The sequence below is a fragment of the Melospiza georgiana genome, chromosome 7 (assembly GCF_028018845.1).
Source record: "Melospiza georgiana isolate bMelGeo1 chromosome 7, bMelGeo1.pri, whole genome shotgun sequence".
Classification (NCBI taxonomy): Eukaryota; Metazoa; Chordata; class Aves; order Passeriformes; family Passerellidae; genus Melospiza; species Melospiza georgiana.
Window position 1 is genome coordinate 16,474,771 of NC_080436.1, and position 144,179 is coordinate 16,618,949.

At 39.5% G+C, this 144,179-nt stretch overlaps 2 protein-coding genes across 19 annotated transcripts in view; one reads left to right on the forward strand and one right to left on the reverse strand.

The window, feature by feature from the left end:
- The first annotated feature begins 13,118 nt into the window (after window positions 1–13,118).
- Window positions 13,119–87,777, forward strand: RAPH1 (Ras association (RalGDS/AF-6) and pleckstrin homology domains 1). Its single transcript, XM_058027680.1, has 15 exons — window positions 13,119–13,462; window positions 46,471–46,590; window positions 48,187–48,292; window positions 49,109–49,620; window positions 60,917–60,991; window positions 67,079–67,156; window positions 68,471–68,630; window positions 69,682–69,803; window positions 71,405–71,470; window positions 72,950–73,093; window positions 74,301–74,411; window positions 77,116–77,214; window positions 77,833–77,953; window positions 79,508–79,650; window positions 84,128–87,777. The coding sequence occupies exons 2-15, from the start codon at window positions 46,471–46,473 to the stop codon at window positions 86,096–86,098; spliced, it is 3,828 nt and encodes a 1,275-aa protein (XP_057883663.1). The 5' UTR covers window positions 13,119–13,462; the 3' UTR covers window positions 86,099–87,777.
- Window positions 87,778–92,784: 5,007 nt separating this feature from the next.
- Window positions 92,785–144,179, reverse strand: part of ABI2 (abl interactor 2) — a 65,020-nt gene continuing 13,625 nt past the window's right edge. The window contains exons 2-12 of one of the 18 annotated variants that reach the window (XM_058027682.1): window positions 131,777–131,944; window positions 123,780–123,956; window positions 120,093–120,110; window positions 113,098–113,195; window positions 112,217–112,363; window positions 111,089–111,210; window positions 109,997–110,182; window positions 107,348–107,506; window positions 102,862–102,948; window positions 102,363–102,536; window positions 92,785–98,827 (exon numbers count right to left, since the gene is read on the reverse strand). In XM_058027682.1, coding sequence (XP_057883665.1) covers window positions 98,652–98,827; window positions 102,363–102,536; window positions 102,862–102,948; window positions 107,348–107,506; window positions 109,997–110,182; window positions 111,089–111,210; window positions 112,217–112,363; window positions 113,098–113,195; window positions 120,093–120,110; window positions 123,780–123,956; window positions 131,777–131,944 — 1,512 coding nt within the window. In that variant the 3' untranslated portion in view covers window positions 92,785–98,651. Of the gene's footprint in view, window positions 98,828–102,362; window positions 102,537–102,861; window positions 102,949–107,347; window positions 107,507–109,996; window positions 110,183–111,088; window positions 111,214–112,216; window positions 112,364–113,097; window positions 113,196–120,092; window positions 120,111–123,779; window positions 123,957–131,776; window positions 131,945–144,179 lie in introns of all 18 variants that reach the window. The other 17 variants (XM_058027681.1, XM_058027683.1, XM_058027688.1 and 14 more) reach the window with 17 other exon arrangements.

Here is a 144,179-nt window from a genome sequence, read left to right on the forward strand (position 1 = left end):
TTTTCCCTGCAGATGTATTGAAAGAATAAATTACCCAATGTCAGAAAGATTTCTGAAGATGCAGGTCATGGCTCGAGGCAGATTCAGTCATGCAGAGTGCTCTGAGCTTGCTCTAGGGAGCCTGCATTGTTATCATCATCCCCACTAGTGCTCAGAATTTACTCAGTACCCAGCAGACCTCATTCTTGGATCTGGGTCACACCAACATTCATTACTACCCATGGGTAAGATCTGATCCAAAACCCATTAAAATCAGAAAGAGTCTTTCCTGTGTTAGGTGGGTTGGAGTCAGGGCTTTGCAGGATGCAGGAGCACCAGCCTTCCCCACTTCTGAATAGTACAGTGATGACCTAACACACAACTACTTTCTGAGAGCTCGTTTTACATAACTGGGGAAGTCTTGGCCTCTAGAACATAAAGAACCATACCATAGGCACTGTCCAAATGATATTTTAAGAATAGGGTTCAGACTCCTGCAATCTCTTGGCAGTACTTGCTATTTAAATAATTTTTCAAACCCTGCAGAAATAGACCCTGCATTGTAGTGATTTTCTTCAGATTCCTTCCACAAGACAAATCAGGGAGAGCAGGCTGTGATCACCAGGTCTGGGTGTTGGGGCAGAAATAAACAGAAACAGAAAATGTTGTTGTGTAGGAATCCCATGCTTACAAGAACATTTCAAAATAATGATTGGTGATGAAGTAAATTATTTGAAAGAACTTGTATTTGTTTAAGGGACCTTTCCTATTCTAGCATGCAAAATAACGGGCTACATGCTGGAAGTTCATACTAAAGATAGTTGTGCAGATGCAGGAGTATCACTGAGACTCCAGAAACACTGTGACTGTGATTTTAACTAGCACCCAATGACAATCTCCACATCCCTGGGGCTGTGCTTCTGCTTCTGCTGGGTCGTGGGCCAGCTACACAGCACTGCAGAGACTTGCCTGGGTCCTACACTGCTGGTACCTACTCTACATTATTAAAAACAGGCCAAAGTATCAAGCTAAGATTGGTTTCTGCATCCATGAAACTGGTAGTTATGAGCAGAGCTGTGTGTGATGCTTTGATGAATGTTTGAAGCAATAACGCAATATTCTTCCTTAATGGTGAGGGAATGGACTCTGTGGCGGTGACTGCAAAGTAGCACTGTCTTCTAATGCCCCATGTGACAAACAGAAAGATGAAGCCAAGTTCCACCCTGTGCTATGATGATTTTTCCTGGTGCAAATGCAGGCACAAAAAACCCAATGACTGAAGCAAAGCAGTCCTTGGCCCTTTTTCAGAGCTGAGTGGGAAATATGAACCAGTGCCTCCATACCCTCAAGAGGAGCCAATTGCTATAGTAATGGTTAACCAAAAAAGCAGATCACCTGTTTAGCCTCCCAGGCCAAGCAGTGAGAAGCAAATAAGGTTTCTATTTCATGGATTAGAAGCAGGGAAACTCCTTTATCTGTGTTTGCTTTTGGCTAGGCCTTTACTGGCAAAGGGCTTGGGCAATGGGATTGAATGACTATGCCAGTTCAGTCCTGCCTGTCAGCAGCTGTTCTGGGTCATTTTCCCCATACCCTCAGCCTTCTCCCATTTGGAAGTCCAGACAGCAGAGCTTTGGAGCACTGAGGCTCCAGGCACCCAGCTCTTTGCGGAGAACAATGGCACCTCTGCCCAGGATGGAAACTGTGCAGCCACTTTTTCTTGATTCTTTCTTTTAAACCAAACAGACCAAATAGCACTTTGATAACAATTGCATTCAAATTGAATGGAAATGCTGACTGTTGGGGCTAATATCCATGACAAACATTTTTGTAGCAAGGGTTTCCAAGAAGAGTTCTCAAACCAAGTTTCTTGGTTAGCGGCCTAGGCTACAGCTAAGGTATCTCAGTATAAGGGTAATGTTTTTGGAGGCAGTGAGGGGTCAGCAAAGGAACCATTTATCTTAGTTAACTGTAACCTCTAGCACTAGATCAGACATCCTACTTAAAAATAGGCTTTAGATACTCTGACTTTTAATTCTAGTAGTTGAAATTTAAGCTCCAAATATTTAAATCTCTAAATATAAGCGGCCTGGTTTTCCAGGGTGTTAAGCATATGCAATGCCTATTGATTTCAATGAGAATGTCAGCCATTTTAGAAAACCAGGCCATTGCATTTAGTCATTGATACATAGATTCCTAACTTTAAGCAGCCAGGTTTGAAATCTTTTCTAGCTTTATGCGGTTCCGCTTCAGCTTCAGCAGAAACTCAGTTTCATGAAGTGAAACCTTAAGCACTCTTGGCTTACCCCCTTCCAGTCCTGTCTTCAGTGCTGTGGTAAGTGGTAAGTATTCACCCAAGACTGATTTTGCAGAAGCAAACAACAACACCACCTAAATTTAAAATACTACTTGAGTGATCTTATTTTTATACAGCAATTAATACTGAGACAGAAAGGAATTTGTGCTGTAGAAGTATTCTTTTTAGTACAGATTACATATTGCAGTGGGAATGGCAAAGTTAAATACATAGTCAAGTTGAATAGAAACACTGGGTTCCAGCTATATTTGGTCTGCATCACAAAATAATAATTCTAGAAAATTTAAAATGAACACCGTTTCTCTGCTGTAGTCTAGATTTATTGTGCTAATCCCACATGACACTTGACCAAAAAGGAGCAAGAATGGATGTAGCAGGAAACTATGTGCCAGGTCTGTGCTAGACTGAATCTGCCAACTGTTCAAACACAGTCCTACTGCAGGGACAACTAATGCAAAGGAAAATAAATATGCTTAACCCGTGTCACTTACACTAGCTCAGCACAGCCACAGTGACCAAAATACTTTCCTCCAAGGACACTCACTTATATGTTAGAGTTATAAAGGCTGTTAAAATTTCCTTTCTCTGACTGATACTCATATAATGGCACAGGCTTTCAGTGGAACTAGCCTTAGACTTTCCACTAGACTAGAGAATTAGCAGCACGTGTTGCTTGCATAAATCTCGTGTCCACCTGTGGATTCTTTAGGTTCAAAGGAGCAGAAAATACATCAACACTTAGGGAGCCCTTTGGATCTTGAAACCCTAAAGTGGGAAGCACCTATAGAAGGTTGTAAGTAGGCTGAACCTTCACAGTGGATTGAATGATGTGTAATTAACCTGTCCAAAAATGGGTCAACAGAAACAGCAAATTGATTAGACATAGCTTACAGAGGGCAAGGGTAAGATGGGGACAGAGAGGTGGGGTTAGGGATGTTGTACCAAAGGATGTGGTAGAAGGAGAATTATCTTTTTTGAAAGGAGGACATTTGTTTCCAAGAGATAAGTCTGAGCTTCAATACATTCACTGCTCTGCAGACAACTTTCTGAGCAGCAGTAATTCAGGCTCTGGGTGCATTCTCATCTGGAAGAGAAGTTATGCCTCTTCCTTCAGTATGCCCCAGGCATACTGAAGATTTGTGAGTCCACTGTCACACTCTGAAAGGTGGAACTGCACAGGAGCAGACAGGTTAGCAGTGAGTAAGTAACAGCAGTTCTGCCATCAGCTGCTTAACACACGGCATTGCCAGGTTACTTGGTGAAAGGGAAGTCTAGAACAACAGTGATGTGGGCTTGGCATGCTGAGAATCTGGTTGCAATCTGACACCTGTATTTAGTGGCAGGATTTCTGTTTAGCTAGCTAAAATTGTTTACAGTGGTGTAAGAATAGCTCAGAATGCCCATTTTTCTGACTTTTCAGACAGCCATAATGTTTTAAACACAGGTGTTGGGCTCAGTCTCAGGTCTTGGACAATGTACACAACATACCCATGACATAGTCATAGCAAGATCCTAAGTAAACCTGTACAACAAACATGCCCAAGCAAACAAAAGACAAGGAACATATGGGGTGCTGCTGGGGTTGGTTTCTGCTTGGTTGTAAAACAAAACCCAAAGTGAGCACCACTCATAAACTATTTAAAGGAGACACAGATGCAGTTTGAATCTTCACTTCCCCAGCCTGGCCCAGCTGCACAGACCCTAATTACCACTGGGTTTTGGCTGTGATAGAGGAGAGTTTCCCAGGAAGCAGGCAGAGCATTAAGAACCTTGCCACATCCAGTGCATTAAGAGCCCTGCACATCCTCCTGCAGGCTGAGGGGCCTGGCACTGCCCCCAATCCCCTGCTCCAGAGTCCCAGCAGAGGAGACATGCAACCATGCTACAGCAGACATGCAGCCCAGCTTACAGAGCTGTGACCCCCACTGCTACCACAACATAATGTGCCCTGGGGACGGGCCTGCAGCTGCAGCCCACATCCCATTTCTGGTGACACTTGAGCACAGCCTGTCACCTTGAATGTTCCCCAATGCATTTGTAATCAGCAGGGGTAAGCCCCTAAAAGGCTTCTTTTATTATTATGTTCCATTTATTATTGTACTGAAACAGAACTCAGTATCCTGTGCAAAAAATTTGTCCTGATGGAATAAGATGGATGGAGCTATTTGGAGCTGCTGAAGCAGCCCTGCAGGGGCTGTCACTCTGGCCAGGTAGCTCAGTAGCTGAGGGTCTCCAGGCTGGCCACTTCAGCCAGCCCAGCTGCCCACCAGGTGTACTGCTCACACACAGCTGATGCAGCCTGGATCTGTGGGATTTGCTGCCTGCTGCCTGAGTCAGAATTGACAGCACAAGCAGCAGTAGGGGTGTGGTAACCCAGGTCCTGCCTCTGCTCCCAGTGCTTGTTTATGCCAGATACTCACACATATTTGACAGGGGACATATGTTTTACTAAAGAGCTAAAATGAGTTTTGACACAATGAAAAAAGTGGAAAAATATCCTGTGGAGGAAATGGGAAAGGAAGGACAAGAATAGCAAAAATAGAAACAGGCAGTTGCACACATAGATTTTGTGCACTGTAAGCATTGGCAGATTGCTACTCTAAGACATTTGTATTCCTACTGGCTGCTTTGGTGGTGCTGTCTACTTTACACATGTCCAAATGGAGTGCACATGGAAGAGGTTTGTAAGGGACTGAGCAGTGGCCTCATAGGTTGCTCCAGAGAGTTTATTTGAGAACTTATTATTCCTTCTTCGAAGAAGATAGCTTGCAGTTATAGGAGGGCAACTAATCAGTAGAAGTGGAAGAGATAGTTAGATTTTGATGAGTTTTAAAAGAATTTGAAGCTCATGTGATGAGGGTGTCCTGGGCTGGGCAAATTGGTTAACATGAATGGACCTTTGGGAGGATCTGGAGGTTCTGGAGGGAGTAACAGACTAGCAGAATCACCTAGCATACAAACATACACACAGCTCAAGAAAGAGAAGTGTCAGTAAGGTGCTTCCAAGGTGAGGGGAAGGACTCACTGAGGTTGGTAAGCAGGAACTGGGCTACACTAGTTAAATACAAAACCATGGAGTTGCTAGGGGACCATGGACTCTGTCCTTTGATGTTTTTTTCACACTGTGTTATCCAGTTTGTTAGTAGTTGGCTTATACAATAGATGTTGCAAGTTTTTTCATATCTGTTTTAAGCTTAGTTGTCAGGTAAATAATCTGAAAAATCATGGGGTTTGAATCTAATTTCACAAATAACTTTTTAAAATAAATGCATAGATTTTTCTTGATTGAAAATCTGTCACTTCAGTGTAGGTTTATGAGCTTTCCAGTTGCATTTATAAAAAGATGTTTAACAAGAAGGCAGCATCCAGTTCTGAGTGTGACTTAGAGAAAACCTGCCTGAGATAACATGAGTCAAAAGAATCCACTGGGTCTTCTCTTTCTCTGTATGTACAAATTGATACAGTACAAGTGAAAAATGAGTTTCAAGATTTGAATAAAAGACAAGGTACCTTTCACTTAGGCAGTATAATTTTGCAGGATTTGTCTCATAACCCTTGAAACTTTATGCCTTTCAGTTCCTTCCTCAGAAAGCTTGTCCACACAGACTTAGAAGTAATCCCCTAATGAGCAATATAAGTGTGGTAGAGCTCGATGGAGGGGGATTTTATTTTCAGCTTTCTTAACACCATATGTTCACTTAATCCCACTCTTCATTTAGTTAAAGGTAATCCCTGAGTACTTGAGAACAAATTACATGCAAACATACATTATGTGTATGGATGGGTGATCTGTATATAACTGCACATGTGTCTTGGACTAAGAGAAATCCCACTGATAGATAAGGCAGTTGAATTTTCCTATACAGATGCTCCCAAGTCTTCCATCTCAAAAGTACACATTAAGATTCAAGAAAGAATTTTTCTCTGAAGGAATTACTAATGAGAATTGCTTGGATTTTTGCTCATCAAATCTTGAATAAAAATCTTCAGTTATTCTTACATCATTTAATTTTTCCTACCTCATCACTAAAATTATTCAAAAATGAGAGCTCTCTCTGATAAGCCCAGAAATGTCATGCAAACCACACTAAATGTGCCAAAATATTTATTTTCCACTTTTCCATTCAGAATGGGAATTTTAAAATAAATTGCAGATGCTTCAAAGTACAATGACAAAAATGCTGAAATTTACTCTTCAAAAATCTACTGTCCACTTATCTACAGCTGTTCAAAGAAAAGAATCTGAAACTTACTGCAACTATTTTCAGTCACTCACTCAAAGAACAACTGCACCAATTTAAACTACTTCTTTTAAAAAATGTTGACAGTCCAGCCAATATCACTTAAGCGGTCAAGACAGAAATTCCAGCAAATCTTAATTTATAATTTAAAAGATATATGTCAAATATTTCATATATGCATAAAATGACAGGAAAAAATAGTTCTGCTCTGTAAACATTTGCTGCAGATAAAGAACAGAACTTCTGGAGAAAGCTGTACCTTCTACCTGGTCTTGCAAATAAATTAGTGCCAGGGGTCTCCTGAAATGAAAAGTCTATTTGAGCAAGTCACTTTCCAGGATGAGATCTTAGGACAAGATGTGGCTGAAGATATTTGGGGAAGAACAGCTAATAGTGACTGGAAAAACAAACCACTGCCAGTAGTGAGTACACCAGAGATGTGTCACTCTATCTCTGCAGCTCCAGAAACTGTGTCATGTTGCTGCGGTGCATCCACACAAAGCTCCCCCCTGCAATTATGGCCAGTGCACAAATGGGTTTGACTGAATTTCCCTCTGTAAAGAAAGGAAACTAAATGTAGTCTTTTGGATTTTCACAGTGATCATTTTTGAAGATCCAAAATTCAGTTCTCTCTCAGGCAACAATAATTCTATTTTATTGCACATTGATGAAAACATTTACGCTTTAAGAATTATTAAATCAGATCTAGCAGGTAATTATTCTGTAATGAGCATTAACTGCATATAAAGTATTAGGTGTGGAAGGACATTTCAACATTTTCAATATTTACATTAAAGTGCCCCTTTTCTGTCTCAGTAAGCAAAAGATGTCACTTCTGAAATGAGCTGAATTTTCAGTGTAAAATGAGAAATGTTGTCATGGAGGAAGTAAATATAGGTTAAAAATAATCTGAAAGGTAAGTGACTACTTGTTGCTTTTTTATGCCTCACTCTGTAAAGTAGATAACATGAACTCCAAAGATGAGAAGTACTTTCCAGCCTGACCCAGAGAAATGCCTGATGCAGCCCCCCTGGGTCATCCTGGGGCTCTTCCTGCTTGGTATCAAGCACAGCCTTTATACCTGAAGAGTCAGTATAGTCATATCGAGAAGGTCATTGCAAGAAGAGAACTTTTCAGGAAAAATCTGAATCAACAAGGACAAGTAGCAAAAGGAAACAAACCGAGTTTCTTTTCCCACCTCACTCTGTCACTCACCTCCCTCAGTATTTTAAACATATTGTGGTCTTGATTCTTTTATGTAAAGCAGCTGTTCTCAAGACTGCAAAACTTTTCATACTCTGCTGTCATTTCACTGTGATGTTAAAGACCAAGCTTCTGTCATTACACTATAGCAATGGGATCTTTTGAAGTGGTAATATTTGCCACTGTGCTTAAAATTCTAGTATTGTTTGAATAAATAACCCCTATTTGTATTTTAAGTGAATAATGTGCCAGAACTTCAGCATTTTTATGAATGAGTAACCTCACAGTTTTCAGAGACAGTTAAGACTGTATTTATTTGTAGAGTTGTTTGCAAAATGGTTGCCATAGCTTTGGTTCCTTTTTTTAGTCCGCACTTTCCCTGCAGTGACTTTTCCAAAAACTGACCATAACAATGTCCACTAGCATTTGTTTGCATCATCCCTCTTCCTGTTGTTTACACCTCGTTCCAGTTCATGCCACCTTTTCTTCCCCACTTTATTGGCCATTTTCCAATTCATCCTCACCAGTGAAATTTCTTCCTCTTGGTTTTGAAGGCACAGTCAGATAGAAAAGTATTGGTTCTCCTGTCTCCAGGAAGATGATGAAAAACCTTGCTTTACAAATTGCCAGTGCATCTGCTGTGACTGGGACCCATGTTGACTTTATTTTCCCTTGTAATCATATTGAGTGAGCTGAAGGAAAAAGAAGGGCATCAAGAGAGTATTAATAGATCCTTGTGGAGTGTGATAGATATTAAGGCCTGTAACTGTGCTGCAGAAAATCACTCATTTTCTTGCCTTTCAGTAAGAGTCTCTGGAAATAGAAGCATTTTACATTATTTTGTTCCTAAGGATATAAAAATATATACATTCTAATTGCACTTTGGAGAAGGAAAATTAATAAAGACAACTGCGCCATTCCCCATTAGTGGAAATGCCTGCAGTTAACCTGCCTCAAGCACTTTCAATATCACTGAATCCCTTGGGTGGGATTTTCCAAAGTGCCAGCATTAGCTCAGCCCTGCTCCCATTAAAATCAATTACTGACTTCAGCCCGGGAGGAGAGTCCAGAGAGTCCCTGTGGTGCCCTGTATGTTGGAAGATGCTAATCTGTGTGTGTGTTGTTCCTTCCCTATTTTTATGTGCATGGCTGCACAGGTCCTCTGATACATTCACGAGGGGCAGGGTTTGCCTCAGAGGACTTGAAAAGGAACCAGAAAATTAACTGTGCAGAATAAAGAGTAATGGAGGGTAGCAGAGATCATGGAGGCAAGAGGAGCTTCACATAAAATGAAATTTCATCAAGTGTGTACTGAAGTCAGCTAATTGTAGCCTCTATGCCCCAATTCATAGAGCAAAACCTTCCAGAACACGTTTTCAATATGATTTAACATAGTATATTTTCTGTCTACGGAATCCAATTGTTGTGGGCAGTCATCAAGGCAAAGAGTTTAGTAGAATTAAAAAAGGGATTTAAGAAGCTTTGTGAGCAAAGACAACATTTGCAGCTGTATGCACCAGATTACAACAATGCAAGGGACAAACAAGCTTCCTGCTTCAGCAGCATAAGCTGATTGCTTTGAGGGTTGAGAAGAAATGGTTTTTTGGCATGTGTTGGCCATGCTGATTTATTGAAATGTGTGATGGGGTGATTTGAGTCTTCATTAAAAGGACTGATAATGATAATGAATGCTAAAGATAGATTACTTGCTAGTCTGCAATGCTGACATTTCCATTAAAAGAGTATCAATAGTAAGTCTGAAGTCTCCTCCCAAGTAAGGGACTGATTTGGCATTGATGAGAGCAGGATTCAGACCTTGGCTATGAACAAGGCTTTCTTTCTGGCTCTAAGGAAGTAGCTTATCCTCTCATCACCTGAGAAAGACAATGACTGCTTCTCTAGTTCTTAGAGGTGGAATGAAGGGAAAGTGCATAAAGAAAAGAGTGGTTATATTTTCATCCACAAACATTCTATGCTTTGGATTCAGAGCTGTCATCCCTCTGTAATTCAGGAGTACTTCAGCTGGAAATAGCCAAGATTTTTTCTCATTTACACTGATTAAATGAGTCCAGAAAATGGTATTTTCATTCCAGTGTTTGTGCTCCTCTAAACCTTTTCCCCCTGCAAATAGCAGCAGCCTTCCCACCAAATAGTAGCCCTGAGGAAGCTTAGTGGCCTTTACCTAGAACATGAGGAGTTTCTACAATGGATTATGTATCATGCTGGCTGGCTTGCAACCCCAGAAGCTCCTGCCCAAGTCTGCATTCCTATGACAGGCTACTGCTGTCATCATACCCTTCAAGACATCCTTGTTTATGAACAGTAGATAAGATCTGAGAGAAGCCATTTTTAAGGGAAGTCTGGATGAACTGAATTATTGATGTTAATGGCTATGGGTGCTATGCCTGTTACTAAGAAATACTGTACTACTTTGTCAGAATTCCCATTTGGAAATGCCATTAAAGCTAGGGGAGCAGCAATAGATACAGTATAGATTGAGCAAGCTATTGATGAACAGGAAAGGCTATTTAAGGATTTTGTGCCTTGAGCCCTGTAGCTGGCAAAAGAAATTCAAAAGAAGCAGGTGAAAGGAGTCAGACTGCTCTTCTTGCTAGAGCTGGCAGGCACCATAGGTGCTTGAGGTTCCATGATGGTATAGTTGCATGGACCTACACATGCACACATATAGTTTTGTCTAGGTTGGATCCAGCAGGTCTTCACCAAAATACAAAATTTCTACTGCACAAGTCATTGAGTTTTCTTAGGTCCAACCAAGCAATCAAGATGAGAGGTTTTTGTTAATTTTGAACTCTCATATTTCTAGCCCTTGCTTGGTGTGTCCTTTGTGGAAATTCTCCCAACTGTCTAATGATCCAGAAGCCTATGTAACCTTTGCTTATTTATGTTTTTTTATTCAGGATTATTTAAATACAGAAAATGAAACTTTTGAAGGATTCAAAATTAAGCTCAGCTGCCAACAGTTCTTAGCTATAAGTAAAATTGAGATTGATAGGCAGCATTTGGGAGAAGAAAGAGTCAATAGCCATGGAATTACTGCCCTGATTAAAAAAATGATCCATTTTATCCTTTATTTATTTCAATGCAGATATACATTTAAATCAACCTTTTAACCTTCTCAAAAGGTTTCACTTATTTTTTAATTCATTACCTGTTAATTTCATTGGCAGATGTATGACTAAATTTCCTGTACTACTTTGAAAACCTTACCCAACATCTGCTGCAGGTATGCATTCTTTCCTTGGCCTGGGGGATGATTTTACATTAGTAACTTAGGTCTGTAGTTGGATAGTGGTTCTGTAGGATGCACACAGGTCCAGTCTGGTCCTCAACCTTCAAATGGTCTAGCTCTGATCTCTACCCTGCATTAAATCAACTCTGCTGTCTATTGTCTGCTCGGATTCAGGGACAACTTAGCAAGTTTGATATAAGGGAACAATATTTCCACATGCCAAAAGCAGAGTCTGCAGTAGTCAGCTGCAGCCTCCTTTTCCTTTTGAGAGCATTTCATAGCTGAGGGTATGAAGCTTTGCACACTCCATGGCCGTGCAGTTCCTGAGCTGCAGTGGTGCAGAACGTGAGACTTGGCAGCGCTTCTGTTCTGGGTCAGCTGCCATAAGGAACCTGGCCATGGCACGCCCAAGCTGCTCCTTGCATTGCCCGTGCACTCCCCGTGCTTCCTCTGGCCAACTCAAGCCTGCTTCTGGGGGAGGTGTTGTCATTCTAATGCCTTCAGGGTCACAAAGGATCAGTAGGAAAGCGTGGTGGGATTAATACAACCTCCAGACAAAGTTTAACCTGCTGATAACATCAGATTCATAGGCTCTGCCAGCTCACTCTCACTGCTGATATGCAGCAAGTGCAGAACAACACTGAAAACTTATCACTTTCATTAAATAATGTGACCCCAGACACCTCTTAATTGTGGAACTTCACAAACCATGAAGCAATGTATCAGTAGCAGTCTAGAATTTGGAACAGTTGGATTAAAAATATTTTATTTGCAACTCCAGAAGACTACTGTAGTCTCTTGGTGATGAATGCATGTATTTTATTCCATATTGATAATTTATATATCTCCGTATCCATAACTTTGATCTTAACTTGTCTGGGATGTTGTTAATTTGCAACATTTTATTATGTTGTCCAGAATTTTTAAGTGATTACATGTTAAGGTAAATTTAGATAGCAAAAGATTTTAGATCTTAGAATTAAATGGGCGAACTTTGCTTTTTCAAACTACTTAACTGTATGTACACATTAAAGTAATTTTCTCCATGTACTAGCTTGTATTTTAAACAGATCTTCATGTTGCTGTTGACCTAGCTTGTAATCTCATTGTTAAATTAGTACTTACAGCAGTAGAACAAGCGTCATTTTGCATAAGTGTTCACATTTATGGAAAATACTGTACTTTCACTGACTGAAGTTTGTGCCTGTCAAATACTGACGGATAAAGGCTGATGTAAAACACGCCTGTGCTCTGTCACAATAGATAGCGGCGGTAGCACAGGGGAGAAGCGCGTTCCCGGCGGAAGGCAGCGTGCATGCCACCTCTCCTGCGCTGTAGCCTGGAGCCCCAAGGCAATGAACTGTGTATTTAAGCGAATCTCGCCTCCTACAGCACTACCTGCAGTTGCAAGCAATGTGTTTATACCATTTTGTAAATAACTTTAAAAATTGTGATTTTTATCATGGTGAAGCTGTGGTAGGATGAGAAACGGGGGCAAACTCTCCGCCGGGCCAGAGCGTAGCCAAGGCGGCGCGGTCCGCGGCTGGCCCAGGGTCAGCGGAACACACGAGTGAGGATTTCGGTAGGACTTGGTAATTTGCTGACAACAGACACCTTCGGTGATCGGAACAGGGAACGTCCCGCAGCTCCTTTACCGGTGGACGGAACCGCAGCCCCAAACTGCCTGGAGCGCGGGCAGCGCCCGCCGAGAGCGCGCCGGCCACCGCCCGGCGCGGGCGGACCCGCTCAGCGGGCAATGGCACCGCAGGGATCGATCGGTACCGCGGGGATCGATGGGCTCCGTGGGGATCGGCACAGCGGGGATCGATGGGCTCCGTGGGGATCGGCACCGCGCGGATCGATCGGCTCCGCGGGCGCCGGCCGCCCCTCGCGCGCCCAACCGTCCCCCGCGTGCCCAACGGCCGCTCGCGCGCCCAACCGTCCCCCGCGTGCCCAACGGCCCCCCGCGCGCCCAACCGTCCCCCGCGTGCCCAACGGCCGCTCGCGCGCCCAACGGCAGCTCCGGCGCTGCGGGTCCGTCGCCGCCCCCCGTGGCTGGCGCCGGTCCCGGCAGGGCGGGGCGAGGCGCGGCCCGCGCGCCGGAAGTGAGCGGCGGGGGGAGCCCGGAGCGGTGGCGGTGCTGGGGCGGCAGTGGTGTGTGGGGAGCGGCGTCTCCGCTGCTGGGCAGGGACGCGCCTCGGCTGCCGGGCGGAGGCAGTTCCGCGCTCGGCGGAAACAAGGAACGGGAAAGGAAGGGAGCGGCGAAAGGAACCGGTATCGGCGGCCACCATTAGTGGAGGCAGGAGGAGCAGCAACAGCAGCCGCCGCCGTCGTCGCCGCCGCCGAGGGGGTCTGCAGGCGGAGCGGACCCGGGTGCCGCCGCCGGCAGCGAGCAGGAGCGAACCCGGCGCCTCGCCCCTCTGTTCTGTGGGGCGTCGCCGCTGCCCGCCGGGGCTCCCCCGGAGCCGGGGCGAGGTGAGTGGCGGAGACGCCTTCGTTTCGCTCTTTTCTGGGGGCGGCGGTGGCAGAGCCGACGGGCGGCGTTTCCTGCCGCGTCCCCTCGGCCCCCGAGCCACCGCCGGCGCTGGGCGGGAGCCGCGGAGCGAAGGGTGCGGGAGGGGCGCGCGTTTACCGGCCCGCGCGTCTGCCCTGCGCCCCTCCACGCCCCAGGCACCATCGGGTGTGTTTGTCTGGAGAGGCTGTGGTGACTGGTGAAGGATTGTGGTATGTGTGTGCCCCCCGGGTTTTCCCCGAATGAGGCATGCCTCGGGAGAGGCTGGGCAGTCAGCCGGGGATGCGCGAGGGATGTAGTGTGTGGCATGCAGACAATGTCAGCTTGGGTGAGTCTCCACCCTGTGCAGCCGCAGGCAGCCGGGTCCCCGGCGCAGGCATCGCCGAGGAGCGCGCTGCCACCCGCGGTACAAAACGCGCAAATCCTCGTTCCTGCTGCAAGAAGGAATGGTGGGTTAAAAGCCCAACGCCAAACCTGAGATCTGTTAAGCTTTTTAGCCATACGACCTACTGAAGGCAGACTGGTTTGCAAAGAGCCTCCCAAGGAAGCTTGATGCCTGCGTTGGTTTTAATGAAACTGGGAGTGTGGTATATTATTTTTTTCTGCATGGGGAAAATCATTGATGGTGGAAGGGAAAGGAGGAGTGTCTGTATACACGAGTGTCACATGACCTTGTAAAATTCATATGGCTATACTTATTTTTCTTAAGAAGCCACTGACTTACCTGTTCATTTTGGAAGATTTTGTTTCTTTTGGATTTGTTATCTTGTAGGGCAGAAAATAATCACCTGTGTGTTTGAACGCTGTCTCTGGATTTTATAATTTTTACTAGTATTTTGTATTTTACTGGGCTGGAGGTGTTTAGGAGGTGATGAACAGTGGTCTGTGTAGTACAATTTATTTTTTACTGGTGGATTACAGGTACACTCCATTTGGCAAATGTAAACTATTTCATATGGCTAGTATCTTTACATTACCATTCACGTGAGGGTGGATGTTTTGTGAGACTGTAGAATCACACCCACTCCATTTTGAACAAATTGTCTCTTTTTGTCTGTTCCGCCTAGTGCCCTTCAGACATGGATACATTAGCTTGTTAAATACCTTAGAGAAGAAGAATTAATTGATTAATTCTGGATGTTTATTGAAACATTATGTCTAAACCAACAAATCTTCCAGTTTTATTGTCTTTAATCAGCTTTTCTCTGCTGAGAAGTATCCTGTTGAAACAGAGGAATGGTAAAATTACTTGATAAATCATCTTGAAGAACAAAAGTCTTGGTCATAATCTAGGGAATACTTTCCATCTAAGATCTATAAAGATGTAAACATGTCCATATTTAATACACTGATATCATTCTTGGTGGGTGTGGTGGATAGTGGAACACAGAACTGGTTTTCTGCACCTAAGTTGATATGTGATTTTTCGTATCACTGGATGATACTCAAATTACCATACAGAAATCTGTGTTACGGAGGATTTTTGCTTTCATACAACAGAAAGGTAAGTGGCACCAAGGAATTTATTTATTGTCCTCGTACAGTTTTCATTTTCAGATATTTATTTCCTTAAAATGGCTTCATTTTTATGGTCAGATGATATGCAATGAGGCATTCTTCTACCACTGATTCTCTGACTCAGCATGTGGTGGCAGTGAGAAAAGTATTAGTAAGAGATAAACCACAGTTAAGGAAAGCAGTGCAGTGTTCAGGCTATTAATTTCTTGAAAGGGTATAAAAAAATGTGAAAGAGAACACTGACAAATTTTATAAAATCTTCAATCTGCCTTCCTTGCACAGTATCTTGAGACTACTGCCTTTAGGTTTGAATTTAAAGTAGTTTTTTCACAGCGGAGTAGTGTATTGACATAAACTGTTTGCAGCTTTCTGTGTGTTGGAGTCTGTTCCTTTCCTAGTGCAGTAAGCCTGGGTGCAGAGAGCACCTGTTGGTTTAAAGTATTGTGTGGAACTGCTGCGATGCCCTGTGTAGGTAATGGTTCTCTCGGGTGGGTTTTAAGAGGCATTGTTTTTCAAAGGATGTCTCAGAGTTCTGGCTATCAGAATATGGGTATTGCCTTGTTTACCTCACACCACGAGTCTTCTTTAGCAGTTACTTCTTTATTTGAATTTGTTCCTCTGTCTATTCCTTCAGCATTTAAGTTTTTCAATAGAATCAACTGGCTTTTCTAGCTAGAAACAGTTAATTCTTTGTGCTTTAAATTGTAGATCTTTATCCTGTGTTAGTCTCATCTTTACTGGTCATACTTGCCTTCCTTCTTCAAATGTTTTTCAGCCACTGGAGAGGGAAGTAAAAACCTATCAAACTGGGACAGAGTTAAATCTGAGTGACTAAGCCAGTTAGGTAAATACTAGGAAGAGTGGTACTGAAGATTTCAGCCATTAAGTAATTTACATCACCTTCTTAATAGAAGAAGACTCCAAATCACTTGTGTTAAAAATGAAGCCAAAGGTTGCAAAATAATCACACTCTGCCTTTTCTGTTATGTTAAACAATAGTTTTATTATGGAATTTTCAGGTAGAACTGAAATAATGTACTTCATAACTTCCCATTAACATCTGTTCACACTGAGGATCCTGCTGATTAAATCCAGAACTTGTTAAAACACTTACCAAAGCCAGAAATGTCCAATTTCTGTTTCTGGCCCTGACAATAAGCCATTTTGCCATGTTTCACACTCTTTCTCTGCAATTGCTGGAAGAAAATGTGTTGGTTTACAGTGGAATCAGGCAATGTCAGATAAACAAGCCTTATAAAAAGATGCAATCCAGATCTGTTTTATTGCTAAGAGTTAATATTACATTGAAATGACACCAGACTGCTGAGTAGTCAGGTTTTACCTATGTTTTTCTATGTGAAGTGTTAATTTTGTTTCAAAAAATGTAAATTATGAAACAAAAGTTGACATATTGTGTAAGTCCTCTTAAGAATTCAAAAAATACCTTTGATAATTGGCAGTCACAGATTTTGAGTGAGCACACACACAGAATGTTTTCTACCTTTAGGAAAGTCTGCTAGGTTAGGTAATGCCAATAAGGAAACTTGCACTATAATTGCCCTTTATAGCTATTCTTCAGATTAGCAAGGGATTTAAATTTCTCTTGTTGATCTCCCAAGTGTCCATTGAAAGAAAGTTGTCCATTGAAAATGGTATATTAGTTTTTATGTGTTAATACTAGAAATTAGAAATAATTACCCAATTAATCAAATGAGTCCCTCTGAGAAAGAACTGAAATTCAATAATGATAGAGGTTCCTTCTAGTCCTTCATATAGAAAAATTGTATAAAGACTAAGAAAAGTATCTGTAGAATATTTGTATGCAACTTGATCCAGATATATTGACTGATATTTTCTGACATTTTAGTGAATTAAAGTCACTTCTCTGTTTTGTTCCAAGTAGGAGTTTTAGTTATTTTCTATGTCCAGCTTTAGCAGAAGTGTTTCGTGTAAGATGTTAAATAGATTGATTGTTGAACTTGTGTTTTAAAATCCATCTGTAAGTGAAGAGCTCTTGAAATGTCTTGGTCTGCAAGCTACCTCTGTACTTTTGTTGTACGGAGGAAGATGGTGTACATAAGGATTTGAAATTGTCCTGATGTTAAATATTAGGAAAATAATCTGTTGCCATCCTATATCTTAATTAGTTGGATTTTAGGGGGTGTCGGGGGAGGGAGGCCTGCAGGTGGGGAAGGATTTCAAGGGATGGTACAAAAATAGTCACAGAACATAATTTTTACCCATTACTGAATTTCTAGTCTCAAAAATCCATCAAAATAATTTTAACAAATGTTATTAAAAAGGTGATTGAATCTTCCTTGCCTCTGGTCTTTTCAAGACACCAGTGTGTAAGGTGAAAGTTCTTATACGGAAATGTTCTAGGGAGTGTGATGAGGGAATTACTAACCACAGTAGTAAAACTGTTTTATCTACTTAAGCAAATATTATAGTGTTCAAGAACTCGGGTTGCTGGTAAAATTGCACTGATCTTGCATAGCATAAATGGTAAACTGCATGTAGATTGTTCTTACCTTCTGTGAAAATTATCTGAATTATCATCCCTTATTGCAATGTTAACATTGTGTTCTTCTAATTATTGTATTTGACATCTGCTGAAATGGTCATGTACAGTGTGAGGGTACTGTCAAGTGTTTAGAATGCCAGGTTGTGTTCATATACAAACACTCCACTCTTTTCCACTGTTTATTACAACAGAATAGCTGATTTCTGGCAGATCAGGATTAGAAAGAAACAGGAGCAAGAAGTGACATCAGTTTCCAGTTTTGTGACTGCTGAGTTTTATTACTTGTGTCAGTATTGGACTTTCATGTAGAAAAGTCTTGGAGAAGTACAGAACCTCCTGATCATTTTTCTCAAATGTAGATCTGATTTGAAAAATATGCTGTCTAAAACACACATATGGAAAAAGGCTGGAGGGAAGCTCATTGGCATCCTTCACCCTCTCTGAAAACTTCACCTTTCAGAAAGTTTCAGAAGCAGTTGTAGTGGCCTGGCAGAAACCTTTGTTCATATGATAGTGAGAGCTGAAGTCCACTGCCTGCTGCTGGCACAGGGTCCTTGGCTGCTGCCAGTGCTGTGATTGTCTCATTGTCCTTCCCTTTTCCCAGAGACTTAGCAGCAGTTTGCTGAGTTGGTAGGACTTGTGGTATTCCTGGTGTCTTTTTGTCCTGGTTAAAGTAAATTTTCAAAGGGTGAAACTGTGCTGTGCTTACAGTCAGCATGTGCAGTAAGTTACTTCTTGTAGTTACTTTAATCATTGCCTTCTTGGCTCTTCCAATAGGAAGGAACAGTTTACTCCCAAAGCTCCAAGTAGAGCTTGTTGCTCGATACATGGGGTCGATTTCATCTCGATGTTCCCGCTTTTCTGCTTTAAGAACAGCCATCTGTAGTGCAGAAAAGGTAGTTTATTCTGTCATCATGGTCTTAGTGTGTGAACTTGGTTATAGGTGCCTGGTAAAATTGCTCCCCCATTTAAAGCTGTTGTTGAGCTAGTAGTGTCTTCTGCTATTGAGCAGTTGTGTATCAGTGACGTGTGAAAAATTCTGCTGATTATTTGAGGAAGTACTGTACACTTGTCAAGGATTACTTTGCACAAACTTACACTTCATTTTTCTGAAATCCAGTTGGTCATGGTAAAAGGAAAAATGTTTTTGGAAGTGTCCAAAAGACTTAATTGCGAACCTTACTTAAACTGTAATTGGCAAATGTCCATTACCTGCTTGTAAAATTGTATTTTAAAGGCTGTATCATTGAATAGTGTTAGAAGTGCAAATAATGAGTATGTATCAAGCGTTGATGATAAAATAGTCCCATCTCAAATGGTTGAATTCTTACTATTATATCCTCTTTATAGTTAAATCCTTTCAATATATGTAATTAAATTGCCTGCTAAGTGCAACAGTAAATGTTGAATAAGTCATAGCATAATGTGAAAAATGCTAACTTTATAACATGAAATTCATAATATGGCTTTTTTTGTCTATGTAGAATTTTATTCTTCTTGCAATTTAGACATTATGCTAAGATGGTTTTGCTCAACTGTATTGTTTCAATCAGTGATGAAAAAAGCCTAGTGCTTTTTCAATGTCTGTGGATTTCTTTTAAATAGTTCCATTGATTGTTAGGGTAAAATAATCTCTCTAAAATGCTGATTGGATTGGTTTAATCACTGGGAAAGTATATTGAAGCTATGTTTGACAGATTTTTCTCTCTGTCAAAAGTCCTATAGATTTGGAGAGGTATTCTTATGTTTATCTGTGAAGTTGCTGAATTAATCTTGTGGTACAGCAGTATTGAAAAGATGTGATGTCGTTACAGGCTTGGAGTTGCTGTAGAAGCTAGCATTAGCCAAACAGTTGTGCAGATTCTATGAAAGAAATAAAGTTCCCCATGTGCTGTGTATATACTTGTTCAGGTCATTAATCTGTACAGATGCATTTGCTGAGCCTGGAATAGTCCCTGTTTGCATCTCTGGCAGAGCTGACCCAGACTCAAGAACTGTAGCTTTCACTCAGTGGGCTTTTTTTCCTTTCTTGTAGGTCCCTTAAAGAGATGGTATTAGTAAGAGGAGAAGAGCAGTGGAGCCCAGAGAACTTTTTCCCTCCTTACACTTTTCTTGACAGAATTATCCTTTGGTAGCTTTAGAGATCACTAACCTATTGTACATTAAAAATACTCATAAAAAAAACCAGAGACGGACAATATTAAATCCATGTAAATTGTGTGATCCAGTTAACAGCACGATCCACAGCATGCCAAAACGATAAAATTGAAGAGGTGATGTGTTGGGAGCTGCTAAAGGAAGAGAAGCTACACCCTTCTATACATCTTCCTAGATCCTGATTATATATTGTTTTGCAGAATTCTAGGTTATTTTATTATTTTACTTCTGGGATGTAAAGTCATTTTTTGAAAATAAGGAGAAACACCTTTCCAGGTTGCTCTTTGCATCTTACAGATATGAAAAGGCATCTGTCAAGGCTTTCAGAATTTGTTGTAGGAAATACTTTGCCCCATGATTTTGTAAATAGTTTCATTTTCATATCTAGATTACTAATGTTATCTATACTTATTAAGATGAGCTGCTTTACAAAACTGGGATGAGTTCTAGCTCAGTATTGGAAATAGCAAGTTTTCAGCATGCTTTCAAGCCTCTTAGGAACAAGACTGATTTTTGCAGCCTAATGATGATCTTCCAGAGGTGAAATTGGCATGGGAAGCTTATTAGCTTTGCAGAAATACTCTGCTTGCATACTAATTGTCTTAATTTTAATCCCATGGGATTTTTTTCTACTTTTGTCTGAGCTCATTGCTTGCTACTCTTTTATAATTTAGAACAAGAAGTATTGAATTAGGTAAGAAGAGATGTATTCTAACAAATGTGAAACCATTTCATTATGACTATGACAGTGTTCCCTCAGGTTTTCTCATATTGTTGCCAGAGAGTACATAAAGATAAGATCTGAAGTTCTTAAACTGTGTTAACTTTGAGAATCTGTGTCTACTAGAACATTGTAATAAATGCAGTATCTGCTCTGGATTCCTGCAGAAGCAAGGACAGTGTTTGCTGCCCAGGGAGATTTCTCCCAGTTGTTTTGTGGGAGGTACAATACTTGTGGATTGTGTCTGGACTTAAAGCCTCAGTCTTTGGTATTGCACTGTTGGCTGTTCCTCAGCAGTTTCTCACTCGTGTATGGCTCTTGATTTCATCCTGACTTGCCTGGTTCATGCCTGTGTAGTGATGAGGCATCTTGCATAGGATTTTTGATTCTATGCCAGAAGCCAAGCATTCCAAGCTGTCTTTATTTATAGAATCGTTTAGGTTGGAAAAGACCTTTAAGATCGACTCTAGCCAATAACTTAGTACTGCCAAGTCCACCATTAAACTATGCTTGAGTTGATTTTGTGTATGTAAAGATCACTGGAGACTAGATGTAAGAAAAACACACACAAAATCCCCAAACATGCCAAATACCTACTTGTCCTTACCTTACTGATTTTGCTTCTTGCTCTGCTCCTTGCTGGAAGGATCACTGTGAACTTGTTTCACCACTTAAAATCGAGTTAATCATTGTTAGAATTTGTTTCAATACACCAATGCAAGTTTGGATTTCCAAGGTGTCAGTAATCATTCTCCTTCAGAGGTGACTAAAGACTTAGCACAAATGTGGTTTATAGTGCATTTTAAAAAATCTCCCCATCGTGAAAAATCTCATTAGGTTGTTCTAAGCCTTTAAATAAAAATGCCATACAAATCTCTGTTCTCAAAGGAAGTTGTCACTTAGATCTTTAATGCATGACTCAAGAGCATGACCTTTTACTTGAACATGTAGATCTGAGTGGCTGTGACGGAAACATGGGTGGTTGCACGCTGTGTTCCTGGTGAAGCATTCTGCAGGTTGTGTATCAGTGCACCTTTCTGGTACTCTGGAGTTTAGTCAGTAGTATTTGTGCCTTCTAATAGATAGTTCTTCTATCTATTAAATGGAGACATTTCATTTAGGGGTGGAGGAGGGAAGTCAGTAGTTTTCAGTCACTAGTAACCTTGCAAAGCAATAATACTGGCTGAAACTTTATCCATCTCTGAGCATGTCACAGGTCAGGAGAACAGTTCTACTGAAGCTGGGTAAGAGAAGATCACTTTTTCTTTCACCTCTACCCTGTTGTGCCTATTAATAAGTAACTTAGTGGCATGATCCGTTCTCTGGAACTGAAAGGCTGTTAGATTGATGTGACTGCCACAAATAAATTATAGCGTATTGTAGAAGAAAAGAATTATTTTCATGAATAAATGTTCAGTTCTGGATTAGAGACCTGAGATACTTTCTAAGAAGCACAGCAAAATTGAGAAGTCTCATTTTCAGCAATTGCATGGAAGGAGAAGGGTCCCATAGAAAAGTGAGAGTGTTTTTTCCTTTCTGGCAGCTTGCAGAGCATAAAATAGAAATAGGGAAATGAGTGAAATTTTCAAGAGGAACCACCTAGCCAAATCACAGTTGTTAAAGTGAAACACATACTGTCTTTATGAAGAATGCTCTGTCAACACCTATTCAGTTGATAGTGCAGCATTCAGCTTAACCTTTTGTGCTTCCTATCCCAGTAAGTGAAAATCAGAGATGTTCTAGTTGAAAATAAAAGAGAAAGCAAACCTCCAAAAGCACTGTCCTTGTAATTGGTGTCATTAGAATGAAACTTTGTATTTTGATACCGTTTATATCTGTTCAGCTTGAATGTACACAAAAACTTCAGAAAGTTTTTAAAACCAACAAGTTAAAAAAAATCCTTGAGATTAGTTATTACTACAGTATAACGAATCTTAAATTAACTTGTATCAGCTGGAATGGAATATTTCTGCAATGACTGGCCCATATTCTGAAGTTGAAAGTCCAGCACAGAGTAAACAAAGTATTTTCAAACTATGCACTTTCAACGTCAATGGTGTTTCATTTTTGAACCTTAATGATTGGATGCCTCTCTTTTTGCAAAGAGGTGTCAATCTTCATTCTCCTGAAGGATCAGGTAGTTAATAAATTTAAGTTAGCTTTGATAGACTGTGAGGCCTGAAAGCTTAGGAAGTGATTTTATGTGTTTATTATTTTTCCAGATAATTTAAAAGTATGTTAGCCTTGTGTGGCCTTTAGATTTAAAATACACATAGTGTATGGAAAAAAACATTCACTTGATGCAAATGACTTTGATTTAATGTATGTGCTGTTTTGCTATCCTTGTCGGAAAAGAGTTTAAATTGAGCCTATTGCTGCTTGCTTTGTGGTCTAAAGACTGATCTGAGTGTACTACATAAGGCAAGTTATGGTGTTATCCTTCACTTTTAAAATTATTCCTCATTATTTAGTACTTCTGATGAGTCATGTTTTCCAGTAATTATTGTGAAGTGTATACTTTCTAATTTTGAAGATGACAATGTAAATTTTGTCCTGTATAATGTGACCATGGGCTAGCCTTGCATCTTTTACACTTCAGTGTAAAAGATGCATTAACCAGTAGTAAAACAGAACTGTATTTGTAAAACAGGAGAATGTGCTTTAAAGCAATGTCTTCCCAATACTTTACTAGTGTCTTTTTTTTGTATAGGTTAATGTAACCCCTTCTGACATTGAATTCTACCAACATTATTTTTCTAATCCTGAAGATACATAGTCTTCCTTTTGTTTAGAATGTATATCACCAGAAACTAGGAGACCAATTTTTTTTTTTTTTTTTTTTTGTGTATGATAATGCTCATTATTAACTTTCTGAGATAAGGTTAATCTGGCATGCTCTATTATACAACTCTTGAGCATTTGAGAACAACATTTCTATACACATGATCTGATGAAACATGATAAAATGCTACAAGATATAGATGTGTCTTGTGTAGTACATTATTCTAGTTAAAGCTGCCTAAACACTTTTTTTTTCTATTTTAGAGTGAGTTGAAAAACAAGATAAAAGCTCAGTTGTTCTCTTAGGAAAGTGTAAAAATTGCAGCTGGCCTTATGTTGTCTGCATTCTTTTTGCCTTGCAGCGTGGAGTTAAACCTTTGAGTTTACAACTGCGCATGCCTTCGCTATATTACAAAGTACCAGTAGGAGTTGAGAAGGCAGAGCCAGTTACTGATAGATTCAGCAGCTGCTGCTTCATTCCTAAAATTACTTCTGCTGGATTGCAGTGAACTCTTGGTATTTTAGCATGATTCAGGCAGTATTATTGACAGGAATATTGAACTAACATATATACAAAAGTAGGGCCTTTCTTATTTTTGCAGTATGACTAAATATTTGGATACTGTGAATCATAAATCATTGCCTTGTATTATGTCTATTTATTTCAAGACACTCATAGTGAAGTATCAAACTTTTTGGAGTATAGTAATAGCCATTGTTTGAAATGGTAGTAAGTAGAATATGAAGTTGTTTTGGTTTTTTAGTAGAATTTGGAATATGTGGATGGTTAACTATTTAAAATATTACATAATTAGTTCACTTTTTGAAAAGAAAACTTAAAATTTTGCCTGACATGACTCATTATGGAGAGATGTAATACTGTGATGGAATTGTCTATTAAACTGAAGAGCACTGCTCTGTGAGGTAATTGAAGGTCCAGTAAAAGACACTTTTAGTTTCCTTAAGATTTCTGCCATAATTTCTGAAGTTCTGCTTGCATCCATAATGCGATGGGTGACATTTCCCTGGGGAGAGTAGCAGCAGTCTGGTTCTGTGTGCATCAAGAATCGTCTGTGTAGCTATGTGGAACTAGTTTGAGGCTTGTATTTCAACAGTAGCAAATAGGGATGATCTTTCTGTCATTAGATGCGCATGCAGAACTCTGATATTGAATGGCATGCAGATAGAAAACTAATGGAGTTTTCGTATTTTTATTGCCACAGTACTGCCAATATATGTTAAAGACTGTATTTAGAAAGTATGTTTGTAAATAACTGATATATCACTTTTTAAAGGTGATCAAAATAATCACTGAAATAATATCCATGACTTTGCATTCTGTAAAAAATTGATTTGTGCCCTCTCTATATTGCCGAGCATTTATAGTGTCTTGAGGAGCAGGACATTATTTTAAGAGAGGAAGTTAGGTCTGCCACAGAGGAAGCATTATATTATGGATTAAATGCTGTCCTTGTCATCTTTGAAACACACTTTCTGCTCTCTTGTTACATTCATCTTTTTTTCCCTTCATACAGTCTTCCAGTTCTTTAGTGGAGTTGCAAACAAGAGTAGTTTTGAAAATTCTCTGTAGCTCTCCTGTCCTCTTTTTGGGAATTGATCTTGGAATGTTTCGTTCTGAAATACTTCTTGATTTGAAACTGGATAGGTAGAAAAAAACTTTTTTCTGTGCCCAGTTGCTGCCTGCACTTGGGATTATGTTTGTATGCATGCACTTAGATGTTGTTGGCTAGAACTGTCCCACAGGAGATACTCTTGTCCACTGAGAACTGGACAGGATATTTTTGTTGGTATTCCCCACCTCAAAATGCACACGGTGGGAGGTTGGATAGGATTTATGAACTGTGTTAGTCCTGTGCTTTGTGCATATTCTCCTCAGCTGGGATGAGTTCTTAGATTATGCAGAGGAATTGAAAAAGGGGCTGAGAACTTGGTTTCTGTGATTTGATGGAATTTTTTAAAATAGAGTTTTTTAACTGTTAGGAATAATAGAGCTGGAAGAGGTGCTGCTAGAATTGACCTTACTGCTTTATCACAAAGGCTGTGAATGATTCCACAGATGTATTGCTCTTTTACTGCTTTCCTTCTGAGAGAGTGTTGTGACATCAGATGGCAAGCTGAGAACAGGAACAAGCAAGGTCTTAGGAGGCATCCCATTTGGTTTTTACAGGTATTGCTTCTTGAGTGATGTTGTGGGGCGCACTCTGGCCTGTGGTTGAGCTGTTTCATTTCCAGAACTCGTAAGTGGTTGCACTGAATAGAAAGAGATGGTGCCATTGAAACATGCTGGCAGTCAGGCATGGATTCCTGGTAGGCATTCTCAGTGGCATTGCCGTGGGACCACAGCCAGGCAGTTTCCTAAATAAGCATGAGAGTCCACTGGCAGCTCTGACAGAGCAAATGCTACTTGTAGCATAGTAGCACCTCGTTGGTGAGTCATTTGCTGCTGATTGTTCTAGCTGCTGTCCATTAAATAACGAGTTTTGGCTACTTGCTTGACTAAAATTGCCAAGTGCGTGTTTGTTCATGGCCAGGCTTTCAAAGAGTGGTTATTGCACTAACTTGTCACTGGTCATAGTTATGTCAGGCTTTTGCTAAACTGCTGTGTCAGAGGTTAAGATTCTAGGATTCTGTTAAACAATAAAAAGACAACAAAACAGCATGATCCATCCCTTTGACTTTCTGTAAGTTTAGTAAAATATAATTATTTTTAAGATTTCCTTCAATATTATGGGGAAATTGCCCAGGTAGTTGCTTCCTTATCTATTCTATTTCTGTGTATCATCCTTCAAAGTGTGTTGCATGATTTCTGTTAAATGCAGAAGAGCATTTTCAGTTGGGTGTCAAATCCAGCTGTATGAAAACAGAACTCATTTCAGCTTTACCTGCACAGTAATATCTACCTTGTGTATAAATAGTTCAGTAAAAAAAAGCCCAAACCAACCCTGAAATCTAACTGTGTCTTAAAGACTTTATGGAACTTAAATATCTGAGACGTCTAGCAGTGGAACATGTGCCTCTTTACTAGTGCTGTTTATGAGCAAGTGTGCAAAAAGTATATTGGTGTAAATAAAAGGGTTTTTTCTTTTCTGACTTTCTGAACTTTTTAATACATTTGCAGCTAGAAAATGATAGCAGTGAGTACTGGGAATGCATTCTTGGTCCATGCTCCAGTGTTTAGCAGTGTTTAGCATTGCAACAACAGCACTGTGTAGAAATCATTCCCAACTTTCTTCCACTGATTTTTGGACAGCATTTCTTTTTCCTAAGAAAGTGGACTTAACTCATTTGCTTTCCTTTATTTGCAAAGGGGTGGAGAGTCTCGTGGTTGGGGTTTTTTTTGGTGTTTGTTTGTGGCCTCTTGGCTTTTTTAAGACAAAGCTTTGAGGTATTCCTTCCAGTCTGTGACTTGTAAAATTATTATTTAAATGGTATCTACTGTCTTTGGTATGTGTACCATTGTCCAGTCCCAAGTACACTAATCTTTCTTGACTTTGTAACGCTGTCTTTCTTCTTTCTGCTATCACTCTCTCTTGCAAAGAAAAAGACCTTACTTGAAATTAATCAGATCTATGTAGAGAAACTTGGACTTTCTGACTTTGCATAGACAAGTTGCTTGAGTTGTCTGCTGTGCCCTACAGGTAGTTTAGTTTTAACCTTTTTCTTATACAGGAAAGGAGAGGTCTTCCTGCTTCACTCAGTACTAGATTATGAGAGGGGAGTGATGATGTATTCATACTTATGTGGGAGCTTTGCATCAAGAAATCTCCAGTACCATAATGAAGGGATTGGAATTAGTCATTTTTAAACTGTTTTATTAGTATGTTCCATCTTACTTTTTTACAGCATGACCTGTGAACTGAACTTCTGGATGATTTCTGTGTTATTCATCACATTGTTAAGTATTTTTTGTTTTGTTGTTTTCATTATCTGTACCCTGAGGTTATTTTGGATACAGCATCTGAAATATTTTGCATAGTCATGTCAAAAAGCTTAGAGTTTTTTCCTACGAAAAACCTGCCTTTCCCTTTGTACTTTATTGAATATTTGGGTTGTCCTTGATCTGATTTTAAGTCTGATTTTTGTCCCACTGCAGCCTTCAAAATCAATTTGGCAATTAACGTCTTGATCTTCCATTCTGCACAAATGTATATAGAGTCTACATGCACTCTGCTTTTGATCCTAGATACCTAACTCAGATGATGTGGATGTTTTTATGTTTCATAAAATGGCTTGTGAGCATGTCAACTGTTTAAAAAGCTGTTGCTTTGATTTATGTAAAATCTTTTTAGCCACTGAGTCACAAATAACATGATTTAGTCTTATTTCCTAACACACCTATGTGCTATGAAATTCAAATGTCTTGTCTGTTTCTGGTGTCTCTTGTGGTCATCTATTACTTTAAAGGCCCAAACATACTTCCCTCCTTTATGCTAGACACAGCTAACTTGTCTTCTGTCAGGCTGTGGTCTGAAAAAAAAGATTTTCTCATTAAAGATTTACATCTGAAGTCTAATGTGGCACAATTCCTGTCACATTACTAGAAGTCTCCCTGGAAAGCATTGAAGAAAGTGTTCTTGGATGCCAGACGTAGAATCAGAAAGCACTGATCATGTTTTACTGAAGTTATACTACTCATTTTAAAATTAGATTTCATTGTTTGTTAGCTTTACTCTGATGTGTCATAACAGTTGAAGAGCTTTCTACCTTGTCCTAATTTTCCAGCTTTTTAAAAAGATCCTTGTTTGTTCTTACAGTTGGGAGCCAAAAGATTTTGTTAGTTTTAATTCTGTTTCTGCTACTGAATAGAAGGAGAGGGGAGATTAATGTCACGACAAATATGGCAAAAGAGCTTTATTTCTGGCAGCTGGACCATGCTTTCTACCCATCCCTCTTCTGTGTTGTAGAGTTAGTAAGGGAACTGCCTGCTGGGGTGTAAATGAACAAGACGAGATACTCTGACCTGTATGAATGCACTTCAGCATGCTTCTTGTGGAGGAAAGGCAGGAAGAAGGTGGTGATGATTTAATAGGAAGAGCAGTAACACCTCATTTTTGTGATGGAGTACTGTCGCAGTTCTGAAGGGTGAAGATGGATGAAGGCCCTCACCAGTATTTTCCAATGTTCCTCTTCCACTGGTGGAAGCAGATGTGTGGCGCTGTCAAATGCAAAATTCCTTTACAGTCTGGACCTAGACCCTGGCATAAGTTTCTCATAAATAAGTATACACAAGGAATTCAGCTATATCTTTGAGTCGTTATAAGCTACTTCTACTGCATAGATGTGTTGGGTTGAAGGGAGGATATGCAGAGAAATCCCTGTGGAATGAAATTTATAACTCTACAAAAATTATTTTTTATTTTCTTTTTTGGCTTTTAAACCTGTTCTGTTTGTAACAAGTTGGCCCTTCAGAGGATGCTAGGCTGTAGCTGCTATCACCAAAACTTTATAAATCCTTTGTTTTGGAAAGGTATTAGGAAGAAAGTCTCAGCAAGACTTAGACCTGAATGGGCATTTAAAGGTCTGAAGGAAGATAGAAAAATTATAAAAGCCATGAAATAATTCTTCTTTTTAAAGCTTCGTTGTAAATTCTTTCATGGTGCTGCTGCTTTGATTTGATTCAGTGTGAGATAGAGATCTCAGATTCAAGCATAAAAATTTTTTCTGCAAGAAATGAAACTATAAAAATCTTCCAGGCACTTCACACTGTACTGTTAGCAATTGAGGAAATGAGACTGGGGGCTAATGGGATGTGCGACAAACTTCTGCATCTGCATAAACTTTTTCATAGAGCGGTAGACAAACACAACTAGGAAATTATTTTCATTTTAAATATTGAGGTGGTACTGAATTAAGAGATTATTGTTACATGGCTTTTTAATCACTGTCACCTACATTTTAAATAGCTACTCTTGCTGCTTTGTGCCTCATTTGGACTAAATCAAATTAATGCCAGATCAGTTCTTTCTTGCCAACCCTTGTCCTTATGAAGACGTGAATGTGGTCCAAATAATTAGCATTTCTAGTGTCACAAATTACATTCCTTATACAGTGTGGTCAACTCAGCTGCTTTAACAGTAAAAATAGTCATTGTGGTACACATTCCACTTTCAGTGTTGTATTCTGTAGTTTATTCATCTGGCTCAATCCTTAGAGAGGTCTTTATACCAAAGAAGATATGTTCCAGGAAACAAAAATAATTGTTCTTTTGGGATGTTCGGAAAAAAACTTTACTCAGAGGCTTGCCAAATTCTTACACAGCTGCTAAGATGATATAATGTTTTTCTTGTTTGACTAAGATTGTAAATATGAACTTCCTTCCTTCTGCATTTATAATTATTCTAGCTCTATGCAGAATTTGTGATAAATCTCTTCCAAATTTCTGTTGAGTGAGAGTATCTATGAAATGCTTACAGACTTCAACATGCAGTTTATATTTGCTTATAAAATGGGTGACCTAATTTTCTGTGAGCTAGATATAACCTCCTCCCATAGTCCTGCCAAAAGAATGTATGTCTAGGTAAGAGTTTGTCCTGGTTTTATATAGCAGAAAACTCTTCAGCCGTGAGAATTCATGACCAGAATACCCTTAATCCTGAGAGGTGTTCCCTGAGGTTAACTTGCAGCTTTGGTCCCAGACAGGCTCAGAGTGGATGGCAGGTTCTGTTTCGGTCGTGTGTGTCCGGTATTCCTGCCTTTGTTGTGAGCCATGTTTCCTGCTGCATACACTGAAGGAAATGACAGCACTGGCCATCAGCTTTGTGGACACAGGCTTAAGTATTCTGGAAAGGAACTGAGCCTGGCTGCACCAATGATGTAAACTGAGGCTGTATTTGCTTTAGGAAGGGGCATGGCTCTTGGAGCATGATGCAAACTCAGTATGCAATACGGTATGAAGCTCATTTTTAGCCCTGGTTTTCTAACTCAATTGTAACACTTGAAATTGTATTCCTATGAAGACATGAATTTTTATGTTCTATAGAAAAAAATGAAATTGTGTTAGTAATAATATCTACAAAAATGTTGAGGCTTTTAAACAGTCTTGTAGTATCAGTGTCTGTAAAAGGTATTATGTTTTGTTCATTTTTTTGTTTAAGTCATATCTTAGTAATATTATTAATTTCTATCAGGGAAAATGAATAAAATGTCTGGCCAGTTAAAAAGTCATCTATTTAGACTTCCTGCAAACTTCCCATTTTCCCATTGAGTTCAGGAAACATTCAGCCTCAGTGACATCTGATATTAAGATGTAATGGCAAAAAAAAGCAGGAATATTTCTTTCTTGACAAGCTGTTGCTTACTTGAAAATTTCTGAAATTTGTGTTGGATTCTGACTTGTATAACAGAATAATAATAAATACAGTATATATATATCTTGCGATGCTATTTAGAGCCAGATGATTTCAACAGCAACCTCTGTTTGTGCAGAGTATCATAAGGAACTCTAGCCATAGCCAGGAGTACTTTTGATTACTGAGCTCTGTATACCTCTTGAAACCAAAAATTTCTAAGATACCTTATGCATTAGAAAAAGTTTGAGTGTCCTAGAAGGATATGTCTCTGCTGGAAAAGGACAATGGAAAGTAGTCATTCTCCTTTTTCCAGAAAGCAGAATATAAGGCTGTTTTTTCATCTTTCTGTAAGAGAAAAATAATTGCAAACATTGAAAAACAAAACTTTTGTGTAGTTGCAATTAGAGTTCTCTTAAAAAACTTAGAATTAAGGTATTAGGGGGAGTACAGCAGAGTAGCAGAGTTCTTGTGTGTACTTTTTACACCAAGTAAAGGTGTAGCAGAAGATACTTTGAAAATGTCATTCCAAAGGAATTTTGCAGTATTGCCTCTGGCAATATGGTGAAAAAAAAAAATAAATTATGTTGTGTGAGTTACTTCAGGCTTAGTTTGGCACTTTTAATTTCTGGTCATTTCACAGAATTTTGTGAGCCCTTACTATTCCTTGCCTGGGATTATGAGTGATCCTAGTATTCTTATGAAAGTATTAGAATTTAGCTATTTTTGAAAATACTACAGTATAGCATTAACTTTTCATGCTCTCCCCCCTGCTTCCCCACTCCCCCCCCCAAACTAGATGGAGTTTTACTGGCATGTAGGTGGTTCAAAAGCACGTGTTGCAGTCTGGAGGGCTGTGAGGACCTGTAGGAGAATGGGTGCTGTGCTGCTTCTGCCTGAGGCTGCTCGCCCCGTTTCTCATTGCTCACTGCACTCAGAGGCGCCCAGCTGGGTGCTGGTGGTGCCAGCTGATTGGGGATGCTCATCTCAGTGAAGCCACATACAGACATTAATACAAATGTGCACTCAGGTATCATGATGTAATCATTTTTGTATGAAGGCTGCAGAATATTTCTTACACTGCTAGGAGAAGCAGCCTCTGTCAGCTGGTTAATGTGTATGGTTCAGACTGCAAGGAATTGAAGTGGCTTTAACTTCATGCACTTAGTAGTAAACTTCACAGTTGTAGCTGCATCCAAAGGAGATATTCATAGAATCACAGTTTATCTCAAGTTGGAAGGGACCCAGTAAGGATGATCAAATCCAACTCTCTGTTCCTCACAGGACTACCTAAACCAAAACCATATGACATGACTTAGAGTATCATCCAGATGCTCCTTGAACTCTGGCAGGCTTGGTGCTGTGACCATGCCCCTGGGAAGCCTGGTCCAGTGCCCAACCACTCTTGCAGTGAAGAATCTTTTCCTCATGTTTAATCTGAACTTCCCCGGGTGCAGCTTCATGCCGCTTCATACCTTTTCATGTGGCAAAGGAATGTTTGCATCCAAGGGAAGGATGCCTTGTTTGTTCCTGCTAACTTGGGAAAACAGTGCTACAAAGACAGGCCTGGTAAACTAAGCCCCTTCCAACTGTACTATTTAGTGGAATTTGTGTTGCAGCAGCTATTCAATTGTACCTTCCTGTCATCAGTAATGTGATGCTTTTTAACAGAGCTATGCCTTTGCTCATGCACAAACATTCAGATGTTATAAATACCTAAAGACTACCCTAGTGATTAGCTTACATTGACAGGACTTTTATTATATAAATTATATATATATATATATATATATATATATATATATATAAATAAATTCATGTATCTATACAGACATATTTTCAAGCGGACATGTGGCCTTTGTGTTGGTTCTGAGACAATTCCACAGATACAAGCAAGGTTCTGTGCTTGTGGGATAATTTTTTAGTTTGCAGAAGTGTCTGTCTGACCTGTGTAAGCATTAAATGAAAAAGTGCAAAAGGTAAGATGCTGGTTTTGTGTTTAGCCACTAATTTGAAAGCTAATGGCATGGGCATGCTGTGTTTTCTTGTGCCTCTGTGCTACAGAGTTTAAACTGGAAGTTTTCTGAGTTCAGAATTATAAATGTATTTATGGATGGTAATGCTTTGTGGGTTTTTTTCCTTGTTCCTGCTTCTGTTTAAATGTGGTCTTCTCTGGGGATTAACTTGATATCTGAAAAGTACTGAAACATTAAGTGCTTGTAATAAAAAGTACGAGCTTTAAACATGTCTGTAGAGAAAGTAATTCATTAAGACTTGTAATTTTACTCATTTGGTAAAACTGATCCAAATTTAACATAAATGCAGATTTTGCAAAACTATACTGGTTTTTCAGTGTCATATGTATGTGATTGCATGTGCTCTACAGCAGGTAACATTTGAAAATGTCTCTGTATTAATGGCAAAGGTAGGCTTTTCTGTTTCTTATGAGCTTAAGAACATAAAACAAATGCTTGAATCTTACAGTACACTCTGAGCTACAAGTGGAGCTGCAGGTTACAAGTGAGCCTGATAACAGGTGAACTTGCTGCTTCCAGAAAGGGGAAGTCCCACTTGTTTCCCTGTCCCTTCTCCCGGCTGTCTGGTATAACCCAAAACAAAGTATTGACTCTAATATTTGTCCAGTCACAGGGCAATCTATTGCTGCTTGTGACCTCAGCAGAAGACTGTTTTGGTGTTTGGAGTGTTGAGTGGGTTTCCTGATAGTTTAGAAGGTTGAGCAGGCTCAGTGATCTGGAGCAACATGATAATGGATGGAAAGAGATTCCTTCCTTTTCACAACAGCAAGGAGGGGTTAGCCTGGCTCAAACATTAATGTGTAAGTTGTTGTTTGAAACTGGAGGAGTGGGAGCTTAAAACAGAATAAGATATCAGGAAAGTTTGTAGAGACATTTTTCCAAAAACTCCTTTGAAAACTAGTGTAGAAAGTTTACCCTGGAATAGAGACAAAGATAACTTCACAATTTCACTGCTTCTGAGCCAGTTGTGTCAGGGTTTTCTAAGTGCAAAGAAAACCTCCATCCGAAATGTGTTGTGGGGTTTTTTTTGGTTGGTTTTTTTAAAACTATTTTGCAGCACTTAAATGCTGATACCAATAAGAAACTGACTGAATTTCACAAATGCTTTGCTAAGGTGTGTATAGATTTAGTCAGCTGATAATAGTTTGGGGTGTATTTGATGAATGCATTGATCCTGCAGAGCAGTGCAGGTGGGAGGTAGGCTGCCCCTTTGCCATTGGCACGTTTCTGAGAACAGGGCAAATGCAAGGATTTGCTACTGGGAGTGCTCTAACATTTTGGTGCTCGGCTTCTTCATCTGAACAGATGGTATATTTATTCAAGGGGAGGACAGGAAGGAAAAAGGAGGAAGATGTGCTGCAGCCCCTCCTTTCCTATGTGACTGGAACTCTTGGGTATGCACAACCCAATGTGTGTTTCCAGGTGAATTTGTTTCTGGAGGGGCAAGCACAAATGATCTGCTACCTTTGCATGTCACAGAGCCTGCTCCCAGCGTTGCTTTTTATGGGAAACTTGAATGTGGGCTGTGGAAATTATTTTGAAAGTTACTGCCCTGTCTGTCTTGAGAAATAGGTAAGTTGTCTTCACTCACCTGTGGCTTCTCAATGAGTAGCATGTTCCAAATCCAGCGTGGTGGAGGAGAGCCTCTCTGAGTAGCAGCTATCGAAAGAATATCCTGCCTTGTGCTGCTGACACTCTGTGGGAGGCTGCTCTGTGCTGAAGGCCATGAGCTGTCCTGCAGAGTACCATCCTTAAATGCTTGGAAGCTGCAGACCCTTGAGCTTCATGGTTCAGCAGTGAGAGGAGGGGGTCTGTCCCCAAACTGATAACTGAAGTATCTCATTCCTGTCCTTCTGAATTTGTGTCTCTCAGCATGGAAATGAGAATAATATATAATATTTTTCAGTGTGAACCTTCCTTAGAAGATGTTGAAAAAAGCTCATTCATTTTTGTTGTATTAAAAAAAAAGAAAGTTACACATAAAACAAGTTCATGTGGTTACTTTAAGATGGCTTTGTATCAATCTGATTTAAGAAGTGCTACTTTTAAAAATATTTTTTATAAACTTTAAGATTATTTTAGTCAGCCTATGCTGTTGTTTTACTTTTCATCTAAATCTGCCCTATCTTTACCACAGCATCAGACTTGGGTAGGAGATATGAATAATCGAATGCTAAGTGCCTCATTAGTTTAAGTGATTGAGGAAAGATAATTTTTTGGGAAGAAAATTTGAAATTTATAATTTTAAGTGGCAGTATGGAGTCTGCTGATTTACTTGATTATTTCCTCCTCCTCCCCCCTGCCCCCCGTTCCAGTAGCAAAACACTCTCTCTTTAGTTTTATATGCAAGAAAAGCTTCATTCACAAAGCTACCGAGTGTGGTAGCAGCAGAGTTTACAGTAGTTGTTTATGTGACTCATTTGCTGAGCTGCTTAGACAAGGTCTCTGCAGCTCAAGAGCTGAACTGCATTTCTTAGGAATGCTGGCCTAATCCCATGAGTTTAAATACTTCTGTTTAAAGTCCTCCTTTAACAAAACCCAGCTGTCAGCCCCATCTTCATGATTTGTTTACTGTATAAAAATTTCATGTTTGCTTCCTCAGTAGCAGAACTTACACTGTATTTTTTTCCTTTTTGTTATGGAAGGTAATTTCCTTACTTTTTCAGGAACGTGCACTTTAAAATATTGATTCTGTGTTAAATATTTACATTTGATCTTAATCTTGAGGCAATTAAATTCTAGATAAAGTCTTTTGCAATGCATCAGTTGGTGTTAACTGGCTTTTAGACTTCTCTAACCTTTGACATAGCCTTTATGTTGAGGCTGCTTTCTTGCTTTAAATATTTTTTTTCCAGGGAGTGGTACCCAGCTGTAGTGTTTCTCCCTGCTTCCCTCCCTCACTTTCTGGTGCCAAGATTTATTTAGAAACTGAAGTAATGCAGCCTTTCAGTATGAACATATATCTTTAGAGAATATCTTAAGTAGACAAAATTAATTTTAAAACAATTTTAATTAGTTTCAGAAGACTTATATGGTAGAGATTAAGGTCAGTGCTTAATAGGCAATGTTTAGATTCCTGTTGGCAGTGTGTGATAAATTTCATAGCTCTGTACCTCCAATTACTGATATTGGTTTGAGCTATTGTGTGAGCTATTTAAGATCATTGAACCACCCTTGAGAGAAAGGATGTTGAATTAACAGTAGAAGAAAAATCCCAAGAGAAGAAAGTACAAAAAAGAAAAAACCGTCAGGAGAACTCTTGTCAGTTTTCTCTGGGTTTTTTGTTTGGTTTAATTTTTGAGGGTGGAGTGTTGTTTATTTTGTTTTCTTCTCCTGGGCTTGGTTTTGGGGGGAGCAGTCAGAAGCTCTGGAGAGAGTTCTTTCTTCAGTGACAATCTGATAAAATGACAAATAAGAATTAAGTTGTATGTTCAGCTTTTATCAGTGATGAGAATGTCTTTCTAAATCTGCTCAAGACTCTCCTCTTTAGGAATTTGTTCAGGCTTTACTGGAGAAAGGTGGTGGTGGCATCCAGCTTTGGCATCTTGCTCAACCAGATGTTGCTCAAAAACTGCTTTGTGGATTGGCTTCACTTCTGGAATGGCTTCTCTTTTACTTTTTGAGGAGAAAAACAAGAAGAATTGAGCAAGTGTAGGACTTCCTTCAGGTGTTGTTTTTTTTTTCTCTCAGCTGGTGGAATTCTCAAAATACAACTTGGATTCTTGAAATATCACCAAGGAAAATGGTGAATTGATGTTCATGCAGCAGGATGTTGGCTTTCTATTTCTTTGCTATTGCATATGAGTCTTATGAGTATCTGAAATTTTGCTTAATCACCTGCAAGACTCAAGGGAAGATGCTGATAAAATACTCTGTTGAAGCAGTGATTCTGCTTCAGTTTTGACATTCACAAACATATTTTTTCACCTATATCCATATAATGAAGAACGTGTCTGTAGTTTCTCCTTTTCATGCCACATAGTTGCTGCCAAGTCTCATTGTGTGGCAGGGACCCTTTCAGCCTATGTGCCTCACATCTCTGCCTAGTGAGCAGTGCTGATTTACTGCCAAGTGATCCCCTCCCCTGTCCTTTCTGAGAAAGCTGCCCTGTTCCTGCTGACTTCCAGCCTTTCCTTCCAGTTTTGACTGCTGCGACGCATCTCTGTCCAGAGCCCCACATCACTCTTTCTTCTAGATGTACAAGGCTCTCTTGAGCCCTTCTCTCTCACCTCTGCTCCCTCAATGCAGTTCTTCCAAGCCTCCCACAAGAACGCAGCTCTTGCATGAAAAAAACCTCTCCTTACATTGTAATTCCATTTCTCATGGTAACTTCATGGTACAGCATGTACTTCCTCTTTTTTTTCCCCTGTCATCTACCTCACACTTTAATAAACACATGTCCTGTGCAGAGGTTGGTGATGCAAAAGAGTGATGGGGATAGAGGGGAGGTTTTATGTCTCTCCTTACAGTTTGCTATGAAGTTGGAGGATGAAAGTTGACTGCCAATTGCAGTACTTAAAGCTGGTCTTATTAGTAGCATAAAATATAAAACTAGTTGAGCAGGGATAGCCTGTTTAGATGTGTTTATTTTTGGTTTATGGCAGTGTTCTTCTGCTCAGTTTGTTAGAGGTGGGTTTAATGTGAATCACGTCTTATAAATTGAATATACTTACTCCTTCTTAAAGAAATGTTTCAGCCAAAAGATTATTCCCCTGTTCATCCTCTAAATATTTTTCTCTGTGGTGTCTCTTAGTGTCATGCTGTTTTGTCATGGCTAGCTGTAAACAACAAAATGTGGTGATTCATAAATGCTAACAGTGAAATAACTATGTTCTTTGGAGGCATCAAACATTCATTTGTGGGTTTTCTGAAAAAATATGCAATTGTGCTTTTGATTTTTTTCACCTTTTTTTCTGGAGACGGTAGTTCTGGCTATAATGAAATGCATCTCTTCACAATGTAGTCTTAATTCTTACCAGGAAACCTAAGTTGCCTTCCAGCCTGTTCCAGCTGAGGTTAGCATAAAAAATATATACCCTGTCACAAAAGCAACCTGTGAAGAATGTTGTTTATTTATCATAGCTAAAGCATTACTCATCTGTTTTTTGAGCCATGGTTCATAGACTGTCACTAGGTCCTTGTGGAAAGGGATTTGGCAACTACTTCTGAGTCTAGATAGTACCCACATCACACAGATTTCCAGTGTCTGCTGTGATATCTTAAGTGAGCATTGGCATGGTGCTTATTTTTAACCTTTGAGAGGGTCCTTTGAACAAAAATTAGTTTTTAACTGTACTAAAGCATAGAGTAGCTCAGCCTTATGAGGAAGTACTCTCACCTGCATTGTAATTTGACCTATGACCTAAGTGATTTTCTTACGTTTCCCTTCTGGTTGGTTTAATCATTCATTTATACCATTTACAACAGTAAGCACTGTTGAGATGTTCAATTTTATGGGTAGTGGACAGTTGCTTGCTTTATTTTGCTCTCTTATCGTTGAAAGACAGCTTAGTGTATGTGTAAAAATTAGTTTCTTTCAATATTTATTCCTGGTGGAAAGAGACCCTTTGCAGGCACAACAGACCAGTCTGTAAAAGGATGTGAATATTTTGAGTGATTGGTTGGCTAATGGTTATTCTCAACTGTGGGGTGATCCTGAAAGTGCTGCTGTTAGCCTGGTGATTGTTATTACTGGGCCACAGCTACAGCAATATTTGGGTATTCCCTGAGATCTGTGTATAAGGCTAAATATTACAAAAAAATTCATACCTATTCTTAGTCTGCTTGTTCATATTTATTATTGTTTTTTATGCATCATTCCAAAGATAAAACTGAATACAAAGAGATGCTACAGCAGTATTTGCATTACAATAACCACATGATGAAGATTCCGGAAAATTGGCACTAATGTAGTTTCTAAGTATTTATCTGCCTACTGAAGACAAGCTAAACACTGAAAATTCTCTGGTCTCAGCTGGTGAATCTAAGATGTTGGCTTCTGCAACTAATGAGTGTTATTTTGCAGGGTTATTTGTCTCTCTACTTGAAAAATACTTTAGCTAAGGCAAGTTATGTTTGTATGATCTAAATATTTTTTTATAGTCGTCTTCAGGTTGTCTTCATAAAGACTATTCAGTGAGACATGATGTAATCTAGGATGCTCTTTTTATGGGAATTAATTTAATGTCCACTTGGGTACTCTGGCTGGAATCTTGGTTCAGGAAATAGGATGCAATGATTGATAAAGCCCCTTCTTTTCAAGGCAGCATCTGTTTGGCTAGATGTGAGTTAGGCACTGAAATGTATTGGAGGGAGTAAAGGTTTTACTGTGTGCCTTCCCATCAGCGCTAATTTCAAATGCAGTTAGATTCTTGTATTGGCATTTCTATAATTTGGTGCTTCCTTTCTACAGGAAAGAAGACCTTATAAATGTATTCCAGTATACGAGGAGGCACACTTTGGAGACTAAATTAAAATTTCAGGTTGCAGTTATGGAAAGGTAGAGTCAATATAAAGTAATAATAATGCAAAGGCAGCTTAAAACCAGAAACCAACCCTATGACTGTTCTGTTTGATGCACTTTCCATTTTACCTCTCAAAGCTTTCAGGCAAAGAAGAGGTGGATGGGGGGGTATTCTGTGGGTGGTTTTGCTGTGGCACATCAGAATGATTTCCCAAATCAAGATGATGAAGTAAACATTCTGGTATCTTCAGTGTGTTTATTTCAGGAAACTGTATGTGCTAGTGTGAACTAAACTTAGAGCGCGAGTGTACAAATTCTGCTTAAATACAAAGAGAGCTGCAAAGGATGCGAATATGAAAATTGTTTTTCTGTTTCTTCATGCTGCTAGCCAAAAAGAGCTCGATTCTTTCATATTGTCTGTGAAGAATACTGAGTTGTCATATCTGTGTCTGCTTTTTCCTAAAGATTAGGTATTAAATCTGTGGAAGACCAGGGAGCAACTGTGATATGTGTGACTTTCCTGGTTAGAATTTCTGGGGGCGGTTGTTAAACAGTCTGTTAGAGTGTGAGAGGGATAAGAGTGCTGTCATGAACTGCACCAAGTTTCAGAAAACCTGTGTTTGCTGTATACAGCATTGATGTGTTTTGGGGGATTCCAGAAGCAGTGAGACAACTTGCTTTGATGTTATGATCTGGTATCTGATGAAGATTTTTTTCTTTTTCCAGTTGCTTTTTCAAACAATTGTTTCATTAGCAGTTGTTAAAATGTAAGTTATGTGTTCACTTGTGTGCTATAAATATTTATATAACAAACTCATAAATAATGTAAAGAAAAATATTTTATGAGCTTAGTGAAAAAGGTTGTTGTTTGACTGGGCTTGAAATACAAACAGCTAGAGGCAAAGGCAAGTTCTTGCACGGGCATGTGCCTGATTTTAAGAGGAGCATTAGAAATCACGCTGTGAATGTTTGAATAACTGTTACTTTCAGCAGCCTTAGTTGATCTTTTATTAAAACTGTAGCCTGTGCAGTTCAGAACATGCATTTTCAGACAGCAGATTACTTTTCTGTGGTTTCCAAGGTACATTCTTGCATGTTGCACGGATCAGTGGGCAAAGGAGGGAATATTGTGGGCTGTCCTGTTTTGCATCTCCCAGTTAAACCTGAAAATAAGACCATAAGGTGAGTATGCCTGGTTTTCAGACTTGAGGGAGTTCTGCAGTCTAGACCAACTGCCTGAGAAAAAGTAAAAGACTTGAAAAGAATTATACTCAAACTGTACATCACTTTTAAACTCTTTCAGTGTATTCTGGAATTGTCTTTGTTCTCCTAGTTGCTCTGAATAAATCTCGTATGTTGCATATTCTGCTCTTGACTTCCTCTGTTTGAAGAATAGTAGTTTTTGCTGAAGTACAATGACCTATTTTAATTTTGAAGAACAGCTTAAAGAACCCCCATGTGTTAACATTTCTCTTTTGCCAATGCTATTTCCAAATTGCTACTAATTAGTTTGTTTTAAAAAATAAATGTAGAATTAAATAAAAACGATTTTCCAGAGCAATGCTGAGTCCCTTTCTTCCTTAATAATTGGAATGTAGTTGAGTTGGAAAGGACAGATAAGTTGAATTGTGGCAGATAATGTGTTGATGTGAAGAAAAACACCTTCATCAGCTGGAGAGTAAGGGAAGAAAGACATGAAATAGATGGTAGACTTAAATCCAAGGTTGTCACAGTAATAATGAATGCTTTGTATGCCTAAATCATATCTACAGTATCTTGACATATGACTGCTTTTTTGTGAAACGTGTATTGATGTCCAAGATTGGACAGATTTCAAGAGGTCACCCACAGTATTTCAGAGTATTGGTTGTGAAAGGTCTCTTTGCTTTTAATGAAGTGTCTGAAGATTTGTGTTTTATCAGACATTCAGCATGTTTTCACCTTGTTTTGTTAGTGCAAGTCTGGAAAACTATTGCCTGAAGCATGGTTTAAAAAAAAGAAAAATGAAACTCGACGTTGGCTGAAAATAGCACATTGAAACAGACTTTCACTTGAAATAAGATTTTTTCATTTGGAACATTCTGAATTTGAATTTTTTGGCTGACAGATTTGTATCTTACTTTTTGAATTTGAGAGGCATTGAAATGTCTGTGGTGCAGAAGCCTTGGGAGGTATTCAGCTATTAGTATGCTATTTGAAGCTTAAAGAAAACAAATGTTCTTTTGTTCAGGTTTTCATTTAGATTGCTTTTAACATAAACTGGGTTATAGAACATTGGATAATGCACAAAGGGCTTCCTATAACTTTCTAATCCCCCTCCAAATATTTTTTTCAGGAGTAATTATTTTCAGAATACTTTATGCTTATTAAGAAGTAACACAGAAGTACTAAAGCAAGTGATCTGCGCTGTCACTGGCTTAGTGTGCTGCAGTATTAAATTTAAGGGAAGAGTGTCAGTGTCAGTTATGGCATAAGAATCTGTGACTGAAAAGTGTGCCAGGTCTGATTGGTCCCTGTCACATGGATGGAGTATTAATGTGATACAAATGAATATATGTGCTCAAAGTACCTGTCATTGTTTCCATGACTTTAATTATGGAAATGTCTAGAAACATGGAACAGGGATGTGGGCTTTGCCTGTCAGTTTTGTGAAAGCATTTTAGGGTTTTTTTTTCTGTTCAGGTAGCCTTGTTTCTTTAAGCAGTCAGGTGAATAAATATTAGAGATGAAAGCCTGCTAGAATCTTATATTTATGTGTGCACTCTACACTTATGTGTTCATATGGTATATTAGTGTAGTGTTATATCATATACAGCTTTTTAACAGAAATGGGTATTGGCATAATAGCACAGGAATTATCACTAATGAAGGAACTTACATGTCCAGATGAGGTCTAGAGAGAGTGTGTTTCCCAAACCAGGGCATGCTATGTAGTTCTTGAGGCTAGATGTTAAAATGCAGAAAAAGTTTTTTCTTGAGATAGTGTTTGAAACATTTGTGTCTTGTCTAGTGCATCCCTAAAATAGCATTGTAACAAATTCAGTAGTTGTTTTCAGAAGGCAAATTATTGTTTTCAGGACCAAGCAGAACCTTGTGCAAGCTTGTATTTAAATAATAAGAAAGGTTGGAGGTAGAAACATCAGTTGGCTGATAGATGGTATGTTTTCATTTTGGGGTTTTATGCTGTCAGTTGGTTTTGAACATACTTAAGCATCTATAGTTCAAAATCCTTACTATACTGCTTCTGAAATTATAGAGAATAAACACATTCTTGTTGCTAACCCTTTATGCACATTAGTGTTTCCAGTTGAATTCAGAATTCTGTTTTTCTTTCTCTTAGTCTTTGCATCATCAGTGAATTGTGTTATGGAGAAAACTTGCAACTTAATTATTTTACAACTGTTTTTTTTTTCAGTGCAGTCTTTTCTTTATAAGGAAAGACTCTTTATTATATTAACCATATAATAAAAAATTCATTTGTCTCAATCAGCTTGGTTAATTTAAGGTAGGAACTACTGTCTGAACATGTTAAGTGTGCAGGATAGGGTCTCAGTGAAAGACACTTCCCTCATGCCAGGGTCTCAGTAAAAGATACTTAAGATACACTTTGGATAACTCTGTCCCAAAACTGTTGATATAAAGAAAACTGTTTCTTCATTTCAGAATTCTGTGGTGGTGTCTTTTCTTGAAAATGTTATATCTTTTCTGAAGCATTTCTCTTGGACTTTCCATCTTTCCTCATGTGTTTTAATATCTTATGCTTGTCCTGGCATACTAAGAAAATAAAAATCATCTTGAAAGAGTAAATCTTTCTGGTTTATTCCCCTAAAGTATTGGTGAGTTTTGTTTCTTTACACTGTAATTTAAAATAGTAGGTTATGATTACATGGTACAACTGGTAACTTCTAATGAAAGCCTTAATAATTTTTCATAACCTTATACTAGAATACTGTGCTCCATGCATTTAAAGGTAAAATCTAATCAACTGTTTTGGAAACTAGATTGTTGGCTTACGGTGATTATGAGTGTGCAGTGTTTGAACAGCATTTCAGACAGACAGAGGAGACTGTCACAGTCCATAGTGGATAATGCAGTGATACATACACCACTATTTAGTGCAGGAAGCCTCACGTCCAGAAGACTACACTGTGTCGATACTGATTTCATCCAGGTATCCCAGAATGATGCTGCTCATTTTCTTTGTGTTCCACTTTGACATATGCTCTAAGAGAATAGAAGGTGAGGTGTTGAAAAACAACATGAATCCTGAAGTTACTTTGGTATATCATCTCGTTTGAGCTAGGCAGAAATAAAAGCTATTTAAAATATGTTCCCCTGTAGATGTTTTAGGAATGGAAGCAGCTTACTTTATGGCATCACATCAGACCCATTATCCTTTCCCCATTTTTTACATCTAACTCAATTCTAAATGACTCCTTTAAGAAAAAAAAACTCCAACCCAACTAAACAACACACAGCCCCTCGCCCCTTATGCTGGTTTTATTTCTTGTTATAAATAAAGATATTGTATCCTTAGAAAGGTGTGATAACTCCCACTTGGATCATAATGTGCTAAAGTGCAGTGCATGTTTGCTGTGATCAACAACAGTGAGAAAGAAAATGGCTATAAAAAGTAAAATTTGAAGTTATAATTGGAATGTGCACTCTTTTTTGAAATGGCTAAGGTTTTGAGTTCTTATGCCAATAAGTTCATATACTGCTTTCTGAGCATTTTGTCTCTGCCCTCATTTATTGAATTAATTCTTTAATTAGTGTCCTTTGGGATGTCTTCCAGTTGTGGAACTTGTACTAAGCTTTCCTTTTACAGAACTTGTGACTTAATATTAGCTGTTTCTGAAGCAAGACACTAACCTCTGTGTGCCTTTTGCAAGTTAATGTTGACAGGCTCATAGGAAATGCAGCTGACGTTAGGAAGCTTGGGTGGGGACTACAAGGAGCTGGCAAGTACTCCAGGGTTCAGTGCCAGACATGCTGACACAACAGTACTTCACTTGTAAAAGTTTTCTTTAGGCTGCTAATTCTGTCTTCAGAGTAACTGGAACCAAAGCAGTGTCTCTGATGCCAAGTTAAAATAGCTAAAGTAACACTTTATAGGAAATTGAGAATGCTTTCCACGTCTTAGATCTTCAGAAATATTAGTAAAAAGAGCAAGTTTCTCTCTTAATGAAAGGGTGAGTTATGAACAGTGTGAGTATAATGAATGCATGCAAAACAAGTCCATCTAGCTAGAGTGAGTGTTAGAAGCAACTCCAAGAGGGAAAAGCTAGCATTGTGAAGTCTCTGTAAATACTGTGCTCTGAGGGATTTATATCACAGTTTCAATTTATTTGATTTGCTAGTTCATAGTCATATTTCATAAGGCACCCTTTAATAGCTTCCTTTAGATTTCAAAGAAAAAATGTTTTCTTCAAATGTATCTAGACATTGAGAAATGCTGTGTGAGCACTTCTACAGCAGTTTGACCATGTCACCTTAAGTATAATGTGTTTTGTCTTGAGCTTACAGTATTTCTGGTCCATATTAGAGCCTAAGAAATAGTAAGGCAAAGCTTTTGAAGGGGGATAAAAGTGGAACACAGCTTAGGTTGGCTTTGCAGAAGTTCAGGCAGAATATGAGTTGCTGCTACCATGCTGTCTCCAGTTTTGTATGTGGGAGGACTTCATGATGCCTCAGGAGGTATCGTGGAGAGGAATCTTGCTGGGGAAGGCATGCCTGGCTTACAGACTCTAAAAACTGCTGCAGTCTTGGTGGAAGGATGCAGCAGTATTACATAAGCATATTGGTTTTGTTTTAATTTCATCGTGACCCTTTGATTTTAGGAAGTGCTTCCTTTCATTTCTTAAAGTGCAGGACTCAAAACAAGTGGAGGAAGAAAGGAGATTCAGATGATGAATTTAATGTGTTCAGTGTTTTTGCAGTGCAGTGTGCCATGACATTAAAGTTGGCTTTAATGTTATTGCTTCTTTTAAGGTAGGCACATGCATTCTGCTCTCCTACCAAAGTAGAAGTTCAGGTAGTAGACTGAAGCAGCTTTGCCTACAGCAACTGGATGGCAGTGTCTTGCATCCATGGGAGACATTGGCTCCTGCTGACCTCAGAATTACAGATCACCTCTGAAGTCTCCTCTGACCTATTTTATCAAGTTAAAATTAAATAAAAGCAATATATAGTAATAAGAAAATACTATTTTTAAATCTTGGAGGGTTTTTTGCATGAAAACTGTCATATAAAAGAAAAAATGGATTGAGCAGTTTTTTTCTCTGAGATCACCTTAGTCATTTTTCTTAACATCCCTTATGAGTCTGACTGTGCAATGTTGGACACTGATGTCTTTCAGACCAAGATTTGTCTTTTCCTGAAGAGAAGCACTTAGTTAATTTTTAAATCTACAAAATGTAAACTGGTGATTTCTGAAAGCTATGCAGCAAGTAACTATGTAGCCCATGACTTGCTGGCTGTTCAAATCCAGCTGTTCAACTCACCACTGATTTTTTTGTGAAGCTTTTGCTGGGCATCTGTTCTCATGTGTTTCTGGACATTCTGTGGCACATCTCTGAAATTTAGCTTCTGTACTGCCTGATTCCTTTCAAATTATTACCTAGATTTTTGTCCCCGCAAGTATGTGAATTCTCTTCCTGAGCTGGATCCTGTCTTTGCCAGTATGAGTGTACATAGAAAGGCATGTGTGTCTTAGCTCCATAAAAGAGGCTGGAGGATATGTTTGGAAAAGAAATTTTAAAAAAGGTTATTTTTCACTGAGATAATAACAGATAAACTTTGGAGAACATTATCTTTATCTTGGTCACAAATTTGTTGAATGAAGGAGGATCTTGAGAGATGCTATGGTGACTCTTTACTTCCAGAGAGAAGTTCCTTTGTTGAATAAAAATTGTGCAGTACCACTGAAGTGATCTGGTCAGTGTCCAAGATTTGAACTGTCTCAGGGGATGTATTGCTGACATTCTCTATGGCCTGTTTAGGCATTTCTGTTTACAGATCTGTAGTGATCTATTTGCAGTGCAGTGAGGCTGCACTTCCTGTGGTTGAATGGTGTTGCTTAACTGTGGTCAGCTGAATTCCTTGGAACGGGAGTTGAATTTTTCTAATGCAATGTCAATAGATTTTGCCAACAATAGCTGGCAATGAAGGCACATGCAAGGCTAGCATGAATTTCTGATGGTATATTACATATTGTGAACTTTGTTCTTAATCATTTTCTGCATCATCTGACAAAAGTGAACTGCAAAAATGGCTTTGCAATTATCTATCACAACTTCCATACTAAGTCTTTACTAGTAAGCAGGAGTTTTTATGGAGTTTATGGATGGACATTTGCTTTGATTTATGAACAGTTTCAGAAACATGGTAGCTGACACCATTTTTCTTAGACAGTGACAAGAAAGTTTGAGTATTAAAACTTCTTTTCTTGGTTTTTTTTTCCAGATGGAGCAATTGTCAGATGAAGAGCTTGACCATGGTGCAGAAGAAGATAGTGATAAGGAAGATCAGGATCTCGACAAGATGTTTGGGGCCTGGCTGGGTGAACTGGACAAACTCACACAGGTGAGGGAGGCTTCAGTCATCTCACAGAATAATTTTTTGTTGTTATTACATTTCTTTTCAGTTGAATACCAACTGCTTGACTCTGCCACTTGCAGCAAGTCAGACAGTAGCCTGTGACCAGTTCAGTAATATTTAAAGGTTTATAAATTGGCTTTCTCTGTGAATATCTGGTGTCTTAACATTTATTCTGCTTAAGTTATTCTGTATGATGCAAGTTAAATGAAAAAAAATTTTACCATGCTTCTCATCTTCTCATGATTATTTAGAATTAAGCTTTTGGTGCTGTTGTAGTTTTTAGCAGTTCTCCAAACTGCTGGGTTAGCAGTTATGGAGAATGTGCTCAGATAATGGTGAGGGCATATCACATGTGTGTCCAATGATCTGCAGTAACTTGAATAAAGCCAGCGCAAAGCATGGTTGGGGTGCTTTTAACCAGAATATATTTGCTTCACAAGAAATGTTTTGTAGCAGTCTGTGGATTCAGTCTGAAGGAATGGGGCCTAACTTGCCTCTTCTGTCTCCAGTTTCCCTGATGGTCTCTAGGGTTATAGATTTTTTTTTTTTTTTTTTTTTTTTGTTCAGGCCAAGCTGAGGAGAGAAGGGAGCTCAGGAAGAATAAACATTAGGGAAAAAGTAGCGCATTTGATCTTTTTAACAAAGGCTTGAGTAAAGATGTAGAAAATGAACATAAAAAGTTTAGGTGAGAAACTTTTCCGTTGAAGCATATCTTCAGGAACTTTTTATCAGTACAAGCCTTGCCTAATTTCAGATGTTCTGCAGGCCTGTTGAGTTTCAGTGACAGCAAGAGCTGGATTCCCTATGTAATGTATTCCAGTCCAGGGCCAGCAGCTCCTGACCCTGTACTTCTTGGGTCAGCAGCTGGATCACAGTGCCCTACTGCTTGCTACTTACAAAATCCTGGTATTTATTACAGTACTATACCCATATTAGCCATCATAACATAACAACTCAGTGTATTGGTTAGAAAGAGTTTCTTTTTTTAACCTATGCTAGTTTTTCATAAAAATGTGCCCTACATAAACTGGCTAGGGTCGGTTTTCATAACTTAATGTTATTCACAGGAAAGACTATTGAAAAAAATTCTGAATTTAGTGAATTTAAATCCCTGTTAATAAAATACAATTCTTCATTGAATGTTTTTAAGCACTTTTGCCATGATTATGCTCATGAGCTAATGATGGATATTTTAGACAGTATTTCAGACTCTTATCCCAGTTTGAATGTTACGCAGTTTCATGCAGAGGGGTAGTTACAGCTAAGTCAGCTGTCTGTTTTAAAATGAGCTAGTGTCTAACACCATTCAAAAAAGCATTTGGAAAATGCTTCTATCCTTTTGATTCTGAAAAAAAGCAGAATGTGTTTAACAACTTTTTTTTACTGCATATCTGAAGTTAAATCTCTGTAGTATGACGATGTTTGTTTTCAGTCTAAAGCCTGAAAAACAGGGGTGCTTTCATATATACCAGTAACTTCTGAAAATTTTCTCTTAGAGAAAATGAATTCTCATTCATCTTAAGGAACTGGACAAGCAAATCTTTGTCAAATTATATTTGTCCTTCTTTTGATCTTTTTCAGAGTTTGGATGCAGACAAGCCTGTGGCACCAGTGAAGAGGTCACCTCTCCGCCAGGAGACCAATCTTGCCAACTTTTCATATCGCTTCTCCATGTACAATTTGAATGGTTTGTTGAATTATTTATCGCATATAGTTTAAAAAAATACTAGTTTAAGAAAAAAAACTATTCCAACTATAAATTAAAATATTGTAAAATATAAGAACATTTAAATACACTTATAGCTGAGGTGACAACATGTTTGCTGAAGGCATTGCTTTTTGGTGTCCTTTTTTTCCAAGTATTTGAGTCTCCTAAAGCATTATCTTTTACAACACTTAGTATTTGAGAACTTTAGCATAGTACTTGTATAAAAAACTTGTTCTGGGATCTGATCTCATGAAAGAATGACTTAATGTGTATCTGTTAACCAGGAAGAAAGAGCATCTTGCTTTACGGAACAGAATGCAGGAATATAGCTACAGAATGCTTTCAGGATAAACAGAAGGAAACCTTAATTTAAAGGTTTGAGTATGTATGTAGTATTTTTGTTTTGATTTTGTTTTTTTTAAAGCTGTTGCAATACTTTAGCAAAAAATGCTTAGCAAAACATCTACAGTTTTTCGAAAAGTGAGGCATGATATTATGCAAGTGCGTTTTTGCATTCCATTCACAGGAAAGCAGTTTAAACTTTTCAGATGTAATCTGAACATTCATAGACTTCTTTTGCTGACAAATGAGTTTAACCTAAATAGTGTGAAAGTTGCAGTGGTCAAGGGTAGTGCAAACAAATTTCGTTTTGGCAGTGCACAGATATTTTGCACTACAGATGGGAAAAGAAAATGCTGCTTCCTTTGCTCTCTTAGCTATTAGATTTGATAACACAAAGTGAGACATTGCAAATGAAATAACTCTGCACATACTGACTACTCTTGTTTGTTGCAGAAGCCCTGAATCAGGGGGAGACTGTGGATCTGGATGCCCTCATGGCTGATCTCTGTTCCATAGAGCAGGAGCTCAGCAGCATTGGCTCTCATTCAGCAAACAATGCTGCAGTGAAACGCCTTGCCACGGAGCCCAAAACTCAGAAACCACCTGCTAGTCGACCTTCCACTAAGCACAGCAGCGTGAAAGGATTGTCCTCTGCTAAGGTGACTAAACCATCGCATGCCAACGTGTCTCTGGATGACATCACTGCACAGTTAGAGAAGGCCTCTTTGAGCATGGACGAAGCAGCCCAGCAGTCTGTTGCAGAAGACACCAAGCCAGTGGTTACTGCCCAGCACAGGAGGACAGCATCTGCTGGCACAGTGAGCGATGCTGAGGTGCGCTCCATCAGTAACTCCTCCCGTTCCAGCGTGACCTCGGCAGCTTCCAGCATGGACTCCCTGGATATCGATAAGGTGACAAGACCTCAGGAGCTGGACTTGACATCACAAGGGCAACCAATCACCGAGGTAGGATGTCACTAATTCAACATTTTTGTTTGTTGTGGGTCTTTCTCTTCAAACTTACACCTCATTCCCCGTGCTGACACTCAGAGCTAAACATCTGCAGTGCAGTGAGGTTGGTTGACTGCCCATGTTGTATTTACTTCTTTCTCTGGTTTTGGTTCTGTCTGCAAGGAAACTTGTTGTAAAGAATGTGTCTAGGTTTTGGGATTTTTAGGAGCTTTCCCCATCTCTTCCTCCTCTCAAGCCAATCATGCATTTTAATGATTTTGTAGTTAATATTTTTATTCCAAGTAAATATCATATATTGCCTTTAATTTAAATCTGAGGAGTGCACAGCTGTGGAAAAAAGAAAGCACAATTGACAAAATTCTATTCTTCTTACAGTACAGTTAATACCTGAAACACATGGAGCAATCTACAGGTATCTATCTGTAGGATCTATACAGGAGCTATACTATACCAGTAATTTGCTGTTTAATACTCTTGTTTAATGTATGACAGGAGGAGCTCTTTGAAGCAATACACAATGCAGAAAAATAACTGGGCTGCAATACGGCATTAGCAGATATTAATTTGGGATTTTGATGCTTTGAGATTGATTAATTAGAGAGGAAACTTCAGTAAGAACAGCCAGTTTGGTGAACATTGCAAGTGCTGGTGACTTGAAAGAAAATGTGGAAAATGTTCCAGTCAGTTTTGAGAACTTAAACTTAGAAGTTCTCTCATAGAAATACTCTCTGAAACAGAAATTTGACCTGTTAACATGTCAGTTGTACTAATATGCATGTTCTCTTTCATGAGAGAAAACTGGAACAAACTGAGTTTATTCTAATCAATAATTAAAACTACTCTGAATGGGCTGTACTGAAAGCATGGTTCTACACATCTGCAACAGAAGTTCATCTGATGTAAAGTGTACGATGCAGGCTTGTCAGTCTTATGATCAACTCATTGAGGTCACACTTTGATTTAAATCTTCATTTTAAATAGTGAGAAATTAATGACAGTTTAGGTCTACTTTCTTTTCATATAAAAAGTTAGCGTTCAGTGTGCTTTTATTGGAGATTTCCTGTTGAGTGAAGAAAAAGAGATAGAAATGTGCCCTTTGCTCTTTGGAAAGTTAAAGTGCAAACCTTTGCATTATTGCTGTAGGCCTGAGTGTTCAATCCCAGCCTATGACAGTCATTGATTATATTGTTGTTTGTTTGAGAATCATTTTCTTTTTATGGCATGATAAGGCTTATATTTGAGTTGTTGGTTTTGGGTGGAGTTGGTTTTTTTTTTTGTTGCTGGTTTTTTTGGGGTGTTTTTTTTTTTTTTTTGCATCTCCAGCTGTTACTCATGATTATGTCTGTGTTTAATGTAGAAAGTTAGGTAATCTTGAATTTTTGTGTATTCTCAGACTGAAAATATGACTTTTATCAATCAGTTGCTCTAGCTTTTATAGCATAAGAGAAGCATGAATACTGCATTTTTTGATTCTTTAATGCAAGATGTTTTCTGCAGTTGATCTTGCAGGTCTCCCTCTAAATTCTCTTTTACTTTGGGAGTTATATGCTTGAGGCATCCGTAAAATTGCCCTTCTTGTCTCCCAAGTTTTTTTCAATCCTTTGTGCCATGAGTCATCAACAAACCACCTTCTGCCCTAAATTACCTTGATACTGGTGAATCAAGGGATAGAGGTCAAGAAGTTGCTTTGTCTTCACAGGAAGCTAATCTGTATTGCTGCAAGTGTTGCAGTTGCTGTCTCAGTTGCTTTCTGACTGCTTGGCCTCTGACTGCAAGGCTCAAAATCATCCCCAAAAGCTTTTCTCAGACATGTGAGGGCTGCCTTTGTACAAACGCAGTGATTGCTTCTCATATAAGAATGTGACTATTGTTTCTCTGCCCAGATAAGTTGATAAGAATGATTGATTCCTTCGAAGGAGGTAACCAGAAAGTGTCAGTAATTTGTGTGCTCTCCTCTCAAGAGCAGAAACCTCTGCACTCATTGACCATGCTGTTTGCTTTGGCTCCATTCTTTTTCGTTTCAGTAGCCTGAGGAAGGTTCAATTCTGAGAAACTGTCCCTAGGTTTACAGAATTGATATTCAGCTATCCAGTATTTGTTATAGGATGGGGTGGGACTTCTTACAGAGAAGTTTCTTTTCTCGTCACTGGTGAACAAGGAAAGGGAAATAACTTTTTTTTTGCATTTGTGACAGATTTAGTGGTTGCGTTTTTAAAATGAATTTAGCTTTTAAATGGATTCTTTGGAAGAATCATTGGGTATCAACAAAGCTGTTTATTTCCTATGTCATTCATTTAGTGCCCAAAAACTCGTTTAAGAGTTTATTAATCCTCTTGGCTAGGTTGTGAACCAAAACACCTTTTACTAGTAGGGCTGAATTGTACTCTCCCACCCCCACAGCTGACTCAATGGTGCTGTTTCTAATAGAAAACATCCCTTTGAGAAAACAGCCTTTGAAGAAGTCCTAATGTCCATATAGGGAAAACCTCAACAGTTTTTATGCAGAAAGTGGGAGAGGCAATTTATTCATGGTCACAGCAGATCTGTTTTGAGGTTTGTTATTCTGATGTAGTGCTTCAAGTTAGCTCTTTTCTTTTGCCTGTCTTCCTTGAGTCTGCCTGTAGGTGAGCTGACCTTTAAAATTTTTCTTTACTGCTGTGGCTCTTCTGAAAGAGGTCAGTGTCTTGGCAGCTCTGCCCTTTTGACCGATACTTTGTCTTCTCCAGGCACTATAGGTACTTTAAAAAGTCATCCTTTCTGCTGCTACTTCATGTTATGCTCTAAGTAAAATGGAAGACAGTTCTGATGGGAGGAAATGCTTGTCTGAAAAAAGAAATTAGGCTTTGCACTTATTAAACTTCAGTATTCTATCTTAAAATATGCTTCTGCTGTGTAATTTAAGAGCTCTCTGACTTGGCAGTGCAGGAAAATCCTGTAGAAGAGCAGTCATGTACTGGCCCACTGAAGGTGTGTGTAGTCTAATATACTCTGGCTGGTAACAGGGACCAATATTATAGGAAAAGGCTGCAATTCCACAAACACCAGAAATGGGAGGATATGACTTCACTTTCCTCTCATCCTTCCTTCCTCACAGTTCTTTGCTTACACTCTCATCTCCTCCCTTGTCCCAGCTGTGGCACTTAACTGGTAATTAGTACCCCAAAACTTTGTGCTTCTATTCTGCATCTCACTCTGTGCTATTTAGGTGAACTGCAGAGGCTCAGAGGAGTGATGCACATGAGGGAGGTGTTATAGCCAGGGACTGGAGGCTGGAAGGGAGAGCAGGAACTCACTTGGTGGTGGTAATTGATTACTCAGAACTTCTTGCCTGAGTATTAGAACAGACATCTTACCTCTTGTCTTCGTCTTCCTCCTAGCAGCCTGTGCTCTAGGCAACTTCTGGGCAGATATATCTCCTATATGCAGATAGATCAGCATGATGACAGATGATAACTCTCAGTGGTCATATTGGCCAGGACCATCCTTGTACTCATTCTGGATTTGTCTTTAGATCACTTTCAGGGGAGTTGACTGGAGTTCCCTTGGTTGTCTGAAGTGGTGGGTTTATTACTTGTCATCATGGTTTATTTTCTTCATTTCCTCCTTTCCTTTCTTAGCACTATCTCTTTAGACATTGTGAGTGTTGATGTTTTCAAAGACTATCACTTTGTAGTCTTAAGACCCTGTCTTGGTGGTACTAAGTGTTTTCTGACTGCACTTCGTTCTTGTCTTCAGTCTCCCCTTAAGCATTGTTGAATAAAAAATTGTTTCCACCCCACCCTAACTCCATGATTTTTTGCTAAATTGAAGTTTGTCTTTGACACAATGACTTCACAGATCCTTGCTTGAGCAGTATTCTTTCTGAAATTGGTATGTTGCATTTTGTTTTCTTTGCTTTTACTTGTGTAATGAGTGGCATGCACCTTAAAATGTTGCTTCTGTGGGGGGTTACTTTACTTGTATGTAGACTAAATTAGTGAAGTAATAGCATGCATCAGTTGAAGGTAGGGGAAATGATGTCTCTGTGACTAACTTGTTGCCTCCACCCATATTATCTTTTTCTTCTTCCTTTGGTCCCTCTGCCAGCAATAAGTTGTCTCTGTTTTCAGTGAGCTGTGGTGGAATAGAAGGAGAGGAAAGCAGAGGGGAGAGAATAGAGAACTGTGTTGATGATGCTTATGTAGCTGTGTGTGTCTGGAGAGTGAAAGGCTCCATTCATGGGCAGTCATTGTTACTGTCCTGCACACACTCAGTGAAGAGGTTGCAGATAAGTTTGAAGTCTGCCATCTGGTCTGGCACAGTTCAGCATCACCCCCACCCCTCTTTATGTCTGTAACCCAGTTTGCACAGCTGAGAGATTCTGCTCATACAAAGATAATGCAAAATTTAGCTGGTAACACTACATGATTTAATTGCATTTTATTTTTTAGCTTTTACTTAAACTTACTGTAGATTTATACTTGATGCATGAGGGGTAAAAGTCATGAAGAGAGCGACCAGTGCAATAAAGCAATAAAGCCCCACGTGGTTTTTGCTTCACTTGACAGAGAAGGCAGTGTAAACATTAATATTTCTTGCAGGGTAAAAAAGGGAGCTTTGGAGGCATGACAGTTAGTAGCAATTGTCATGTAAGCTCAGCACACGTAAATAAATCTGTACTGGCTAAAAGATCCTGTGGGATAAAATGAAAAAGTTGAAATGGACATAAGGGAATAATAAAGTCTGTGTTTCATAACAATTTTGTTATAGTTCTTACATGGACATGCTATCATTTCATTTGCCCGTGCAGCAGTGTAACACAGAAGCTTTGCTACCCATTTAAAATTATTGAGGGTCCTGTTTTATGTGGGATTGCTAAATGTTGCTATGTATGAAAAGGCAGTTAACTGTTAATGCAGACAAATAAACTGATGATATACGTGGTCTTTTGTTAGGCAACGGTGTCTTAAAATAGAGTTGGACTGTTGAATCTCATCTGTTATTTGTAGATGGTTGAAAGAAGAGTTGTGGTCTGTTTTAGCTCTTGCAGGAATAGAGCATTATTGGCTTTTGTATTTTGGGAGCTTGAAGCTTGAGTACTTTTCCTTATGGCCCACGTGTTGTGTGGTTAGCAGATGTGAAGGATGTTAGACTCCAACTTGTGAGAGTAGTCACAGATAAGCAACAAACAAGGCATGGCAGAGATTTGGTTTATATTTCTTCTAAAGACTTAAAAAAAAATTCATTTTCTGCCAGTTGTGTTATGTCCTTAGTTTAGAAACAAAGTCTGTTCTGGAGCTTTTCCAGTTCCGCTTTTCCTAAGCTGAAAATAGTCAATGGAAAGACTTAATTTGAAACACAATTAGACCATTTCTTCCTCTTTGTTTTTTTTCCAATTATTAGTCACAAAGTGTTCTTTTATAAGTCAAAAGCAAGGGAAAATTGTGCTTATCTGTCGTCCTGAAACATTACTTTGGCTTCCAGTTTTGTTGGCATAAGAAGTGTGAACCATCCATTTTTCAAATGTTTTTGAAATACATGTAAAATGACTCCTCATTTGCCAGATTTTTGGAAGCTTTCAAAGCATTCTCTGAGATAAACATATGATTTTATAAAATATAAACAATATTTATGTATTTCAAGTAAATAATCAAATGTGCTTGGCTATGCATAATCACCATATATTGCTCTAGAACTCAAGGATTGCTAATACACTCTTTGCAATGCCTGCAAACCAGCACATAAACGTTTTTTTCATGTTATACTTATGGAATCTGCAAAGCAAACGATGGGAAGGGATAATTTTAATTTTTTTAAGCATTTTCAGTTGAGATCCAAAGGAAGCATTCTAAAACTTTTGTTTACTGCACATTGTAGAATGGTAGGTTTCAAAAACTGGGGTAAATTGATTTAAAATACATGAAAGGGAAACAAGAATTTAAACATTATCCTTGCACTGGTTAATCTTAATTCTCCACTCAGTGTATCTGACTTATTTTATAGCTATGGACCCAAAATTTATCCTTCAACTTTTCCATATAGGAAATAACTAACTGAGGTGTAGCAGAAACCACAAAACATGTAAGAATAATTTCTCTTCTGTCAGCTTGTCCTCACACTGATGAAAAAGCTTTAAAGTTCTCTCCTGGGAAGGAACAGGAAAATAGACAGTGTAATGTATGCTTGAGTCTTCTTTGACACCACTGGCTGGCAAAGCTGGTGTTCACTCAAAAATTACAGTTAGGGTGTACTTTGTTAGTGTGAATGTGAACACCAAAGGCATTGGCTCTGAATGCACCTAAATGCACTGTTTCTTTGGGATTTTCTGTGAGGTTGGAGTCTTCTGTGGACAAGCAACTGAATGACTCATTCTGCTATACCAAATGCTGGGTAAATAAACACACTTAAAAATTAATCTCTTTGTTTTTAGGCCTATTCCATAGCACTTCAGAAAAATACTTTTGTTTATGAAATGTTTTTTTGAGGAAAAGACTGTACCATTAATACAGACAAGCCAAGAAAGTGGTTGTTAAGAGGTTCTTTCTCTTACCAGATTTGTCTGCAAGAGGAAAAATACCATAGATGAATGATGAAATAAATCTAGGCAGCACACTCTTGGAAATACCCACTAGACTTGGGTTGAGAAATCAGAAGTCTTGCTTTATGATGTTACCAAACTTTGCTGAAAGTGTGCTGCAGGGGAGTTGTATGCATTGATTGCAGTTTGCAGTAAAGATATCACTCTACTAGTGATGGTTAATTATGGAGCTTTTAAAACAGCCTGTTTCCTTGTGGATACACCATTCTTTTTCTGCAACGTTTGATTGGATTAGAGATCTGAAATAATAAAGCTGTAGGAAGTTAGAAACAGATTACTTGTTTGTCATTGTTTCAGATGGCCAAAAAGAAATTCAGGACAGATGACAAAAATTAAGAAAACAGCCACCAGTTGTGGAACATTAAACTCTTAACAGGAGGAAAGAATTTGTTGTTTTCCTGAATTATCTTCCTGCTGCTTCAGTTTCTCAGCACCTATTTTCCTACTCTGAGGTTTTAATAAGAATAAACTGTAACCCCTTTGGCAACAATTTTTTTTCTAATATCTAATCTAAACCAGCTCTGGTGCTACTTGAGGCCTTTTATCTTGTCTCATCTCTTGTTACTTGCAAGAAGAGACTGTCACCCACCTGTCCACACCTCCTTTTAGGAGGTTGTAGAGAGTGATAAGGTGACCCCTGAGCCTCTTTTCTGCTAGGTTAAACAACCCCCTTTGCAAAGGAAAGCAGAAAATGGATATGTTTAGCTAGATGCTTATCATATTGTGTCCATATGAGTAAGTTCCAGATGAATACATAATCATAAAGAGATTGGAAAAACATTTTCAGTGCTCCTTCTCCATCCTTGGATCAAAATTACAAAAATAATTTTAAATCTTTAATTATTGAGTTCTCTTTTGGAAACAGTGGATTCTAATTCTTGAAGCTGGAGTCTGTAGAATTCAGTGTAGGGATGTAGTTGAAATGCAAGGTACAGTAATCTTTTCAACAAAGTTTTGCAAGCATATAGCTTTCAATTGAACACTATACTTCAGTTTTCCTGGTTTTTAGTTTGTTTTTTAGGGACAGAGAATACATTTTAAAAAGGATTTTGTATTGTTTCTCAACTGTGACATTAAATCCCAAATAGTGGCACAAGAGTGCCACCAGCTGGTTTAATTAAACACGTGTATTTATTAAACTTAGAGTTTTGCAAGAAACATAGCAAGATAATTACATGCACAAGTCCTCAATGTGCTCTCATTGCCTTTTTTTTTGGTACTAATGTAAGTTATTCTGCTGTACAAACTTTGAGTGAATTATGTCTTCGAATGTAAGATAGTGTTTAACAAGAAAGGAAGTTTTCTATTTAACATGTTTAAGGCATGTGAACAGGAAGATAAAATACTTCAGAAGATCACTAGGTCATCTTTCTTATAATTCCCACCCCAGTTGCTGATCATTATTTGTAAACTGTCAGTATAAAGAACGTATGTGACACCTTTGAGACTGTATTGTACTGTTTTTAAGTTCTGGATGCCTGTTTTCTCAGCCCTTACCATAAAATCAGAGGAATTAGATGCAACTCAGCCTCTTAGCGATGAGATTTAATCTTTCTAAATTGATCCCACTTTTGTGTACTAAGTGATCATCAAACATTACAAGAAAATAGATCAGTGTTCAGATTTTGCAAAAATATGCAAGTGGAATTGAAGAAAGGAGGCCATGCATATACAGCATCTTACTTGTCAACCAGTGGGCTCCTGCCATGGCAAGATGGGATACATGGCATTAACACTTCAGATCTTAGCTAGGCAGCTCAGCTCATCACCTCTTCTTAAAGCTGTTTCTTAAAATCCAGCCATCAGCTCTTTTCTGTAGAAAAATAAATCTAATATGCTCTATAATCCAGTGATAGTTTAGTTTATGGAACTGGAATTGGTTTTATATCCTAGGTGAATATTAGGTGAGGCACTGGGGTAGAGACAACTTTGTTGTTAGAGCTTGAGTTCTTGTTGTGGCAGACGCAGGTGGAAGAACAGATGCTTTTTGTGGTGGAAGACTAGAAATGTCTCCCTAGGAGTAATTAATGTTTTGGTTTTCCTGGGTTTGATTGCTGTTCTTTTTAGTCTAGTGAAGTACCTGGGGCAGAGAAGTAGGTTAATTTGTTTGGCAAGATCAGGCATTTATATTGTCAGGGGTTTAATACATATTTCAAGTCCTTACGTAGAGAGGAAGAGTGGGCTATTTGGATCCACTGTGTGAACCATCGTGATTGTACCATCTAGAACAAAATAATAAAATATTTATCTTCCCCCAAAGAATGGAATATTCTAGGAGCAACATCTGTTTGCCTCAAAGCTTGATGTTTGAGCTGAAGTCTTTCTTTGAAATAGACTAAATGCTTTAAAATTGGATTGTGATGTTCTAAAATGAAATTTAATTTATCTACTAGTTTGTGCATGCCAAATATTTAAACATTTTTATGTGTGTGTAGTTACTGTTTAGCTGGGCTATAATTTCTAGAATTTGGGCTTTCCTGTTGCTTTGCTGCTTCTGCTTATTCTAACTTTTGGGTATGTGCAGTACTGCAGAATTTGTTATAGGGTAGGAAGAAGCCATGTACAAAAAATGTCTGGAAAAGAGCTGTTGCCTTCCTGTTTCTGGGCATGTGAGATCTGCAGCTCCAATTCACATAGGCAGTTGTCATCACACTGGTGTTCCACATTTTACTGGCCAACCCCTATTCCCGTAAAATATCATTATCAAAGTGTCAAGTGGCCATTGTGTGGTAAGAAGGATATGACATTCCCATTTCTGGGTAGAATTTCCTTGGTGGAGATAATGTTGTTAAATACAAGATAGCAGCAGCCAAGATGACAAGAAGGTTAATTGGTCTACCTTGACCTTCCCTATTGGAGAAATATTCTCCAGCAAATAGTATTTCCTTTAAGGAGAGATTCAATATCCTGTATTTATTGACACTATTGTTGACTTACAGGCTAAGACAGAAGTTCCTAAATTCTTTAAGAAGAGGCTGCAAGTGTACGTTGTCGTATTCCTTCTACTGCAGTGCTCCATTCACCAAGAAAGTGATCCATATTAATCAGTTCATGATGACTGACAAGAACTCTATGAAGAAACTCTTAAAAAGTTTCCTTGAACTTGTCACTGGGTTTTTATGTATACTTTTGGGGTTTGGACTGAGGCAGCCCATTTTATTCTGCAAGTTGTGTAGCGGTATGTTGTAAGGAGACCATCCTAAACTGACTCTGTGGGCAGTTAGAGCCTCTGTATAAGAAAGGATACAATTCAGCATGACTGTGAATAATTATACCAGGTATTACAAACCCTCAGTGTGGTTTGAGCTAGGCAGCACTGCTGTGTGTCTAAAATATATTATATAAATACAGACAGTACTTATAATGCAAGCAGAAAAATAATTTACTCTGTAACATAACCTGTGTCTATATTAGTAGCTAAACACCCAGGTGGAGCTTTGGCTGGAGCCTGTGTTTAATTTCAGATGCTGTGTAGAGTCTTCCCTGAGGTGTAACTTTTAAAGCCTCCTTGAGATCCTAATTGCTCATCCCAACATGTGGCAGTCACATAAGTAAACTCTCCCTGCAAGAATTGTATTCTCCAAAGTATTTGATATTGCCTTGCAGGAAGTTTTGGACATGGGCTCTTCATTTTTTTCATACTATACCTTAGTGTGGCACTGAAGAAGAGGTGAGATTCTGTATTGCTAATTACTAAACAAGAGTATAGTAGGCATGATAGTTGTCATGCCTTGTTCTTGTGTATAGTGTTGAAACAAATAGGGCTGAGACAATTGTAACCACATGAGACAAAACTTGCAGGATGGTGGTGGTAGACAGGTTTACTTTATGCTCTTTTAAGTTGTTTAAACGCTTTTGTTAAATGCCACAGTACTAGTCTAATTTCCTTAGCAGACTGGACTGTGTGGTTCTGCAAATCACTGCATGATGATGGTTTTGTTGCCTGTAGCAGGTGCTGGAGAAGATAATCACTGGGATCTGTCATTAACTGATTTCTGTCTTTCTCTACTTGCTGCTTACCCTTTACTGATTTTGCTTCCCATTTTGAAAACAGATGAAAATATATTTTCTGTTAATTTATCTTCCCAAGGGAAGCACAGGGATTTGTAATTTTATAATTTGGACTATACCAGAGAAGAGAGACTTAAGTAATTTTAAAAAAAAGGGCGTGAATTTTAAGTTAGGTTGGTTTATTGTTGTGGCAATATCTTTCTTCTTTAAGAATGAGACAGCAACCCACATAGAAAGCATAAAGCTAGGATGTCTCCCAGATGACCAATTTATAGTGGCTCTATGTTTGTGTAGTGAAAGTGGAATGTTTAGTTTTAGAAGACTGGATAGGATTTTGAAAAGCATTGTAAGAGTGTGTTTTCTTGCTTTCATAGTTCTAAATGTCTTTACAAATAAGTTTTCTCTTGCAGAAAGGAAACCAGTGGCAGGTAAGCAAAAGTTCTCTTAATTCTATTGTGTGACATTTTGTACAGAAGAAGATTAAAATAGTGTCTTTTATTAGTGTCTTGTGTAAAAGCACAAATGCTTTTACATCCATGATTCAGGCTCAGTATCTGGGAATGTTCATGTTTTTATGGGAGGGGAAAAAAGTGATGATGTAGGGTTTTTTCTTTTAAACTCTGCTTTATCTTCTGTAATCACCATAAAATTACTATACTGACTTCCTTTGACTTATGTTCTTTCTCTTTCTTTCTGCACAAGCACTCCTATTTGGACAGGGAAACCTCCCTTCTTCTGAGAAACATTGCAGGAAAGCCTTCTCATTTGCTGACCAAGGTGATGATGCTTCTTTCTACTGTATGTGACTGTTGCTGTGTAGAAGGAATGCTTTTGGTGTGTGCTATGCTTCTCCACTCCTGCCCTTTTCAGCAACTTCTGCATTTACTTACATGATTTTCCTGATTATCCAGGTGCTTTTAAAAGATTGAATTGTATTGTTTGTTTCTGCAGATTTATGGAAGTGTTCAAGTTCTTAAATACTTAATAGCCATATTAGCAGGTAAAATGCCTTAATTAAAAAGGAAATGTACTGAGCTCAAAGTTCTTTTGTTCCTACTGCCATTCACTAGTTTAAAAAAACATCCTAGTAAAAAATGTGGGAGTGTTTAGTAGTTTTAAAAGCCATTAGTAGCCTTAAAATAAGTTCTCTTGCTGTATTGAAGATGAACTAGTAAGAATGTGATATTTTTTTAACATTTTGAATGTTGACTGAATATAATGTGGGGAGAATATTGTAGTAAGACAGTGGTCTAATGAGCCAGGTATGTACAAATCTTGATTATAAATTAATCTTCTTCACAGCAAGGAGATCACTAATGTACTAAGTGATCACAAATTGTCATTCAATTTGCTAAAAAATGTATCCTTTATATGTATTTCCTTTTAAACTAGAGGACAAGGGATGGAGCAAGCTATAAATCTCTGGTGAAAATACAGGCTGGGATGAAGGGTTGACAGTTTCATGTAGCTGTGGTGTCAGATGTTGCTGATGCTAATACATACTCCAAAACCATATCTGTCTGGGGTTTTTTTAATTCACAGACATTCTACTGGAGAGACCTCAGGGAAGCCTGAAGTAACAAAATGCAATTTGGTGATCTCAAAACAATGAGGATAATGTTCACTGGGCATAAGTAGTCTGTATTTAGCAATAAAAGTTTAGTACTGGTTTACTGCTTTTTTAAAAATATCTTAATATTCTTCTCAAGATGCTCAGCATGTATCTTGACAGGAGATTTTCAGGCTGTCTTCCAGAGGAGTACAAACAGCCAAAAGCAAGTAATCTTCTGCTCTCATGATTGTTTTGCTTAAATTTTGAGTCCATACCTCTGCCTTGACCCCAATAGCTCTTGGCCCCCCTGCACTGCCCAACAACGCAAACAGCCACCAAAACAGCAATTGGCTTCATTGCAAATAGATTAACAACAGCTGTGGCACAAAGAAACCACAATTTTCTTTCATCTCCAGGTGTCTGCAGATCCTCCCTTCTGGTTGTTTATATGTGGGATGAGTGTTAGTTACCATAGAGGAACTTAATTTTAAAAAGTACATTAAATTATCCCTTTGTGTCATATGACCATGGAGTAGCTCCTCTCAGGTATTCTGGTACACTCCACAGTTAAATGAATTTATAAATCCTTGTGTTGGCTAATTAGGCTTCACAGCTCTTTGATTCAGGTGCTTTTGGTGAGCCTTCTGGTTTCCTGAGGGTAATGTTGGTCAGCTTGTGACTGTTTCAGTACAGCTGTGTCTTCCTCTTCTGACTCCTGAGCACACTCCTGGCATGGCACTTACTGGTTCTCTTCTGACCTCCTGCAAGCAGAAATACCTTTAGCAAAATGATGAAATGGAAGTCCCCATTACTGCTTAGATCTCTTCAGCTTGTTGTAACATTGGATAAGGCTCTCTATGAGTGAAGCAATCCCAAGAAATGGGGCATTTTCTTGTACCAAGGTGTTAGATCATTTGACTGTAGGATCATATTGCAGGTCTGTGCTGGTGTCCCTGGTGTGTTACCTGTTTCTTACTGTCTTCACCTGTTTCTGTTTCTTCCCCCTCTCTGGTGTGTCTGCATCTTATATTGAGACTAGAACCATTTTTGTCCTCTGATAATATAACTTATTCTAAAAATTCTAGCCGTGGACTAGATCCCTTCTGCATCACAGCCATGCACACACACTGTCTTGAAGTTTTGGGTGATTTGGTGCAAATGGAGATGTTAATATGGTGTTCTCTGGTAGCAGGAACCTCTGTTTCAGTACAAGCTCTGCAAGGAGGAGATTCCTTGCAAGACATGATTGCCTTTCTACCCAAGGCTAGACTGTAGTTGGGAAAATAAACAGTAGATACCTGATCTTAGTCCTTCAGAAGTCAATGCTACTTGTGTATTTATTATCTTCTTATCTGCAACCAAAGAAAAAAATCAGAGAAAAAAAGCAAATATAAACAGAGAAGAAATGTCTTAATTTTATGCATTTTGTAGGTGGTGTATCTACCTTGCTGACTTAAATGAAATGTGGACATAGTTACTTACCTCTTACATTTAATTACTGGCTTTTCTAAGTAGCTTTGTTAAGTGATGCCCCCCTCCCATTTTGTTTCCATTCCATTTGTTATCTCTGTAAAAGAGATTAGTTAATAACACTTAAAAAAAGGTAAAATAAAAGAAAAAATAAAACCTCAACCTAGAAATTCAAGGGAAAAAAATTTTTGAGCAAGGTCAGCTCTGCCATTGAATGCGTCTTGCACATCTTTATTATTAAAACACAGCTGGAATATCAGAGCAAAACTGCATATTTAGTTGGAAACTGGGGGAAGAAGCAGTGTTTTTCATTATATTACAGAAATCTTTATATTTTTTGTGTTTTTCTTTCTGATATTTCAATGTAGGCTAAAATTATACAAAACTTAGTTCTGGTATATAAATGCAAAGAAGATCATTAATTTAAGACCATTGCACTGCAGGCATATGCATTTTCCATTTTGGTTCCCAATAAGTTTGAATATTTTGGATTAACAGATTCTATACATTAGTATGTTGCCAAGTATTCCTTAAATCGGGTGCAATGTTTTCCATAACCAAAAGTAATCTTAGCTGAAAGCTTTAAAATAGAAGTGTAACTATAGTCCCAGAATGGTCCTGTTAAGTGAGGAATTTGTTACCATTTGACAATGTTGCATATTGCTAGTATAAGAGAATATCCTTTTCCTGCCAGAGGTGGAAATGACTCTCCGTTATGTTTTGTGTTTTTACAAAGTGTGTGTGTGCATCTCCTTGGTGTGTTTCCAAGGCTTGCCTGTGCCTGTAAGGCAGTCCAAGCAGGGAGTGGGTTCTGCTGAACCTTGCCTGCTGTGCCAGTTCTCCAGGTCAGTCTGTGACAGAGCCGTGTGCCAGCAGCGCTGAGTGCAGGGGACACAGGCGTGTGGCCATGGCAGGGACTGATGGCTGTACTGCCTGTGAGGCTGTGACAGCACAGCATCCTGCCCTTTACCTGCCTCTTTGGGATCCTTCAGCAGCTCCATCACTGTTGGCAGCATTTGCTAGCAAAGGGGAAATAAATGCATAAGGTAGATGTGGTTGGACTGCATGTGCTGGCCTTGTTGGTTGGTGGCACTGAACAGTTTAAATAGTTCGCAGTTGCAGTCAGGTGTTTTTGCCATCTGTCACCTGTCTCCCTGTGCAGTGAAAAGAGTTGTTAGCTTATTAGTACAAGCTAAAGGATGGCATGTGCTTCCTCCTGGATAGAAGCAGTGTTGTTCTCATGTACGGGGGGAGGAGAGACCTGTGTATGTGTCTAAGTGCTGTTCTCAGGTGACTTTGATGGGCAGGGGACTGTTTTCTTGGGCCATTAGGAGAGAAGCAGAATGCCTGGTTGTCAGTTTGGGGGAGTTATTAAATTATTTTATTAAGGAATCAAAATGCATAGTTCTTCATCCTTCTCCCATGAAACATTGTTTGCCACATCAGCAGTGATGCAGCAGTGGCTTGAGCTTAGTTTATTACTGCTCAAAATAGTTTAAAATCTTTGACTACTGTATGCTTTCAGACATTCTGAATTCTTCTTTCTTTTCCTTGCTGTGTTTTCCAGTTAGTGAATTCAGACTTCTTTTTATAATTTTTTGCTCATTGGAACCAGTTATTATTTTGATAGTTGTAATTCTGTTTTGTTTTGGGGTTTTTTAATTTAAACTGATTATGTTGAACTAATAAAGTATAAGGAATCATAATCTCTGGACCCACATTACATTGAGTAGAAAATTAAAATTAATTGGTACATATTAAAATAGTAAGTCCTTAAAATCTTCTTTCGTCTACATATTGATCTATTTTCCAAAGCATTTTAGGTAATGATGGATTATAAACTTTAAGGTCACCAAAGATATTTTAGCTGTATTGGCACAGGTATATGAGAGGTCACAGCTGCTTTTTGCTTGCCCTGGTGTTGCTGCCTGTGCACTGTGGTGAGCAGGTGCTCCTGGTGCTTTGCACTGGTGTACAGTGAAATGGGCTGGAAAATTGTGCTGATTGGGTTAATGAGCAGCTTCTCAAAACCATGAATTAGAGTTTCTCCAAATACATGATAAAATGAATCTTTTGCTTTTGCTTGTTTCATGATGAACAGGTGCATAGCATCACTTTTAGAAACTGGAAAGTCTTTCATAGAATCACCCAGTTGGAAGGGACCCCCAAGGGTCATTGAGTCCAACTGCTGGCCCGGCATAGGACAACCCCAAGAGTCCCCCCATGTGCCCGAGAGCATTGTCCAAGTGCTTCTCGAGAGCTCTGTCAGGCTTGGTGATGTCAGGCCTCACTTTTTAGTAACAATTTATTTCTACAGATTGAAATTGTTAATGGTAAGAAATAGGAAGAATAAAAGATTCTTGTTATTGTGGCATGGTTTGTTTTTCATAGAATGCTAATGTGATTTGGCCTTTCTAAGCTATAGGACAGCATTGCTATTGTGAATAAAAAGCTGTAGTTCCCTGTAGACCCATAAACGCAATGTTCCAGTGTAATTCAGTGCCCAGATAAGGTTTCAGGCTCACATTATTTCTGCTCATGTCAACTTACTGCTTCATTTTATTGCAAAGAATTATATTTCAAGGCAGCATACTGGTCTGTCCAGCTGATGTTTTTTTATGGTGCACAGGATGGTCACAGATGTGAAGGACCAAAAGCTACTAAGAGTGCAGTAAATAACAAGGGAATGTCCTTTAGCAGTTGATATGAATATTAATAATTTATTGAGAAGCCAGCTTAAGCTCTCTGGATTTCAGAATAGCTGAATCTTTTACAACAAAAGCAACTATCTAAACACATGGTAAAGAAACTATGAATTACATCCATAGAAGAAAGCAATAGAGATCTAAATGTTTATAGTATGCTGAATGTTATGGTGAGATTTGGTACTTTGGCCCTGGAGAAAATATTAATTTTTCTTTTTTAAGGATACTGGTATTTTGGAAGGGATTTGTGTGGTTTTTAGTAGACTTGTTTGTGCTAGAGATTTTAATTATGGTTTTAGATATTAATTACCATGAAGATCCACAGTTTAGGATTTTGAAAGTCTGAAAATTGCATATGTCGTTTTTGAAACAATGGTTGCTTTTTAGCTGCATGTTTCAAATGCGATTTCAACAGAAATATCCATAATCTCCAGAATTTAAGAAACTTTATTGCTAGTCTTAAAAAGACACAGTTATCTTTAGCATCAGCAAATAGATTTAAGCTACCTGAATTTTTAATGCTTTTCCGGTTGTAATAAAAATCTATTACATAGAAGAGCAAAAGAATGCTTATTCATCCTGTGTCTTAAAATACTTAAAACAAGGAGAAATACAACTTGGATTTAGTAAATTCAAACCTCTTTCTGCAAATGGATTTAACAGTTTAAAATCTTTCAAACTAATGCATGTAGTATGGAATCCTAGTTATAGGATTTGTTTCCCTTCTTTCTGTGTGCTGTTAAATTCGGGTACTTCTTGGCATGCTGTTTGTGTTTTATGTTGATCAACCAAAACTCTCTTGGCTGTACTCCATTGTATACTCTTACTGAATAGGTATCATCCCAAGCTATGACTGTAAATATATAATATGCCAAAGTATTTAGTAGCATAAGGGTATTTACAGTACAGGAGAACAGAGAAATGTCTATACAAAATATATACCTCCACTATGTTCCTTTGGAGTTAATGGCAGTTGTATCTCTAAATATAGGAACACTTTCTGTCTTAAAAAGTAATAGTTTTCATCATCACTAGGAAATGGTTGGACATTTATAGATGAGCAAATCAGTAGCCTCAAAGCTACTGAAACCTGACTGAAGTTTGTGTTAACTGGAATTGTGTGTTGTGTCCCCATAGGAGGAACAGGCTGCTAAACTGAAAGCTGAGAAAATTAGGGTTGCATTAGAGAAGATTAAAGAAGCACAAGTAAAAAAGGTGAGTTAGTTATACCCATTTATAAGACCCTTATTTTATTTTTTTTTCACCTGGAAAATGCAGGCAAACTTCATTTGTATCTATCAGCCTTAAGTTGCCCTTTATAAAATCAGAACACTATAGTGTTCTAATCTTTAGTGGTAATGTGCTTTCCCATCTAGACTGGACCGAATCAGGAGAAGCCTAGGATATAGAATGACATGATGTTTTTCTTAAGGAATAGCTTGTTTTTCAGCTAGTGCTCATTGGGACGATTTTACCAACTTCCACCCAGAACTGAAATGAAGGTCCAGCCTCCTGAGATTGTTCTTGTATGTTCTGCAGTCACATGTTTAAAATTTGTACCTGTTTTCTTCATAGCCTTTTCTTCACAAGCCTTTTCTCATTATGCATAGCAGGATTTGCCAGTGCTAAATGGAAGAGAAGTATTCCAGACTAAAGACAGAGATTACCAAATGGAGAAAGCCTGCTGCCATTACTTGATGTACCCTCAAAGAATACAGAATGCCCTGCAAATTTAGCATTTTTGTTTTATGACAGGAGTTTTTCAGTAGCATAAAATGCCTTTTTCATTGATTGTTTCTGGATCAAAAGCTGAAAAACTCTCTTTGCTGGAAGATGGAAATTAACAAGTCAGTTGTACCAATGTATTACAGCTGGAGGTTTTATCTTTTCCAGCTGAGCAAGATGTAAAAATGGAAAAAATAATGATTGGCCAAAAGAATCTGTTGTCTTAAGTCTTTTGATTGGTTTAAAAAAACAGCTGCCTATGAAAAACCGTTGTGTTTTAAAAGCAGGTTTTTTTCACACTACTGCTTCATATTCCCCAGAAAAGTAAGGTTTAGTATTGCTGTATTGTTTACATAATAACCATTTTTAGAAAATACTGTAGGAAGCAGGCAGAAAGCTTAAACTGCACATCTGAAAAATTCTGATTCTTTGTAAGCTTGTGCAGAGCCCTATATCTATGTTTGTTCCACCTAGATATTGTCTGAAAGACACTATTATCAGGACACTTCAGCAGGAAGGATTTTTTCCTTCTTAACACACAACTGAAGGACTTTCTCATTGTGTTGGAAAGACCTTTATATTTATTTACTTGTGCTGTAGGAGAACAGTATCTTGTTAAGTGTCTGTGGTAAAAATATCTACCCATCATTTATGACATCTTACATTTTCAGGGAGTGTTTTGATTGAATTTTATGCTACTGTAAGAAAATCTTAGAGGAATAAACAAGATCTTAGAAACCTTATTTTTATTTGAAATGTGACAAATTAATCTTCTTTTTGTTTTCTTATTTTTCTGCTTAACAGTTGGTGATCAGAGTCCATATGTCTGATGACAGCTCAAAAACAATGATGGTGGATGAGAGGCAAACAGTGAGACAAGTATTAGACAATCTGATGGATAAATCACATTGTGGCTACAGTTTAGATTGGTCATTAGTGGAAACCATCTCTGAATTGCAAATGGGTAAGTAATAATTATAAGCATTTCTAATTCTTATTCATAGATGCAGCAGTAGTCTGCATTCTCAGAATGATTTAAATACTTGTCTTCATAATGTTCATCATCGTGTTCATTAATGTAGTAAATGCTAATTCATGTAATAAAGCTCATGATTGAACTTGTTTCAGGATGATCTGAAAATTCTGCTTCAGGATGTTTAAAATAATGAGAAAGTTGGTCCAGTGGTTTCCCAAAGATTTCGTCTTCTTTATTTTGCAATGAGGATTTTCAGCTATTTTCTACCATTTCAGTAAATTTTCCTCTTTTTCTTTATGCTGTTCTCTTTTGTCTATTTTCAGTATTCTGAAGTTCTAGCACTAGTGGTAACTTTTTCAAAGCTCAGAGCTTTGAGTCAAAGCTCAGAGGTTTGACTGAGAACCAGAGTTCTCAGAGGTGTTGTTGACACGTCATTTATTGAGTGATAGAGATCATAGGAAGTAGAAGTGTCCGTTTTTAGACTTCTTTACAATACTAGCTATGGATATTCTGCATTTCAGAAGCATTTTCTTTTCCTTCTGATCATTGCCCACTACTTTTTGATACTTTATGAGTGAGATAATCATTGGGGATGTAGAAAGAAGTATTGTGCCAAAAAAGGTGCCTGATCCATTCCTCTGGGAATTATGTAGACCAGAGAACACATGAATGTGATAACCTTCTTATTTGTGCTCATAAACTTTGAAATGTTATCATTTGAGTCTGCAGTGTTCCTGCAGGATGGTGGGCCTTCTCAGATTAAAAAAAAATTAAAACATTTCATATGTTGATGGAACTATAAACTTGAAGATAGAAGTCCATGCTGAGTGACTGGATGTAAAAAATGCTGCTTCCGGGCATGTCTGGAAGTGGACTAAGTTCTTTTAGTCTCTTAGCATAAACTTCTTCTCCACTGTAGTAGATCTTGAACTCTATTTTCTCTGCATATATGCCTTGTCTCTTAGAAATGACTACAGATTATTTTCTATCACAAAATGCAACAGATTCCAATGTATTTGCTCACGTGTTATTGTTCCAGAACGGATCTTTGAAGATCATGAAAATTTAGTTGAAAATCTCTTGAACTGGACAAGAGACAGTCAAAACAAACTAATGTTCGTGGAACGTATAGAGAAATATGCACTTTTCAAGAATCCACAGGTAAGCCTGAGATTTGTGCTGAATGTGTGTGTGGCTGATGGCAGTTTCTTACTTTTTTGATAGCATTTATTTCCATACTTTCATTTTGGTACTTATGTATGTGCTAAAATGCCAGGCAACTTTACACTTCAGCACTATGTACATCCACAGTGTTGTTGGCACAGAGTCAATCCTTAAGAGGCAACCATGAGCCAAAGCGATCTGTTTGCTAATGGGTTTGTGAGTAGTTTTCATGCACATGAAGGCAGGCAGTTTCCAGAGATTTACACCCATGCTTAATGCTGCTCAATTATGTAAACATGCAAGAAAGGTGTTGACAGATATTGCTAATAGTAATGTCTCTCCACTGTGCATTCTTGCATTGCTGGCAAGAAGGGGAAGACAAAGAGAACAGCCACTCCATGGTCAAATGACAAGAGTAGAGAAGACAGCATGTGCTCCTTCTCTGCAAGTTGGGACCTGCCTATATTCACTTGTGTTTCCTGCTCCTGGCTGGGAAAACAAAGGCTTCTCTTCCTCTCAATTGGCCTCAGAGACCTCTCTTCTCTCAAATGTTAGCTACAGACCTGGTATCTGCCAGCACTGCAGTATTGTAGGGGAGTGGAGGAAAAGAAACAGAAAAACAGAAGGTGGCTCTTGGAAGAATTTGCATTGAAAATTCACTTGATCTCTTGTCTGTAATATCACTTGATCTCTGTTCTAACTCTTACCTAATGTAATCCCTTTTGAGTTTATAAATTATTTTTATATCTGTATGGCATCTATGTTTTAATTTATTGGATTTCAACTGGGTATCAGTTTTGCATGTTCATCCTATGGGACATCAGTTTACTTGATTTTATTTCTTTTTACGCAAGATCTGAAACCCAGTCTTACGCAAGTGCTTTGCACTGAAGCAGCAAAACTCTACATTCTTTTTAAAAGTTTGTAAATTATAGGTTTACTCTCAGTACTTATAGTAGGCACTGTCACAGGAGCGAGGTACCAGCATAAACCAAATATTTCTCCTTGTTTTAAAATATTGAACTGGCAAAACTTTGGCAAAACCCGAATGAATATTTGGGTTATTTCCAGTATTAGCCTAGGGGTTAGGAAGATGTTTTTCATTGTCCCAGTCTTTTCCAAACTAAATAAGAGTAAAAAACTTATTAAATAAGATATGCTGCCTGTGCATAATTAAGTTCCTTTTAAGAAGCTGACTAGTAATTTATTTAGAATTTATTATTATTTATTTAATGGCTTCGATGTGTGCTTCTTTGAATGCAGAAATAATGACAGTATGTAACAGATCTTTTTTATATTTTTATTGTGGTATTTACAAGTTCATAGTGTTTTTATATCTGGATGCATTGTAACAAACAGCTGTTTGATCCTTAGAAAAGCAGGATGATGTTGTTATGAGGCTGTTAGGTAGGAGTATGGACTGATTGATATTTCTGGTAAAGGTGATTATAAGTTACTTCAGTGTATTATTTAGCAGTCTGACAGTTTCAGTTAGTCTACAAAGTTTTGTTCTTACTGCTACAGAAAAGTAAACAAGAAACGCCATTTGGCTTGATTTCAGAATGCCTAAAGAAATATTAAACTGTATTTTGTTACAGAACTATCTTCTGGGGAAGAAAGAAACTTCTGAGATGGCAGACAGAAATAAAGAGGTGCTACTAGAGGTAAGAATGTCAAACCGGAAATGACAAAGTAGTCATTTTGGAGCATGAAGACAAACCGCTAAAGATTGTGGTGATTGAAATTGATGGACAGAGCAGAATGGAATTCTGGAACTCTGTGAATGGAATGTGTTCTCTTTGAGATAAATGGCTGTTTTAATGTAACACTGCTTCAGATGTGATCAGTTAAAAAAGTCTCTGCACTTAGTTTAGTATCTGAAATATCATACACATTGATAATCAAATTGAGATTGCCTCTAGCTATGGCGAAAACCATTAATTTCAAGTTGAGATTTGCAGACCTGTGACTTGTCTTTTGTGACCATTTTTTTTGACCTGTGGTGCTAGAGAATTTTTACTAGCACTTTCCAAACTTTCATTTCTACAAAATTCTAGAGCCTGGGTCTGGAGACTGGTTTAAATTAATATTTCAAATTTTGATAATAAGCAAAGCAAATTTTAAGTAAAATTTTAAATAAAATTTTTTTCAATTACATTTTAAAATTAAAAAAAAACCCAAATTGTTGAATTTTAAGAAATGCATGACAGAAATTATTCTCAAACACATTAACCAGTTTACAGAAATAAGGGCATAAAAGTGTGGAACAAGTAAAGCACACAGTAAATATAGCCTTCATAAGCTGAAAGCTAAATACTTCTGTGGCATCGCTGAAGTGCCATAGGTTCCACTTGATTTCCAGAATAATGACTATGATTTACATAGTTACCCAAAGGTAAATATTTGGGGTATTTAATTTTGAGTTAAACCTGACACAGTTTGTCTTAAAAGTAGCCTATGCATATTAGTAAAGTATTATTAATATGGGTTTCAATAAGTGTATGTATGTATAGTTATGTGTGTATACATACATATATAAGTGTATGTATGTGTGGATGAAAAAATTGTTTGAAGCCACAACATGCAGGGAATTGTAATTCTGCTTAACTCTTTCTGTCTTTTAAGATTATTCCTAAGTCTCTGCTGCATATTAAAGTGTGTGTTTAAAGCATTTGTTTTTCTCTGCTAGTTCTTTATAAATAGAACGTTAGCAAAAGTTGCAGTGTTGTGGACAGTTAGTAGCAGTGAAGTACTCCTGGAATGAATTGCAGCTGTGTTGGATGGATGCACAGTTAGGTTTGTGTGTGCTTATACATATGAGGCTATATAAGGTGACCTTGTGACCTGAAAGCCAGTAAAGCCATGGGGGATCTATTACTGAGAAACAATGGTCAGAAAATCTTTACAGTAGCTGCTAATGATTTTTCTGTCATTGTTGCACTGAGGAAATGTTGAGATACCCTATCATGCTTGTCTGAATTGCCTCATTGCTTCTGTAATTTATCTGTAGTTCATATCTCATGTGAAAAAGATCTGTTCCTGCTACGAGTGCATTCCTTGGATAAAGAATTTCAGTCATTCAAAACAAACCACTGCATGCTCTCTGTTCTGTCTGTTTCCCAAACTGCTCTGTTTATTGGCAGGAATGCTTCTGTGGAAGTTCTGTAACTGTGCCAGAGATTGAGGGAGTTTTGTGGCTGAAAGAGGATGGTAAGAAATCTTGGAAGAAACGTTACTTCCTTCTCCGGGCTTCTGGAATCTACTATGTCCCTAAAGGGAAGGCCAAGGTATGCTACTTGCACTTGCTACAAAGTAATTGCTCTGAATTGTTCAATGCTGGTAAACAGTGCACACAAGAGTTGGCTTTAAGTTTTGGTTTAGCTGTGCCTTTCCAAGTGCCATATACCTTAATTAAAATGCTGGCTTTATCATGGAAATACTATATGAATTTTTGTGGCAGCACTTGATGTGAAGGGTGTAACCCCAGTGTAAAAACACAAGAATACAGGGAACTGCTTCTTGGGTTAGTTGTTCAGAAATACTTGAGAAAAAGCTTTTGGTGGAGCTAAGAAGCTGATCTTTGCTGAAGCAGAATTTGGATGGAGGACCAAATTGCTCTGCAGATGTCAATCATAAAGTATCAGACCAACTCCACAATGTCTGCATAATTTAATTATGTTTAGTTAGTTCATATAAATGGGATTTTTTTTGGACCAATTGGTGCTACATTTTTTGAAAACAGGTATAGGTAATTCCATTTCTACAGGATCACTTACTGCTGTTCTCTCTATCAGTAATGCAAAACAAGTAGAAAGACACTACCAAATGCAGTAGTTCAAGGCTGAACTACTGTGAGTTCAAGTCATCCATGAATCCATCAGTCTTGACAGCCTCAGATGATTCCCAGTACAGCAAGTCCACCTCCCACACATCTGGGAATGAAGAGGAAATCTCTATCAGCACAACAGCTCCCTTTAGAGCTGAATGCATGTCAGATGTTCTTTCCACAATCTTTTGCTTCATTAAAACAATCTGTATGCAAGTAGCCTGTTGAAATACTTTGCCCTACACTCAACGCCAAACATTTTTAGAATTCTACTTACAGTCACACTGGAATTTGGACACCTTGATTATTACCAAGGTGAAATATAACTAGCAGCTGATAACTTCCTGATCAACCAGTCATACTTGCTTTCTCTTGATACCTGCTCTGAGTAAACAGTAGTAGTCCAGTGTAAAATGTTGTCAAAAGGCAAAATGCAGACAAAACACAAAAACCAGACTGAATCTGGTTTAAAATGCAGGTGTGATGAAAGAGTTCATGCATAGCTGTATCCCCTTCTTGTGTTGGTAGTCTTTGAATCAGATTGAAACTAATATTTGACCTTAACTAGACCTTACATTAGTATTGGATCTTAGCATTAGGCTGATTGTGCCAATGTGTGTGGATTTTTGTGAAGATACTTTGTACATGACTGGTTTTGTATTTACTAGGTCTCACGGGAACTCGTGTGCTTTCTCCAGCTCGACCATGTCAGTGTTTACTATGGACAGGACTATCGGAACAAATACAAGGCACCCACAGACTATTGTTTAGTGCTGAAGGTAACACTGCAGCACTTGGCTATACCTTGAGTACACTTTACTTGTTCTCAGCCATCAGCTGCTTTTAATTTTCCTCTAGTTCTTGTATACAGTGTGAACAGTTGTTGCCTGTTCTCTGAGCTGGTCATGACTTCATAAACATTTTCATATTGCCCTGAATTGTTTTATTTCCAGACTTATGAGTGTCAGTCTATTTTAATTGTTCACTATACTCTAAAACATACACTAAAGTCTGCTTTTCCATTTGGCAGCTCTATACCTTAAAACTGTTTAGGTTCAAAGAGATAATACCCCTTGAAATGCTAATTGCAGGGAGTTATCTTCTCAGTATAGGACCAGAGTAGTGGAGAAATGAATATTAAAGATTCAAGTCTACCCTTTATGGACCAACCTGAGGGAAAAGGGATGTTGTAAAGGAGGCATCTTCTGAGTATAAATGACAGGTAGAAAGAACAGTAGCAAAAACTGTTATAAAACCAGTGACCCGATCTTAAACACATCTAATGACTTGAGTTCATAAAGTTATTTTAATTGAATCAACACATCTCCTAGTTTCTGTTGACTCCCACAAAGTGTTCAGAATGGTGTCAGTTCCTGCAAGATAGCTGGGCACCAAGCTATTTTAAAGCAAGCTTTCACTCTATGTTCAGGCAAATAACATGTCTTCATGGATTTGAAATGGTGCCAGTAACAAGAGATGTTTTTAGTTGCACTTTTCCCCTCCCTGCTCTAGAGCTCATGTGGTGTTGTACATTAGACTGTTTACTGTGCCTGGAGTGTGTGCCTGCCTGTCCACTGCCTGAAAAAGGATTTCATTTTCCAGTGGACAGGGCAACATGTCTTTGAGCCCACTGAGGAGACAAGTAATATTAAATATGGGACAGGATATTAGTTAAGAAAGTTCATGGCTAAAACTGGAAGTATTTTCTATATTCTTATAGGTCATTGAATGCAAACAAAAATGTCAGTATTTGTAGGTGTATATATAAATTCCTTGAAGTAAATTGATTTTTCTACTTACATGTCACTTTTGTCTATATCATTTGGACAGGTTATAGCAAATTTCATTTTCAGACTTTTTGACTGCACAAAGTAGATTTATTTTTTTTTAATTATTGCCATTCTGAGAATCAGATTTAATGGTAACATTACTGAAGACACAAAAATGTGTAGAAATTGTCCCTAAGTAAATTAATGGGGTAGCTTTAGTTGGGTAGCTTACACCAAGTGAAGCTATATTTTCTATGTGGAACTGATGAATCACCAAATTATTATATTAAGCAGGATTCAGTTCTGCCTTCATCAGTTCTTATAATGTTACATCAATATTTTCAATTAGTACTAATGTATGGAAACCACAGTTTTAAAAATAGAGTTTTGTGCCACAAAGGCTCACTAAGAAAGCTAGGAACTATCTCCTTTGGGACAGGTAAATGGCAAGTACAGACTGAAAGCCCAGTTCTCTACTGATGTCCAGACTGGATTTGTCTTTATCTTCACTCCTTTGTTTATATCAAAACTTAGTGTGCTCACATCAGGTGCTGTGCTATTGTTAAGTGTAACATTTGTGTGCTAATTTATAAAGTTAACTCCTTGGTCCTAAATACACTGAGAAATTCTTTTATTTCTGTATAAGCAAAGTTTTGAACATGTCCAGAAAGAAGCTGGCTTGTTAGCAAAGTAATTGTATTTGCTTCTATAGACTCTTCTTTGTTATACAACATGTATGTGTAGGAGGCTGGTAGTGAAAAATGAAAATAACTATCTGCTATCATAAGGAAATATGCTGTATATATTCTCTCTATGGACATAGGCATCTTATGTTCATTTTAAAATAATTGTGTTGGAAGGCAACAGAATAGAATATTCTGAAAAAGCTTACAAGTTCTTTGATATATGTTTCAGACAGTCTTCAGTAAAACTTAAATATCTACAACTCTCTAGCAAAACTCTGTTGTGTCACTGAGCTGTAAGCTAACAGAGAAAATGATAAGAACTGGGCTGTTCAGTTACCCCAACAGCTGAGAAACCTGTAATTTCTATAGAATGGACAGGAAACAACTGGATAGCACATCCAGAATGATTTCCAGTGTCTGATTTTTGAAAAATGTGTTTGTTTCTTGACTGCTGAATTGATAAATACAGTGCCTTTACGTTTTTTATACATATATGTGGGAGCAGCAAGTATTTTTTTAGATGATAACCCTGTATCAGTAAGGTGGGAACCTTGAAGCCTTCTACAAGGTGAAAATAGAATTGCGCTTAGCATGTCACTTGGGGAATGTCTCACTTAAGCCTGCAAAGGCAGAGAAGACCAGTGTGTTTGTTTTCCTCTAGTTTGGGGGATTTTATGTGAGAGAAAGGTGAAATATCAGTTGTCTCTGACAAGTGGTGAGTCAGTCTGTAGGTACAGAAGACTCCTGGTGGGTAGAAAGTACTACAGCCCTAGAACAGTGAAAGACTAGCCCTTTCTTAGTGTTTGAAATCAGTTTGTGCTGGACACACTTTCAAATGTGTGTGTCAAGCAATCGCCATTGAAATTCACCTCCTGAAATATTCTGGAACATTTTTAAGTGGAGTTAAATACACACTACTATTGAAGAGCTTCCAGCATTAGGTTTATCTGTATAGACATCAACAAATAAATGCTTTCCTCGCATTCCTAGCTATGAAAACATTGATGAGAATGCACAATTTTTTGCAGCATCCTCAGATCCAGAAGAAGTCCCAGTATATCAAATATCTCTGCTGTGATGATGTAAGAACTCTACACCAATGGATCAATGGCATCCGCATTGCTAAGGTAACCCCTGGGCACTCTTACACTGCTGTCATGAGTAGTTGTCATCATCTGCTTAAAACCATTTACAGTTACTTAGCAAAATACAGGGTAAATCTAACTTCCCTCTGTTTACAATTCTGAACATGAACTGTAAAATCTTCTGACATTTTTCTTTCTTCAGCAAAATTATTATAGGCTCTGTTATAGTAATTCAGTAATTGGGCCTTTTCTTCTTGTTTCTGCTGCATCCCTGTCACATGACACAGTTCTGACATCATAGATGTCAGAAATATAGAAAATCATAGATAGATTTTAGCCAGCTCCGTTCAGATTTCAGAAAAGAAGGCTTATGGGAAAAGAGAATTTAGAACATAGAGTTGATTTTCAAGATCCTCAGCTTGTCTTAGTTTATTCATTGGGCCATTTCTTGCTTGACACTGTCTCTTCTAGCACAAATAAATTGTTTTTCTTTCAGCAGTTCACTAATATCATTAATATTCCTTAACATAGAGCCTGTGTTGCTTTGGGGGGACTGGCAGGAGGAACTGCATAATAGAGAAGCCAGAGGTGGAGCTCAACGGTCTGAAAAGAGCGTACAGCCTATATAGAGTTGTTAAACTTGTTTGTGATTTTGCTTAGTACGGGAAGCAGCTATACATGAACTATCAGGAAGCATTGAAGAGAACAGAGTCAGCATATGACTGGACCTCCTTGTCTAGCTCCAGTATCAAGTCAGGCTCCAGCTCATCTAGTTTGCCAGGTAACAATGTGATCTATCTCATAATACAAAGAATCAATTGCCTTTGTTATCATCTGCTGTCTGGATGCCTCAAGAGAGACTGTTGCAGGAAATGGACTGTTTCTCCAAAGTCTTTTATGCTATGTTTAGTCTAAAACACAGACTTTATCTATAACATTCTGTATATGTATATCTATATGTATATGCATACAGGTAAAAACCCATTTTGCTGTATTACTTGCAGTGATGTCTGTGTTTGAAATATGCGCCAATTTCTTGTTCACCTCCAAAAACTAATGATTTTCTTATACTGAGAGGAGGAAACATCTTTTCAAATTCCTGATGCCTCTATGTTCACCTGTTTGAAAAATCAAATTTATATCATAATGATGCATAGAACATATATATGTAGTTCTTAAACTGCTTTGTGGACTGAAATATTTGAAATTGGAAAATGAGAACCATCCCCTGCCCAAAGGCAAAGATCCAATCTCTTTAGAGAAAACTTTGAAAATACTGTTTGTTCCCATGTCAAATTGTGCATGCCTGCATTCATGTGCTCCCATTTATCTCTCTGCAGAACTGGGGCTGGTTTCTTGTTGCATGTAACAGTTTAAAAATTGATAAATAGTTTATACAGTGTAATTTCATTGTTCAAGCTGACTGATGCTTTGGTGGATTATTCAGAACCTTGAGGGGCTATGTTCTTCATTGAAAGTGTGCTGTTGTGTGAAGGTGTATTGTCTGCCAGAGATACAGATTGGGAAGTAATGCTACTGAATTGGACAGGTTCAGAAAGTAGCTTGTAAGAATGAGCTAAGCAAATGCAGCCTAACTGGGAATGTACCTAGTTGTTTCAACTATGTGGCAAAGCAGTAAATTCTTGGTCACTTATAATTTCTCGATCTCCAAGATGGGTATTTTTCTGATAAAGTGTAAATTCTTGTAGGGAGCTGAGCCACAGCTCACTAGCCAAGCATGTTCTGCCAAAGTTGGATTCCAGCCTGTGCCAGGACACTTTGGGATTACACAGAAAGCAGGTGCCAGGCTGAATAAATTGGTCTGACTGTGCCTGCTGCTATCTTGTCACCCTGTAGACCCAGAGCATCATTTATGTTGGCTACTTGCAGGATGCATACCAGCCCTTCTCTTGTGTTGAGGAATGGGTTATTGGAAGCAGTGTTCTGCCTTGGCTGGTGCAGTTTGTCTGTCCACGGCCTGTGCCCAGGGTACAATTTTAAGGTTGTGCTGGGAGGGAGTGCTGAAGAGAGCAGGCTGCATGCACTGCATGAAATGGGGCTTTTCCCAAAGTGCAGGGATGTGGCATGGTTCAGAACCCACACAGCTGCAGTGATTTTACTTTGAAATATCTGACATACTCTTATCCTTGTGCAGCTTCAGGTTTGGTTGATACCAGGCATCTGTTGTAATGGCCTGGATGTGAGCTAGAGCTTACACAGTTTTTACTGGGAGCAGTGGCCTCTGGGGACATGTTTAACAAAGTTGAATTGTATTGACATTACTCTTACATTCAAAAACATATGCTAACTGTTCCTTAACTTTTTTTCTGAACAGAATCTCAATCAAATCATTCTAATCAGTCTGATAGTGGAGTTTCTGACACCCAGACAGCTGGCCATGTCCGTTCCCAAAGCATTGTCAGCTCCATGTTCTCTGAGGCCTGGAAACGAGGCACTCAACTGGAGGAATCCAGCAAGGTAACAAGAAGACTTTAATTTGAGAACCAGCGCCCAACAAAATGTATGAGACAGTGTTGTACCTCTTCCACCTCTGTCTTGAGTGGCATTTCTTCTCTGTTTTACGTGGTTAATTTACACTGCTATATAATTGATTTTTAGGATTCACTTTTTCAGGTAATTAAGCCCTGCAACTTTCTGTTCTTTCTTTTATTTGTGTGCATAGAAGCTTTTTGTTCTTTGAAGGCATTATACAGCCCCTCTCACAGAGTCCTATTTACTAATGTTGAATGAAGACAAAATAAAAAGATAAGCTGTTAACAAGTTGAATGAAATTCTTTCACTAAGATCTTTCTCCAGTTATGTAGCCACATCTTTCCTTTGTAAAGATGTGAATAACTGGGGCCTGAAAGCAGGTATATATGTTTTGAAATACTTCAGTAGTTTTTACTCAAAAGTGTTCTGTTAGGTGGGAATGGAACCAGTAACCTCAGATACGGTCAAAACAAAAGTACTGACATTGTCAGCAGTTGTGGATTAAGGCAGATGAAGTATCTCCTGTTGCTGGTAGAGAGTTACAGAAGACTTTAACCCACTGAGGCTGGGGCTCAGGTCTGTTGTGGTTAGTTTTCTGTGTGTTGGTTAGTTTTCTGTTCTTTCTGTGGTTAACTGTTGTAGTTCCTGGGGAAAATTTGCATGCACAGGAGAAATTCTGCTGAAGCTGTTTGTTGTCAGGTTTGAAGGAATCTCCAGGTTCCTGAACAACCTTGATGTCATTAACTGTAGCAGCTACGTGTGGAAGTGCACTATGAGAAGCTGTCATTACTTCTGTCAGTTCTGAATCTTCCCCAGACCTCAGGTTCAAGCTAGAGAAGGAAGCTTTTTAAAACCAAAGCCACAGGCCAATATACCTGGCACTGTTGCTTCAGATAAATAACTAAAAATAAGATAACACATCTCCTTTTCAAATGAGAAAGCATTTTCACGGTGTGAAAGCTGACATGGCTGCATCCTTTGCGATTCGTAACTGTTGTTCAATGCCTGCTGGCTTGGAAGTTGTTTGATTCTAATAGTAATGTGGTACTCAGTCCAGGGATGTAGCTTGCTAAGTTGTGGTCCAGGTTTTCCTACTGCATGAGTGCAACACATGGTGCATGTCCATCAGCAGATGGCTTCTGTGTGGGTATAGGATGCATCATTTCTGCAGGAGTGAGCTGCACGAGATGGGGCATTTGCTAGCAGGTATCCAACAGTGGTGAAAAAGTACTGCTGTAAGAATGATAATGTTACTGTTTCCTCAAGTTTTGGGTTCAGTGTAAATCCTGCTGCTACATATACTTGCTGTGAGATTTTAAGCAAAGGTTTGAAGTTCACTATCTTGGGGTTACTATTGTTCTTTATCAAGTGTGTAGTGCTGCTGGCAATTGCTTATTTAAACCCCAAAAAATTTTAAGCTACATGGTTAAAGCCATGGTAAAAATAAAATATTCAGAATGCATCCTGCATTGAGGAAGCTATACATGTATCAATATTTCATCAATTTGAATTCCTTTCTGCAAATCCAAGAAAAGGTATATTTCTTCACCTTATGCATAACACAGGTAAATGGGTTGCCCTAAAACTTCCAAAGAATCCAAATGAAATGAACTGTGTAAACTTACAGAAGCTGTGTTTAAACAATTGAGTGAATTTCAGTGAAACTACTGTGTAAATCTGGCCCAGGGAACTTGAATAACCAGGAAATCAGACTGGCAGTGAAAAATGTTAAACTGTGTGGCAAGAAAGGCAACAGCAGTGTTCAAGAATTGTAATTTACATGGGAAGGTGTTACCAGTGATACTGAGATGTGCTTTTAGTCAGTTTAGTCTCCATTTACCTCAGAGGCAGCTTTGCTACAGTGCTTTGGTGTCAAAGCTGGCTTAAGAAGTCCGTGTGGGCAGGTTGCTGCCAAGTGGCAGAACTTGCCTGCATGTCCCTTCCCCTTGTGCAACACCTCTCTCCCACCTTGGCAGCCTTGGCTCCTTGCCCTGGGCAGGCAGGGCAGAACACAGAGCCTGCTGTGTCTCAGCAGGCAGATGGCATTGGTGTGCTTTCCAGCCAGGGTGTTGTACTGGTGCCTCAGCAAATTAATCATGGGTGAGTTCTGCCCACTTTGCCCTCATTTACCCGTAACTTCCCAATAATTTCTTGAAGTCGAAAACATACTGAAATTGCTAGAGATCTGTCATATTTGACCTAATTTTGGTAACCAGGCCAAAAGCATGGGAAAAGAGATGGCAAACAGTTCAATTGCAAAAGTTTGTTTTCTCAGGAAAAAATAGCTAAAAAAAGCACAGATTATATAAAAAGAGATAGCTGTTTTTATAGCATTTTTTAAGAGTTCCAAATAGTCATGAAGATGCATGTCACAAATAGGAATTGCCAGTGTGCAACAAGTAATTTGTCAAGATACACAGAAGGACATCACATAATTATAAGGACAAAAAAAAGAACAAATGAATCTCTCTCAAGGTTCTTCTGTAAAGAAAGCATCACAGATTATGTTTCTGGATGTTGAAATTAATTTGATTCTGTGGAGATGGGAGGGGCTCCCCCTCCTGAGACGCCCAATAGTCTTTTCTCTGTCCTGAGTGTTTAATTTGTTCACTGTGAAGATGACTGTCTTCAATGGGTATAAAATATACACCACTGTCTTTCAAATATATGTAAGATTAAGAAAAACTCTTCCCAAAATGCAGATAATCCATCTGCTTCATATTTTGAAAGATTCCTCTTTGCCCAGAGAATACTTTATTTCATTTGTTCCCAGTTGGGCAGTGAAGAGCTCATTGAGTCTCATTTGCTTGTTAGATTTTGAACACCTTATTTCAAATGTTATGCTACAAGTACCCAAATGCATGCCTGCTGTGTCTGCTTTAAGGGACAAATTCAAGATTCCCCAAGGTCTTGCCATTCAGGAATAGCTATTCTGTTATGCCTTCAGCTCCCTCTCTCTCTGTTTTATGCCGCCTTTATTTTTCCTGTTGCCTTTTGCTGTCTCAGGTGTCAAAAGTGAAGCTCAGCACAACTAAGGGCAGCACACCCATGGTGCCTTATACAGGGCACAGTTAAGGTCAGGTGGTGCTAATTGAAAATTGATTAACCTGGGTGATTGGGAGAATGATAATTTACAGACTAACACTTGCAAGAGATCAAGATTTCTGTTTGTAATGTGAACACCTTGATTTAGTTCCAGACCTAATGTGACAGGCAGAGGCACACCCCATGTTTGTTGTAAAATCACTGTTTATTGCTTCTGACTCTAATCCTTCTGATGGAGTTCTGCACATGCAGACACTGCACACCTGTGCTTAGAACAAAGCAATATGCAAATGTGCTCTTCCCGTGCAGATGAGCATAATTGGGCTTACTTATTGCAAAGTATCTACTAATAAGGTATAGGTACCCAGTGTGGTCAGTCACTATGGTGGTGGTATATTTCTAATGCATGTTTCTTTGCTGTGCACTGTGAAATTCACAACTTGGCTTGTAGCCAAAACACTTTGTATTAGGAGGATGTTTATAAATTTGAGTAATGCAATTGTTGTTTTAATTTTTAAGAGGAATGTAGGCTTACAGTTTTTGAGAAACAACTTGAGCACAACACGAGTAGACTAAAACACTGCCTGCTGCTTTCCCATTGATCCTTCCATTAGTCAGCTTTTCTCTGTTTTTCCTTATTTTTTCTGTTTAACATATGAGTTGCATGTGTAACTTTCCCAAGTTTACTTTGTTTTGCAGATGTCTAAACATTTCCTTCTGGGGAAATTTTCTAGGAAAACTTGGTTCTTCTTCTTCCTTACTTTTTCCTTGCCCGTCATGGATAGTAGAGCATGTGAAGGAAAAATAATCTCAGTACTATTCCTGCAGAGCTTGCTCTCAATGTGTTTTAGAGCAGTTCAGGATTTCTGCATTTTGTAACACTGAACAGTGTAAGGCCTGAACTAACAGGTGTAAGGATTTGACATGCCCTGGGAGACTGTGTGTGGTTTGATTCCAGTCATACTGCGCTGAGATGTCTACAGAGCCTCTGGCTCTGCCTCTGTCATGGCCTGGGCTGCTCTGGGGGGCTATGTTTGGGTCACTACGCTTGCCCAAAGCAGGCCGGTAATTCTCACTGGGTCCCACTGCCTGCCCCAGGGCAGTAACAAGGCTGCTGGTGTATTTTCCCTCTGACAGCAGCTTTGCTTGGAGCAAAACTGGCTCCGCTGATTTTTGCCGGCTCTCCTCCCGGCCTGCCCCATCCCCTTGCATGGTCCCGGCTTGTCAGTGTATGGAATTGTCTCTTGCTCCAGTGTTTTGCTAATAATTCTTGCATGCTGTAATCTGCCACTTAATTTTTAATGTTGGGCACATTTAGACCTTCACTTTATAATCTCTTTGTCTCTTTCTCTCTCCCTCCTTCCCTCTCTCTTCTTTTTCTCCCTTTCCACTTTCACTAAAAATCCCTTCCCCATAGGCCCGAGTGGAGCCTGCAGGCCGGCCCTTCGTGTCTGTCGCAGCCCCCGTGTCCCCGCAGCCGAAAGCGGTGACGCCCTACACGGCGTCGCAGCCGTCCCCGCCGCTGCCACCGCCCCCGCCGCCGCCCCCTCCGCCCCCGCCGCCGCCGCCCCCTCCGCCCCCGCCCCTGCCCAGCCAGGCCGCCCCGTCCGCGGGCTCGCCCGCCACCATGTTCGTCAAGTACAGCACCATCACGCGGCTGCAGAACGCGGCCCAGCACGGCGGCCCTTTTTCCAAAGCCCCTGCTGCACAGCAGCCTCCGCCGCCGCCCCCGCCCTCGGCAAAGCCTCAGATCCTGGTGCCCCCCAACGGGGTCATGCCGCCCCCCCCGCCCCCGCCGCCGCCCCCCACACCGGGCTCGGCCATGGCACAGCTGAAGCCGGCACCTTGTGCCCCCTCCGTGCCGCAGTTCACTCCACCACCGCCGCCCCCCAAGATACATCAGGTCCAACCAAATATAAGCCAGGCCGCTGTTGCCTCCTCGTTGCCACCGCCGCCTCCTCCTGTGCCTGCCCCACCACCACCCCAGGCACCCCCAAAGCCTGTCATGGCAGCTCTGCCCCCTCAGCCTAGTGGGAAGGCAGCATCACCAGGGGTCACACATGTCACTCCCCCTGTGACTGCGGCCTTGCCCCTTGCAATAAAGAAACAACCAAGTATCACTTCTCCCCAGGTGCCTCCTCTGCCCCCGGCCCCTCCTGGCCCCACTCCCCCTGCAACATTCCCAAAGCAGCAGAGTTTCTCAGTAAAGCCTCCTCCGTCCCCTCAGTCCCCAGTGCCATCGGTGGTGAAGCAGATAGTCAGCCAGTTCCCCCCTCCTCCCACGCCACCTGCCACTGAGCCCCAGCCTCTGAAACCCCTTCCGCTGAGTGTGGCTCCACAGTCGCCTCCAGCAGTGAAGGCAAAGCCCAAATGGCAGCCTGCTGCTGCTCCTTCACCAGATTTCCCCCCTCCTCCACCAGAGAGCAGTTTAGTGTTCCCTCCTCCACCTCCTTCCCCAGCTTCCTCTGCAGGTTCTCCCCCGCCTGACAAATCAGGGTCTCCAGTAAAAAAGGCCGGCAAGACATCAAGCCCCGGAGGGAAGAAACCACCTCCAACACCTCAACGCAACTCCAGCATCAAGTCCACAAGCTCTGCTGAGTACCATGAGTCCAAGAGGCCTTCAGTGGACCGCCTTGTCAGCAAATTTGCACACGCCCCAGAGCCGTCAGGATCTCCTTCCAAGGAGTCATCGCCTCCTCCAGCCCCTCCGAAGCCAGGAAAGCTCAACCTTTCTGGTGTGAGCCTGCCCATTGTCCTTCCACAAGGGGGAATGCCAGCCAAGGCTTCTGCTCCAAGTGTGTCTGGAAAGGAACCTGTGGTTGAATTCCCTTCACCACCATCCGATTCAGACTTCCCACCACCACCCCCTGAAATAGATCTGCCTCCCCCTCCAGTAGAAATTCCGTCTGTGTTTTCAGGCAGCACCTCCCCAAAAGTCGCTGTTGTCAATCCCCAGCCGCAGGCGTGGTCAAAACCATCTGTGAAGAAAGCGCCACCACCCACACGGCCCAAGCGGAACGACAGCACCCGACTGACACAGGCGGAGGTTGCGGAGCCCCCGGGGTCAGCTGGCCCACAAGTGCCCACCTCACCCAAGTCCAGCCTTAGCGTTCAGCCGGGATTCCTGGCAGACCTCAACCGGACGCTGCAGCGGAAATCCATCACCCGGCACGGCTCGCTCTCCTCCGCCCGCATGTCCAGAACGGAGCCCACGGCCACCATGGACGACATGGCCCTGCCTCCGCCCCCGCCAGAGCTGCTGGCTGACCAGCAGAAGACCAGCAGCTTTGGGGGCAGTCATATATCTGGCTATGCAACGTTACGGAGGGGGCCGCCCCCCGCGCCCCCCAAAAGGGATCAGAACACCAAGCTGTCACGGGACTGGTAGTCAGTCCCCAGATCCAGTGCTCTCCGTGACTTGTGGGCTGCTCTGATTGGCCAGCCCATGATCCCGTGCATGTGGAGAGGATGTGGGGATGTGGATGATAGCCCCATTAAAAGAGGTGATCTCAAACTGCAGCTGTGGCTAAATGTAAAGACATTCCCCTTTCATGGCTAGATTAAGAAAGATGGGGGCTTAGGGGTGTTGATACTTTATTGGGAAAAGTGGGTAGAGAGGTGTTGGCTTCATTCTTTCAGTTTCTTTCACCCTTCTTATAGATTGGACCAAACCCCTGTTTTCTTACTTTTTCTGCATTTAGGGGAGGGGGAGGGAGATAATTTTTTTGTAGTGTCTGTCCACGTGAGACATGTTTGTGCATGTATAATAAGTGTAGGTATATAATATATTGTGATATATTTCGTCGCAATTATAGAAGATAACCAGAATGTTTTTGTAGAACCGTATTTATTGTTTCAGTCAGTATATTATCTGGAATCGGACTCTAACTGGTCAAATCTTACCATAAAGATGGAGATGTAGGGGGCACTTTAAAGAAAGGAAATAAAAACCCAAACCCACAAACTTCTCAGCAGTTTGTGGTGGGTAAATTCTGCAAAGCTGAGGTGTTCGGCTGGTAACTGTATGTTGTCCATTGATTGAAAAGTACAGATGCAACATACCAAAACATTCTGGTCATAATACTACTGAAAATGAGTATGTTCAGAGGAAAGAAATAGATTTTATATATAGTGGGCTGGAGTGAAATATATTTATACTATAAAGAGCCTCCCCCTCCTTTCAAATAGTTTAAAAATATACACTGATAGAAATTATTTCAAACTTACTTGTCCATGCAGTTAAATAGGATAAATATATATTATTCCAAACCATTATGCATTCTAACTGATAATAGGCTCCATCATTTGTTTCTGTGGCTCAAGATGAATATATTTGTGTTAACCCCTTCTGAAAGCTGCCAGGACTCCTGCAATTGAAAATCCTGCCAACCCCCAAGGCTGACCCACGCCGATCCGTGAGCTGTCCGCGTAACTCTTACCCTGAATGAACAGGTAGGTTTCTGTAGAAAGTGCTGTGTGCTCACACAGGCATGCACAGCGTCCAGTCTCACCTGCTCTGGGCCTGGTAAGATGTAGTGTCTTCACAAAAACAAGTGTCTGGAAATGTGTGAAGAAAGTGTTGTCATTGATTGGAAATTGTCGGGAAAATTTCCCTTCTGGAAAGAGAGAAGGGAGCAGCAATTTCAGGACAAGGAGAGTAAGAATTCTCTTTTCTTTGGCCTGCCAGAGACTGTGACCAGTGCATTAACCTGTATTACAAAGTTGCACTTCTAGCAGTCAAGAAAGAAGACTGGAAAAAAAACAACCTTAAAGAGGCAATAACATTTGCTAAGAATTTCATCTAAGGGCCTGTATGATTAGACAGTAGACTGTTGGTTTGCTTGGTTTTTGTTAGTCACCGATTCACAGTCGGTCACCACATCAAGCATGAATGACAGTCCTTTTTCTTCGGTAGCTACTTCAGTAGCTTGATTGTACAGTCTTACCCACATGTTCAGACCTTGTGATAAGGCAGTGTAAGTGGTCCTATGTATCACTGCACATTCCTTGCTGGGTGGTGGGACACAGCCTTTGTAAAACAACTAAAATACTTGGACTGTAACTACCCCCATCTTCAGCTGTTACAGCTTCCCTTGTCAGCATGGGGATATTGTCAATATGTAGTATCAACAGGCTCAGAGGGCAAATAATTTCACTGTTTGCCTACTTTTTCTCCAAAACCAAACTTCAAATGCTTTCTTTTTCCCAAAGAATGAAACAAAGACAGCAGCTTGACCTGGCAGTATCTTCACATGTGTAAAACCAATATAAACTAACCTTTCATTAAAGTAATTCAGGATGATACATTTAAGAAATATTGTGACAGTGTCCCCCATTCCATTTTTTTATTGACTTTTTTTTCTAAAGTCCAAATAATGAAATAATTGTCTTTGTGAATATTTTATGAATAGGAAAAGAAGTTTTGCTAATTTGAGCTGGAAAATTACACATCTATAACTATATAGTTTTAAATAGGTGCATCATGAGAAGAGAAAAATTAGTGGTGCTGTCTCTGCTGAACTGTTTCATATGATTTTTTTTAAATCTTTTTCAGCACCTCTGGAAATTGTTTTAATATTTCAGACTAGATTTTTTGAGCAATAAGAGTATATACCATTATGTGCATTTTTAAAGCACTGCTATGGAAAGGCACTTTTTTGTATCTTTCAAATTGTTCACCAAGTTTTGTTTCTACTATTTTTGTGCTTACAAAGTGTCCTTAAAAGCATTTGCATTGTTATTTTAAGCATGCTCAGTGTAGCTGGTGACTAACTTCACAGGAGGGTTGTTAAGCTATACTGCAGTTCATGGGTGCTGTAATTTTCACATTGCTCCTCCTGCTGCTGTGTCCTGTGTGCAGCTCCTGGGGCTCAGACACACCAGAGGGCAAAAGGTGCTCGCTGCAGCTGTAACTGCTGTGCCCATAGCCATGATGGGGAGGTGGGCACATTCTCCTGCTCCTGGCAACATGTGCTCCCAGCTGAGAGCAGTCAGAGAATTCTGCTTGCCCCATCTGCTTTTCTTTTCCCAAGACAGCCTCACTGGTGTGTGTCAGTTCCAGCCCTTTTACTGTAGCTCATTCAGTGCGGGTACCTCTGGGCTTTGGACTCGGCACATCGATGTTCTGAGTGCAGTTTCTTCAGAGGCATTTCAGCTTTGTTCTCTTTTTCCTGTGACCACATTTATTTCCCTGGTATCTCTCCCTAGACAATTAATCCTTGCAGGCTGCAGGCTGCCCACAGGTGCTGGGAGACAGTTGTGCAACTCTGAAGTCTGCAGCAAAAAAAATGAATGTCTGCAAAGGTGGCACCCTGTATTGCTTCTAGTTAGGGTTTCCTTCCTAAGGCAGTGGTGATCCAGTGAGTGGTGCTGCTTGTTTTCTCTCAGCTGAGCGTGGAAATTTGCCTACAGTGTGCTTCAGACAACCCGATTGCCTTTTCAGGTTATGACATACCCTGCATTGTAACTTGCTTTTCCAGTGTATTTACTGATTTTGTGACAGTGAATATTTACACCTTATTTTGCAAGTAAGCTGTTTTCCCCCATGTGCAGTCATCTCATAATTGCACCATAATATTTATTAAATCAGAAAATTAAGGGGCTGGATTTCAGACACCCAGGAAGAGGCTTCCTGCTACAAATATGGGCAGTAATACTTTTGGCAGTTTTAAAATGGGCATGTGAAGGCTGAGTGTTCATACTCCAGACACAAAAGTGCTTTGATCTCAAAATAGAGTGTACAGCTGGAGTTGTATTTCATGAGGCAGAGCACAGGGTGGCCACTTGTTAAGGTGGCTGTCAGGGGACCCTGCTGCTGCAAGGGCACCTGTGAGGGCTCAGCTGTATTCATTACTCTTTTCCTCATTCAGTCTCCATTTCCCCTCTGCTCTGCAGCGTAGGTAGCATCCACCTCTGAGTAGCAAAGCCCAGCTCAGCCAGGTGTCTGTGCCCACAGCCCAGGTGTAGAAAGCAGGGAGCTATTCTCAGATGCTTACATCACCATTCAGGTGCTGGGGAGTTGCTTTGAAAGGGAAAATTAGGCTCTTCTAGCAGCACTAAGCTTCGATGAGAAATTACTTTTAAAACTAAAAGAAACCACAGGATCTAAACAAACCATAGGTAATATCTAAACAAAACATAGGTGGCCATGCTTGGGGCTGTTTAGTCTTTTAACATCTGAAGCTGGGATAGGAAGTTAGGCACAAGTGTCTGAATCATTCTCTTATATTCTGTGGAAGAGGAAGTTTCCTGCTTCACCCTGCACAGTGGTTTTCTCCTGTGGCAAACCACCCCTGACTGCTCTGACTTGGTGATGACCTCAAAGCCAAAGAGCTCTTCTCCTGAGCTTACTCTGCACTTGTCTGCAGGGCAACAGTGAGGGACACGTGAAGGAAACAAAGTGCTGGTACCTGGATTCTTTGGTTTCGGGTCTGAGGGGAGAGGAAGCAGTTTTTTCAACAAGTGCATTTTAACATTTACTGTTCTGGGCTTGCACATTTATAGGTTTTCTAATTCCTTCTTCCTGTGTCCTTAGGCAACCAGATAAATCATATCAGCTCAGAGATAAAGTGTGGCCAGTCTTCCTCTCACTTAAATTTTTTTTTCCACAGTTTAAGGAACCAAAAGTGCCATTTCAACAGCAGAAGGGCAAAAAGAAATTTTCTGCTTTTTACAGAAAACAGCATAGAACCAAATTGTTTTGCTACAGTGGTACTATCGCAGGTAAATTTGTTTCTTATTCAAAATAAGATTATAAGTGGGTCCTAATATGAGTATTATTTAAACTAGTGTCATGTTAAAATCAGTTGCACTCCAGAAAAGCAGTATGAATTCCTGGCAGAAGGTAGTGAGGATGAAGCCAGAACATGGGAGTTTGGTTGGTTGCTGGGTTTTTTTTCCTTATAGCATTACTAAGGTGTAGATTACCTACTCAGTCACACAGTGCTGCTCAGCTGCAAGTGAGTCTTACTGCTTTGGGGACCATTTGTGGCACCTGGTGTCGAGCTCTGCATTTATTCCCTTGCACCACTGGGACAGACTCCAGACCAGAGAGGATTTTAACACTACAAGGGATAGTTTCTCTTGGATTTTTTTTTTTTTTTTGCCACATGCTGATGGGGTTTTAAGCGTTATTTTGGAATTCTGAGTTTGTCTAAGCAGAGTAATTTTCCTTTCTGAACTTTCTTTCCTTCAATTAATTAAAATATGCCCATGAAGGGGCAAAAAAAAAAAAAAAAAAAAAAAAACGAACAGGGTTTTGTTGTTGCAGGGGCAGCACTCACTAATACTGTGACACAGGCTTGGTCTAGTTGTGAGAAGTTTAAGACACTAAGAACACAGGCTAATTACTCTAATTGCTACTAACCAACCCCGGGGAAAACAGTGACTTGGGCGATGATCACTGGGTGCTCTGAGGCAGTCGGTGGGGCAAGGACTCAGTGAGCTCTCTGCTCAGCAGATGGATCTTGGGTATAGGGGAGGTAGAGAAGGTAGAAGACTTGAAGGAACAGGAACTAGTGCTGTGGAAATGAATGAGAAGGACCTTCAGTAACAGATTGTGGACACTACATCCCCTTATTTAAATGCTTGAAGGCAGCTTGTCTTTTATGAGATTTTGAAACTCTACCAGTTGTTACAGTGGAAAATAATTTCCTTCCAGCTTTCCCAAGATGCCAAAGATGCATTCTGAGCTAAATTCCAGGTATGCAGATGTGTGTATACCGGTCTCTTGTTGCCAGGGGTCTCATACTGCTGATCTCTAGCACATGTCTGGTGAGACAACAGGGGGCCACTCTTAGATGTTGTGTGTCCCTTGCCTTTAACCGACATTGGGAACTGGGTACACACTTGCAAGGGACAGTTTGGCAAACAAAGCTGTGCCCATGGCACCCTGCTGGCTGATTTGGTGCAGCACAATAATGTTTGTACTTCTAAAAGAAAAACTAAATGTTTTGTCATAGGTTTTAATTGGAAATCTTAGGCCTCCTAGTGGACTGCAGTGGACCAGAAATGAACTGGAGCAGCAGTTTGGTTTATAGCTTACACTAATTGTTACCAGTCACTGGGAATATTCTGTATAATACTGGAGATGCAAGTGTAAGAAGTGTCATTGCAATGATGATTTGTCTGTGCAGCAAACTTGTGCTGAGTGCTGTAAATACATTCATGTTTACTGCTTTAAAAAGAAGATTGCACATTTTATCTTTCAATGGGATTGCCTCCCCTCTTCTTCCCTTTCCAAACAGAAAAAAAAAAACTCAAAGCTCTTTTAGACTGATAGTGTCAGGTTGGGGGGAGCTTTGCCATATTATAAATATATATAAATATATGTATAAATATACTTTTTTAAGCATGAGAGAAGACAAAAGAAATACTACATTATAGAGTACCCAATATAGAGCATTATACAATGGAATATGCACAATTCAATAAAGATGTAGTTAAATTTAATACTCTGTTTTAATCCTCTGTTTTGCAATTTTCCTTTTTCATGAGCTCAGAGCCACACTGTGTTTCCAGGTCATCAGTGGTTCCTCTTGCTGTGAGTCAGGTAGGTGATGGCCTACAGCCGTGTGCCGTTCCTGTGCTCGCTCCCAAGGAAACTGCTGCTGTTCTTTGCACAGTTCTTTCTGCTGGCTCAGAGCTGGCTGGAGCAGCCAGGCACTGCACACCAGTTACAGGGCTGAACTGGACCCCGTGGGAAGGCTCCCCTTTCCCATCTGCTCCTTGCTTGGCCTTGCAGAGTGCTGGCCAGCTCAGCTCACACGGAACAGCTGCTGGCCCCACTCTGGGGGCTGTGGGAACCTGCCTGGGAAACGCTCTCAGCCTCAGCCTGCAGCCCTCAGCAGCAGAGTCGTGAGTGCAGGCAAGGGGCAGTCCCACAGAGGGCAAGGAGCTGCTGAGGGCAGCAGATGCCAAGGGTTGTACCTTTGCTGTGGGCAGTGCTGTGCTCAGAGAGCCTCGGGGACAGGCTCCTGCACGCACAAGCCACCATCCCTGGCCCTGGTGCTTTGAAGTGTGGAGCCAAAGACAAGAAATGTGACACGCTGTGGCACGCTCACAGAACACATGAGGTGTGCTTTGTTCTTTTTATTTAGGGCTCATAACAAGAGGGTTTAGTACACAGCAACAATTAATTCCAAGTACAATTAAAAAAATTTAAAAATTGGGTTTTGCACTCACTGGAAGGTGGTTCAAATGGCACACACACTAAACGTTACTGGCGGCATACAGCTCCCAGAGTCCTGTGGGCTTGGTCGTTTACAGTGGGCTCTGCATCCAGCCACTGCAGCAGCAGTGCCAAAAGCAAAAGCAGAGTGTGCTGCTCCAACTGCAAATCAAAGGGAGGGGGGGGGGTATCTGCTTTCAGAAAAAAAGTGCATGGACAAAATCCATGTTAGACACTGACATCTCCAGAGAATTCATAGAAACTACTTGTCCATGCAAGTTGCAAAAGACACTTTTTCAAATGTGAAAAGAAGCACTTGTTCTTTACAAAAAAATCTCAGACATGTCAGCACTTACTGAGGCGCTGTAATGGAAATAAATTTGTACATAGCTCTTCCTATTAGTCAGTAGTGGTAGGATTCTTCAGAGGTGTAAGGAGAAACTAGAATAAACTTAACTGCACCCATTTCATTCAGCAGGGTCCCCATGTCTCTGTTCAGGAGGGTCCTGGGTGTAGGCTTACCTCTGGACAGCAGGCCTCTGCTGCCATCACTGTCTTGTAGTATGTCTTGTAATAAGCACAGGTGCTAATAAAGTTAGTACATTTAGAGTACCAAAATAAACCCCAAACCTCTTCCTCCACTGGCTGAAGATTACACAAAACACATGCGTGGGGTTTTTTCCAAAGTAGCAGAACACCATGATCTGTGAATTATTCTTTTTAACAGCAGTTTTCAAACTGTGGCTGTATCAAGCTTTCAGCATGTCCCCATGGATGTGAGGTGGGGGTCTCACTATGCTTGAAGTTTTAACTTCAGAAGTAGGTAAATAGGACTGTTACTGCACATTGACTTCAGCTACTGTGGGGGAAAATCCCCAAAACAAACCACATATTGTTCCCTTCTTGTACTGTTCTGACCTCTGTGTAATAACCATTTTATCCACAAACTGCAGCTGTGCCAAATACTGGGAGATGCCAGAAACTGGGGAAGGTGAATACACCTGTAAGCACAGTAAATTCTTGTAACTGGCACCCCAAAAGCTGTGGCCCAGGATCCTGCTGGTTCTCGGTTTCCACCACCACCTTCCCTAGAGGTTAGTGTTGTAAATACTTGCCTTAGTGAATGCAACAGTGTTGTACCTTTTCTACTGCCACGGTTGCCAACACAGGTGCTGAAGTCTCTGCATGGGGTTTGTAATACTGCCTGAAATGCTGCAGTGCTCTCCATACTCTGAATGTAACTACTGCTCCTAGTAAAGCCACAGCACCAGAGTCTGTCCAACAGCATCCTCTAAGCAGCTTCCAAAAAGGACCTGCAGAGAATACAGATGTCACCTGTTTTACAAAAAGTCCTATTGCACCTCTGGGAGGAGAAGCTCTGCAAAAGCTCCCAGTTTACTAAACCACATAAAGTTCCATCCTTTCCAGAAAAGAAAACATGGAAATTTTGCTCTATGCCTGGAGCCCACAGACATAACTAATAAAAAAGCAGGCTTGTTTCCAGCAGAGAGGTGCATCCACAGCATCTGTTAGGAAGTGGTGGAAGTTGCTAGGAAGAGGACAGTATTCAGTCACCATCAGTGCAGAGTCCTCTTCCACCTCTAGTCAACAATGTGCACATCCACAGCAGGCAGGCAGCCCACACCCCCTCTGTTGGAAAAGGCCCCTCAGTCCTGCCGCTTCCTCGCTTTCTTTTCATGATCAACTGAAACACCCCAGGTAAAAGTGGCACTTTTCAGAAGCTGCATTACTGCCACTGTCAACTTTGGCTGTCACCGAGAACCCTCAGCAGCAAGAAAAGAAAATGCCCAGCAGTTGTGAAAGGAGAACAAACTGCTCTAGCAAGAACTAGCTGGGTCTAAGCCTTTCTGGCACCCACAGGTAAGCCACCCAGCCACACACCACAGGACCTGTGGTTCACACTAGCAGACATCTCCAGACACTCTTGTGACATCCAACTCAACTATCTGCAAGGATAAGCTGAATTCCAGGAACATGGTCAACCTCCTGGTAACACACACCAAGCTGTCATCCACCTCAGCACCAAGCCACACCTCTTGCCCTCCAGTGAGAGCTGTGGCTCTTCACTGCCTCTGTGTCTGTGTCTAACCAGTCAGACCATCAAGTGATCCAGCATTACTGCAGCTCTCTGGTGCCTACTCCAGCCACTGCACGTGGACACGCCCTCACGACTCTCAGGCACAGAATTTGCTGGTCACCCCTCCTGCCCCTCTCAGCCCTCTGCTGCAACAGCTGAGGGGAAGGGGAAAAGGAGAGGAAAGAACTGGTCAGACACATGCAACCTCAGCTCTCTCTCTTTGGCTGGAATGAAGGCACCAAATGAACCTGCTTCAGCACTAGATGTGGACAGACTCAGTCAGACCTCCTCTCATCAGGCACATGACAGAGAGGCAGCTGTAGTTAATAGCTTTGTCCCTGGTGCCAAGAGGAAGGAAGAAACCTTTGATACACAGCAAACCAAGGCAAAACACACCGCTAGAGGATGCTGAACAATTTCTGTGCACAATGAAAACAGCTGGCTGGGCTAAGGCAGTTCTCACAAAGGGAGAAACATCTACATTTTGGCCATTCAGCACTCTTTGGGCTATGCTGGAGTGTCTCCTTCCCCCACCTCTCACGCGTACACACTCCCACTTAGACAGCCTGTGATGCAGAACACCATGAGCTGTGGCAGCAAAACTCAGCAGTGAAGAGATGTTGTGCACCTTATTTAAAATACTGAGGTGTTTCTCCCCCAGCCCCCCATTTGCCACCCCCTTTTAAAGTAAACCTGTAAATTAAAAAGGGGTGGGGACGAGAAGGTTTTGGACAAGGAGAAGTACAAGGGACAAAACTGGAAACACAACCCTCACTGACTTTACTAGCATGCAATCTATGTAACATTAATTATACAAAGCCTGTTTACCTTGGCCTGGTCTATGACCATTACATCACATCATCCCCAAACAAGCAACAGAATTAAAATCTGTACAAAATAAAAATATGCATAAAACTCAACAAATTTCTTTACATTAGTACTGTATAATAAAGCATAAAACCAGCAGGAGGTGACCCAGAAATTCCATCCACAGCAATTCTTGCAGGATAAACAATTCCATGTTCTATTAGCAGGGACCAAACTAACCCCTGGCCCATCAGACCAAAGCCAGTTCTTCAGGAGCTGTCACACAGCTGGCCTGAAAGTGGAATCACTAAGGGTTTTGTAGCCTCATCTTCTGTGCTCTGCAAGCATTCATCTCACACTGCTCTGCTCTCACAACACAGAGAGCTTGCAAGAGGAAAAACCAGCTGACTGAAGAGAAAGTATCACACACAGTGGGAGTACACACTACCCCACCCACCTGCCAGAAGTGTTCAAGCACCAGCTCTTGCTCAGACTGGGTTAAGACATGTTTCCCTAAAGTGTGACCTGCCAGCTGCAGCTTGGGTGCACAGGCAGAGGTTCAGCTCTCACTTAAGAAATCATTAAGCTGCCCTAACAATTCAGTTGAGCACTGTGGGCTCAGTTTTTGCCACAAACATATCCAAGGCAAGAGAAGCCATGAAACCTCTGATACTCCTGGAAAACACATCTGCCCTGTAAGCACCAAAGGCTGGTGAATGCTGCTGTTCAATGACCTTTGCTAGAAGCACCACCTCCCTGTGCCAAAAGCTCAGACCTGCCCAATGACACTAGTTATTCCAGTGACTGCACAATCAGTTCTGGACTTGCTTCCACGGAAATGATGGGCTGATGGAACTGAACATGGCTGCTTCTCTTGCTGCAAGAAAACTTTTCAGAGCGAAAGGCTTGAAGGGTATCTGTTCTGGCACTCATCCCAAACAATGCTGTCAGCTTCCAGAAAGAAGACAACGTGGATTAGCAAGGGGAAAAGTGACTTCTATCTGCACACAAGTTTCTTCAAAGTCATCCTTCCTGCAGACTTTAACCAAGCCAGTTTCTTGTGCACTGTCACAGGAGTTCCACAAGCTCACAGCAAGTCATCACATTCCTCCATGGCCTACAAACACACCTATTTGTTTGTTCCTTTTGCCCTCTGAGCAGCTACCCCTGCCCAGGCTGGCACCGAATCTGCACCTCCATGCTGATACTGCACTAACTACCAAGCGAGGGGCTGGGTCAGTTACCTGTACTGGTGTCAGTGCCATCACACATCCAGCCCTGCTCTCCTGTGCACTGCTCTTTTTTAACATCAGCCTCTCCAGCTGCAGTACTGTCTCACCTTGGACAAGCTACTCTTGGTACCAGCTTGGCACCAGAACTTGGCCAGGTGACAGTCTAAAGATGCCCTTGCCCAGGAGGCTCTCAATTTGCAGGCTAACAAGACTTAAAAGGAAATTTAATTAGTTAATGCATGATATTTACCCACAGATAACATTTAGATGTTCCTAAGGGCAGATGAGTATAACCATCACTTACAGTGATCTGCTGTGTACAATCACTGAGCAGAATTGTTAACTGAGACTAGATTAGAAAGCCAAGTATCATCACAAGGGGCTACAGAGCCTTCACTTGGTATTACTCCACCCCAAGCCACCAGTACAGCTCAAAATACCTATTATAATAAACAATGGAGAGGGCTAGGGGAAGAGCTAGGACTACTACTAGTTACTGCTTGGATTTCCATGGGAAACCAGTACACACAACAGCCCTTTTTGCTTCCACTGAAGAGATTTTGGCAACAGACATGAAGACGACAATTGCCGTTTGTCCTGCCTCTGCACAGGGCTCTCACAGTACATATGCAAATCTAGTTGTCAAGTACAAAATAGCCAATTTACAATACCTGATTGGATTTTTAAGATTATATTGTGCATAAAACTAAAGTTGGGGGCAAGTTTTTTTAGTGCAAGCAGGCATGAGTAGATTTGAACCTTAGATCACACCCCCTAGAGTTAATCCTCAGACCCCAGGAGGACCTGTAAACTTTGTTTTGCCTTCACCATCAACGGCATCTGTGAGTTCTGTTTGAACTGGCAGCAACCGTGGCAAGGAGCTCACTGTGGAGAGGAGCACAGTTACATCAGTGCAGAACACAAAACATGTGGCATTCAGAAGATGAGAGATGGGGGTGGGGATCCTCTGGGCTGCAGCCATCTGAATTGTCTAAACTGAAAGGTGAGTGAATGAAAGCCGGCTCTGTGTGCCCTGGGTCAGCCTGCGTGTGCAGAGCAGCTGCAGAAGTGTGTATGCTAAGGAAGCATCCAGCTATCTGGAAGGCAGTTACAGGAATGTCTCTGTGTAGAAAACCCAGTGTTTGCTAGCACATGACTGTTCTTCCAGCTGCACAGGAGTGTAGTGTAGAAACGGGGGATGTCCACTGGCCAGTAACCTTCACCACAAGCATCCAGGACATCCCCAGTGCCAGGCACTGCTTCCAACGGTATAGTACCATGAGGGCACGCAGAACTCCTGAAACAAATCCCAAGGCCTGTCAGAAGTCAGAATTGGAGTGAAGTATGAGCTAATCAACAAGTTTGTTACATCTGAATGGGTCAGCTTAATTCAAAGTCAGATAGCTCAGGATAGCCTCTGCTGGCAGCTGAAGAGCCATTTGTTCAAACAACTCAAATCACTATTGTCTTATCATGAGGGGGAAAAAGAAAAAAAAAACCAAACCAAACCCAAAAGAGTGGTTGTTACAATTATCCTTCATTCAGTTATACTGGATGGGGCCCCAGAGGCTGGTGGAGATCTGGGAAGCCCTGACAGCTCCTGCAGCAGGAGATGCAGTGTCCTGTCCTCTGGTCTTCACTCTGAGTAATGCATGATCGACTCCACATAGTTCCCTGGGAACAGCCCCGTCACTCCATTCATGACCCCCTCATACCAGCCATCATCATTTTTCTTGATGACGTAAATGATGGCACCTTCCTGAAATGAGAGCTCATCTTCCTTGTCCTTGGTGTAGTCATAGATTGCCACCACTAGGAAAGAACAGAATGTGAGTGTTAGGAGAGCTAGGGGAGGAGGAAAATGCAGTCACCCTCCCTCAGGCAGGCACTGCCTCACCTGTGTGTGTGTCAAATGACCTGCTGAGACAAACAGTTTCTTCCACCCCCTTTTGTACAAGCTCATGCTGTGAAGCACATGAGCCAGGACTCCTTTAACTCCTCTATTCTTACTATTTCCAGACCCACCAGAGGAAGTGTCCAACTGTATGATAAACTTTTGGTATGGAACGATACAGCGAGGTGGTTGTGAATCCCCATGGCTATGACCACTCAGAACTATTGCTACGTGTGCTAAACCAGATGTCAGCACAGGAAAGAGCAGGAAAACATGGAAGAGGGAGTGCATCAAGAGCTCTCTTCAGGTCACAGTATGAGTGAGTCAAGGCTGACATCCCAAACCTCCATCTACCTTAGCCACTTCCACATTTAAATCTCTAAACGCCACAGTGCATCTCAATATGCAGCAGCCACTCCCAGGGACACAGCACCAAGGTGGGCAAATCCCTGTTAGAAGCCACGAAGAAGGAAGGTGGAAATATACACATAGTGTATCAGGACATTTTTCTTACAGCTGCAGAATATTTTAGTGATGGCACAAAAGTTATTAGGAAAGGCAAACAAATTGGACAAAGCACTTGGAAATATTAAATAGAACAGTCCTGAAATGCCAGAAAACAGACATAAAATTGATAACGTTTTGTCCATCTCAGTGCTATCATTATGTGTTTCATAGAGAAAGTCAACTATGCCAGACTCTGAGTACTTTACCAAATAGCATCAATCACTGCTTTGAGAACTTGGCAATGACACATGCAGTGCTGACACTAAGGAAAAAAAAAAGTATGTTGGATAGGGATCCTAAAATATTGTGCTGGGGATAGGTGGAAAGATACTCTAAACTAAAGCAAGGATTAAAAATTAACAGCATGTGTTTATAAAACCACGGTCCAAGAGTCCTACTAAACTCATCATTCCTCCCAAAAGAAAAGAGGTCATTTCCTTTTTGAGGGAGCAAAGGAATCAACACAAACCAACACTAGGGAAACCTGGATCCAGAAGAGATTATAAAATAGACAGATCAATCCCTGTGGAAAATCAGAGTATGAGAAGAATTTTTTTTATCCTGTGACTAGAGCATACTTTGAAAACACATATTGTTAGCTCTACTATTGTGCCAGCAGTTGTTAAATAACTTATTCTGTGCAGTTTTAGACATATTATTTTAAGCAAGCAAAACACCAATGGAGAAACAAGTATGATTTTAGCTTGAAAAACAAGTGTATGAACATCTGATCCATTCAATTTAAGTCCTTCAAAATTCCTAAGGGTTTTGAAATTTCTTCCTCGAGTCACTGTGCTATTTTTCTTCATTCTCTTGACAATAATAATCATCATTATCATTCACAGACCATGGTAACTTCCAATTCCTTTCTTTCTAACTTTTGAGTGTACTCTAGTTCCTTTGGATACTGAATTGATTCAATATTTCATAATCTCAAGAAGGAAACTCTTCCTTAAATTTGTGAAGAAAACTTGCTTCTTGTTAAGCCTCATAAAATTTACCTGAAGCCTGGTTTTGCTTTTACATCACCACTGCTTCCTCCAGTATGTTATTTGTGTACTGGCAACAGTCCTCTCTCTAAAAGGCTGCTTAATTCCTCAGTCTGTAGTCCCATCAGTTCAAGCTGTGAGCTTGTCACATGCCCCGAGTTATGAGGAGGCCAGGCCAGCATTGCAAGAAAGGCTCCAGATGAGACAGGAAGCAGCAAAAGTGACTCAGGAGGTGGCATCCTGCCCTGTCAGCCTAAGCCAGGGCTTCTTTTAGTTTCTGTCTGAATGTGTTTCAACGCAGTCATAAAAAACAGAATTACTCATTTAGGTTGATGTTCTTCCAATGAGTGATCTTTGGTTCTTCAACAATCACAGATTTTGGCTGAACTCTGTTATATCCAACTGACCACAAATGTAGGCTAGGCTGATTATCCAACTGGAATCTGTGAACACACACTTTCTCTAAGTGGTGAAAGTGCAATTTTCCTTCTGGATACCCATTTCCATTCATCTGATTTGCAGAGCCAGATCATTTTCTTATTTTTTCCTGCCACACATCCAGACACGGAGCTCAATGGACACTGCAGGTTGGCTGTTGCTATTACAGTCACGTAGCAGTTTCCTCAAGTTCAGCATCCCCAGGAACTACAGCCTACTGAACAATTTCTCCATCTGTTCCAAATGCATCTGCTACTCACTTCCATGCTCAGCTGCAGGCTCCATCCTCAGCTCTTCATGTTAAAGGTTAAATGTTAAACCTCCCACAGTGCTTGACCCTCTACAGAATGGGGTCATATTGAACCCCATTCCAGTATACAGCAACTCTCTTGTATTTGACACCTCTTTGGTGTCCCAGCTTCTGTTGCAAAGGTCATCTACCCTAACGCTGTAAAAGTGCTTTCTTATGAACCTAAATAGGAGAATGGTCATATCAAAAGTAAAAGTACAAATCCTAAGAATTGGGAATTCTACTTACTGGGGGTAAATGTGTTGGAAGAGCTACTTACTTTCATCTATTTTGTCCACTTTGAATCATGTGCAGCAGAATACTATTTATAGGAACTTAAGGAGTTGCCACAGGATAAATTATTTTGCTGAATAAAGCATTTTAATTCCCAGCAGTATAAGTATACAATTTTTTTTAGTATTAAAGTCCTCTTTTAGTATAAGGTTTCTCATTAATTTTAAAGCTTCAAAGCTTGCTAGAAAAAACTCACAGCCAAGCACTTCTCTCCCAATTCCAGCAAAGCAGTCAAATCTCAAGACATGGGCTAAGTAGAGACATTCATGTAGCTACAACAGAATCCACATCTATGTCAATATCTGGTATCCTAAAAATACTATTTAATATTTCTTCATATGCTGAAAGCAATTGTATTTTCTACTACTTTTAAAAGTGCTTCTAAAAACACACCAACCTTTTCGATGTTTTAGTCATCTGGTTTTAAAAATACAGACCAAAATTATGTTTTTGCATGTGTCTCTACATCAGTAGAGACAATGTTTGGCTTCTTATACCTTTCTTCTCCACAGGAAACATTTTTTGACTAAAGGCCAATTTAGTCCAGCTTATCTTTAAAGACTCTCATTTACAGTTTTGCTATCCCATGTGAGATGGAACAGATACATATCTATATGCACCTACATAAACCATTTTAAGTTCCCAAGCTCCCACGGGAAAGCAGAACAGAACTATCATTCAAACATCATTATTTCCTCAAATAGAAAGGTGTTTCTCAAGGCATGTGCACACTCCACCTTGCATTACTATGAGAGACACTATAAACACACATCAGGGCCTCTTCTTTTACTTTTGCTATTGACTAAAATGCTGTCAATACCAAAGTCTGGCATGAAGGAGTGTGGGCAGACTCCATGTGCAAAGCAGGAGGGCAGGAACACACACAAAAAGTTGTTACAAATACAACCCTACTGTCTCTTCCAGCTCCAAACCTACCCTTTTCTAAGTATGTCCTGGGTGCCCAGGGAGGGTCCTCCTCAGCATAGGGATCGCTGTACTCCACCACAGCTGCTTCCTCCTCCTCATAATCCTCGGGAGGTGGGGGTGGAGGTGGAGACTCATCAAACACCGCCTCGTCCACAGGCGGTGGCGGGGGAGGAGTATCTGAAACTGAGCAGAAGGAACAGCACAAACATGAAAATGTCTCTACAGCCATGGCAGCTGCTTCAAGTAATACCCTCTAGCCCAATTAATGGAAGGGGGACCAACAATTGTAACTTGTGAAGATACACTAGAGACAGGAAAATTCAGAGAAGGAATGGCCAGGTACCTCCAATAAGATTATTTCTTTTTCCCGCCCTTTACAATTTTATACAAACTTGCAGAGGCAATAGAGAATGCAGGATTCTGGCTATATACAGATAAATCTTTCATCAACTCAATCCAAAAGCCACATCCAGTAATAAAACATTGCACAAGGAAGCAGCAAACTTACTGTTTTCTTGAACTCTGGCCACAAATCCCATTAGTGGTAACTGTGGAGTTACCTGTAGGATGGAGGGGGGAGGAGGAGCAAGGGATGCTGCCACAGAAATTAAAAAGAGAGAGGCATCCAGTTAGAAACACAACAAAGCAGCAAACAGGAAAGTAGACATCACCACCACTCAGACAGTGCAGCAGGCTGCTAAGAAGCTGAGTTAAAAAGACTGACATTTAAAGAAAAATGGTTCAGGTGGTTTAAGCATATTCCTAATCCTTTCTTCAAAAATATTTCTCTATTTTTAAAATTTCCAATCCAGCTCTTTTTCATAACATTGACAATCCATGCTGAAGCATTTTTCTGATTTGACTATGAGATTCCCTTAAGATTAAGTTTCTTACTACAGAATATAGCACTTTATGGGCAGACCTAAAAAATGTATCACGAGGACTCTGCCTATAATCCTCCTCAAATCTAATTGATATTTATAGAGGTGACTAACGGCATCCATGAATCCCTAGTAATGAAAATGGATATACCTCTTTTTTTTCCAAGATGTAGGCCAAAAGCCCTATTGAATGAGGCAGCTATTTCAGACAAAACAGAAAAAGATGCCTTTTGAGAACTGTGCAGATCTGAAAGATGCAACACTTCTGATCTTATTGACAGAACAGAGCACACTGTGCTGCTGCCAAACCACAGAGCCTATTCCAGATGTGCTGCCTGATTTCCTCCCCACCTGACTTCTCTGCACTGAACTCTGAACAGCCCTTTCACTGGTACCAGAAGGGCTCTCTTTGTACAATAAGAGCTGCTTTGTACAATATATGTGAATTCCCAGTTAAAGAAGATGCTTTCAGCCAGTTGCAAATGCTGTAATGCTGAACTGTGGTTGAAGCCTGGAATGCTAGTTTCAGTTACCTAGTTAAAACATCAGCTACCTAGTTTTACGAGACTTTAGTATCACTTTGAATAATGCAGCACAATTCTTTAGACAAGTTGCAAGACGATTTTTCAGACAGCACACCTTAGGAGAAGCACAAATAATACATTTCTTGTTAGTATGTGGCATACAAAAAACATTTAATCATGTCCAAAGGGATTAAGGGGAACAGAAGTCTATACTTCATGTACCAGTACCATTTATTTAGCTACCAGACAGAACAAAAGAAATTTCAGGCTAATTCCAGAGGTAGTAAGAAAACTGATAGGGTATGATGTAGCATTTTTCAGAATTAATTCACATAATCATAGCAAGAGAAAAGAGTTCTCCAGCATTAACAACTTGTGCCTCAAAATTTCTTCTGTTTGCTCATTCCAGTAACATCTTAAGTGCTTTGAATTTCTTCTATCACTCACATTCGCATTTCTTTCAGAACCACACAGCATGAATGAAAAGACTAACAGCAGCCATCCTTTTTGTTGCAAAAGTACCTCCATATAAAGTAAGTTCCATTATCTCATCATTTAACTGATATCTCTTGAGAAAAAACAGAAATGTATTTCTGATTACAGTTTCTTTGACTCAAATGATGTCACCTCAGAGTATTTATTCCTTCAAGTGTAACCATGATTGCTGTGAAAAGATTTGGTCTTGCACTTTTTCAAAGCAGAAAAAGGGAACTCAAATTTAAAGTCCTACTGAAAAGCAGTAATATTCATCAATTCAGCATCCTTGTCCCTGCTTTTTCAATTATATACAGTAGAAAAGTGTTTCATTTCAAAATGATTCCTCCATTCAACATCATATGGATTCATACAATCCATAGCTATCATAGGAGAGTAGCTCCAGTTTCCTTGGTCTCTTCAGTGTACTTTGTTCATGAGCTATATATATTTCTTTGAAAGAAGTAACAAGGCTTTCCATGGAGAAAAATAAATCACTCTAGACAAGCATGCCAAGCAAATCCAAAACAATTCCCAGGTTCAGTTTGGGTTGTGTAGTTTAATCCCAATGGTGCTGCTAACACTAGCTGACATCATTCCCAGAGTATCTTAACCCCTCCATTTGTGCTTCAGTCCTTGCACTGTGCAGGGGCTATCATAATATTGTCTCTACATGCTATATAATGACTCTAGTTCTGACCTCTAAGAGGCAATACAATAAGTATTTTTTTTTTTTGTTAATTAAATGCATCAGAAGACCTTTACCTCTGCTGTATAAACATCATCTTAAATGTTCTTTCCCATCTTCCTTCCATACTGACCACTAATAGATTTAATACACAGTTGCTGTAAATTAAGTGAGAAATGCTCAAGAGCACCTTCCACTAGGCTGCTTCAGACTGGTCAGAACTCAGCTGTACAGATGGGGTGGGGTGCAAGCACCATCTCAATACCTGCCCAGATTGTCCCACCCGGTTTTTAGCCTGTGCTGAGCTCCATAGTGATTAGATAATGATATCCAAATTGAAATGTTAAAGCACTTGTTCAGTGGCTTGGCTGGCAAGAGTGACTTTGGGACAGACATATGCTGAGATCATCCCCAGTCTGCATTTCTTAATATTTTCTTTTCAGTTGCTAAAAACGTCTCATCACAAAGCAGAAAAATTTTATTATCGTGAAATAGCTTTTAACAGGGCAATGCAAGTACCTTTTTCATGCTCCTGTCAAGTGAATAAACAAACATGACTAGGCCACCATTTTAAAAAATGGCAATGGAAATAACAGTACTGGGTTATTGCCAAACAGCCTACAAACAACAAAAAAGCCATAGCTGGCACCCTCCTCTGCCTCTTGTAAGGTCTTTCTTTCCCCTCTTGTTTTCCACTTCTCTTCAGGAATGCTGAGAAAAAATTGTGGCCTCTGTCCTGTCACTACTGAACTTGCTCCTTCCAGACACAACAGTGCCTCTGTTCTTAGGGCTCATCAATTATGCATGCTTGAGCATCCTCTCCTTTCAAGGTGAACTCAAAAAAAACCTTGGTTTAGTGTAACTGCAAAGCCAATAAATTCTGTATTCTGCTGGTATATTAAAAAAAAGTCTCCTACTCCAACTGCTTATTTATATTGTCTCAGATGTGCCAGTATAACTGAAGTATTTTGTTTGTGATTTGCATTTCAAATGACTAATCACCATAATCATTACCTTCTTTCTGGATACACAGACAACTGTGGTTATGCAATTTATTTTAAGTCTATTTGGCATCTTCTATGATTACCTATTAACAATGTAATGGCAACTTGCAGAGAATTATCCTTTTGCTAAAGCAAAAAATGCACAGCAGTCGTCAAAAACTCGCTGGATATACTGAAAATCGTCTTTATTGCAAAAATTGCTTTATTGTAATCCTGAAAGGTTTCTTTTGTTGCTATTACCCTTTCTTTTTCTCTTGCCTATTCCCCCCTTTAGCCTTCAATATGCACATAATGTGCTTAGAAAATATGACCTATTTCAGGCAACTGGGCTACAATTTAGCCTCACAACTTCCTCCACTTCCCTGTGCCCAGCAGGACCATTCATTTCCATCTCAAGCTCAGCTCACCCTGCAGGGTAGCTCACAAACACTAACAGCCAAACTTGATCAAACCCCTTAAATGCAGATTGCAGCATTTGACCTAATTCCAAGTTCAATGCTCAATTTAAAAAAAACAACCAAACCAACCAAAAACCAACCAACCAACCAAAACAAAAACCAAACCAAAACACAAAACAAAAAACCCCCACAAAAATGAAAGAAAAAAAACCAAAAAAACCAAAAGCAACCAACCAAGCAACACACAACCCCTTCAAATTCCACCACCACAAAACACCAACATACTCTGGTACTTTCAAGTCAACATTCAGTTTTGCTAGTAATAGGGCATTTCCTGACAAGAAACCTTCAGTGTGTCTCCTGCATCTTTCTGTAGCTTTGTCAAAAGAGAAACTGTCCCCTGATCTGGTATAAAACCCTCCTGGTCCCATCAGAAGCACAGGAAGAAGGACTCCATAGGTAAAAGGCTACTGTGCTGTGCTGACACACAGGACACTCACTCCCTGGTAAGGTCTCCCCTTGCCCTGTAGGGCAGATCACCCATAAAATAATATCACCTGTAGGCTCAGCAGATGACACAGCACCCAAACACACTGGTGTCTCCACGGTATCTAATGCCTACCCCGGTGTATCAAGTACAACTGCTTGCTTGAACTGTACATTGCCCAGAAGGAAAAGGCACACAAGATAAAGACTGATTAATGAAGAATCAGCATTCTGGTGCAAAATCAAACACCCATCCCACACCAAAGCAGGTCCATGGCACATGGTGTAGTCAAGGACTAAAGCTTGTCTGATAGGGACTGTGACATCAAAGGTAAATTATTTGGCAACAAAGCCAGCATTTCTTAAGATGCTTGCCATAATAAAAGCTGACCACTGTGCACTTGCACTGCAGCTTGGGCACAGCTGCCAGCAACTGAAAGTGCAAGATCTGCAATGGAGACAGAACATAAAACTCCAGGGAGCCGCAGGTCAGCGTGTTCAGGACGGCAGAGTTCAGTGGAGCAGCCCAAGGTCCTTACCTGGGTTCTGGCTGTAGAAGGGGCCCCCGTTGATCTGGCTCTGAAGGCTGCTCTGTGACGTGATGGAAGGCGGGCGCCGGTAGGGCAGAGAGCCCCCGATGGTGGGGGGCGTGTGCCGGGCCGCAGGCCTGTTCATGCTGTAGAACTGAACCGGGTGACCTGCGGCACACAGACTGCGTTAGCAGAGAGGAGAACAGTGCCTGCCTGCCTTCTCTCCACCTGCAAGCCATCTCAAAGGTTTGAAAAGGTTTCTGCTGCTTTATTCTAAGGCAGTCAGCCACTTCAGCTGTCAGACTGGCAGGACACCAAATGTCTCAAGAGCAATGCAAAACATAACTCTCCCAACTGCCTGCACTCAGCAGTGCCTACAAAAGCCAGTGGGAAAATACAAAGGTGTTTAAGCTATGAATCCTCAAAATGAAAGAAAATAATATCTGGTTATTTATGTTAAATAATATATTACAATTACTTCTTGTGAATTTAGTTATTTCTGAACCTGCAAAAAACTCCACAAAACGCTGCAGTTCCACAATTAAGGAACATACGTATAAATAATAACTGCAGGCCATTTCCAGGATCCAAAGCTCTTAACCCTCTGCAACTGAAAAACACAGTACTACCTATCTTAGTGCCACTTAGAAGATATTCAGAGGAACATCTGGGGAGATAAGAATGTTAGAAACTGCTTGAAGGATGGAATAAATGAAGTCAAACTAGAAGACCCTCTTCAAGGGAGCTGTCAATTAAAACAACTCCTCAGAAACTTACTCTGCATTTTCTTTACTTTCTGTATTCAAGACACTGATCATACTCCCAGCAAGCAATAAATGAAGCAAAGTATCTTCTTTGCTCACATAAAATTCTCTGGATTTTATACTGCATACAACAGTAAGCTGGATTTGTTATTCCTATATGCAGTATTACACCCCACAAACTATTCTGCCTCTTCCATTTGTCCTAGAAGCAAATTTGAGAGTTTGCAAGAAAACAAGGGAAGAAGGGATGGTCACTGTGGTTGAGAACCAAACAGCGAAACAGAACAAAAGAAGGTACAAATTTTTAAACACTTGTGCTGTTCTTCATTATATTTTGCTTGCTTTACACAACTTCTTACTAGGTCAGTAAATAAATATACAAGTTGCTTGCTCTGTTACTTGCTTGTAAGAGCAAATGCATGAACTACAGTGTCACACTCCCTCTGCTTTGTACCAATAATGTGGTGTACCATATTAAAAAATGCACTTTTTACAGCTAAGAAAGAATCCATTCTATAAAGGCTTTTTCTCATTTTTCTTGATGTGTCTTTTCAATGTGTGTGTCTCTCTCTCTCTCTCTGTTACTTAATGTACTTGCAGAAATTGGTGGTGATTGGAGAGAAGAGAGGGGAGAGGGCTAAGAGGTTTTTAAGGACCAAAAGCTATGACTTCATAAGTGATGACCTGTCACTCTTAAAATACTTTATTTCAGACAAACCTCACTAATAAAACAGGGAAACAAAAGATCTTAGAAATAGTAACTAAGGTAAAATTTCTCTTATGAAATTCTGAATTTACAGTCATTAAAATATTAATCTTTGCTTGATTTTGACTTGTTAAAAATATAGGAGCAACATGGTGTACGAATTGGGATACTAACAGTGCATCAAAATGGAAAATTGATTGGGGCTCCATATGTCACAGCTCATCTTCATGAAAGTAGTTTAGACATCATGATCATCTCAGATCAAAATTCATCACCCTTTAGAAACTTCTGGTCACAGTTAAGGATTCCAGTGGAAATATCTTCTAACTTTATATGAGCACCAGCCCTTTAAACTACATGCAATTTCAAGAGTGCTTCTGGAAGCTGGTACAATTTTTACCAAGAGATGACCACTAATAAACCCACAAACCAACTCCCTCCCCTGTAAGCAGCCTCCACCATAATGTAAAGCAGCAAAGCATGCAGGTAGCTACACATGGATTTGGCTGTCTGAAGGAGATCTTCACACTGCAATCTCCTCATCAAAAGGTGATACAAGACAGTATTATGGTTGGTAAGTGCTACACTCTGCAACTTCAGCACGTGAGAAAATGAAAAGTGTAGCACTAAAAAAGGAAGTTGCAACATACACCTTAAGTACCACATATGAACACAAAATGCTTTAGTAGTAGTCTGTATAATAAAAATTTGTATTTTACTAATGCTGGACACAGAAACCCTGCCCTTTTCATCAGTTCATTAAAGGGAGACTTGTCATTTGACAACATTGAAGAAACCAGTTACATAAATTACACTTTGCTAGATGCACTTTTTAAAAATTGCATTTATGAAAGAGAATAATAAGACCCAGAACTATCAGTACTGGTTGCTGCCAAACATAATTCTTCTATGAGGTTCTCAGAATCCAAACAGAAATAAAATTATGATTTAGTGAATTACATAAATGTAAAAATAATAAAATTATAAAATTATTGCTGTTAAAAAAATCAGAACACCTTGAACTGTCCACTGTAACCATGACCTTATAGCTGGGTATTAGCAGATATTTTCTAGTTATAATTGAACTTTTTTTATATTATGAATCACTGCTGCTGAAGTAACTTTGCAAAGCCTTGGAACACGATCACATCTGGGTTCATCTGCCCAGCAGCTGGAGCAGACACTCACCTGCAGAGGGTGTGGAAGAAACAGCAGGGGGAGTTGGAGAGGTGAAGCCATCAGCAAGGGGCTGAGCTCCTGCAGCAGCAGCAGCAGCATCTGGGGCAGCGGAGGAAGGGGCAGGAGGAGCAGGAGGAGTGGGGGCAGGAGCAGAGGTAGCAGGAAGGGGAGAAGTGCCAGCTGAGCCAGCAGGGGCTGAGTGAAGAGAGGAGGAAGAGGTGGAGTTAATAAGGAGGTATGTTAGCAAGGATTAGAGAAAGCCTCTGACTATTCATTGTTAGCTATTTATTAGCTGCACAGTATTTCAGAATGCAGCAGATGAGAAAACAATGGAGCTGTTAAAGAAAGGCTCATTCCTGTGTAGATGGTAAATGAGGGTCAAGCAAAAAGACTTCTTTCCAGGTCTGAAGGGAACACAACCCAAAACTTTTCAGTGAAAAGTATTACTTTTGAAAGATGTCTTTGCATTGTGTTATTTATGCTCCAATCTCTAGCATGGCTGTCTTTAGCCATAAATCAGAATATAAAGAGGAAACAAAAAAATTTCCAGCTCTTTGTTTCAGAAGCATCATGTACTTCTCTGCAAGACAACTACAGGCTCCTCTTCACTGAAAAGGCTGAGCAAAGGAAAAAGAAGTACTAATAACACCTCCTGCTTCTGGAAAGTCTGGGGCCATTACATTGAGCAAGTATCTCTTTGTGACAATTCAGGCTTGCATTGATGTACTCAATATTTACTCTGTGCCTGCCTCTCATTCAATCTAATTTTCTAAAAACATGCTTCTATGTGTCTGCATAAACAGCCAATGAAAAAACATTTACTTGCTTAAAAGGACAAGGGAGAAGTGTCCCTCAGCCCACTAAAAAAGGTGTTGTGTCCTACCTTGTCACATGCAGGCAGCCAGGCAAAAAATTCTGATAAACAAATTAATACATAAAAGGAACATTACAGCACATCAGACACTCTCAGAGAAGACACTACTTGATTCAAACTCATATTATCAATAGCAATGAACTCTGGGCTTCCCTTCAAGTTTAGGAAACTGCAAATGCTCAAGGTAAACAATGAGGCAGAAAGAGGAACGAGAAGTTTCCATTTACCTGGATAGACACTAGGAGGAGATGGTGTGGGAACAGCAATGGGAACACCTACACTTCCACTCCCACTGTTCTCTCGACTGCTGCTCCGACTGCTTGGGTGGCTTCCCCCACTGCTGCCACTGCTGCTGTAAGAAGCCAAAGGAACCAGGGAATGAATATGGTGCTGCTCTTGCTGAAACATAAGATCCCTCACAGAGTATCTTACCAAATCAGGGAACAGGGAACAAGAGAAAAGCAACAAGGATAATATAAATCTCTACAAAGCTGGGCATTCCTGTAACTCTCCACTTTGGCTACAGCACAAAAGGGATTTTTTTCAGTAAGTTAGCCTTAGTGAACTTGGCCAAAAATGAAACACTTCCAGAAACTTGTTCAAAGCACATCATGCCAGGATTGTTAAGCCCCTACAGAGGAATTAAAGACCTTTTTCCTATAGCTTTAAAACTTATGAGTGCTTAGACTGTGATTCGTATGCTTTCATATGAGACTACTAAAGCCTAAAGGTTGTAAGATAGTAAAATTCAGATTTCTTATCTTTTTAAGTCAACTTGTTTAACCATCCTCAAGAACTTATAATGTTTAAAAAGTAAATATTTCACGGAAAGTATTTAGCTCTAATCACATCATGAAACTAATTATCCTAGAAAAAACCTAGTCTTCTGCAGAGCCCCTGGTAATGCAGTTTAGCTTTATTCTATGTTTGAAGTTATCAATATCCCCAAAACACTATGCCAATATCCCCAAAATACTATTTCAGCTATTCAATCTATGAACATCAAAGACTGTTCCCAAATGTCAAGTATAAGCATCTAAGCAGCCCTTCAACATGTAGAGGGCAAGCTGTGTACAAAGTCTTCCGCCTGTTTAGTAATCATTTAGTAAAGTAGCGTCACGATCTACCTCCTTGAAGGACTTCACAATCTTAGCGATTCATTAAGTACTAAAACGGAGGTGAACAGGGGATTAAGTGAATAATCGTAACACGATTCTCTGTTCCAGTTTGATTAGCGCTCATTCCCATCACGCCACGGAGGCTGCCGGTGCACAGGGTGAACGAGGGAGGCGCAGGTGGGTTCGCGGCTGGGCACAGCAGCTGCGCCCCCGAGCAGGAAGAGGCCGGGCCGGTACCTGTAGGTGCGGTTGCGCTGGTTGACCGAGGCCGTTCTCACGGGGCTCTGCTGGGCCGGGGCCATGGTGCGCGTCGGGCTCGGCACGTAATCGTTGGGCACCACCGGGGGCCGCACCGGCTCCAGCGTGCGGTACGGGGAGTGCCGCCTGCACGGCACAAGCACAGCCACAAGCCCGTTAGGGGAACACACACGACACACACTTCTCACTCTGAAACACAGCTACACACTGATCGGGAACGTGAGCCTAAAAATGGGCCTCATCTACAGCTTTGCAGTACTTATTTTGCAATTAAAGATGTTCTTCGGGTACTTCAGTCTTCCTATCAGTAAACTCTGTGTTCCACATCCCATTTTTGTTTTGAAGGTAAGCCATTTTCTTGCATTAAAATAAAGCAGCACCATGTTCTGTATGTATATACATTAAAACACACCAGCAAACAGCATTCATTATATATTATATATTCATTATAACACATCAGGTTATAAACTTCAGGTTTATAAAATCAGGTTCATAAACTTAGCACGAAATTACTTTCATCAAGCACAACACAAATAACGAGCAGTGCCATGCACTCATTTTCAGTTGTTTAGCACCACCTGTGAAAACCACAGCTAAGGACATTTTACTCTACAGTATGTAATTTTAAGTGTTCTGCACTGAGAAGAAGGCTCCTGTTGGGAAAGGCTGATGATGCCCACTATCTTCTGGCAGCAGCACACTAACATACAAAGACGTGAGCAGTAAGAGAGGATGCAGATATAACACCTCTTGACCTTTGTGAACGCTTAAAATAAAAGCATGAAATCTCTCCCACTACAGAAAAAGAAAGAATCTTCCCTCTTTTCCCTTCTGTTCACCCACTCAGTAACTGCACTTACCCAATAGTTCCTTTTCCTGACATGGGTGGACTTGGTGGCTTCTGGGTGGGTGGTGTTGTGCGAGGCAGCCCACCCATCTTCATGTTCTGGGTGCTGACCTGCATGAAAGAACGGGGACAAAAACGGCCTTCACTGAGCTCAGGGTCGAGGGGAGAGACACGGAGATGCCTTTAGCAATTAACTCTAAGGAAGGGAAGGTTTCAACAAACAAAAAAACTTGAGAGGCCATGCGTTTTATATGCAATTTCCACTCTGCTAGAAGTCAAGAGTTGTGCTCAAAGGACTCTTTATTACATAGTTTTTAGAAATTGTACAAAAAAGTGAATTTGCCTTCAGGCTATCACATAAAGGTTAACTCTCTGAGAATACAGACACTGCACCTGAACTTGGCTGAACCTCCCAGTCGTCTTTTGAGAAAAAGGCAGTTATTTCACATGGCACTACTGAATAGTAAATTTGCACAAATATTTTTGAATACTGTTTAAAAATACTAAGGCTTATCTAATAGGCCACAATCTCATGCGATTTATACAGATATGGAGAAGTCAAAGTAATCTATAAATATCATCCATTAATGTTTTAATGTATTCACAGATTATAAGAACTTTTAAAGATATTTACTTTAAATATTAGTTACATACATATAAACATACAGAGAAAGCTATTTTGAGAAAAATACAAAGGTGTATTTTTCCCCCCCATTAAATCTGTAGCAATTTAATCTCAGAGTTTATAAATAAATGCATAGGGAGAAAAATATTTAGCAGTGATGTGATATAACTGCGGTTGTCCACTTCCCCTCTGTCAGGTTAAAATACTAATGAAGTAAATTTTAAATTAAATAATTTACTCTAACTTCTTTCAAAAACTCATTTGCATTCCTGACTGATTGATTAATCTAGGAACTGTAAACAATTGTTAGCAATGTGCATTTTGCTTCCCTGTATTCTGCCAGCCAAGCAAAATCCCCTCAATGCACACATCCTTACAGGAATCAGTACACGGTCTGCTTACAAAACAGCTCGGATTTACGACTGCCTGAGCCATTGCTTAGGCACAGAGATACTCAGCAAACCTAAACAAGTGTGTGTGCTTACATCCCTCTCTCTGCTCTTCCTGTCATCTCACAGCATTTCTTCTTTCTAAAATGTGAGTCCTGGCTACTGCCCCATCTCCCACAGAAAAATGAAACTGTGATCAAGGCACTCAAGAGTGTTTGCAAGCATCACTGAAGGCAGATTACTCCTTCAAAACTGGACTCTACCAACTCACTTAAAACCTTGGCAACGTTTAGATTTGTGAATTGATAAATATTGACAACAGAGTAAAGAGTAACACGTTCGTTCAGTATTCTAATCCACTGAAACTTGATTCCCTGTCTCTAAATAATCCCAGTGCTACCACATTTTCAATCTGCAGGGAGGAAAAGAAAACCCAAGTGTTGGAAGAGGTATTTTGTCAGATTCAAAAACAGATATTTGGATTTAGTTGTGCAAGAGTACTCTGTAATGTCAATTTAAGACAAAATTATGTTGCACAGCATTATAAAGTCCTTTAAGCCAACTCTAAGCAACAAGAAATCTAAAGTTAATTCAAGTGAGGGATGAGGTAAGCACTGAACTACAACTACTTAAAGGGAAAAGGGAAAGTGTAAAATGAAATTTATTTTATTCTATACACGGAACATTTAAGAAATAGCAAAATCTGAATTTTTTTTTAAAGTTGCAGCACCCCCTGTATTTCCTCTTTCATTAAACATGCCTGTTTCACCCACCTACCTATTTGAATTTTCAAAAAAAAACCAAACAAACCCACAAACAAACAAAATTCACTTTAATTAAATGCTCACTGAATTGTCACTTGCTGTATTTCAAAGAGCCCACTCAGCCTCTGCTTTTGGATGTCCTTAGATGACAGACCAATCTGTGTGCCCCTGAATACTCCATTTAGGAGATTTAACTGGCTACACTATTGTTTCTGACGAGCTGATGTAACCACTGGCTATCACTTTACAGTTAACATAAAATTACATATATTTCATACAAATACTGTTATTTACAATGTTTATATACAATGATTGCAAGAACAAAAATGAACTTCTAGGCATCCCAGGGCTATGGCTACATGAAAAGACAGGATGGCTGAGGCAGAGGATGCTGGAATATCACACTGGGTGCAGCCAGAAGTGGAGCTAACACTCGCCTTGCCACACAGAGCTCCAGTGCTTGATATTTCCATTAACACTGCAAATACACATCCTTGAAAAGGATGGGACAAAAGCTTTAGAAAATGTGGCCAAACAAAAAATGGCCCATTTTTAGCCTTAGTAAAAAGAAACCATCGTTAAAAAAACCCAACCTAAAAGATAAGGAGATTTCCTGACAGTAGGTTTAGTTTAAGGGTATTGGAAATTACTTTTGAACATTGAAATTGAACTGTTCAGACCGCAAGTAATTAGAATTTACAAGGTTGTCTTCAAATCTGACAGGACTGGTGACTTTAAGATCAGCTACTCTAAGTTAAACAACCCTGTGCAACTTCCCCTTTGACTTACTGCCAAATAATCACAGAAGAGAAATTAAAAAGATACAGTTATTTCAACACTTCTGATCAAAATGGACAGATCCTTGGAAATAAAAGCATGCAAGATGCTAAAAAAAATCTAAAACTGCACCAACTGCAACTGAGATTAAAGCACTGCAATATATACAGCTGTCTCCTTCAATAATAATTTCGACTGGGGGGAAGGAAGGCCATTAATGCCCCCTCTCTTCCAAACTTTATTGTATTGCCTTTTCTATTTTGCACATATGGTTGTAAATACAGTTTCCATACACAAATTCTCACCCACACACATCCCTCTTACAAACATGTAAAATCTGAAGCAACAACCAGAACTCAAGGTCATATTTGCATTTGCTGTCAAGTTTAAAAAATTGTTTTTCTGGAGTAAGCTGGTACTTGCCAGAACTTGCACTGTTTCAGATATCATTTCCCCTGGTCCTGCACAGCTGGAACTACCCAGATGCAGCTGATTTAATGAGAGGGTGAAAGCAGAGGAATGCATCTGTCTGGTAGTGGTTTGTTTCTGCCCCACAGGCTGGGGCTGATTTCTAGTTTAAGTCTTGGAAATCAATTTAAGAAAATGCATAGCAAAAGAGAGCCTGCAACCAGAAAGATAAAGGAGTATCTGTCTGTGCCTTTGCTCACAACTGCACAGTTAACCAGCCAACCACTGTGTTTAGAACAGAAAAAAAAAATAAGAGAGGCAGTCATGAATTGGGCACAAAGCTCAGGATAAAACCATAGATGACTGATGTAAAAGCAGGAAGACAAACCCTGTAAACAGACAATAGTGCCTAATGCATGCAGGGATTTTTCAAATTATTCTTTTTCCTCACTCACTGAAAAAAAACCCCACCAAAATTACCAACAGAAGTTTTGGAACACCAAGAGATCTTGGTTGTTTTTTTTAAACTGGATACCTTGCAGAAGCTTTTTATAGCTGAATTAACAAGCACATGCACCACAGAAAAATATCTTCTACCAAAGCTGTAACTTTGTCAGCATTGGAGCTGGAATTGGAAGTTTTGCTGAGAAAGAAACTACACAAACTACCTAAAAAGCAGATCCTTGATGAGTAAGACACCCTAGAAAATGCTCTGGGATCCAGCCCCACAGTAACAGCTATACAATGAACAGTAAAAATGGATCCCTATGGACTATTCTGTTTCACAAGGCTGCAATAGTACTTCATCCAGTATTTTCTATTACTGAGCTACAATTTTAGAAAGGCACCATCTGATGACTTCGAGACACAATATGGCACCGACTACAGCACTCAGAAAAGCTACCCTCTGAAGTTTAATTTTTTAAATAATTAAGACTTAATTGGCCAATTTCTATTTCTGGCATCTAGTTCTTCATAGATTGCAATGATCAAAACACCATCTTATGGTGCTACCTATGACTGAGTTTCCTTCATACTTACATTTTTATCAGCATTTAACATACTGAATTTCTTTAGCACTCCACTGTATAAAGAATTTGTTCTGAAATAAATAAATCAGCTAAAGCTGATAAATTATGCTGTACATTCAGTTTAATTATTGGGAAATTTTTCACAAGCAAAAAAACCAAAAAACGAAACAGGAAGTACAGAAATTTATAGCAGGTGAGATATGGAAGCTGGTCAAGAGACTGCAAAACTATTTGCATTAATGTCCTGTATCTATACAGATGTGAGACACTTACCTGCAAGAAAGCAAGCAAGCTGAGCTTTTTGGGGGGTTGGTTTCTTTTTGGTTGGTTGGTTGTTTTTCCCCCCAAAATCCTGAATACCAGCTATTCAACACAATCAAACCTCAGGAGGAGCTACTTCTAAAGCTGGACAAAGTCACAAACTTTGAAGTGGTGCTTTAAATTCAAACTGCATTTTCTAGAACTTTCAGGATGTCAAAAGAAGAATTTTTTGCCCAAAACCTAGTAGGAAAAAGTGTCCCATCAGTGATGTTTCACAGACTATATTCAGAACCTTCAGGCAATTTCCTCAACCTTCTTGAGCAATTTGGTATCCAATTATGGGAAAAAATACCCCAAGCCTGAATGAAAACTCCCTTCCATGCCTTGCTTCATCTTGTTAACGCTGCAGAGATGATGAACAGATTTTTGGCCCATCATCTGCCACCTCAAAGTAAATTTATTTTCAGGCTGTGCTCAGCCACTCAAATACTTACTGTGCATGTCTAATCAAACCATTTGCTTGTCAGCTCATTAACCAGTTTATAGGGAAGTGAAATGTATAAATTTCAGCCCTGTTTTGGCAAATGACCACAAGTAGAAGCTTTGAGCAAGTGAGCTTACTTGTTGTTACCACATCCACCCATGCAAAGTAATTGAAGAACCAAGTCTGGTGAATACAAAAAGGCTTAAACAATGTCATTTTCAACTGATTTTCCTCTGCCTTGTAACTGAAATTTTCTTCAAAATCTGTTTAAAACTTAAGTTACTCAGACACAAATCCAATGCTACAGTCAGTCAGTTTAAAACTATAGCTGTTAGGTAAGGCTAAGGGTTTTTTGCAATCACAAAAAGAAATGCAGGCCAAACATTTCATATCCAATCACTTTTAAGTGAAGTAAAATAACCATTCCCACAGAACTGGGGTTACTAACTGCTTTTCAATCTTCTTTCAGCTTGATGCACAGAGACTACAGTGAGACAAAGAATAATTCAGGTCTCCTGAGAGATGATGCACAGCTTTTTGCCTTTTTTTGTTTTCTCTTTTAAACTCTCATGTTTTGCCAGTGAGAAGCTGACTGACATGTTTGATTCCTCAAATCAAATTTCTGACTGGGTTCACTTTAGTAAATAAAGAAATGGTGTTATAACAAAAAATGTTTTCATTCCAAACCTATAAACAGAAAAAAATATTTACTCTGAAAAGCTGTACAAAACTCTTATTGCCACTGCAGATAATGCACAGATATGTCAGTTCACGTACAATCTATAATTACACAATGTTCAAACTTTTCTTAGGATCATCATTACTTGTTATAAACTGCAACTGCAGAGAGCAACAAAGAAAATTGAGTTTGAAAATTGGTTTTTAAGAACACTGAGAAAACCATCATCCAATATTAAGTGTGTCCAGAATAAGACATATTCAGCATCAAAAGTACCCATGTTATGTAAACAGGCAGTAAAAAATAGGGAGGAGACATATTTTGCCATTCTCAAATTAAAAGTATGTAAACACTAAGTGAGTTGAAATACAGTACATCTCACACACCTTTGTAAAAATAAATTTCAAATGACACGTGGGAATTCTCTCATAAATTACAAGTTTTCCATTGTTATTAGAGATGCTACATATACTTAAATACCTGACTAAAAGTACCCTCTGTCCTCCTTCACAGGGACATCATGGAGATATCTACAGAAATACTTGGTTTTATAGGCAATGTCAGGAATTTGTAAGATTTTCTTTTAGCTTTTTCCAAGCATAGAAAATACTTTTAAATATTTCACATCAACTTGGAACTTCCTTTAATTAATATACTCATTCTACATATTGGCATTCTATGCTCTAAAATACACTTCCCTCATTACAATGATGGCACCTGCTACTAAAACTCTTCCAGTCCCTCTTCCCCCAAACCAGCTGCATTTCAGGAGGAGGAGGATGTCATCATATTCAATAAAGGCTATAACCTATCTACTCATTAATGTACTATGAACTCCACCATAATATCATGTAACCTGATTTAACTGCTTGTCTAATTGATTTGATGCTTTTTATTGCTGCTTCTGCAGCCACTAAGACTACTAACATTTAAAACTTTGACATACTTCAGCCTGAGTTCTTTGATGCACTATTCATTTAATATTCAACTAAATAAATCACTTATCTTGCTGTTTAACAGTTATTACATATTTTACAAAATTATTACATTTCTGGAAGTTTCTATAGATGAGTACCTCTGAGTATCAGTTTCTGAAAAAAAATAAGAATACTGCAACTTTAAAAAATAATATACAGATTTGAATTTGTTACACACCTTTGGAGCCCATTATCTGAGCAATCTCACACTGAAACATGAATCCCAATCAAACTGTAGCTTACACCGTATATAGGATAAAAAGAATATTACACAGGGGGAGGCTCATATTCAGCTGCTATCTAGTCTGTGTATATTTTTGTCTACTCAAGGCTAGCACAACATCCCTCCCTCATAAATGATCTGCTAGATATGCTGAGGGCAGCTAATACTTTACCACAAAGCTTTTAAAATTAACTGTGTTAACTTCCATTCATATACACAGCAATTTATATCACAAAATGCTTATCCACAATGAGCTACCCAACAGAAGCTCTGTGACACAGAAGGCAGAGCGGGTGTTGTTTTAAATAATCTGTAGCATTGATGTCAATCATCTCCCCGTGTGTAATAATCTCAGAAGAGGAATGGAAATCCAGCCCTGGGGTTTCTTACCTTAAATCTAAGCAACCACTTAATGCATAAATGGAGCAAATAAAAGAGGTAAGGAAAAAAAGCATTGAAAGGTTAGTTGGAACTTCAGGATATGAAGAGAAAGGAAAAAGAAAGAAAAAAGTTAAGCATTCAGCATTAACAAAATAATGTATCAGTAGATCATAGAAAAGAGTGGTTAAAGCAGAATGTCATGAAAAAAAGATCTTCAAGCTGAAACTTTTAATATACATTGACCACTTTAAAATTAGCATTCAAATGTTTGTACACTGTTTACTCAAGTTCTTACAGTGCTAACAAAAAGGCAGCTTCTTTCAAAGCGTATCATGAGATCTAGATGGATTAACTTCAGAGGTTAATTTATTTGAGCTGTCAAAGCCTTATTTGAGCCTTATCAATGAGTCTGAGCTCATTTAAATTGTTTACATGCATTAGCACATTTACAAGTAGCTGAAATGGAAGCTTCTAACATATTAAGCTAATGCATATCCTTTTATAGAGAATGCTGTTAGTTAACTTGATGCCATGAGATCTCTCTTGAACAAAGATCAAGAGCAAATCATTCAGTCCTGTAAGAAGTACAGCACTCTTTATGGACACTGTATCACACATCCATATTTCCTAAAGTATAAATTAAGACATTAATCAACAGATTAAAATCTTACTTTAAAGCCTAAGTGCTAGCTTTTTGACACTAAGTTCTTCATCTTACTGGCACAATATCATTCATCTTTCTCCATAGTAATTTCTTTTAAAATTATTTGTCTTTCTCTTTGAATGATCTGGTTTTAGTTCAATTCATCTAAATGTATCACTAAATTTGTTACACTTTCTGCAGCATTGAACAGCAAATATTCAAATAAATAATTATTTAAATATTTGGATAAACAGTAGAGCATCCAGAGTAACTGATTTGTTCCTAAATTGATCAATTTAGGAGAGACTCTGCTCTACTAATAAGAAATGTAATCTGTTTTACTAGAAAGATCTCCTGTCTTAAAGTTCTGTGGATCAATTAACCACTATGGTCTCTGCCTTGTCCAGCTATAGTGGAAAACCAGGTCCCCTGCACTGGCACAGAGGTCAGCCACACTGGAAGGTCTCTCTGCAGAGACTTCAGCAGCACTGCCTGATAACTGCAATGCCTAAATACACACCTCTCTGAAGGGAGCACTTGTTTTTTTTCCATTCTCTTGACTAAAGAACTCTTTGGTGGGAACAATAGGTTGGAAGACTTTGTAACTTGGGAAACATTTGAAAAAATTGTAAGCAAGTCTCTTTCACACAAAAGATTCTTTAGATTTTTGCAGCATTGCAGCTTCAGGGAGGGAAGATGAGGAGGGACTGCTGGGATGATAGAGAGGCACTTAACTTCTCTCACATCTATTTAGAAAGCATACTATAGAGCAACCCCTCCTGAACGTTGTCTCCACTATGCTTCAAATTTCTGAATGGAAAAAGATGCTTAAGGGCCTGTACCACTTCTCTCTGCACAGCATACTGAATTTCTCAGCCAAGAATCCTCCTTTTTATGCCTGCATTATTCTGTCCAGCTTGCCATTTTTCTCAGGGGTTGCAATGAATGTCTGCTGCAGCAGCATTTTGCCTGGCCTGAAAATACATAATTCCAGGTCCAAGTACTGGAGCAGAAGCCCTTCAGCAGAAAAAGGACAAAGAATGCAGACTGAGGAACCCTGATGCTAACTGGAACTTCAACACTGTTTATGCAACAACTCCTGAACGTTCACTTGAAGGGAAAAGCATCACAGCTCAAACAGCAAAGAGCTATATATACACAAACTTAAAGCTTCTACATACTTCATTTTTTTTGTCTCTGTTCTAAAGCCAGAGATCTAATAAACTAGAGTTACTCAAGCAGAACAAAAAGAGGTTCATAAGCACAACTGGCCACCTTTTCCCCCTTCAGCAAGAAAGCTGTTCCTTCTTCTGTCCTAAACACAGGATTAACCTAATTGGAACATATTTACAATCTTAAGGATAGCATGACTTCAAGTTCTCTGATTATTGTTTCACAAGTACACAATATTTCTTCATTTTCTAGACAAACATGGTACATGGTAAATAAAATTTAAGTCTATCACAATCATAACAAATGGATGTAAAACACATTCAAGTCATCATCCATTTGATGAACTATGTTCTTTTAGAAGAACATAATTCACGGCATCTTAGTATGACTGCTACATTGAGGTAAGTGGGATACCAATTATAATGATTTAGAGCCTGTGCTAAATAAGATTGTGCTGCAGAGCAATTAAAAACTATTCTTTAATGAGTTCTAAAATGATCTCCCTAAAACAAAAAGTGATGATTAAAATATTAGCAACAGTAATCCTACAGGTTAATATGCTCCATCCATATCCACAAGGAGACCTGCTGACCTGCATAAATTCAAAATTGGTAGCAGATTTTAACACACAACTGGTAATAATTTCCTGGTCAAACCTGTAGTTATTAAAGTTAGGTATGTTTTTTTATTTATCTTTTTAAAAATCTATTCAGAGGTTGATTCTTTGGGTAAGAAATGGGAGGAAGGAGACTTTCCAATTAACAAACAGGATGTTCAAGAGATCTTAAGTAAAATTGCTTGGGAAAGATACTTAAATCAAACGGCTCAAAATTTGAATTTTAAAAGTTAGGTTAAACAAACTATTGCTATTCAAATGGCCATTCAAGCAGACAAAAAAAACAGGACAATAGAGATACCCAGTTACAAGTCAAGCAAAAGAAATTCTGGTGTACTTTGACTGGAAGAAGCATCTTACCTTACTGCTACTTAGCAGGTTTACAGATTTGTTAGTTTGCCTTGTAAAAATGACGTCATTTTGTGCTATTTACCTTTCACTTTCTGGAACTTTAATACTGTCAGTGTTGTCATTTCCGTACTTGTTTTCCTGGCAGCACAAGTTAACAATGAGCTCACACTTGCTAAGACTGTGCTTATATTCAGGATGTGCTTTTAAAAACATATATCTAACCTCACACACGATATTACTGCTGCTGTGTACATTGATCTAACAGCCACAAGTTGTGTCTCAGTCTGACCTCTGCCCTGAAATTCCTTCTTTTTTCCTTATCTTGAAAAGGAAAACTAGCTGGCTTTAAACTTGGCAGTAACACTCCCATCTCAAAACCCCACATGGCACAAAAGTTGTAGAGCACTCCCTTTAACAAAGCACATCGGTGGGTTTGTGTATAACTGACCCTGGCAGAAAGAACAAAAGGGAGGCCATAACATTTCTCATGCAAACCCTTCCTTTAGGCGAGCGTCAAAGTAAACCAGTGGCAGTTACAGCTGGATCACACTCTGTGGTGCTAATTCAGCAGAAAAGTGATGGTCAATAGCCCTTTAGTCCCCATGTATATCCCTGGCAACTGACCCAAACAATAACAGCAGCATCACACAAGTTGATATTCAGAAGCATTTCTGGGGGTGAGACTCACAGGCCCAATCAGAAATCAGATTCAGTGAGTTTGCAACATTTAGAAACAGCGGGACAAGAGAAGGGGAAGGGACAACTGGAAATTGGACAGGACTCCTCTCATGCTTATAGACACATTGTCCAGGCAAGGAGAAACTGGTGTATCACCATGAAAAGCATCAGGTTATTTTGAAAATATACAAAGACAATGAATTTGCAGTTTGGCTGTTTTAACAATATCACCTACCTTCACTCCATGTCCAATATCATCTAGAATTGTATAATCAATAGGTTTCCTGATGTAGCGAACTGGTCGCTCCAAGTTAGCTGGTGCAATGATTTTGTGAGTTCTTGAGGTGTTTTTGTTTGTAGTCAAGATACCAATTTCTCTTCTAGCAACTTTCTCTTTGTGAATGTCCACCGTCTACAAAAGACGCAGTGTATTTACTAACAGTGGTATGCATTGGAATACAGAGTCAGTATCAAAAAAAATTCAATCAGTTCTAATGTTTTGAAAATCTCTATACTGTACTAAACATATCACTACATATACTTGATTACAACATCTTTCCTCACCTTACTGCTGAATTTACCACCTCTAAAGCCACGCTAACAGCTGGGGGTTCTTTGGGTTTTCTGTTACCCTTGCTCTTTCAGTTTCAAAAAATTGATCTCCTTTCCATTCTCAGTGGTTTGCATCAATTTACTGACACTGTTTTGTAAGATTCCTTCATTTATTCTTTTTTATTTTACAACTACTCTCTAAGCTTGTCTTTGGCATAGGCTTCAACTAGATGAGGTGTAAGGATGCCTTCCCAAACCTTAATTATAAGACCTGTAAAACAAATCATGAGCAGGTTTTGTTGCACTGCAAAAATTTGCTAAATTAGGACTGGTAAATCCTATGATAGAATAAACTTTCACTTAGACAAATCAAGAAAGTATTTTGGTCATTACAACTCACTCATCACAAAGCAACGATTAAATTTTAAAATACATTCCATACTAATGTATCCACAATAAAGCCAGAGGTTAAGCCCATTGCCTTCCCTTTGGACACTCAGGGCCAACTTTATATACTAAAATCAGTACCCCAGGAGAATCTTTGGTGTAAGACAAAGCCCTGCGGAAAATTCATTGCCTAAAAACATGTATGTGACTCTTGTTAGGTAACAAGAGTAAGAAAATGCTACCAGAAAGTCCACTTATCTCTTCCAGGAAATTATAATCTCTTAAATCATGGGCCATGGAGTTCCTTGCCTTATTTAAACCAAAAATAATTGCTTGTTCACAAAACAGCTTTCACTATAGGAAATATGCTAAACTGTGAACAAAAGTTTTAGCTACAGGATAAAAAACAAAAGTAAAACCAGCCAGAATCACCACCAAACAGTCAGAGATTTCTTGTTACCACTTCAGTAATCTTGAAAGGCACCAGAAACACTTTTCACCGTTTTGAACCAGACTTTGTAGTAACTGGGGAACAGGAACAAACGAGAACTCATTTTCATAACACACATTTTTGTCTATTTTATTTTTCTGTGGGTAAGCACTGGGGCAGTGGGGTTAGCTAGACTCTTTTACCCTGCAGTTTGTGCTACTGATACCAAAACAAGCTAATGGAACCTGTGCTACCTTGAACAACCATCATAACCTTTAAAATGACAAAAAAATATTTTAGAAACCCCAACCAACCCCCAACTACTTCCAAGAAGTTGTTTCTTTGCATTATTTCCATAGAATGATTTCCACAAATACATGGGGCATTATATGTGAGCTTACAATACTATCATCAAGATTGCCTAGTATTTCCCAGCAACATATTTTCAAAATTTTGTAACTTTGCTAAAATTAGGCACTGACTACAGCTTTGCCATGTCCATTCTGCCACTCTAGTTCCACCTGCCTAGAACTGTAAGGTTTCCACTAAAGGTGCATAGCTATTTCTTAAAATAAAGCTACAGAAGAATAGATTTTAAGGTGAAAATGTATTGGCAAATCTCTCTTTGGACAGCTCGAGTTTGTTGCACAATGAATTTAATAGGGGTAGTTAAACTGCCTGAGACACCTGCACAAAAACCCACCCAGATTTGGCCAATACACAATTTGCAGGAATTCAAAACAAGTGTTACAGAAACACATATATTTCTGCAGCTACTTAGCAACTAAACACTCTCCAATGAATTTGCTAAGGCCCTTTCTGAAGCTCCCCAAGATGACCAGGACTATACACCAACCCCCAATAGAGCAGTGCAGCTGAGCTCTTACAGGGCTATATTTGTGGTACAAGCACAAATGCAAACAGAGCACAACAACATTTTCCAGGCTAGAGTACCTAAAGTACTCCATTCTGCATCAGGGTAAGATGTCAGATTTCATCGTCCATCTCAGGCTTTTATCCCTTCTCTGTGCTAGACCTTTGCTTTTGCAGCAGAGGGAATAGGAGCACACATTCTGGAAAAGATGGTGCACAGACTCCTCACCTCACCAGTCAGAGGCACATACTGCCCTAGGAAGCTGAAGATATGTGATGGCAGCAACCTGGAAGGACAGTCTCATGATTGATGCACCACTGATGAGTTCAATCTCTACTGCACACTTTATCTGTGCTCTGGCCATGTCACTGGAGAACTGCAGAGACATGACTTTTGTATGTTCTTTGTCTCACAGGCCCCTGATAACATTTGCTAGAATGTTAGAAAACTTCAGCTGCAATAGAGCTGCACTTCAGGATGTACCAGAACATCAAAATCTTATGGGTCTGAATCTGGTCCTTCAAAACCATTTTATGCCTTGGATATTGCACTCAGAGCCTTAATTTCAATGCAGAAATCAAAAAGAAAGTTATTAGTGCAGGGTTGGCAAGATGATTTCTCACTTTCTATTTCAAGTGCTAGAACTCTGCAACTTTGAATATGTTCTTTTAGTACTTTCTGATGTAATTATCTACTAATATAATGCAAGTACAGATATTTAACGCTCATGTTACTGCAGCAATGGTAACTTGGTGCTGTGCAAAGCTGTTTCCATGAATGAAGAGTAGGTTTTCAATAGGAGCTACGGGTACAACCAGCTTCCTTAAGGACTATTGTGATCATGAGACATGACTACAGAAACAAACAATGAAGTGCATAAAACCTAATTAAAACCTGAAGCTCATCTGGTGGGATTTCCCTTGCTTTATGATTCAGACCATCTCTTTTAACTTGAATAGTTACAGAATGACTAAATGTATATAAACTGCACCTAATTCTGGTCCACACACCTAAAATGGTATTGAAAAGCATTAGTTGGCAGTTTTCCAAACACTTCATTTTCTTGTTTAGTAGACTATGGAAGTCATGAGATCATAATACACCCATAAAATAGCACAAAGGAACACTACAGTATTCCATTAGTAGAGGAGGTAACAAAGATTAACCTGCTACTAAAGGAAATGAAAACATTTATCCCCAACACACAGGTAATTATTACCTCCAGTACTAACATAAATCCCTTATGAAGACAGGAGAATGCACCAAAATGTTTATTCATTAGAAAGTACAATGAAAAGTTTTTGGGGTTAGAGCTGGACTAACAAAACACCTGGCTTGAAAACTCTGCTAGGAAAAGCAGATGGGATACACTGTGCCCTTCTACAACTTAAACCCCTGTTTTCTAACAAGAAATTTTGGATGCCTGACAGCATTATTATGCTTTTAAAAATTGTTTCACATATCTCCATTAGCTTTTTCAAAAGCTTTTATGCAACTGTTAGCTAGAGGTTAGGCTCATTACTATCATATTTTCATGTGTTTTCCAAGATCCCTGCAATAGCCAAGGGAGAGCTTAAGGGGAAAAATAAGTAAGAACCACCACATTTTTTTCTGTTAGGAATTTTCTGGCCATTTTGAAACATCAGGTTTTCATACTGAATTCAAAAAAGCCAGTTTCAAGCTCTGCAAATATTAAAACAAAAAATCCCCATGAAATAACTTCTGGGAAAGTTAGCACTACTTACAAGTTCACTTAAAAGCCACTGAACTCCTCAGTTTTGAGAAATATTCTCTTCTACCCATAAACAAATTTTCTCAAAGTATGAAGTTAGCATTTAACTAACTTAAGTTAGTTTTGGCTGGGACAGGATTCATTTTCTTTGCAGTATGGGGCAGTATTTTGGATTTGTGTGAGAACAGAGCTGATAACGCCAGGATGCTTTAGTCACTGCTGAGCAGAGACTGCACGGAGTCCAGGCCTTCTCTGCTCCCCATCCCACCCACCCTGGGGTGCACAGGACAGGGGGCAGGGACACAGCTGGGACAGCTGGCCCTGCTGACCAGGGGACAATGCTCCACAGGGCCCCATGGCCTGCAGCCCCGGGCTGGGGAGCCTGGCTGGGCACTGCTGCCTGGGACTGCCTGGGCAGCGCTCGGCTGCTGCTGCTGAGCAACTGCTTTCATCTGCAGCCTTTCTCCTTGGCTTTGATTCCTCTCTTAAATATTCATTTTCTATATTGTTATTATCACCATCATCATTAAAGAGATATGTACATATCTCAACCCACAAGTTTTCTCACTTTTACCCTTCTGATTTTCTACCCATAGCCTGGTAGGGGCAAGTGAGTGAGCAGCCATGTGGTGTTTAGCTGCCAGCTGAGGTTAAACCACAACCACAAGCATGCTGAAAGTCTGAATTACACTGAAATTTCAGAGACAAAAGTCTCCAGAAGCCTTAATTTGTTTCTCTTCTCAAACCATTCTAATTTAAGTTTATAAATTAACTGTCAATCTGGTAGTCTAGGCTTTTAAAATTCCATTTCAGAAATCTTAGAAGAAAATGTTGCTTAAATATACTATTGCTGGACCTTTATTTTTGATTAAACTTATTAATTGGACGCAATTCAAACTAATTGTAAATTACCTTGAAAACTGGATTATTACTTTAAAATTAGCAACTGCCTAATATTGACATGTTGGAAATGTGACATTAATTGTCTCAAGTTGTATGTAATTTATACAGAAAAAAAGAGATCATAATACTAAATGCTGAAAAACTACTTGTTCCATAAACAGGTAACATGCCCTGTGCAAAACTGGCCTTGCATCACCATTTTTAAAGTGTTTTGCTATTCTTGTGCCTTGCAAGCAATAAGACAAGTGAGAAAGGTCACAAACCTTTACTGACTTTTCAGTGTGAAGCCCAAGTGACTGCCCTGCAGACTGAGCAGCCCACAGATGCTGCTGGAGCCCAGCTAAGCAGCAGCTGTGCCTGCAGAGAAGCAAGGCTGCAGGCTATCCCATGCCTGCTCTCGCAGCCCAGAGCGTGGCACGCAGCTCTGGGAGGGGAGGATGCAGCACACCTCCCCACAACACAGTGCCACTGCAGGAAACTCAGCACTGCTGCTCATCTTGGTGATAACCTGCTTCTTTATACAATCAGCAGCAGAGTTTTATAAATGCCCTTGCTAAACATGAAAAAACATTTCTTGTCATACAAGTATTAAAACCTGAAAATCTGCCAGATTAATTTAAAGAATTTGGACATTAGTACCATTTCACAGTGACTGCTAACTTGAAAGCTGCAAGATAATTTTTTGAACAAGTATAAATATTTGTACATATGATCTGCATTTAAGATTTAAATTCGTAGTCAAATATGAAACACTGTGTATCATCTAGTTCTGGACAAGGTTCAAGAAGGCAAGTAAGAATAGACTCATCAGCTTTCAGACCAAACCAAAGTAATTCTAATTTTTAAACCAATAGGATATAATCACTTCCATAAAAATAGTTTCAATAGTAACAATTTCCTTATTCACAACCTATACACAACTTGAAAAAGCACAAATTATTATCAGCTCCCTTTTCAGCTCTTTGATTAGGCTGGCATTTAGAAGGAAACACAGAAAGGGATTTAAATTGGCGTTCCACCAATGAACAGAGAATCACAGTAGTTTGTCTTACAAAGTTAATCACACCTCTCCCAGTCTGAGCTACTTGTACAAAACAAGCACTTTGGGAAAAATCTTCATACCAAGCACCAAATGGTTCTGCTCCCTTCTTTGGAGCATATGTGGAATCCCAAGTAAGAATTAAAAGTGGGATTCCATCAAGATATCACAATTTGCATATACTGTTTTCTAAACTTAAAAACCAAGACCTACTGACTAAAGCATTAATGCAAAAATTAATTTACCATCTGTAATTACCAACCTGTTTTCTGTTCTATGTTACTGACTTCATTTCAAGTCAGTCTGACTGAAATCCTAATTTGGCAGTGAGGTATTACACCACAACACATTTTCAGTCCTGTTAGAAAAAGCTCACCAAACTTTACATCACACAAAAACTCCAAGGAAACCTTCTGCAGATTAGGCTAATTTTAGGAGAAGTATCACCAAATTTCTTGAAAATAAATTATTTCTTTCTAGAGAAACTGTGTAAAATATTTTTAAATAAAAATAACCCTGGAAATTAAAACAGATAACACACTAATCTACAACATTGGTATTAAGGGGGAAAGCCATTTCTAGACACATTAACTTAACTTAGTAAAGTTCCTTGGCTCAATACACTTCATGTATGAAATATCTAAAATTTAAATACTGTCTGCCCCTCTGATACTATTTCTTCCACAAAGATTTGAGGAGCATCCTACATACAGATGCAGGCTCAAAAAACCTGAAACAAACCACATAAAAAATACCCCCAAACCAACTAGATTTTCAATTTTACAGCAGTATTTAAAGAAAAAAAAACACAGATTTTTTTTGAGTTGTTCAAGCTCAACCTATGAAATTTTGCAGATATATCTTCATTAAGTGTTGGTGCACTGCTAATTTAGTGCTGTATTTTAAATAACTAGCTGTATTGCATAAAGGTCAAAGACAATCTGACCTAGCTCTCAATCTGCATAAATGTCACCTTCTCAGGAGGAAAAAATTTAAAATGCTATGACTCTTTCCACAAAAGCTGCTTCACAGAAGCTGTCTGACAAAATGAATTTTCCACATTCACGAAAGGCAAAATACACTGTCTTTGGCATCAGGCTCTCAAACAGCTGAACACATGTGAGCTGGCACTAGCCTGTGAGGAAGCACATACACACACAGAGCATACAGACACAACACACAGGCATACACAGGATAATTCAGAACATTTTCTGGGGGAAAAATTAATTTACTTGTCCACATAATGATTAACATGAAGCATCTAGCAGAAGAAATCAAACTTGCAGTTTACTTTTGAGGCAGATCCATGAGACAACTGAAGCAATCTAATAGCACAGCCCTATCAAAAGAAAATCCTCCCCACTTCTTTCTTTGTACTTGCCCTGGGATTGCTTTGACCCAATCAGAGGCAATTCAGCCGACTAAGCCAGCATAAAATTATTCACTTATTTTGCTGGTTCAAATAGATCCAATCCATCCATTTATTTTCTACCTTACATAGCCCCTACTTTCAAAAGTTTTTCTAGATAACACAGTATTCTATATTTTAATTTATATTCTTGCATGGAGATCAAGAAACCCTAGTAGCCAAAATGTACTGGTCAACTAAGACACAAAATATTCAGTAAACAGACACAAAAACCAGAACCAGCTGTATCATTGCTTTTAATTTCTCTTTTAATCCATCAGTAGCTGGGAAATCTCCATTTTTATATATCATTAATTCTCAGCCCATTCTGGCAGTAACATTCTCTCATCAATGTGGTGATTGAAACTGGGTTCCTGATTATAGTAACTTAGTTTACTGCTGCTCAGAAAAACTGCAAACAATAGCAGGAGTTCTGCAGCCATATACAAATTGAAACATGAATTTTGGCACTTGTTCATGTCACTGCAAAGTACATTTGATTAAGAAAAGCCAGGAGCAAACTATTTTTGTCATCTATGCTGTTGTCATTAGATGCCAGTATTATAGCCACAGAAAAGGTAAAAAAATGATGAGTACTGTTTTCCATCATCCATTTCGTATTTCTTAACATAATATTCTCATTTTACCAATAGCTATTTTTCTGTGCTTTTTTCTTATGCAGAATGACCCCCTGTCCAAACAATAATCTGGCTGAGAATGCATTTAACTGCTCTGGTATGTAAAATGCTCATACTAACACTGGTATAGAATCACATGATGAGACCCAATCCCAGAATGAGTATGAGAAGAAATGCACCCTTCTGTTTTAAATTCTTCTCGCTCACAAGATGCCAGCTCAGAGTTTTACCTGCTATGAAATACCAAAGGCAAAGGAAGGAAGTCTCACTTGTGAAATGTGGTTGATGGAAGATTCCATGCGCCGGAGCTGGGATGCCTGGATATCCAGCATCTGGAGAACATTGTTGGCCAAGGTGTTGATCAGATAGGCTACGCTTGCTAAGGACTGCGTTGTGTAGGCTTTGGTTTCTTCCAGGGCTCGCTGCTTATCTGCTGACTGAAAAACACAAAGCAAAGGCTTATTTAGTATGAAGTCTTTCACACAAAGATTCTTGGAATGAACTCTTTTTGCCTCTCTTTACAGACAACGAATTATACAAGTCAAACTAATTCTAAATAAAAGTTACTATTTTTCCTCAGAAGATACCTTGGTATTTAAAGCATTTCTACACTTGCTAAGAAGAATTAAGCTCCTTTTCTTCTTGAAATATACTTGGATTTTTCTTGGAAAAAGTTCAACTTCTCATTCAATATTTTAGCAATTTAATTGAAAAGCACTCTGAGACACCTATCCTAGATTTTGTACAGTTTAGAACTGTTTCATTTTTCTAAACTTGGTACTTAATTTATAACTCCTAACAGCCTACAAGGAGCTGCCAAATACCATATTCCTCATCTCTCCTAATCACTTAATCCTCAGTCTCCTAATCATTGTTGTTACAAATAGTCATTCACAGGGAATGAACTATAATTATTCCTGTAAGATGGTAGCTGAATACAATGTGAGAGGAATCCTTTTACTAAGAGTAAGTCCATGTTTTCTTCTTGAACATGTTGTGTACTTTTTCACATTGTGAATACTTTCTTCTATGAAAAATTAATATGATCCATTTTTCTAGTAGTAGAGTACCTAAAAGTATTTAGGCTATCAACAGACAAGATATCCATTAGAAATTTAAAAACATACATACATTTCAAACAGCATTAAAACAATAAGTTAAGAATTCTAATTTCTGGAGTTCTGTGTTTCTCCTTGAAAAACAGTTAATATCACTAAAATGTGATCCAGTACAAAGAATACAGATTAAAGCACTGGTAAAATATACACCTAAGATGCTAAGAAACTTTCCAGTTTTCAAGGCTTCAGTATAAAATGAACTTCACTTTCAGGTGATCTTTAGCCATCTCACAGGCTGATGGTGCTGTTTCTAAAGCAACGGTTGATAAATGTTCTCTACTCCCACCTGTCATTATTATATTGCATTTCATTATTTCCTCGGCTTTCTATACTATCCACATAGGCTGGGTATCAAGATCCAAGAAATTTGCTCTTATTAAAGAGAGAATATAAAGTCATTTCACATCTTTCAGCACTAGCTGAATCTAGCATCCATAGCATTATATGGACTTTGAGAAGGACAGAATGTAAGCATACCTGTATCTCAGGAAAACAATTCCTACAGCTCACTGTGTTTCCCAAGACCTTGTAGTAAGATTCCTAAAAGATTGTTAGCTTTCATGGGGAAAAAAATCCCACACATGTAAACACAGACACAGACTTCAATTGAATGTTTAGATGAAAGACACTCAATATTTTCTTTATTTCCAGCCAACTTCCTGTGTCCATAAACAACACCAGTATCTTAGCTGGCCAGTTAGCAGGCTGCACTAGAACCAGTTCCTCATCTGCTAGGAGGGAGCAGAGCAGAGCAGAGCTGCTGTTCACCCAGGAGCTGCCCCAACAGGGCAGGAAGGAGGAGTGCTGCAGGACTGAGCCTTCTCACCCTGTTTCTCTCCCATGCAGAAGACAAAACAAGACCAACAGAAGAAGGAACTGAAAATTTTAGGAGCTTCTAAGGGCGCAGTACGAGGATATTGTCCAACAGAGCATAATTGTAAGTGCTGCCTTATATTCAACAATAAAGAAGTTAGAAAAGAAGTTAGATCCCCGGATCTCATGTAAGAACTCATGACTTTTAACCAGCTGAGTAGTATGTCTTGTACACAAAAGAGCTTAAACTCAGCTTAAGGACTCCCAAATGAAGATACACCAAGCTCTTCACCTCTATTCTCACATTGCTGCCTTGTAAATACACTTTCCTCCCCTCTCCCTGCTCACACCCCCAGCTCAGCCTGCACACTCCCCTGCAGCAGCCACACTCCACAGCCATTCAAACCACTTCTCAATGGCAATAATAAAAATGACCAGAAGCTGGCCTGTTTGGCTCTGCAGCTGCTGCCAATCTATTTATAGAAGCAGAAAATGCTGATTTCCATTAGTACACTGTATATCCAGAGGAGCTGAGCATAATCCAGCAAACACAGTGCTTTTTCATTAATAGGCTACGTGTTTGAGAACAAAAGGAAAACTACCTGTAACTTTAAATATCATGAGCCTCTGCTATGGTTTTTCTGCTTATGCAGAATGAAGAAGCACAAATATGAATCCATGATCAGATCTAGTCCTTCCAGGGATGTAACCTACTAGCTAAATTCAAGTCACCCCCAGTTCCAACCAACAAGGAACTGACTTCTCAAATGCAAAACACATTAAAGATCTCACAAAATGATACTCTAAACTACTTTGGAACTGTTATTAGCACCAAAACCCATTTGATTGGTGTGTCTAATTCATGTATTTAACTGATCACAACTGGTTTTTGCAGAACCTGAAAATCTCTGAGGCAAACTCCACTCGCATTTGGCACAGCAAAACTAAAGTTTGAATTTTCTTCCTGTGAAGAATCTGTTCAAATTAAAATGACTATTTGAACCTACTACTGTCAATCCATTTCAAAAGAAGAAAAATAATTAGGGACAGCATTTAAAAAAAATCATGTTTACCCTGAAAACTTTCCAGCGCTGGCAACTTCAATGACTCACAGCAATAGTAAAAACTCTAGAATACTTACAGAAAAATCTTAAGTTCCCCTGTGGAAATATAACAATAAATGTCAGTTGAATTGTAACTTGAAATGATAAGTAGTGTTTAGCATGAAATCCATCTTTTAATTTGATAAGTAGATTTCCAGAGATGGTATCTTATCATACGTTCCTATGTAACAAGATCCCTATTTAAACTCCACATGGACACCAAATTACATTGCTTGCAAATGCTGCCATGCTCACTGAGTGTGCAACTATGTAAATAAAGGGATTTCTGCTAATAAGATAATGGTTTCAAGTTATCAGTAAACAAAATTCAAACATAATCCTCAGCAGTCTAAGTTCTGATACTCCTGATCTTCCTAACACAAAAATACCAGTCAGTATGCTTCACATGAGACTGTAAGGCAGACAAAAAGTTGTATCAACATCCATACCTATCAAAATTCTCTAGAGAAAGAAAAAAATATCAAACTGATAAGACTCTACAGTAATTTCAGTAACCTATGGAATACTGTTTCTGTGAAGAATATCAAAAACAAGAGAAACGTGTTCTATGTTCTTTATAACAAAAAACCTTTTTCCTGTGGATACTTAAGCATATTAACCAGAGTCCTCAAAGCCCTTCAGTTCTCAGAAACATTGTGTTCAGCATGATCAAGCACTGATAGCAAGTGTTTTCACTGCCCTGACCTAAATGAAATGGCATGAAGCAGACCTTGGAGTATCTCTCCATTTCGGTTTTTAAGTATCTTTAGCATTCACACACAAAATTATGCATGCCTATGAAAAAATACAGGCTCATAACATCTATCCACACACAATTCTTAGAAAAGCAATCCTTCCAGCCATTAGATCAGTTTGATCTGTATTTTTAAAATGGATAATAAAGTTAAGAAATCAAAGCTATTGTTTGACAGACAAGTCTTCTGAAACACTGCCAGCATAGGGACCCTCTCATTCCTAGACCTAACATACCCATTCCATTGTCTATGCAGGGCCACATGGCAGACTACGTACCTGACCTAGTTCTGACTAACTTTAGAAACAAATGCTTGTTCTAAACTCCAGCCACTTGCATTATCTTCCCTGACATGCAAAATTGCAAATACTACCTGTAATAAAACTATGTAGTTGCCACAAAGAAAAAGCAAAGCAACTCAGTGAATTATGGGCTGAGCAACTGTCATGGTACTATGGAGACTCAGTATCCCCTTCCATCAGCAGTACCTGTCACAGGAAATGTCCCCAACACCGAGTGCACACTCCATCTGCTGTAGTGAATTAGACCAGGAGGCACATCCCCAATGAAAATCATCTGATCCATAAACCAAATTATAAGTTTTGACTCATCCAAACCACTGCATAGCCAGAGAAATGCAAGGAAAGATACAATCAAGAATAAGGAGGGAAGAACTATCCAGAGTTGCTGAGCTTGATAGAAAAGGAACAAGTGCTGGAACATCACTGCAGTCCTTCCAGTCCTCCACTGCCTATAGTTTTTCTTCACCCGAACTGTGTCTCTACCTCAAACTTGTAGCTTTGACTTCTCACACAATGTTAAAATACTTGAGTTTCACAGCTGGATCATCTTCACAGCCTTAAACAGAAATATTTAGATCATGTGTTCTGTGCCCATGTTATGGAATTTCCAGGCAAGAGCTTGGCATTTATTCTGCTTATCATTTTTCTCCACACAATGCACACATCAGGTGTTCATGTGAGTCACAAGGCAGCATCCTTTTCTCCTGCTCTCAGCAGCAAGAGCACCATTTTGACTCACCACAGAGCTCATCTGATGCTCCTGCCAGCCACACATGGACTGGGGACAGGGTCAGCTCCTACAGGGAGCGGCTCCCCCGCTGCAGCAGGAAGTGTTTCCCCTTGCACCCGGACACAGCAGCAGCCACGGCTCTGCCCAGCTCTCCCCTGGAGCGTTTTCCATTTGTGGGAGGCACCCGGTACTGAAACAGTTACTTTGTCTCCACCAGAAAACAAAACAAGCATCAGCTACACGGAAATGCTTCACAGGATGAATGCAGCCTGAGAGCTGCAGCACACACTACAGTGACTGTACAAACTGGGGATTTTAGATAGCAGGAGATCAAAGTCACTCAAGTCAGCTACAAATGCACAGACTTCACAGGCAGTCAGAAAAGCCATGTCTTACATACACAAGGCAACAGTGTCAGCTTGCTTTCAGACACTGGAGAATTATTAACAGTTTCCACTTCCACATGCCAGTCCAACAATGGACACTAAATCTAACAGCTCAGGAACGATCATAAATGTTCTGCTCAAAAATACTGCTCATTTTTTATTAGATTGTATAAACCAAATTGCTAGCATTAGAAATTGCACGGAATTCAACCTGCAGTAAATGTAAATATGGCTACCTTTCATGTCAGGATGCAGAGCCCAGGCATTACTACTTCTTCCCAGTCTGGAAGTTCCATATACACTATCTGCACAATTACACTACCAGATTTGAATAAGAAATAGCCTGGACTGCTGACTCTATAAAATATCCTTTTACTTTAGGAATTAAATGTCTCAATGTTTATTCTCTTGCCTAAGAAAACACCAAATTTTATACAATAGAAAACAGATGACAAAGAAGAAACAAATACTGAGTGGGGCAGATGAGAAAATAAAACATGCAGTAAGGTATCCAAAATGAGAAAACTATTTGGCTGTATGATTGGCAAAAGGAATTCTTACATGTATATAGAGCATAAAATGCAGGGCTAGAAAGAAACAAAGAATTTAAGGCATTCTCCCACCCTAAGAGTGATCAGCCAAATCCTAGTGATAAGGTCTGTTATGTCCCTGTAAAGAAGAACCTGAATAATTTTGTGTTGGATTTTAGCTGACTAGAGATTGAAAAAGTACAAGGCTGTGGCTAATTCCGAGTCCTGCACCTGCAAGATAGCAGCATGTCCTTGGGCCTAGCTGGAGTATGATAACAAATAGTGAAAGAGACATGAGAAAAGAGAGATGTAACCCCTGAAGAATGGAGAAGAGCTGGTGTTGTGGTGTGGCCAATGGATGGTGTAAATTGCAGAATATTCATGAGCTTATTACTTGCTGTCTAAGTGTCTGATGCTCTCTTCAATAAACGCAACTTGCTGATGACTCAAATTGAGCCCCGAGTGCTCCCTGCACCCGAAAAATAGCTCATCCCCAACAAATAGCTCATTCTGCAACAGTTCTGTACAGAAAAACAGCTACTGATGGAAAAATTCTACAAAGAAAAAAAATTATGGGAGGCAACATGAACTCTACAGTAAGATTTACAAAACATCAATCCAACTAGGTAAAACTAGATAAAAGAAAAAATGCTACCAAACGCTCAAAATGCTACCAAATTAGAAGATTTCAAAATAGCAACACATTAAGAAAAATACATATCCTATGAACTGGAAAGAGCTCATAAAGACAGGTCTGAAAGTGGTGCATGAAAGGAAACATTAAAAGCTGACATTTTAGTTGGCTATTGTAGCTAGGTTTCTTTCCTGCTACAATAAAAAAAAATAAATTGTTCTTTATCCAGTAGTCATGATCAACTTGGAAGTTCACAATTCTGCAGCTGGGCTAACAAGACTTATACAAATTCTACTGGATGAGCCAAAAACTGTGATTCTTATTACAGAACACTGACACAAGTGGTTGACTTTAATATCAATATGACTACAACAAAAAAATCTTCCAAGATTAATAATTAATGTTGAATTGAAAGGGGGTGAAAAAATAGCTTTTCATTCCTGAGGCTACTGTCATTCACATCTTTTAGCAAACAGAGTTCTGAATAGAAAAAAAAAATCTCAATTCATACTCAAATCAATTCCTCAAGGGATTTGTGCACAGGATTTATGCAGTAATATTTAGGCATAAAGGTGGAAGCTGGGGTTGAAAAGTGTGGTTGAAGAGTGAGGTTGAAGTGAGAGGAAGTGAGGTTGAACAGACTAACTACACAAAAATATATCCAGAGTACACTAATTGGTTCCCCAATATATGGAGTATCTCTTGCTATTGTTCAAAACAGTAGCATTTAGTGAAACACAGTCACATATGTGATGAAAAAGTAATGGTAAAATTTTAAAAAGACAGAAGATTTGTTTCATTTAATCCATGTAACAGTTATTTCTTTTGATTACTGTTGAGACAAACCCAAGCTGGCATTTGTCTTACGACCAGCCAGCAAAACCCCTCAGGTTTCTGCTGAGGTTGCATCAGCTTCAAGAAGCCTCAAGAACAAAAGCTGCATGCTAGAGTTCAACAAGCTTCCATTATTCAGTACAAAATGTGCCCAACTGTGATACTGACAAAGCACACTTCAGTTTTCCTGTGAAAAATAGATTGAACTCTTATATCATCCTTTTAATTGTTGCTGAATTCCTTGAAGTTACTGAAAGCCTCATACATAATTATTTTGCACACTTTTATTCAACTGCACAGATGGCATTTGCTCAGCCCATCCAAGTGCTTTCTGAGGTCCTTCCGTGAACTACAAAAAATGATTGAGAAGAAAAGTGAGCATCATTAATCCAATAATTAAGTCAAAATCATGCCAAAAACTTACATAACTGTCAGTGAAAAATACAGTAGTTTTCTGTTTTAACAAACTGGCTCATTAAATACTTGCTAAAGAATATCCCTGACTCCTCTTTCACTGCCGGAACTGCTCATTCCCAGGACAGAAAACATGCACTCACCAATTCCTATGGAGCTGGTCTCCAACACACAGGAGAAACAGGCACAAAGAAGCAGATGCAATCACTGACATGCTAGAACAGGAGGAAATGAGCTCTCCCTGAGTTTCAGAAAAAACTAAGGGCCATAGATCTCTAAGGCACTAATTTCTGTGGCACCAGAAAAACCTCAGATTTCCCTTCTGGATGCAGAACAATCCATGTGTTCTATTAGCACACAGGAAAACTCAGTCTACCTGCTCTTTAACATAACCAAAATTGCACAGTACCTGGAGCTGGGAGTAGAATTTTTCTGTTCCTGTCAATTTTTATAGCATCATCTCTCTACTATTCATCTCCAGGTGCAAAGATCTGTCTCTGTGTAATTGCTTATTCATGATTATATAATGAATATATATATATAATTATTTCTGTTGTTATTTTAGAAAGACAAAAGGCTGGCTTCATCGCTTGATTACCCTACTCAAATGTATACACTTACCTTTTAAAATTAAGAAGGGCTCATGGTCATTGCCCATTTACACATACTCTGCACACTAAATGTTATGAATTAATCAAATGTTAGGTAACATAAGCAAACAACATTTTGGACACAAATGGGAAATACTTCTCCCCACATACCCTGCCACAAACCCACTTGTAAATTCTGACAGCTTTCTGTTGTTCTGCATTCAAAAGAAAACATGAGCAGCAAAGCACACTGAGACCATGAGCACAGGAAGCAAAAAGATCATTGAGACAGGTAATGTGGTCTACAAATTAGTAGCAATGGTAGCTCTAGAGTTTGGAGATGGAATATCTTTTTTCACAATAATTTTAGCATGACCTTACCTGAACATTAACTATAATTAAAGTAATCTGCTTGAAAACTCTTTGTCACATCCGTGAAGAAAGGAGCAGAGCATGTCAAGTCTCCTAGTGACACAACTCTTTTTTTATTAATGAACTGCTCTCAGAAGTGACAAGACACAGTCTAAGAATCAGCACTAAATGGAACTTCGGTTGTGGATGGACCATCCAGGCAAAGACAGGATAGTCAGGCACCCAAACCATCCCATTTTATCAGTATCTGTCAAGCTGAAAGGTAAGTACCATTCTCCACAACTGTATCCAAAGGCTCTGCTCAACATCTACATGAAAGCAATTAACTTACTGCTCACACAAAGTGCATTTAAAATTTAAACACCTTTAAGTGTGAACATACTGAAGTAAACTCTTCTCTTTACAGATGATAATGGGATTAGGACTATTCTCACAGCACTGTGAATTCTGTATGTCCTACATTTAGTAAAACACATCATCTTTTGATCAGAGATCACACAGTAACCAACAAAGCTGTTGATTACACACAAAAAAAATTAAAATTACACAAAAATTACACACAAACCTAAAGCTGTGTAAGGAACACTGGCATTTAGGCCAAACACAATCATTACAGAATATACCAGGTTCAGAATTAAGAATGCATCAAAACCATCACTCGATTTTATAATTCAAACAACATTCATAGAGCAAGTAATAAATGTGGTATTTTAAAAAGCATTTTCCAAACACAAGGTTACTTGCATTCATCTTATTACACTAATATTAATATCATATAAATAAAGTTATTCCCATTTTTAACAAATTATTTATAATTATAATTTATCTTTATTTATCTGCATACTAATAACAAGTATGCTACCTAAAGAATATACTCTTACCATTCATACTCCAGTAAAGCCTCTGACATCAAGTTATTCTGCTTTCCAAACTATTAAAAAACTGTAATGATTCACTAAATGTCACTAGAAGTTCTTAATTACAAGTGCAACTGCCTAACTTTTAAGCTATCTTAAACCCAGTATCAATAATCTGCTGCAGTCTCTACAAGGTCATTTGCATTAAATTGCAGTCTTTTGTTTTCACTGCCATAAATTTATTTGATGTTTTCAGTTCTGTGCTGAGCCTCAAAATGTAGGTTTGATTAACAGCTAGGAAAGCTACCTTTCAAAGAAATACACACAGAACCTAACCTCCTAAAATGACAAGTTGCCTTCTAAAATACATACTGCAATCAAGGCCGCCAGTGAGGGTAAAAGTAGCTCACTGGTTTGAGATCTATGACAGCAGTATCAGTCTACTCTAACCAAGAGAAAAACACAGCAAACGGGAGCTGTGGACAAGCACAGCTTCCCTGGCATCTAATCACCTGCACCACTGTTTCCATACTGCCTGCATCACTGCAACAAATCTCTCATCTGTTTCCCTTAGCCATCACCAGAATCAAACTTTGTATTTAATTCCATACATTCACAAGCACGGCAGATCAGTTTTCACACACAAATGTCCTGCTCTCATCAGACCTCACAAGTTCCTGTTCCTTGAGAACAGAACCAAAGTCATGTTTATGCAAAAATAACAGGGCATGATGTATTCACACAAACCTACTAGACAAGGTTATAAAAAACTTTTCCAAGGCAGCAGTACCACAGTTTAAAATGATGCATCCCAAATTGTATCACAAGAACAGCATGCTGGCATCCCAAGGCATTTCCATCTAAAATACAGTTAATACGTAGCTGTGTTACTGGCCACTCATCACTGCTGCACAGCATTAGACTTTGCTCTTGCTCCAGAGAAGGCAGCAGTGGGGGAGCCCACTCCCCTGCTCATTCTGGGACACCAGAGGAGGTTTCAGCCCCCTCTGGTAGCGCTTCTGCAATAACACAGCTGAGAGAAGTGGCTCGTTTTCCAGTTCCTGCAACAACATAATTATTGTTGGAGTTCCAGAGCCAAGGGCAATTTTGGCTTTAATAGCAACACAGTATCAATACATTTGTGGCCATAAGAGGCTAGGCCAATACAAGTGCACTGAATTAAGAACCTCAGAAACAGCAAAGACCCACAGGCTTAATTCTATTATCTCACACACCTACTGTTCTATAATTCTTCATTCACCAAGGATGCTTTAGTATGCAGAGGTTTCACTGAATTTAGGAGTCAAAATTATTGATAAACTCAAATTTAATTTTACAGTTACTTAGTAAAAATAAATCAAGTGGTAGCATTTGCAAAAATTACTTCATATGCAAAGTGGCTTCCACAAGTAAAAACTACAGTCATATAGTAATTACATTCTGCTGTACAAAAAATGCTTTTGCACAAATTGTTTTCTCCACTATCAATATTAGATTAACAGACTTTTATCTCTGTCTCTTGAAATCTGACAAAATCTATCATTTCTTAGAAAGGGTATCTATTTCAGCTTTACAAAATATTATCCAGTCAGAGGGGTTTATGTAACAACTGAGTTATTTCCCAATCCTGCCAGTTTCTTTCTTCCACTATAAATTCTCAATTGAATTCATTACATAGCAGTGATTGAGGTCAACTAATGGCTTTGATTTAGAATCACAAACAGAGTGATCTGTGGCAGCAGAAGCAGATTCTGCTTCCAAGTGTCCACTGCCAGACATCACAAGCTCCTAGCAAGGAAAGCTAAGTAGGACACACAGCCACATCCTCCTCCATCACAGCTCACACCCTAACGCTCCCCTCCAAGCAGCCAGGGAGCTGCAGGACACCTGGAATTGGCAGGGTGTAACTGCAGCACGGGCGGGAAGATGCACACCCCATTGGGCCAGCAGCTCCCGAGGGAGGCTGCCAGGTGTGCAGATCACACCCACAGCAGTTACCACAGCAACACGGAGCTCCGGCACCATCCCACTCCCTCAGGCACTCAAAAACACTGAGGAGCTCAAGGAACGCACGCTGCCGCAAAGCCTTTCCTCCTGTCCACAGCAAAGGCAGCCCTGCTATCCTCAGAATTCTTCCCACATCACTGCCCTAACTAATACAAGTCTTTCAGTGGCTATTCACTTTTCTCTACCTCCTCACACGAGCAAGCCCCAAAATTTTACCACGCTGGAAGGAATACTTTGACTACCTTTGGTAACTATGGCTTAAAAAAGCTTGAAGAGAAGTAAAGAAGCATAGCTATCAGGCAACATGAGTATGCCTTCCAAAGACAGCACATAGAGGGTTAAAACTAAAGGGGGGCAGCAATTTGCATAGTCACTCTTCATTTTCTAGGAAATAAAGATATTTGGGTTACACAGATCCCTTCACAATGATCAGTTAACCTTAAATTTGAAATTATTCTTACTTGGCAATTTTAAAAGCTGCCACCAATTCAGACATAATGAAAGAATGGAACTGTCTTCAGATCCATGCTGCCACCGTAAATGCCGGCCAGAAGGAGAGCAGAAGCAAGCACCAACAGGCTGGTTTGTTCTTGATATCCATGTTCATCCTTCTGAAAGCTGGCCTGTCGTACAACCCACCTGCTGAAGGTGGTGGCAACACTCAATGATACCCAGTCATAACTGACCCAGGATAGAGATGAACTGAACAAACCACCACGAAGAAGTGAAAGAAAGTTAGTGAAAGTTCACTCTGAAATCTGAAAATCAAAACCAGTGCCTTCTTATTAAGTAGATTTGTTCCCCACATGTCCTGAGAGAAGCATCTGCTCATTTTTCTGGCAAAGAATGTTTTTACAACCTTTTGCTCCTGTTACCATAGCACTGGACAAAATACAATATTGGCAGAGTGAGAATGGGATTCTGACTTCTTATGCAGAGACAGCCAAGCCCAGATCTCTGTTCTGCACTTACTAGAAAACTTTTCAGAAATATAAAAGTCACCTCCTCAACTGAGGAGTCCCAATCTGATTCCCAAGGGTAAACTGCTAGAAATCAAAATTTTCCAGAGCACTTCTTATTCATGCTTGTAAGAGTTGTCAACAAATAAAAAAATCTTAAGGTTACAGGAGGTTTTTAATTTCGACTAGACTCAAACTTTGCTACGCTGTTACAATTTAAGAATCTCAGAAAATAAGCAGAAGAAAACCCTTTTCTGCAAGCACTGTAA

Bases quoted from the DNA above. Each gene is read 5' to 3' on its own strand.
- RAPH1 (XM_058027680.1), top strand. From the start codon at position 46,471: ATGGAGCAATTGTCAGATGAAGAGCTTGACCATGGTGCAGAAGAAGAT. The intron at 49,621-60,916 runs GTAGGATGTCAC...TTTCTGCACAAG, and splicing joins AAGGGCAACCAATCACCGAG to CACTCCTATTTGGACAGGGA. The intron at 60,992-67,078 runs GTGATGATGCTT...GTGTCCCCATAG, and splicing joins CTTCTCATTTGCTGACCAAG to GAGGAACAGGCTGCTAAACT.